General features: G+C 36.6%; 4 protein-coding genes, 2 long non-coding RNA genes and 1 pseudogene across 27 annotated transcripts in view; 2 read left to right on the top strand and 5 right to left on the bottom strand.

Moving 5' to 3' along the window:
* Positions 1-4,078: 4,078 nt before the first annotated feature.
* LOC143673270 (olfactory receptor 5D18-like) lies at positions 4,079-76,502 on the bottom strand. 7 transcript variants are annotated; one of them, XM_077147568.1, is made up of 7 exons: positions 76,404-76,502; positions 43,981-44,050; positions 37,509-37,637; positions 33,057-33,151; positions 30,285-30,548; positions 28,554-28,686; positions 4,079-5,200 (listed from the first exon to the last, which is right to left on the bottom strand). In XM_077147568.1, exon 7 carries the CDS (start codon positions 5,166-5,168, stop codon positions 4,227-4,229), a length of 942 nt encoding a protein of 313 aa, XP_077003683.1. In that variant the 5' UTR covers positions 5,169-5,200; positions 28,554-28,686; positions 30,285-30,548; positions 33,057-33,151; positions 37,509-37,637; positions 43,981-44,050; positions 76,404-76,502; the 3' UTR covers positions 4,079-4,226. The 7 variants fall into 7 exon arrangements, with proteins under 7 accessions (XP_077003683.1, XP_077003686.1, XP_077003690.1 ...); XM_077147571.1 differs by lacking the exon at positions 76,404-76,502 and adding an exon at positions 45,272-45,306; XM_077147575.1 differs by lacking the exon at positions 30,285-30,548.
* Positions 9,525-9,617, top strand: LOC143673290 (U6 spliceosomal RNA; annotated as a pseudogene).
* LOC143673288 (olfactory receptor 5D14-like) lies at positions 14,559-16,567 on the bottom strand. The gene is given in 3 exon segments (XM_077147608.1): positions 14,559-15,299; positions 15,529-15,650; positions 15,653-16,567. Coding segments are annotated over 3 exon segments (1,017 nt in total). The 5' UTR covers positions 16,263-16,567; the 3' UTR covers positions 14,559-15,014.
* On the top strand, positions 15,801-21,763 carry LOC143673289 (uncharacterized). Its single transcript, XR_013170309.1, has 3 exons — positions 15,801-15,986; positions 19,926-20,016; positions 21,046-21,763. It is a non-coding gene; the product is annotated as an uncharacterized LOC143673289 (long non-coding RNA).
* Positions 40,398-47,268, bottom strand: LOC143673269 (olfactory receptor 5D13-like). The gene is made up of 2 exons (XM_077147567.1): positions 45,272-47,268; positions 40,398-44,050 (listed from the first exon to the last, which is right to left on the bottom strand). Exons 1-2 carry the CDS (start codon positions 45,298-45,300, stop codon positions 43,108-43,110), a joined length of 972 nt encoding a protein of 323 aa, XP_077003682.1. The 5' UTR covers positions 45,301-47,268; the 3' UTR covers positions 40,398-43,107.
* A 2,862-nt stretch (positions 76,503-79,364) lies between the features above and the next one.
* Positions 79,365-124,100, bottom strand: part of LOC143673271 (tripartite motif-containing protein 60-like) — a 337,056-nt gene continuing 292,320 nt past the window's right edge. For 5 of the 16 annotated variants that reach the window (XM_077147577.1, XM_077147580.1, XM_077147579.1 and 2 more), the window contains 5 exons: positions 86,484-86,519; positions 83,328-83,421; positions 82,661-82,732; positions 82,234-82,302; positions 79,365-79,520 (listed from right to left, as the gene is read on the bottom strand). In XM_077147577.1, the coding sequence (XP_077003692.1) occupies positions 79,415-79,520; positions 82,234-82,302; positions 82,661-82,732; positions 83,328-83,421; positions 86,484-86,519 (377 nt within the window). In that variant the 3' untranslated portion in view covers positions 79,365-79,414. Of the gene's footprint in view, positions 79,521-80,753; positions 81,317-82,233; positions 82,303-82,660; positions 82,733-83,327; positions 83,422-86,447; positions 86,520-87,238; positions 89,419-91,434; positions 92,090-98,108; positions 98,983-99,310; positions 99,383-102,248; positions 102,290-105,745; positions 105,927-124,100 lie in introns of those variants that run through there. The other 11 variants (XM_077147586.1, XM_077147583.1, XM_077147585.1 and 8 more) reach the window with 11 other exon arrangements.
* LOC143673272 (uncharacterized) lies at positions 111,702-116,968 on the bottom strand. The gene is made up of 3 exons (XR_013170284.1): positions 116,329-116,968; positions 113,533-113,752; positions 111,702-112,801 (listed from the first exon to the last, which is right to left on the bottom strand). It is a non-coding gene; the product is annotated as an uncharacterized LOC143673272 (long non-coding RNA).

The raw sequence follows: 124,100 nt of genomic DNA, 5'->3' as shown, positions 1-124,100 counted from the left end.
GCAGTGTATTTATTATTGTGTCATTACAATACAATTTAAAAAACAGAAAAAATTTTAAAAACTTTTTTATAGTTAAATGTAACATATATATACAAAGAAAAGAAAGAAAAAGCAATGATTTTCAAAATACCTTTCAAGAAGTAGGTACAGAGCAGATTTCAGAGTTTGTTATTGGTTATGATTCCACTATTTCAGATTTTTATTCCTAGCTGCTCTAAAACACTGGAGGCCAAAAGAAATATTTTCTTTCTTTTTTTGTGAAAAATAACATATATTCAAAAAAGCAATAAATTTCAAAGCATGTCACAACAATTAGATATAGAACAGATTTAAGAGTTTGATATGGGTCACAATTCCACAAGTTTAGGTTTTTTACTCCTACTGCTTTACAGATATTGGAGACTAAAAAGAATATCAATATAATGATTCAGCAATCATGCTCATTTGTTAAACCTAACTTCTCTGTATAACTCCAGCATCACTTTTGATCTTCCTCCCACTTTTTAGGGGTATTTGGGTTATGTCCACTCTAAATTTTACATGTTGGAAGCAGCTGTTGATAAGATGGTGCTGTGGCAATATGACAACCCTAAAAGAAAGCATTTGATCATAAGAAATAAAGAGTGTGAGTCATAAAATCATTTGGAGAAGTGGAATTGAAATATGAATTGAAAGAAAAATATAAATCAGCCTATTTAAATTATGCTATTTGTTTATATTAAAATGAATTATGGTATGTGTTGGGAATCACATGCCATATAATATGCTATCTGAAGCTTACTGAAATACAGTATGTGTCAAAAATAAGTTTTGGAGTGTATGCCCTTTCAAAAATCAGTTATAGGCATATGGCCAAATATCTGAAGAAAGTGGTCTTATTTTACCAGAACTGCTATGAAAAATACCATAGAGTATTTGATAACAGGAGTACATTCACTCATATCTTTGGAGACTATCTTATATCAAGGTGTAGGCAAGGCCCTGTTTTCTCCAAAGACTGTATTTTCTGATAAGTCCAGTCCTCTGGCACATAGTGATCACTTTCTCTGGCTTCTCTTCCTTCTGGTCTCTACTTCTCTATCCAATTTCCTTTCTTTTGATTCAGTCATATTGAACTAAGGGCCACTCTCATTCAGTTTGATCATACCTTACCTAATAATTGAATCTTCAAAGGTCCTATTACAAATGGTGTCATACCCATAGGACTAGAGGTCAGAACTTGAATGTTTTTTGTGGATGACATGATTCAATCCCTGAAAAAACTACTAATATAAATCACATTGTACATAGAAGCCAAGGATGTATCATAAAGAATCTGGAAAATCACAATTTGAAAATAAAAGAATAAGAGATTGATGTTAGCACATAGTGTAAAATGTGCTTGCTGATGTATTTGGAGTCTGACATGAATACCATCATTCTGTTACCAATTGCTTTTACACCATTAAAAAGTAACATAAATTGTATGGGCTTCAATTTCCTAAGAGTGAAAGCAAAGTGGGAGTTAATGTTAATTCTATCACACATTGGGATCTTCATTTACCAAAGCAGGAGAGAAGCAAGAGAAATTACTCTGTAGTTTTCACTACATAAATCACATACATAGATGTAAATGATAGGATTACTGTCATTAGTTCAACTCAGGGTTAGTACCAGTTTTCTATTTTCAAACCTAAAAACTGTATTAGTATCAGATGTGTAATAAAATATAAATTATTTATAAAAACCTGGTGAAACAAGTTAATTCAATAGAAAAGACATTTTTTATTAGACAATATCTAAAGCAATATTTACTTTTTCAATTTAAATTTTGTTGGTGCTAATGACTGCTTGTTTTTTTAATTTAATTTTCAGTAAATATTTGAAGGATATTAATCTTTAAAACCTTGGAAACTCCAATCACTTTTTTAAATATTGGATAAGAGTTCTATGGAGAAGGATTTAGAGATTATAACAAGTTTAGGAAAAAACATCATAATGATTAATAATTTGTAATGGCTTGAGGGGTGGATGGCAGAAGGATAACACAAACAAAAATTGGGCACTTACTATATTTGCTGTTTTAATTCCTTAGCCATTAAACATGATACCATGCAATGCATTGCCTGGAACAAAAGTAATTTAGTGGCTCATGGTTTGAGGTTAAGAGATGTCCAAAATCAGGAAGACTGTAGTGGCCTCTCTTGGCTTTAACCTCTTCAGGTTTCATTGATCTTCAGTTTCTGACTGAACTCTGTGAATTTTTTTTCTGTTTGTTTTTCAATCTGGCCATAAAAGTTTCCATAATCTGGATTAAAGCCCCACCTGATTCATTTGAGCTATACTTTATGTAAAGTAATACCTTGAATATGTCTTATTTAAAATGGTCCACACTATGAACCATGGATTAAGTTTAAGAACATGTTTTTCTGGGGTACATAAACCCAAGCCACCACAGTTTGACCTCTGGACTCTAAAAGGCATATTCTTTCCACATGCAAAATACATTCTCCCCATCATAATATCCCAAAAGCCTTGAGTCATCTCAATAACAACGCTAAGTGCAAAGTGCCATCAATATTGCCTATGAGTGTCATCTCTTCTGGGACACAATTCTCCACTGACTGTGAACTTGAAAATCAAGTAAATGAGCCATCTGCTTCCAATATACAACAAAGGGGAAGGTAGAGGATAAAATGAGGGATAAAATGAGGGAATCACAGGTCCCAAACAATTTGGGGCAAACTCCATTAGATTTCAAGGTCTGAGAATCATCAAAGAATTGATGTCTGTCCTCAGAGCCTGATGGAGAGGCATCTCTATCCTTTGTAAATGCTTACACAGTGGCCAGGTTCTCCCTGAACAATAACATGAAGTCCCCAATATTTCTAATGCTTGAGATTGCAACACAGGCTCCATCTTCTCTAAGCATTGATGTGGCAGCACTCTCCATGAAAAGTAGGGAACAAGGCTTGCCCCCCCAAAATGAGGACATATGGCCTGATCTTCCAAACACAGGGGTGAACCTAAACTTCCCACACACATAGGTGAGTGCACATTCTTGACCTGATGAGATCTCATCTGTTCAGGTCTTAGCTTCCACGGTTCCACCTTTGAGGTCATTGTTCATTCAATTTGTTCCATGTTCAGTCAAACACTCACACCTGCTTTATGCATGCAAGAATTATTTTTATTTCAGGGTGCATGGCCTGGGAAATGAACCCAGATTCCCCAAATGAAAGGTGAGCATTCAACCACTGAACCACCCATGCACCCACATACAAGATTTTTTGAGGTCCAATCTACCATTTCTATGCTTCTGGTGTTGAATATTACAGTTTATTTTACTGGTACACTGGAATTCTTTTGTAAAACACATTCAGGATATAGTCAATATCTTTTGTAATGCAAAAATTACATTTATGCTTAACTAACCTGTACTCCTAACTCTTTCACACACACATACACATGTGTGCATAATTACATATTATTCACTCAATAAAAATTTTTGTATCATTTATTCACTATTATCTTCTCACTTCCTTAATTTTGTTCATGCTATTCTCTTTTAAAAAACTCCTTCCTCACTGAAATCTATCTCGCAAAATCTTGCCCATTCTCTTAGGCTAAGTCAATAAGCATATCTTAGGAAGATATAATTCTAATGTCCTTAAATGTATTAAAATTTTCCTTCTCCTAAACCTTCTCATGATACTGTTATTTCTACTTTAAACAATAACCACTTTCGCATATGACCTACAATTGCCACTGGTATTGTATTCTTTGAAGGCAAGGACTATGCATTACTTTTACAGCAATTTATACTTTTATAAGAGAAATTTGTGGGTTTATGGAGAAACAACTATATTGACAGCACCTTCAAAGAAGAGGAATAAATGAATTTCTATTTAGATTATTCAAGGTGCCCCACAAGACATTTTAATTTTCTTTTAATTTTCACAATCAGACTATTCACAATGTCATGTTATTCTAATTTTGTAGGTGAAAAAGTAAAAAATGATAGAAATTAAGTTTACTGATTTTCTCCAGCAAGTAAGAGAGTCAAGTAACGTCTAGGTAAACTAAAATTAATGTTAATTGTAAAACATTAACTCTTTATTGATTTCTACAGATATTCTTTTATATTCTTATTTTGAAAGTTCCACTGTCTACAGATATTCTTAAAAGCAACTTTTTTGAACACAATATATTTACGAGACAGAAACAAATATTACAATATAATATGCTTAATGAGAAAATACTTTAGTGCCCATTATCTTAAAGACCGTTTCCTTGACATCCTTATTTCTGAAACTGTAGATCAGGGGATTTAACATGGGAATCACCACTGTGTAAAACACAGAAGCCACTTTGACTGTGTGCTTAGAGTTTTTGGAGTGAGGCACACAGTAGAGGAAGAGGATGGTACCATGGAAGATGGTGATGGCAGTCAGGTGTGCTGCACATATAGAGAAGGCTTTGTGGCGCCCACTGGGTGAATGCATCTTCAGGATGGTAACAACAATGAAGACATAGGTGGCAAGAATGATGATTAGTGTGCTCACCTCATTGAATGTGGCAAATATGAAAAGGAGCAACTGGTTGAGATAAGTATCAGAACAGGAGAGAGAAAGCAGGGAGGAGAACTCACAGAAAAAGTGATTTATTGTGTTGAGACCATGAAAACATAAGTTGAAAGCAGAGCATGTAAGTATCAAGGAACATGCTACACCCCATGTATATGATCCAACCACCAGCAGGACGCAGAGTTTCTGGGACATGGCAACAGTGTACAGCAGAGGGTTGCAGATAGCCACAAAGCGGTCATAGGCCATGACAGCTAATAAAAAGGATTCAGTCACCACAAAGGTGCAAAAGAAAAAGAATTGTAGTACACACCCTAAAAGTGAAATGGATCTGTCTTCTACAACTAGGTTCACCAGCATCTTAGGAGCAGTGACGGAGGAATAGCAGAAATCCACAAATGAGAGATGACTGAGGAAAAAGTACATGGGTGTGTGCAGTTTGGGGTTAATTCTGATGATCATGATCATTCCAAGATTTCCTACAAAGGTAATACTGTAGATAGCCAGAAATACCAAGAAGAGAGGAACCTGCAGTTCTGGATAGTCTGAGAAGCCCAAGAGGGTGAATTTGGCCCCACTTTTATTTCCCTCTGATGATAGCATGTTTTCTATTTGTTGAAATTGAAATGTTCGTCCTGAAAATAAAAGAAAAAAACACATTAAAGAGGGCCAGCACATAGGAAACTTGGTTAACTATCCCTTGCTGATACCAGAAGATGACAAATCATTTTCATCTTTCAGAATCTCTGTTTTTATTATCCAAAACATGCTGAATGTCTACAATTTTAAAACAGTCATTTTTTATTTTCCTTAAAGTAATACAAATACTAGTTCTGAACTATTTAAATTTTTACCTATTTTTAATATGTAAAAGTATAGGAAAATGAGTTGTAACTTATTTGATGATAATTTTTATTGAACACATCATATAACACTTTCAGATCTTGAGCATTGTCAGTTCATAAGAGATAAGTTTAGCATAAGTCAATGACCAATTATACCATCTCTGCAGTGAGTAACAAAGAATGGTGATTTTTAAACTCATTTATCACAGATACACATGAAGCATAGAAAATGAATATGCTTATAACATTTTTCTTTTCTGTCTTTATTGTTAAGTTCCTCTAACCCCTTATTGTTTTTCTATCTAATGCAGCATATTTGATATCAAATATGTTTTATTAATTTTCCCAGAGAAATTTCTCTTCAAATCAGGGATTCCTAAGTTCCTATTCTTCCTCAATGTTTAAGAAATAATAAAATTAAAACATGAAAATCGAGACTAATTTCTTCATTATGCAGGTAGCAAAACAGAAGCTAGAAGTCTTGACTTGTCCAATGACTTATAGATAAAACTAATCCCTGAATAAGTGACTAGGCTCTTGATCACCAAACTCCCAGACATGTGTCTCCTTCCCTATAATAGACTCAAATTAATATTGAATTGTTTTATGTGACCAGATTTCCTTTGTTGATAAGCAGACTTTTTAATTTTGAGCAAACTAGAGGCTCAAAAGCTGTGTTAAATATTCCAGTGAAACTGTGACATGCACAGAGACCAGCATCAAGTTGAAACACATAAGAATGGAATTGAGCAAAATTTCATACCAGAAATACTGTCATAAAGACATTTTGACTTGGCAGCTTTTATTTTCCAGGTCTCTCTCTCTTCTTCCCATTCAAGATACCTAGAATACTCATTCTGTCCCTGTATTACATATTAAGGAGGGGAAAAATGTTAAGTTAATGCTGCACCATGGAGACATTTCATGGGAAACCAGTAATAAAAAATGAAATATGTTCCTAGCACCTGTCAGAACCCACCACACCAGGAAACTCTTTCTTTGTCAGTTCTGGTGAGGTTATTTTTGTTGCTAATTTTCTGATGTCTCAGCAATAAGATATCAGGTCACATGCAAGACTGAGACACTCAATAATTCCTTATGTTCATATACTCACAAAGCTTAAAATCAAAGATAGCCTCAAAAGACAATCCATCACACAGCTGGATATTGAAATTGCTGTGTTTTTTTTCTTAACATCATGTTTCATTTATCTAAGACATGTAAGGATTAATTTTTGACCAATGTATATGTTTCATATACTGGCTTATTTTTGTCTCAACTGCTGGTATTAAATTGACAGTAATATTCACTATATCTCTGCACCCAGGAAATACGTTAGTTAAAACCTTCTTCCCTATAATTTCTTCATATTTTAATGTTCACTTTGCTACCAGAAGGCAGCATTTGTTCCCGGCTTTATAATCTTAATTAAAGCTAGTTTCTTTTTAATTTTTTCATTTGAGAGTTCATTTGATCTCTGATTATTCAATTCTCCTCAAATACATTTCTGCCTTGATACTCCTTTAAAAGCTACTGAAGCAAAGCTCTCAGGCCTCTTCTATTCCTCCAACCCATATACCTGTTGGCAATAGCACAGTTTATTAGGAGCACAGCTGAGCCAGCACTTCTATGCAAAACTCTGTTTAGAGTCCACTTTCTGTTCCTTGCATGTTCAGATATGAAACTCTTGTAATGACTTAATATCTCCCAAAAATTGTCTTATTCTAGTGAATGAATTCTTCCTCACCCAAGTTTTGTCCTAGAGACCCTATATTGAAATTAATAAGAGTGCATATTTAGAATCTTAAAGCAAACCTGCTGATGGCAAAGGCAGGATCTCTCTTGGTCTGGAAATCTTGGTTGGGATTGAGGCATGCAATGCTAGATCTGTAGCTACAAATGTTAGGACATGAACCCTAGAGACATTCTATTGCCCTATTCCCCAGAGACCACAAAGTAGACAATTAAAATTAATCATCTTTCTCTGATGTAATTTGTATGTACTAGAAAAGTTTGAGGAAAATGTTAGCAGTGTAAGGGACATTGAATGTGAGACAATTTATATTTTAATGTCATTTCCCTTAACCAAAGATCACTCCTAAACGTCCCACAATTATAAAAATGCATGTAATCATAGGAGTCATCATTATCAAACACTATGTGCCAGGCATAGTACTCTTTCTCCATACCACCCATATTGGAGAAGTATAAAGAGCCAGCTTTCAGGCACTCATGAATTATTAAGAGTTAAAGCAGATAAGTGAAACCACTGCCCTCCCCACCTACATGGGACATGACTTCCAGGGATGAAAGTCTCCCTGGAGGTGTGGGAGATGAGCCCCAGGTATAAACTTGGTCCTCATACCATAGGATAGACAATGTCATACTGAGGGGAAGGGGGGGAGTGCAACAAATAAGGTATCGGTGTCTGAGAGATTTCAAATAGAGTCAAAAGTCTACACTGGAGTTCACTTTTATGCAAGCTTCAGTTACACATTGCTACCTATCATAACCTGCTAAAACCCAACCAAAATGATTCCAGCCAATCCTAAAGAATATGTAGGGCATTACATAAGATTCTACAAAGGTTTCATGCACCAAGGTTAACTCTCCAAAACTACAACCTCCAGATGGATCTCTGGACCAGATAAGTCCTGAAATGCAGAGGGGCCAGCCCTTTTGAAACATCAGGTCTATCCCCCATCCCATATTATTGAAACCCCCTTCCAATGTGAAAATGTTAGAATGGCCATAGCCCAAATACCCTTAAAGAATGGGAGAAAGATAAAAGTTGATGATAGAGTTATACACAAAAGGTCAGGTATAACAAATGAGTATGAGTGCTGAATCATTATACTGATATTTCCTTTGGCCTTCAGTACCTTAGAATAGCTAGAAATAAAAACCTAAAATTGTCAAATTGTAACCCTGAAATCTGTTCTACAACTAATTGTTGAGATGTACTTTGAAATTTATTGCCTATACATGTGTGTGTGTGTGTTGTTTAAAGAGAAGGACGAATATAATGGAGAAGATAGGATTTAACAAGTGAGCATGACTGCTGATTCATTATGTGGATATTTCTCTTGGTCTCCTGTGTCTTGGAGCAGCTGGAAGAAAAAATAGTTGTTAAATGTACTTGGAAATTTATTGCCTTTTTGTATATATATTATATTTCACACAAAAAATGTTTTAAAAATAAAGAGAAAAAAGAGTTAAAGCTGAGGTTTTTATGATAATAAATACTCAGTTGGATAAATGGTCTAGTCTCTGTTAATTCTCTATTGTATTTTATTGCTGTTTCCCTTTCTGTCTTTTCTGACCTCTTTGAAATTCCTTGAAAAAGAAGTACCTTTCTCCTTATCATCCTTTCTACTAGTGTTTTTTTTCTGACTGGAATGCTCTTCTTCTAAGTTTTTGCTCAAATATACACTTTAAATAACTCACAGTTCCATGAACCTACTTCTGTGTTGCAGAGGCTATCCTACTACCCAACATTAATGTTTAAAATACATGATAATCTTCAAACTTATTTTATTGCATTTATCATACATTGTGTTTCCTCCTGCTAGAATAAAAGTCCCATGAAACGGTGGGCCACGGTGGCTCAGTAGGCAAGAATACTTGCCTGCCATGCCAGAGGACCCGGGTTTGATTCCTGGTGCCTGCCCATGTAAAAAAAGAAAAAAAAAAGTCCCACGAAAGCAAGGAATTTATTTTGATTTGTTTACTGATCTATTTCAAGTCCCTAGACAGTAATTAGCATCAAGTCAATTTATCAATAATATTTCCTGCAAGAGAAATAAGATCTTCCATGGACCTGGGAAACTACCAAAAGCCTGGGGATTTAAGTTGCAGAGAGGAGGTAATTCAAAGAACAAGGAAAAATCAAGTTGGTTTTGGATGTGATTATTGAAACTGTCAGTCAAAACAAAGCAAAACCAAATGTTCATTCTGCTTGATTTTTCTCTCTCTAGTCAGGTTAATTAAAATACAAATATTAAATTTCCGAAATCAAATTACATACAAATTAAGACAAATGGAGACCAATATCTCAAACCTTCTCCTTTATCAAAAGTTTGGCAAGAAATAATCTTACCAAAGTTTCAATATGGTGCTTGTTTTTGGCGGCATACATATTAAAATTGGATTAGCATGGCTGCAGCACAAAGATGACACAAAAATTCATGAAACATCCCATATTTTTATTTTGGTTTGTTATATACCACCAGAATAAAACTGTTTTAAAAATCCATTCGTGCAAAAAAGGTTTTATCAAGTACATTTATTCAACAAGTATTTTGCATACCCATTATATGCAAAGATAGGCTATTTATATCAGACAAATACAGAAATGAATTGCATTCAAAATTTTCTCAAAGGATATATAATCCCTTTGTGGTAATGGTCATCCCTATTGAACATAGACTAAAGAATATGCAAGCATTAATCAGTATTAAAACAGTCTCTACTTCATGCACTTTGTTTCTGGTATGGGAACCAAGGAAAAGAGGCTGAGTCCATAATGAGGACTCATTCAGCATTAATCAAATATTTGTGATAGGTTTACAATAAGTCAGGCACTATCTTAGGTATTCGGGAGAAAGAGAGGGAATGTTCCTTCCATCATCAAATTGAACGAAAAATACCTAAAATGAATATGTAATTATTTTCCAGTAATGAGGAATGCTGAAGAGATTAAATAGAGGTGTCAATTTAAGTAGGGAGATCAGGCAAACCCACAGTGATTTGCAATTTAAGCACACACACTATGAAGTGAGGAAGCATGTTTTGCAAATATATTGGGTTCCCTTGACTCCCAGCTTCTTAATTCTCCACAGCTTCTCTCTCTCTGTGGCCTTCTTTGTAAGGCCTCCAGAAAGTGGATTAAAGCCCATCCTGATTGAGTTGGGCTATCCCTTAAGTGAAATAACCTCACCAAAAGATACTACTTACAATGGGTTCACAACCAATGGAATGGGTCCTGATTAAGGACATGTTTTTCTGGGGCACATGACTCTAAGCCACTACGAACATACTTCCTTTAATATTACACCTGTAACTCTTCTCTTATGTGGACAAAATTGCTTTCAATTTCATTTATATCATTATTTATCTACTTTATACTAAAATAATCATTATTTAAGAGTGAGGCACAGTCATACTGTATTAAATGTCTTTTAAAGAAATGCTTTACACTATGTAGGCATTATACAACATACACATCTTTTATTTGTATTTGTTTTCAGTTGATAGAGATTGTTTTCCTTTACTTTTTTTTTTTTTTTTTTTTAAAGGAAGGAAAGACAGAGAAGGAAGGAAGGATGGAAGAAAGGGAAACATTTTTAAACATTTTCTTGTTTTATTATATTTTGTTTGTTTGTTTGTTTTTTACATGGGCTGGGGCCGGGAATCGAACCGGAGTCCTCCGGCACGGCAGGCAAGCACTCTTGCCCGCTGAGCCACCGCGGCCCGCCCTTTCCTTTACTTTTTAATATAAATCTATTTTTCCATGAAGTAAATGTTACCTTTTTCTAAATTCAAAACTATTTTGCAAGTTGTCATCCTTACTTTCCTATTTTATTATTTTTTTACTTGTTTTGTGAAATTTGCTTTTTTTTTTTTTTTTTTATTTTTAGAAAGACAGAGAAGGAAGGAAGGATGGAAGGGAGGAAGAAAGGGAAACATCTTTATTTCTATTATATTTTGTTTATTTGTTTGTTTCTTACATGGGCTGGGGCCGGGAATCGAACCGGGGTCCTCCGGCATGGCAGGCAAGCACTCTTGCCCGCTGAGCCACCGCGGCCCGCCCAATTTGCTATATCTTAAACAGTTTTCTGCCTCCTGACTTCTTTCTCTTAAGAGTAGATCATGGAACATTATATGAAATCATCCTCTTTCTTTTATTGCAGTTATATAGCGCTTTACTGTGACCCATAGACTATTCAACAATTTTCATATTGAATTTATCTATCTTGTTTTTATAAATAGTGCTTGTTAATATGTTATTCCATATTTTTGTGACTCTTTCTTTAGAACAGATTCTTAGATCTGTGATTGCTTAAAAAAACGGATAAATGTGTTTCTATATTTCTAAGTGTTAAAAGTCATTTTATGTAGGGACTGTATTTTGTTACAATCTTGCTCCTAATGAATAAAAATATCTTTTCCCTCACAGCTTTGTTTTCAGGATATATCATTAAATTTCTGTATTTATGCCAATTTGTTACAAGGAGAAATAATACCTCAGGGAAGTTTTCATTTGCTTTTTTTTACTATAAATGAGTTTAAAAACTTTTCATATATTTAAGGGCTAATTTGTATCCTTTTTATGGGACTACTTAATCAAATGTCTGTTTTTCTATAGGAATGTTAGTTGTTTACTTTTTCTTTGGGGGGTGCACAGTCCAGGAATCAAACCTGGGTCTCCTGCATGAAAGGGGGGAATTCTAACTACTGAACCACCCATGCACCCAATTGTTTACTTTTCACTATGTGTGATACATAATGATTTCTTCACAGCTATTCATTTGTCATTTTAATTTCTTTTCTGTTGTTTCTCCATGAAGTTTTGGTATATTGGCAATCTAAATTTTAACCTCTATTTTCTAGAATTCTTATTTGGTATGTAGAATAAAGAACAGATGCAATTTTATCTTATTTCATATGATTACTTATTTTTCCCAATATGACACTGTTTTAATGTTAAGAACCTTATCATTTATTTTGCATTTTATAAGATTTAGCCTTTCTGCTCTAATTTGCTTTAACTTCTAGGGTTTTTCCCCTAGATTTTGTGTTTGCTTATTCTTTCATGCAAAATTTTGTTTAGACAGTTTGAAAAATGATTCCTCAATATCCCCACCTAATGATTTATTGCATTCACCTTGGAACTAATAGCTATGAATTAGAGAACAGAAAACTTGAGGAGATTTTCATGCCCAGTAACACTGGGAGTACATATTTTGGAGTCAGTACTATCCAGTCATATTCTAGGTATTGAAATGTGCCCATTAGTCATTTTTTCTGGAGTGCAATATTACTTTTTTTGAATTCTCAAACTGTCAGCCTCAGAAATAGTACAGTGAAAAGGCACTTAATTTAGACCCAAAGGGTTAAGTTACTACCTTAACTTAATCATTTGCAGTTAAATGAACTTGTGGAAATTACAGTTTCCTTAAACCTGTATGCCATCATCTGCAGAACAAGTGTAACCATGATTGTCCTGTGTACTCCTGAACAAATGAAATTACTGTCTCAAGTGCTAGGAAACCTTTTCATAGAATTCACAGAACCTCAGGATGGTAAGTAATGAAGGTGTCAAAAAACTATTCCTCTTTTTATCACTCAGCACATCCATCTATATCTCCCAACAAAGACTCACTGCCTCTTACAGTGTTTGAAAATCACCAATGACAAGTGAATCAAATAACTTTAATGGGGAGTCTGTCGTTACCATATGCATTAATAAATCAGAAAGCCCTTTCCTATAGTGAGCCAACAGCATCCTCTAAGTAACTCTGTTCCACATACTCAATTAAGTGAGAAACCAACACCCTCAGTCATAGGATTTATTGACTCTGTGATGACAGTTTAAATAGATTCATTTAAAAGAATCCTCAAATGAAACAGAATTGTGTGAAGACACTGAGAACAAGAAGAAGACAAGGCATTGCATTACCTACAACAGTTTTGACATCTTCATACAGGGTTATTAGAAGACTCATGCCTAGCTGTTGGGATATAATCCATTTCATTATCAAAATAACTTTTGGCTCACAACAAACTTCTCCTAACTTCTTATTTAACCAGTTAAGAATACTAAAATGTAACTTTAATTAATCAATTAATCAATTATACTCATGCAAAAATAAATACAACTGTCTTCTACTGATTAATGACTTTACTCAAGAGCAGATATTTCAACACCAGAAAATGAAAAGCATTATGTCAAAGTGTGTGCCATTCCTTAATATTTAATATCATGAAAAGCAGCAGCATCATTTATAAAATTCCACTACAGATAGTGAATGCTCTGTGTGGTCCTATATCAGTTTATAGGCTAATGTTTGGATACATCAAAAAAGAGTACACATCTGTTGATCAGAAATTCTGAAAAATATCACTGAGACCTTCTCATTCTGTCATAGATTCAGTCACTTTACAGCTAAAATCCTGAATGGAGATTAATTAATACATATACCTCTCAACACATGATTAAAACAGCTCTTCAGGGAAATGGTGACATCACTGATTTAATTCTGCAAATATTAGCTGGGTACCTGTTATGTATTGGCAAAGTGTTACCTACTTCAGGAAGTAAACTATACCAGTTAAGCATTGTCATGAGAATTTTTATGTTGACTATTATATTCCATTTTTACAAAAAGCACATGAATCATTACTTTCCCTATCCAGAAGTTAGGAAATCTAAATTCATTGTAACAGCCAAGTCCACAGATCCTAGTAATTAGGTGTGCCCACCTTCATGTCATATGGACCAGGGTTTGAATTTAGATTTAGATTGTCTTAATAACAAAGCTTGGGGCAACATTTTAAACTTCAGGATTTCCATTTACAAATACAAATTCATTTTTGTGGGGGTCAAATAATAAAAAATGCTTATAAACCATATAGTATGGTGCCTGACACATAAAAGTTCTTACTACTACTAGTATTGGTAAAATCAGAGAAGAATAAAAGTAAGTACCAGAGCCTCATGAGCAATGGATAGGAAAGAAGGGTCCTGTCATTATCACAATATGAATTAGGTTCACTTGTCTACCACACATGGTGCACTTCCCTATTTCCAGCCACGTTAACTAAATAGACTTTTCATGGAATCACCATGATATTTTATTGTATGGTAATTTTCACTTTCTATCCTGAATTCAAGATCCTTTCCACAGTCAACTGAACTTGATTTTTGCTTAGCTTCTAGTCCTGGAACATGCACTTCTCTTTCTGGAAGGTGGGTCTCAAAACATTCTTTCTGAATTCAATCATCATTCTTTCAAAATCTCCTCATGCACAAACAATCATTCATTATATCATGTAGAATCAAAGGTGTTTATTTATACCCCAGACTTGTGGTTAAATTGCATTAAGAAATAAAATCTTGGAATGAATCCTTCTCTGAGACCTTGTTCTGTAACTTACTATCTGTAAAACAGTGGGCAATGTATTTAATTTCCTAGGTTCTGATTCCTCCTATGTAAAACAAGATATTAATATTACCTGACTTCATATACCACTTTGGGCCTTAAATGTGATAACACTTGTTAGAAGTTATCTCAGTGCCTGTCATGAAGAAAGCATTGAGGAAATATAAGTTATTATTATTTATTTATAAGAATATCTACTTTTATCAGCTGTTTTCTTTTATGGTATTTGTATTCGTTTGCTTTTAAAGAATTTGAAGAAATAGATGCTTTATGGATCAAAGTCCTATGGGCTGTATCACAGAATTAAACTTCTGGCATCATCACATAATTTGAAATTATCAGTTCACAACCTATTAAAATCACAGTCTTCTGTTTAATACATCTCACAAAGTAATGTAGTCTCTGGCTCATTGGGACGAAGAACAACTTCTGAGGCTGGTTCAGTGAAATATTTCTTTTGATTCCACTAACTTTTGGAAGGCATCCTTCACATCTTTGTTCCTCAGGCTCCAGATCAGGGGGTTCAGCATGGGATTAACCACTGTGTAAAATACAGAGGCCACTTTGACAGTTTGCCTGCAGTTCTTGGAGTTGGCCACACAGTAGAGGGAAAGAATGGTCCCATGGAAGATGGTGATGGCGGTCAGGTGGGAGGAACAAGTGGAGAAGGCTTTGTGACACCTGCTGGCAGAATGGAATTTCAGTACAGTCACAAGAATAAAAATGTATGAAGTGGGGCGGGCCGTGGTGGCTCAGCGGGCAAGAGTGCTTGCCTGCCGTGCCGGAGGACCCCGGTTCGATTCCCGGCCCCAGCCCATGTAAAAAACAAACAAACAAACAAAATATAATAAAACAAGAAAATGTTTAAAGATGTTTCCCTTCCTTCCTTCCATCCTTCCTTCCTTCTCTGTCTTTCCTTCCCTTCCTCCCTCTCTCTAAAAAAAAAAAAAAAATGTATGAAGTGAGGATGATCAGTAGAGTGCTCACCTCATTGAAGGTGGCAAAGCCAAAGAGCAGCAAATGTGGAACATGTGTATCAGACCTCGAGACAGCAATGAGAGCAGTATATTCACAAAAAAGTGGTTGACAACATTGTGACCATAATAGTTTAGATGGAGAGCATAGCAAAGGAGCACCAAGGGGCCAAACATATCCCAGAGATAGGACCCAGCTACCAGCAGGGCACACAGCCTCTGTGACATGGCCACTGCATAAAACAGAGGGTTACAGATGGCCACAAAGTGGTCATATGCCATCACAGTCAGCAGGAAGGACTCCATCACCACAGCAGTACAGGACAGGAAAAACTGCAGCATGAAACTGGAGTAGAAGATGGTTTTATCTGCCAGGACCAAGTTCTCAAGTAGCTTGGGAGTGACAATGGAAGAGTAACAAAAATCAACAAAAGAAAGGTGACTGAGGAAAAAGTACATAGGGGTATGAAATTTGGGGTTAATCTTTATGATTACTATCATCCCAAGATTCCCTAAGACAATGATAATATACATAGACAGAAATACCAGGAAGAGAGGAATCTGAAGCTCTGGGAAATCTGTGAACCCTAAGAGGGAAAAGGTGGCCTCCACACTCTGATTTCTTTCAGCCATCACCACAATTGCTTTAATGGAAGAGGATGGGACAGAGTTGTTCCTGCCAAAGAGATTTATGGGGGTGAAAAGTAAATACATAATGACTTTCTATAAAGAAAAAGAAAAAGAGGAACTATTGGAGTGAGTTTCCTTCCTGAAGACCAGGCCTCATTCCAGACAATTTTTTGTACATATTCGAAACCAAACTGAATCTCTAAAACAAATTTGAATTTCCATTGCACTTTGTGTTTTCATGAAAAAATAAAAACTTAGTTGTGGTGTATAGGGGAAACATTTTTAAATATTGTATCTTTCACCTTATATCTGTTAGCTAGCAGCATAACATTTGCATATATTACACTGAGCAAATGTTTGTACTTAAATACATAAACTAGTAAAGGATTATTTGAAGAAATATGAAACAATTGCTCAAGGAAAAAAATATATACTGCAACTGTGTTTCCCCTATGTACTTGGATAAAATAAAATCCTTAAGCGAATATGCTTTTTTTAAAAGAATAAGATAAGATGATATAACATAGGAAGAAAATTTAGCAAGCCCATTAACACCTTTTCATTTCCATAAAGGTTACTTCTCTCTTTAAATATATTAGTTGCTGAGGAGTTGATATTAACTAAGGAAGGTAGTGGATTCTCAAAATATATATATATATATTGGATGCCAAGCTTACTAGACAAAATTCTAGCAATACTAGCCACAAGCTTATCTTTTATATGTATTGTAGCACACAGAGCCAATTCTTATGAAAGTTTATACACACCCACTAAAGATGTTATGAATAAGATATGATAAATATCCTTTTCTAGGTGAAAAGTTTATTCTATTCTTTCTGAAATGATTGTTAGCAGATAATAAAAACAATTATTTCTAGGGTATCAACTTCTTATTTAATGTGATTAGGTCCAGTTTCAGCTCATTACAACACAGAAAGAAAAATTAAAGACCCCAGTTATTGTATCAGAAAAATCATATATTCACTGTTTCAAAGAAAATCTGAAGCAACTTACCTATACAGAGAAACAGGCTACCACCTCCTGTTTCTCTGTAAGGTGAATATAACTGAGGCATCAGGGATCTTATACTTAAATCTACAGCCTTTGGGACTCAGACCTTGGAGAATCACTAGCAACTCATTCTTCACAAGCCTCAAACCAAGTAATTAAGGAAAATACAGGGTATATTTTACCCTCTTTAATGACTAGAACTTCCTTGTAGTTACACATAAAATTTGAAAAGTGAAATTGACTACCAGGCTTTAATTGTACATCATTAAAATGCCCTCTGGAATTAATAAAGCCAAGCTAAAACAGAATTATTCAGAGGGGAATCCCTACATCATCTATACCAGAATTGACTGGATTTGGGGTTATGAAGATTCCCAGGTCCAAATAAGATTTCCTAGATCACTAGTGCTAGAATAGGACCCAATAACATGTAGATTAAAGAAGGAATTTTGATGTCAATTACGATCACTAAAATGTTAGAATCTCTGTTAATCGATTGCTTTAAGAAGTAAAGTTCAGAATAATCACTTAGTTTTACCTAGATGGTGATATGCAGTAATTAAGATCTGTATATTTAGGTGGGTTCTAGAAAATGTGAAGAATAGAACAATAAATTTTGTTAATTCATCCATAAATTTAAGACATTTTTGAAAAGGTATTATGCCTAGTATTGTTCATTATTTTACATTTGCCTTTCCATATATCTACTTTCTCTCTTGTCCCTCTTACTATGCACTTCAGATGGCTGTTATGAATGGGCTGTGTGATCCAAGCTCCTTTTTTGTTGCACTTCAGATAAGGTTCTGTCAGTTGAGTCAGTCAAGCTATTGGTGTAAGGCAGCAGAACTGAAGCCACAAGTCTTTTTGTGGGTACTACATCCCCTGAAGCATTTTCTTAATGTCTTGCTTTAGTTCTCGTCCTCAGAGATTCTTATAATCTATCTTTTGTATCTTCTTTGCCTTCCTAAAATAATTGTTGCTCATTCTTGAATTTTTTTCTTATTTTTGCACTGTTCCTTCTTAAAGAGAAATGTCAGCAAAAATTGCATTAGAGAAATGCAAATCAAAACCACAATGAGATATCATCTCACACCCACAGAATGGCCATAATCAACAAAACAGAAAATGACAAGTGCTGGAGAGGATGTGGAGAAAGAGGCACACTTATCCACTGTTGGTGGGAATGTCAAATGGTGCAACCACTGTGGAAGGCAGTTTGGCGGTTCCTCAAAAAGCTGAATATAGAATTGCCATACGACCCAGCAATACCATTGCTGGGAATCTACTCAAAGGACTTAAGGGCAAAGACACAAACGGACATTTGCACACCAATGTTTATAGCAGCGTTATTTACAATTGCAAAGAGATGGAAACAGCCAAAATGTCCATCAACAGATGAGTGGCTAAACAAACTGTGGTATATACATATGATGGAATATTATGCAGCTTTAAGACAGGATAAACTTATGAAGCATGTAATAACATGGATGGACCTAGAGAACATTATGCTGAGTGAGTCTAGCCAAAAACTAAAAGACAAATACTGTATGGTCCCACTGATGTGTACAGACATTCGAGAATAAACTTGGAATATGTCATTGGTAACAGAGTCCAGCAGGAGTTAGAAACAGGGTAAGATAATGGGTAATTGGAGCTGAAGGGATACAGACTGTGCAGCAGGACTAGATACAAAAACTCTAAAATGGACAACGCAATAATACCTAATTGTAAAGTAATCATGTTAAAACACTGAATGAAGCTGCATCGGAGCTATAGGTTTTTTTTTTTTGTTGTTGTTGTTGTTTTGTTTTTTGTTTGTTTTTGTCTGTCTGGTTGTTTTTACTATTATTATTACTTTTATTCTTTCTCTATATTAACATTCTATATCTTTTTCTGTTGTGTTGCTAGTTCTTCTAAACTGATGCAAATGTACTAAGAAATGATGATCATGCATCTATGTGATGATGTTAAGAATTACTGATTGCATATGTAGAATGGCATGATTTCTAAATGTTGGATTAATTTCTTTTATTTTTTTTTCTGTTAATTAATAAAAAAATAATAAAATAAAATAAAATAAAAAAGTTTATCAGGCAGGCCACGGTGGTCTCAGGGCAGGCCACAGTGGCTCAGCAGGCAGAATTCTCACCTGCCATGCCGGAGACCTGAGTTTGATTCACAGTGCCTGCCCATACCAAAAAAAAAAAAAAAAGTTTATCAACTTACATATATTCTTTTGCAGCTTTGCTTTCACTTCATAGTATATTAGAGACATCCCTTCCATATCAGTATGCATAACTCTCCCCCATCACTTTAATGACTGTGTAATATACCATTGTATGAATGTAGTGTAATTTATTTAACCATTCTTCTCATTAAGTTGTTTCTGATCTTATAGTCTTGTAAATGATGGAAATACTTGTACACATACTTTTGTGAGAATATATGGGTATTACTAGAAGATATATTTCTAGAAGTGAAGTACAGACTTGTGTATTCAAAATTTTGATGAATTGTTTTCAAAACGGCTGCACCAATTTTTATTCTCATCAACAGTGCTTGAAGAATGCCCACTTTCCCATTCCTTTCCCATTAAAAGGATCGACAATGACACTAGATATTGTCGATCCTTTTAATTTTCTGGCACAAACTTCTAAATGCAATTTCTCCTGGCAAGGTCAGTTTATTTTAATCAAGAAAGAAGACCAAGGGATCACTCTGCTTTTCTTCTTCTAGGGCAAGGTTTGCAGGCTGCACTCCATGGAGCCCTAGGAATTCTGAGGAATGGGCATGAGGAAAAGGCCACCTTATCACCCTTGTAACCAGGGTAACTCAGTTTTTTATCTGTTTACATTTTGCACTTTGGGATAAGATTTTGTTTGAAGATAACATTCTATTGCTAAAAATAAGTTGGAACCATTGTTCTTGGACTTTGCCTCTTTTTGAACCATTTGCAACTTCAAGAGAAATTAAAGATATATTCCTTCAAGGCAAAGAAGAATGGAATCTTAAAGCAGTGATCCTCCAATTGTAGCCATAATATTCTCCTTTATACACTGTGCAGTGTAATTTGTCTATGGTAATAGCCTCCTTCATGCTAGGACTTTTCCTAAAATCTTGACCTGCTATCTTGCAACCAATCCTAAAACACCATTTCCTTCAAGATTGGAATTAAAATTTCCCTTCTCTAACTACATCCCAACACGCAAACACACACCCAGATGCACACACAGACAAAACACGAAAATAAGACACTGTGGTTGAACATATCCTTCCCTATTAGGACCCCGGCCCCTCCTAAACAGTCCATAATAAACCTGCCTTAGCCAAGGACAAAGGTCAAGAAAGTAAACAATCTCCCCACAAGGGGAGGAATGTAACCATGGATGTAAAAACAGCGTCGATTGGATCTTAGTCTTAAATACCAATTTCAGTAAAAATCACAATTTAGGCCCCTTTAATGGTTATGCTAGAAACCCAAGGTTCTCATACTATATGGAATGTATTTGTTCTAAAATCACATTCCCCACCCCCCACACTCCTATTCCTTGTGGAGCACTAAACTCGAGATCGACCTCCATGGGAGAACTTCTCCTGTTTGTAAGTCCCAATAAATCTATACCTACTTCTAAAAAAAAATTGCAATCAGGGAACATAGAAAGTCCATCCCTCCCACAAAAGCAGAAGTAAACTGGCAAAACCTGTTAAAGTCAACTTTCTTTAGAACTCTGAAAGCAAATGAAAAACTTGAAGCAAGGAGGAGAATGCTTTGTTAAGAACAAATAGTTGAATCTTAGTAAGAATTGAGAGCTTTGTGCTACTTTAGCTTGCCCTGTTCTTATTTCCCACTCTATAGCTCAACAGTGGCCTTGAAGAGAAAAGCCAATGTTTTTGTATGGACAATGGTACAAAAGATAGCAGAATAGACCTCATTCTCAAAGAACGGTGGTTGTTTGTTCTGACCTGTCTGGTGGCTCCCTGGAAGCTGGTTCAAAGAGCTTACTCAGATGTCACATATTCCAGGACTTCTGCAGTGCTGTTGGCAATCCATTGAATGAAAATATCTAAAGGCAAGTGTATTAGTTACTGCTGCTTGTGGAAATGGACCTCAGTTGGGAGATACAATAGACCTCCAAAATCACCACCACCAACAACAAAAAATGTGAGAAAAAGGTGGGCCATGAAATGCTTTGAAAAGCTCAGATGTATTTCTAAAAATATAGAACGCCATGTGCTTGCATAAGTCTAGATGCATGTCAGGAAAGACCTGAGAAGGCTCTGACCCCTCATACTTAAGCTGCTGTTCAAGTCCAGCACAAGCCAGGCTGAATGTTCACAGTATGGATCAACACATGTGAAAGTCATCTGGAAAGACTAGGACAATTTTTTTTCTTTTTCCAGACATTTTAAGAAATATCTCTCCAGTCACCAGCTGAGCACTAATGAGACAGAGTGGCCTTTGAAATCAGAAATCAGTATTCAAAATCATGTGGTGCTGAGATATGGATAGATAGATAGATAAAAGGAATAAATCTGAGAGTCCAGAAATAGCTGCAACATTCTCATTGCTTAAGTGGGATGGAAGAATATGTAAAATATCAATGTCAATATGAGAGAAATTAGGATTTTCTGGTCCAAAATTTAATTCCTGTATTAGTTTCCTAGGGTAGTCATAACAAATTATCACACACTTGGTGACTTAAAACAACAGAATGTTATTCTTTCACACTTCTGTTTCCAAAGTCTGAAATAAAGTTACCAGCAGGGCTGCACTCTCTCAATGTGCTCTAGAGTGAGGAAGCCTTCTTTGCCTCTTCCACCTCCTATTTGCTCTTGGTGTTTATTGGCTTGTAACAGCCTAACTCTCATCTCTGCCTGCATCTCCACAAGGCCCTCTTCCCTTGTGTCTCTGTATATCCTTTTCCATCTAACACAATGATTCCCCATGATTTCATCTGGATCCTTACCTTAATTACATCTGCAAAGGTCCAACTTCATAAAACGTTCACAATCTGACATTGCAACGGACAAGGTATTTTCTGGAGATGTTGTTCAATCCACTACACTTGAGCTATTTCATACATGATTCAATGCTCTTTCATTAAACATTGAAGTTAGTAGAAATTAAATGATCAGATACATGGTCTGTTACAAAACACTTAAAATTTGGCCAGATAAAACCAATAAAACAAATTGAATCATCATCTCTATTGGAAATATTGTATAATCACTAGATTCCTTTAGAAATGAACAAATTTTCAACAAATATTCATTGGCTGTCTCATTAACTTTCTGACATTCTCCTTTACATGTTTGTTACTGAGGCTGCAGATCAAAGGGTTCAGCATGGGATCACCACTGCATAAAACACAGAACTTACTTTGACAATGAGCCCTGAGCATTTGGAACTGGGGACACAGTAGAAGAGCAGGACAGTCCCTTGGGAAATGGTCATGGCTGTAAGGTGGGAGGCACAGTTGGAGAAAGATTTTATCACCCACCAACAAAAGGCATTCTTTTGACAGTGACAAAAATGAAAATATAAGAAGTGGGGATGATGCCAAAACTATTCATTTCAGTGAATATGGAAGTAACAATGCATTTGGCTGATGTGTCATTCAGAACAGAAGACAGTGACAAAGGCAAAACTGTTTATGATGTTAGACCCATAGAAAGACAATTCTAGGAGAAAATAGGCCAGTGTTAGGTAAGAGACTATGTCCCATGCGTACAGTCCCATGGAAAATGGTGATGGCTGTGAGGTGGGAGGCACAGGTGGGGAAAGATTTTTGTCTTTTATTTTTTGTGTAGAGTCTAGACACTAAGGATACACAGAGCTTTGGGTACATGATGACTGTGTAGAACAGAAGGTTACAAATAGCCAAAAATCTGCCATAGGCCAACACGAATGTTTCTGTCACTGCAAATATACAAAACAACAAGAACAGCATGATACATCCAGTGAAGCAGATGGTTCTGTCTTCCACAATCAAGTTCTCCAAGAGTTGGGTGCAACCATAATGGAATAACAGAAATCCACAAAGGACAACTGACTGTGGAAAAATATGTGGCAATGTTAAGTTTTGGATGGATCTTGTTAATCATGATTATGCCCAAATTCCCCACCACACTGACTATACACAGATGGTTAGACAGAAAGAAGGGCCACCCAGAAGGCAGGATACTCTGAGAAGCCCAAGAGGATGAATATGACTTCAGCACACTGATTTCCTCGAACTAACATCATGATTGTTTTTGGAGAGTATCTAATATAATGGCAATAAAAAATAAAAGTATTAATTATACTCATATACTTATATAAAACATTTACCATGTGTCAGACATTATGCTCCAAAGTTTAAATATATTAATTAAATTAGATCTCGAAAACATCATTAAGTATAAAACAAGTAGCTCATATTTCACAAAGGGAAACAAGCATTTATAAGTTAAGAAACTTGTCTGAGGTTGCATAGTTAGTGAGTGGTGTGCTGGATGTAGAACTAAGAAGATTATCCTAGCTAAAGTGTAGAAAACATGGTTTTCACAGTTTCATCATTCTGAAGGTTGTTGCTTTTAACAGCATTAATATAAAAATGAATGTAAATTGCTTCTGCTGATTTAAAGTTTTATGCCTCCAGAAAAGCCATGTTTGAATCCATGTTTCCAGTCTTGCAAGGGCAGCCATTTCTTTTAATTTTGATTCAATACCATAGCTTGTAAAGTTTTGATCAGATTATCTCCATAGAGATGTGACACACCCAAATGTGAGTGTGACCTTTTGATTCAATGAAGATGTGACACCACCCATTCCAGGTGGGTCTTGATTAGTTTACTAGACACTTCAAAAGGGGAAACATTTTGGAGAAATCTCAGGAACAACAGAGATGACAGAAACTTCAGAACAGAGTTTACACAGGTGCTGACCTTTGGAGAACAGAGACATACATGTTTGGAGATGCTTAGAACCCAGCTGACATTGCTATGAGATGTTAAGCAAGCCAGATATGGAGAGAGCCAAGGCCAGCTGGGAGATGAAATCCAGTCCCAGAGAAGCAAAGTGAGGAACAGAGATGGAAAGCCATGGATCCCACAAGTGAAGGGCTCACAGATGTAAGCTAAGTGATTTCCCACCTGACAGAGGTGTTACTTACCTATCAACCTTCCTTGAGTTAAAGTATCTTTTTACCTAGATGCCTTAGTTTGGACATTTTTATAGGCTTAGAAGTGTAAACTTGTAACTTAGATTAGATTAGAAAACAATGTTAAAATACTTGGTTCCAAGTCTGGCATTATGGAGCATAAAAAATGTTTACTCACCTTTTTAATTTTTAATTCTATGACTACTCAACATGAGTTGGAAATCCTTATATGAATATGAAGCCTCTAAGACTCTGAACAAAGACAGATCTGGCCATCAAAAGGCAAGTTGGAGCAGTGTGAGACAAATGGGAGGCTCACTTTTCTTTCCATAGTCTCCTTTTGACTGCCTTTATTTTAATTCACTAACTATGGCTCTTCAATACATTCTTCAGATTCTCCCCCTTTCCTTTCTCATCACTATCTGGCTCACTACAGTTCCCCTTTCCTCCTCTCAGGTTGGTAGGCATGGTAGAGATATTAAACTGCTACCAGTACACAGATCACCTCCCCGATATGTTCCTACCTTATACTGAGGCCACTGATTTCTTCATGCCTTAAACAGTATAGTTATTATGACAATATAATGCTCCAAAGACTTCAATTTTTCCCTATTACCTAATCTGTCAAATCTAATTGTCTCTGCTTGATTTTACCTGAAGCTTTAACTTTGTTATTTCCCACATTCAGCCTTCTTTAATTATGACAAAATTCTTAGTCTACCATGAACAACAGATGCTTGTTTATGCTTGGCTTATTTCATTTTTCATTTTGTTTACCTGGAGTATCCTGTCTTAGGGGTCTACTAATTAGAAGACTTCATATATTTAGAGCATTTGATCAAAACCAATATAAAAATTTTTACTTTTTACTCAAGCAAGAGTTACCCCATTTTTGGCAGACCTAGAGACATTATAACATTTTATGTCATGTTAGCTATTACTTTATCCATATTATTCTCCTCTTCTCTCTACAAGATGCTGAGATACTGAGGCTATTTTTGTGTCTTATTACTTCAGTTTTAGAATTTTTAGAATGTCTGTACTATGCTATGTGCATGGTGGATATTCTCAGAGCAGAAATCAGAATGATACCCGTGAAGGAGGAAGGAGCCCAGCTTAAGAAGAAGAATCCTTGGTAAATGGACATATGATCACAAAAGATATTATGGTGTTTGAACTACACAATGAGATTAATGTGTCAGAGTTTTCAGGACCTCAGTCTCTCCCATGCAAGAGAAAATTACCACAAGTCATCTCACCTGAAAATCCTGCAACTGTTATTAAAAGTCTCCAGGAAAGTTCCTGCTCAGAATTCAAGCACTTTTTATAATATCAAGATGTTTATATATATACAAGGAGTCCATGTTGCATATTTTTCTTTCCTCATACCAAGAACATCTCAGAAAAGGAGGCCAGAGGAACGGGGGGGAGAAAGAGAGAGAGAGACTGAGAGAGACAGATAGAGACAGAGAGAGAGAGACAGAGAGAGAGAGAGAGGAAGGAGGATATAGAAGCTACCTCCTAAGAAAAAAATCTAGGATTTATGCACACCTCTATGATCTCAGGGATTTAGATCTTAGAGAATCATCACTGAGCCATTTCTTTTAAATCACAAACCCAGAAATTAGATGAAATGTTCTTCCATGTGTTATTTTGGAAGAATGTAATTTCTTCTAAATCACTGGAGACAATGCCTCATCAAGTGTACTATTTTTAAAAAAATCTTTTAATTTTAGGAAATATACAAATGGACTTACAAACCATGATAACTACAGTCAAACACACATGAAAAAAGTTAGCTAATATACAACTATTCAGGGATAAGTTAGGCTAACATTTATTATATTCCTTTTTTCTTTTCTACATATATATTTGCACACACTTGTGCATGGTTTAACTATACAGACTACAAAAATACAGAATATGCATTTATTTCATTTGACCTAAAATAATCATCACTGTCCTCCGAAAATGCTGATTTCTTTTGCTGAAATTAACCTGTGTTTTCTTGTTATATGGGCACATTGATGTTCCAAGTTTATATTAATATAACTGAATAATCCTTCCATATCTTCTTGAAGATGTTTGACTCTGTAAAACTCTTATGTGTTGGCCACCCCATTTGTTCCTCTGCACAAAAATATCACCCAGTTAGATCCACTTATGTTTTCCCTGTGCTCCTGACCAGACTCCTTGCCAGACTCCTTAGCTTTAACACAGCAGGGGAAAGTTATCAAAGGTCATGTGATTCTCTATCATACCCGGCATGGCCTTTTTCCAGAATCCAAGGAAAATGAGATTTCTCTCTTAACTCCAGAATGAGAATTTTTCCTGATTGTCCTCACTATTTAATCAATGAGTTTCCCTTCAACTTTTGAACAAATAACATGCTTTTATTAGGCCATCCTCCTGCAGTTTGGGGATTGCTACTACCACTGTGGTATGTTGACACTCATAACAATAACAAAAAGATTTATATTTTTCAAAAGCAAAAAAATACACAGGAAAATACTTGGTTATTTAACTTGAACAACTTAAAATGAATTTGTTGAAACCCATGGTTTAGGATTAGACTTGAATGCAAACTGACACTAGACCTCAGAGTTTTAAACTCAACAAACATCCTTATATATTTTCTGCATCTTTCCTCTACTGTTCCTTAATACTGCCACTGCTGCCAGTTTTTATACTACAAAATTGAATCCCCACAAAATTTCATGTTATACTAGTGAAGACTAAAATGTATCCAAACCTAAAAAGTGACATTTCATTTCCTGATTAATCTGCATGAGCTGGAACTCCAAGTTTTCTACTTGAATTAAAAAAAGAAATGAATTGACCTGAAGCCAAATGTTCTTGTTTAATTTAATTAGAGTTTCTCTTTATTATTGATGAATTCCAGTCATTTTTCTTCTCAGACATCAATGATCTTATAAGATAATAGTTTTGATGTTTATAATAGAAATAGTATATTTCAACAAGTGAACCAGCAAAATGACATTTTCTAGGATATGAGAAATTTCAGGAAGTGCTAAGAAACAATGGAAAGCTGAATTAACAGTCTAAATTCTGCCAATCTCTGTCACTAATATCTGCCTCCATGAGCTTGGAGATAAAGATGGTGCAGAATTATAACTGGAGTACTACTCAATGGGATGCAACCTAGGAATTGGTTGTTGACATATTCTCTGGTGTCATTGCAGTGGATGCATTTTCTTCTAATTCCTTAGGGATCAGTACATCACCAAATTCATAAGCTTCTTTTCAAAATTGAATTATAGGAATAATGCATATTCATTTAAGTATATATAAACTATAGAGTTTGAAAAGAAGGAACAATCCAGACATTTTTATTGTCAATTACATTCCAAATTCCACAAATTTATAAAGGAGAAACTTGGTAAGCACTAGCATAACCAAGCAGTGATTGTGACATCACCATGATGTCATGTGAACATCATGTGTTCCTTACATGCTGGTGTGATGTGAGGGGAATGGCACTTTACCCCTGTGATATTCTACCCCAAAACTCATAACATCAGTTTAATATCAGAAAATCATCAATAAATTCAGATTTAGGAATATTCTACAAGATGTCTAGCTAGTGCTTCTTACAATTATCAAGATCATGTAAAACAAGAAAAGAGTGAGAAACTGTCACAGACCAGAGGAGACTGGGGAGACATGGTAAGTAAATATAATGTTGTACACTGGATTGCATCCTGGAACAGAAGTAGAATTAATGGAAAAATTTGTGGAATTGGTGGAATCTAATAAAGTCTGATGTTTGATAATAGTAATGTATCACTGTTTCTTTGCTATTTTGATGTGTGATGATGATGAAAGATGTATGTGGCTCACTGGAGGAAGGGTGTATTGGAAATCACTGCATGATATTGGAAACTAATTTGTGTATCTGAAATTGTTCCAAATTAAAATATTTATTTTAAAACTGTTAACATTCACCCTGAATAGGCTCCTTTAATCTGCTCACCTCCAACACCAAAACCACCATCATCTTATGCCATGACACCATCATCTCTGACCTGAATGGTGTAAATATATAAGCAATTTCTCAATGTCTTCTTTTGCCCTCAGTAGACCACACATTCACCAGATTGCTTTTCAGTGCATATGGCTATGTGTGTACGGGGTAGTTAACATTTCTAAGTTCTTAATTGGTAATTATATAGTAGCTCATTTACTATGCATGAAAACTCACATGGTATTTCCAGATAATTCATCCATTTCACAAATGAAGTAAACAAGGCATACAGAGTATATTTTCTCAGGTCACAAAGTCATGATGTGGAGTTGCTGTGATTCAGATGCCCTTCTCCCCATGCATAGAGATGCTGCAGAAATAGAGCAACATAAGGACATACTTCAATCATAGTAATAATTTTAAGATTTGATTTATTACTTTCTTTAGGTATCTCCTTACTGCAGTTTTTACTCCCCCCTTTAACATATTGCATTTCTGCATTGTAAGTATCTAACTCAGTGCCCAGGTATATATTTAAAAAATGTGAAATGAATGCATGAAAATCAGCATCTGACATAATTTCCAAATCCAAAGTGTAATTTAGGAAACAATTTTGTATGCATTAACTCACTTGTTTTTTGAAATAGAAATGACACTAGCATGAGAGTTTAATATCTGCTTAGACATTGAATGCAATTTCCAAAAGAAAATACATTTCTAGATATTAGCATTATGTGAGCTATTGTGAGTATTCCAAGCCTGCATTGCTAATTTGAAGCAGAAAATGAATCATCCCCCATACATTTAACTCTCTGTGGTATTTATAATTGTCTATAACTTTCTATGCAATAAAGCACAATGAAAACTTTCTGCAAGTATAAGCTAATTACCAGTGGAAATACATAAATAAAGGTAGAATAATCCCTACTCAATGCTGTGTGTTTGAAACTGCAATCAAATCATCTCCCTGGAGATGTGATTTAATCAAGAGTGGTTGTTAAGTTGAATTAGGTGATGACATGTCTCCACCCATTTGGGTGGGTCTTGATGAGTTTCTGGAGTCCTATAAAACAGTAAACATTTTGGATAAAGGAAATTTGGAAAGAGCAGAGAATGTTGCAGCACCATGAAGCAGAGTCCATGAGCCAGTGACCTTTGGATATAAAGAAGGAAAATGCCTCTGGGGAGCTTCACAAAACTGGAAGCCAGGAGAGAAAGCTAGCAGATGATGTCATGTTTGCCATGTGCCCTTTCAGTTGAGCGAGAAGTCCTGACTGTACCTGCCATGTACCTTCTCACTTGAGAGAGAAACCCTGAACTTCATCAGCCTTCTTGAACCAAGGTATCATGACCATGGATGCATTTGATTGGACATTTCTATAGACTTGTCTTAATTGGGACATTTTCTTGGCCTTAGAACTGTAAACTAGCAACTTATTAAATCCCCTCTTTTAAAAAGGCCATTCTGTTTCTGGTATATTGCATTCCAGTAGCTAGCAAAAGAGAAGAGATTTGGGAGGTTTCTCCTCATTTACAGATTTCCATTTCATATTTAACACCTATTCCACTTTTAATTCTGGTAACCAGCAAAACTGTTGCCATTGAGAAACTACCCAGACCACTCAGGGAGCAAATGGCACAAAAGGAATGCATGTGTTTTTCTCACTAGCTGATATCACTCATCTAAAGTCTTCTTTTCCTGTACCTCAAGAAGACCCACAGAATTTTTCAGAAGTATTCAGCAGCATTGTTTTTCAGTTTACAGATCCACATGCGGTTGTGTACTGGCTGTTGTGGGGAACCCAACGTTCATCAGACTTTGCTCATTTGATGGAGAAAACGTGTCAGGGACCAGAGGATGACCCAAACAGAAATAAGCTGACTTTCCACCACTCTAAATAATGAAGGTGCTAAGTCATGATAGAGGCCCATTAATAGGGCTTGTTGACCATAATACTTGAAGCTTACCCACAAAAGGTGAGCTAACAGAAGTTGTAGCAGGAAACCTAGAAGATGGGTCAGTCCTCATTCATATCCATCAGCGGTTTGGTGAAGCTTTCTCAAAACTCACTAGCATCGATCAGGGAAGGTCAAAATCATACTCTAGATTCTGCAAACTTGGTCTTGCCTTTTTTGCCAACTATTCAAACTGAAGTTAGGGAAATGGTGGAAGGAGGGCAAGGACAGACTATTACTCAGATCTTAGCAGCAGCTCTTCAGTTTTGGGATGATCTAGAGAAGAACAAAAAGGAAAAGAAGAAATGTAAACTCATTCTACTAAAACTCTTTACTAAAAGGAATAACCTCTACCCTGACCAATTTATGAAGAGAGAAAAGGAAGAAGGGAAAACTATTTGTTATCACAAGAAGACAGAAGAAAGAACAATTAAAGAGCACTTGTAGAAAGACTCAAGGAGACTCAGGGAAAAAGGAAAATCCAGAAAACTAATGAATAAAATTTATGTTTTTAAGGAAACTCAGAGTTGGGAACTGCTGATACTGGTGTTATGTATGATTTTAAGTGATACTTTCATTGCAATTTACTTAGGAATTTCTCAGTTTGTTTCTTCTGATATATCAAAACAAGATGTTCATATTTTGGGTCAGTATTGTTTCTATGTACATGTTTCTTTTCCTTCACAATTCCCATATGGATGGGTCTTCTGACTGTGGGACAGGTATTTTTTTTTAATTTTTCTAATTTTCCTATAAAAACTTTGGAGTGTGACTTGTCACACAACATAAAGGCTACCATATTCTGTTCTCCACAAGGTGTTTGAGGAGCTCCTGGGAAGAAAAAGGCATATGATGTGGTTACTACAGGCCTTCTGAAAAAAAAACAGGGAACACAGTAGAGAGTGGCAGTATCACACCAAGCTGGAAAAGCCCTCAAAGTACAATGAAACTGGTCCATCTTTTGGGGCTCTAGAGAATGATACTGGATTAATTTGAGGTAATAGAACAACAACAACAACAAAACATTTTACCAAAAGGGTAGCATGGGCATGTGTAAAACAGTTTCATTTGTCATGAGCTCATGAGAAGAAATAAAACCAGTTATAAAAGGACTAGAAAAAAAAGTAAAACAAGGATGCTCACTCCATAATACTTCCAGTAAAAAAAATGAAGGTAAACTTGATTTAAGATAAAAAAGAATGGTCAATCACTATTTTAATTTGTATAAGATCATACGGAGGTAAATAAATTTATTGTTGCATCAACCCCTGTAGTTCCTAATACTGCAACCATTCTTCTGCTGACTTTAGTACTGTCATCAGCAGCTTTGCTCTGCATGTAGGTGATCTATATTCTGCTTCTAAATATTTTTTTCTTTCATTCTGTCTGTGGTAGTTAGATTCAGTTGTCAACTTGGCCAGGTGAAGGCACCTACTTCTGTTGCTGTGGACATGAGCCAATGGTACGTGAACCTCATCTGTTGCTGATTACATCTGTAGTTGGCTAGGAGGTGTGCCTGCTGCAATGAATGACATTTGACCTAATTGGCTGGTGCTTAAATGAGAGAGTGCAACATAACACAGCCCAAGCAGCTCAGCATACTCGTCTCAGCACTCGCAGTTCAGCCCAGGCCTTTGGAGATGCAGTGAGGAATCACCCTGGGGAAAGTTGTTGGAACCCAGAGGCCTGGAGAGAAGGCCAGCAGAAATTACCCTGAGCCTTTCCATGTAAGAAAGAACCTCAGATGAAAGTTAGCTGCCTTTTCTCTGAAGAGCTAACAAAATAAATCTCCTTTTATTAAAAGCCAATCCATCTCTGGTGTGTTGCATTCTGGCAGCTAGCAAACTAGAACACTGTCCCTGTAGTGGACAAATCTAAACTCTGTTTGGGTTTAGTTCTTTAAAAAGTCCTGTATTTTCAGCAAAGTATTCCTCAAGGGTTTTGGAACACCTCTATTTTATCTACTCTTTCACAGAAAAACTTGGAGGAATGTGCTCAGATATTAATGGTTTGTTGATATTCTAAGAAACTAAAGATAAATTCAAAAACTAATACTTTAGCTTTAGTACCTTTCTTGCTTCACAGGGGCATAAGGCCTCACTAAGGAAATTATATTGCCACACTGGGGAACAATATTTAGGACATTTATTGTCAGTTGAAGGCCACAAAATATTATCTAGGAGTCACCAATTTTTCAAATAAATAAAAAATATCTGTTCATCATACATATTTGATAATGTGTACTGATGGTTATATGGTTAAAATGAAGTGGCATGCCTAGGGTTCCATGCTGTGGTAACTAAATAAATTTTGTAAGTTTTTATTTTTCTGGAATTCAGTCTGCATAAACCAAAGCTAATTGCAGTTACTAGAGCTGCAGTTATGTTTCTGTACTCAAATAGATATAGATATATATGATATAAATATATAGATACAGATACAGAAACAGTTATCAAAATAGATGTAGACAATATATATACATATATAAAGTATATATAGAGTATTGATACATATATATATCTGTATATGTATATCTATCTCTATATATATACATATATATATATCTTTAGCAGATAGACAAAAATATGCTGGAATGCAAAAGCAGAGGTCCATGTAGAAGAAACCTCTGAATAGTGTCTTCCTACATCTTTAGATAAGCAGTTCATGATTATAATTAGCAATCAATGAATGTAACACCTCCAACAACTAGTAGATTAAAAAAGTAAAGACATGATCATATAAATATTTTTAGGATCAATTTCTGGTAAAATTCAACACCAGTACCTGATTAAAAAGTGGTTAGAAGGGGCAGTGCAGTGGTGGCTCAGTTGCATAATTCTTGCCTGCCATACAGGAGACCCAGATTTGATTCCTGGAGACTGCCCATACCAAAAAAGAAAAAAAGTGGTTAGAAAATTAAAATTAGAAGTGAATTTCTTAATTTGATTAAGTTGATTCACATGATATATAAAAACTTCATACTTAATAGTGAAACAAATTATTTCTTTTTGAAAACATAAGATGATATTGTCAACTTTCTTTTTTTGACAATCATACTGAAAATTTTAAACAGCATGATTGGGTAAACTTATTGGTACCTATAAGCATAGATAGACAGGAAGAGAATATTTATAGCAAAACAAAAACAAACATTAAATCATTTTTTCATAGTATATGACATTTTACAGAAACAATTTAAAATAATACTCAGATAAGAGATTTCCAAGGTTGCTAGATAAATAAAAAATATATAAGAATTAATGGTATGTTTATATATGAGCATCATAAAAATTAAAATTTAAAAAAATAAAATACTTATAATAGTATTAAATATAAGAGATACCTAAGAACAAATCATAATAAATTGTTTAATTTCTCTAAATTTATAATTACAAAAATATGTTAAGGGAATTTAAATTGTACCTAAATAGAGTTCTACTATATTTGCAGGTTAAAGAGAATCAATGTTATAAGTGTGACCATTCTTCCCAGATACATTTTATTCAATCCATTCAATTCCAATAAAAAATCAAATTGTTTTTATTATCATTATTAGTATTTCCCTTTGATTTGATAAAATATTCAGGGGAAAATGAAATCATAAGGCTTTGTTTGATAAAAAAAAAAAATCAAGACTAGTTTAAATCTATGGTGTTCTAGGTTACTAGCTGCCAGAACACAATATACCAGAAACAGAAAGCTTTTAAAAATGGGAATTTAATAAGTTGCAAGTTCACAGTTTATAGGCAATAGAAATGCCCCAATAAGCAAGTCTTAGAAATGTCCAATCTAAGGCATCCAGGGAAAAATAGCTTAGTTCAAGGAGGTTGATGAAATTCAGGATTTCTCTCTCAAGTGGAAAGACACATGACAAACACAGTCAGAGTTTCTTTCTCATTTGGAAGGACACATGGTGAATATGGCATCCTCTGCTAGCTTCTTCTCCTGGCTTCCTGTTTCATGAAGCGCCTCTGGAGATGTTTTCCTTCTTCATTTCCAAAGTTTGCTGGCTGGTGGATTCTTTGCTTCTCATGGCTATGATGTCCTGCTCTCTCAGAATCTCTTGCTTTCTCCAAAATATTTCCTCTTTTATAAGATTCCATAAACTAATCAAGATCCACCCAAATGTTTAACAATCAAGAGTTGATTGAGTCACATCTTCAGGGTGATGATCTAATTATAGTCTCAAACATACAGTACTGGATAGTGATTAAAAGAAGCAGCTACCTTTACAAAATGGGATTAGGATTTAAACATGGCTTTTTAGGGTATATACATCCTTTCAAACCAGCACATTCCACCCTCTGGACCTTAAAAAAGATATGTTTTTCCCAAATACATAATACATCCATTCCATCACAATATCAGAAAACTTAAGCTATTCCTGTAACATTACAAATATAATAAAAGGTTAAAACCAGTACAAAATCTCAAAGTTAGTTGCAGACCTGGTGTGTTCAAAATCAAAGTTCTCCTCTGATTCTGGAACTGTAAAAACTCAAAACAAGTTATTTGCTGCCAACATACAAAGGAGGAACAGTCACAGGATACATATGCACATTTCCATAGGGAGGAAGAAACACAGGGGTCACTGGACCCGTACAGTTTCAAAAACCTGTAGGGCAAAGACCATTAGATTTCAAGCTTTCAGAGTCATTTATCTTTGGGGATTTAGAAAGCAGCAGTCTCACCCTTTCCAAAGGCCTGTACAGAGACCTGCCTCTTTCCAAATGCAAACTTGAGGGATATTAGGGAGACCAACTTTTTCTTGGCTCCACCTCTCCAAGGATCATGGCTGTACCCAGGCTCTGTGCCATCTCTAGGGCACACACTCAACCCTTCCATGTGGTGGCAGCCAGGCTCTCCCCAGGCCCCAAGGAATGTGCTTTGCCTTCTCCAAGGCCTGAAGTGACATGACTCTTCCACTGTGAGAAGCTGGAAGGCCCATCCTCTGCATCTGGGGCAAACTTGAACTCATGGGCTTGGGTGGGTCTGCTCTCCTGGCCCAAATCTTCTTGACCTCAGACCTCAGTCTCAATGGTTTTGCCTCTGAAGTTATTTTTCCTCCAATGTATCCCTTCTCGGAACCCCCCAGTCCAGACTGACAGCAACTCTGTTTATACAGGTCCCACAACACTCTCATTGGCTTTCTATGCAGTAGCCTTGGATCATGCCCATCAGATATAGGAGTTTCCACAAATCCTTCCTGGATACTCCATGTCCAATCCTGGCTTTCTCTGAAATGGCTGGCTGGTTTCACATTTGGCCAAGACCTTATGTGGGGCACTATTCTCTGGTGTCTCCCTTCCTGGAGGCTCAAAATTTTTCAGAATACCAATTTCTAGTTTCTTTGCACCCAAGAGTTCAGTTCTCAGCTTATCTCCTTCCTATTGCATTTCACTATAAGCTGTGAGGAGAAACAAGGCTGCACTTTCCACATTTAATTTGGAAATCTCTTCTGCTAAATATCCAAGTTCATGGCTTTTAAAATTGGTCTTCCAGTCAAAGCCACTAGTCAATTTTGCCAGAATATCTGTTATTTTAAAACAAGGATTGCCTTCCTTCCAGTCTGCAATAGCACACACCTATTTCTGTCTAGAGCCTGGTCACAGGTATCTTCAGAGTTCACATTTCTACCAACAGCCTCTTCAAAGCATTCTAGGCCTTCTCTATCAGGCCTCTCCATAACTCCTCCAGATTCTTCCCCTTATCCTTTTAAAATGTTCCAACATGTTTGATATCTGCAAATTGCAGCAGCACCCCACTCTCCAGTACCAAAATCTGTTATAGTTTACTAGCTGCCAGAATGCAATATACCAGAAACAGAAGGGTTTTAAAAATGGGAATTTGATAAGTTGCAAGTTCAGTCTATAGGCCATGGAAATGTTTCAATTAAGCAAGTCTATAGATATGTCCAATCTAAGGCATACAGGGAAAAATAACTTGGTTTAAGGAAGCCGTTGAAGTTCAGGGTTTCTCTCTCAAATGGAAAGGCACATGGCAAGCACAGTCAGAGTTTCTCTCTCATCTGGAAAGGTACATGGTGAACATGGTCAGGGTTTCTCTCTCATCTGGAAGGGCACATGGCGAATATGGCATCATCTGCCAGCTTCTTCTCCTGGCTTCCTGTTTCATGAAGCTCCCCAGGAAGCATTTTCCTTCTTCATTTCCAAAGGTCCCTGGTTGGTGGACTCTTTGGTTCTCATGACTATGTCATTCTTCTCTCTCAGAATCTCTCACTTTCTCCAAAATGTATTCTCTTTTATAGTATTCCCATAAACAAATCAAGACCCACCTGAATGGGTGGAGATGTTCCACCTAATCCAGTTTAATAATCACTCTTGATTGAGTCACATCTCCAGGGAGATGATCTAATTATAGCCTCATACAGTATTAAATAGGGATCAGAAGAAATGGGTGCCTTTTCAAAATAGGATTGGGATTAAAACATGGCTTTTTAGGGTACATGCATCCTTTCAAACCAACACATATGTTAAATAATTCAATGTGATATTGTTGTAAGGAACAATTAAGAGTGCAGTGGAACATGAGTCCAGAAATAGGCTTTGCTAAATTGAATGCTTTGTATTGGAGATTACACTAGAGATCTGTGGGGAATGCTTCTCAGCTAATGCAGGTGGGATCATTGAATATCCTTATTGTGCCATACATCAAAATGATACAGCAACTAGAATAGTAATAAAATGACAAAGGGAAATACATACTCAAGCTTAAACATAACTTTTATAAGCTAATGTGCCTCAGAATACGCTTCAGTATGGGAAAGGATTTTTTAAACAAGATATACATCTATGCACACAAACATGCATACATAAAATACTCCCCATAAAGAAAAGATTAATACATTTGTTTTCACTAAAATAATGAACTTCTACTTATAAAAATATATTGTAAGGCATTGGTTTATACATTCCAGATTCCTTCTCTTCCATGTTTCCTCACCAGCTGCTGACTGACCCACAGTAAAGGCCACAGATCTGTTTTATGTTTATTTTGTTTGTTTTATAGCAGTTTTTCACTTCAGTTACCAATTTCTATGTCATTAAGCTTCTGCTGCATAGTAGAATATCTTAAAATCTTAATGAAAAAATTAAATATAGGTTTCTTGATCATAAAACTTTAGGGGTAAGTTGATATTACTGTGTTACACTTTAGGTAAAGTGTCAGTGAGGATGGCCATGGTCCACTCTATTTCTTCTGAGAGTAGTAGCATACCTGAGGTATAGTCTCTTATAATGATGGCAGAAGCAGAGGAGGGCAAGCAGAAATAAACCAGCACATTGCAAGTCTCTACTCATTTTATGTACACTAACATTCCCAGTTGAAAATGGAATTTCAATTCCCCTGTGGAGTAAGTAGAGGGAAAGATATACATATTCAGAACAATAATCTAATCTAAATTGATATATTCATATTCATTAAAAAAATTCTATGCAACCATAAACTTGAAGGAAATGCAGTTACATGATCAAATTGATGAATATTGTGGAAAAGAAGCAAGTTCCAGCTGCAATGACATTTTTCTCCATAGCAAAACTTAAGAGTCATTGCTGTATCTTATCTTATAGGAACAAAAACAAACCAAAAGGAGCAACCCCCCTCTTTTTGCCCTTGTTTTACATTCACATGTTGGTACCCTACATTAGTGACATCTAAAACTTTGAATTTTGAATAAGAACATTATTCAACACAGCCTAGACCAAGTGTATACCTCTTTTGATCTGGTACTGTGTTAATTTTATTATCACCTGAGCAAATTATAGACATGGATTCAAGTTTGGTTCATTTATGTGTGAGGTGAAACCAAAAATTATTTCAACATATTTAAAGTGTTGAAGGAAAAAAAATCTGTCAATCAAGAATTCTATACCCAATAAAACTCTCCTTCTAAAAATGAGGAAAAAATTAAAGCATTCCTGAGTATATGAAAGCTGAAGGAGCTTTTCACCCCTATCTCTGTTCTAGAAAAAAACACTAAAATGAGTTCTTCAGATTAAAAGGAAAGGAAAAAAATGGGAAATTGAAGCTATATGAAGAAATAGAGATCTCCAATAAAGGGAGATGCATGAGTTAATATAAATGTCAATATTATTGTATTTTTAGTTAGTAAGTCTTTCATTTTACTTTTTATATTACTATAATACAAGTACATAAAATATTATAAATCTTTGTTTTTGGACATACAGTCTAAAAAGAAATTTCATGATTAAAACAACATAAAAAAGCCCAGACAGGTATGAAAGCATGACTTATATATGCTATTGAAGTAAGAATGATATTGCTTCCAACAAGATATAAGTTTAGTATATTAAATATGAGCCCCATTGCCATGACCAGTGCAGCTCAGTGCCAGGACTGAAGGGAGGTGTGAGGCAAGGGGAAATTGAGAAAGGAACACAGGAGACAAAGATGTAGTTAAAGATGGAACCAGGTGGTACTCAGCTCGGATGGAGACTCAAAGACTCTGAGAGGTTCAGCACTGTTTATTTTATAGGGCTGCAAGATAAAGAAAGTAAAAAATGTAACTAAAGAATGGGGAAGGAGGAAGCTTGGGCTGAACCATCTGCTTCCTTGTGACTGGATGAGTCAAAAAGTTTCACAGACTCAAGCAGCTTTGAAACATTTTAGCCATTTCAGGACATCAGATGCCTTTTCCCACAGAGACAGCTTTGCTGTATCTCTGCAGTGAGCATGTGACCTCTGTCTCATCCACAGTCAACAGCCTATGATACCTTCAAATAAATTATCTAAAATATACCCAAAGGAATGAGAAATTATGCAAGATAGTTGACTACAAAAGGTCAAGTAGGTATAAATAGAGTCAGTAATATTGGAAATGAGGGACAATGAAGACATAAGACATAGAAAAAGTGAACAGCAAAACATTAGAAGTAAGCCATGACATCAATAATTTTTTAAAATGAAAATTTATTAAAATTTCCATTTACAAAAGAACAGTTTTTCAGAATAGATTTAGAAAAAGAAATCATGATCTAACTCTATGTTATCTACAGGAGAGTCACTTTAGTTCCAAAGACACAAATAAGGTGAACATGAAAAGTTGGAAAAAGATATTCCATGAAAATAACCAAAAGACAGTTGAGGTAGATATATTCACATCAGACAAAATACACTTTAAGTCACAGTTGCTACAAGACATTTTAAATTATATAGATACAATATATAATCACAAATTATATATTGAATAGAGGGTTGATTCATCAAAACATATAACATTATAAAAATATATTTCCTAACAAGAGAGTTCCAGAAGGTAGCAACTGAACATTGACATAACTTAAGGGAGAAATAAACAATTCTAGAGTAATAGCAGGAGACTTCAATGTGTCAATTTCAATAGTGATTAAGCTATCTAGACAGATGATCAATAAGAAAATAGAGGACTTGAACATCAGTATAAATCAACTAGACCTAACAAGTATATATAAAACTCTCCACACATGAACATCAGAAAACTCATTATTCTCAAGTGTACAGAAATCATTCTCCAGGATATATCATATACTAAATCTCAAAACAAATCTCAATCAATGTTTGGAATAATACCATGAATTTTCTAAGACTAATATGAAATGAAGCTGGAAATCAACAAGAGAAGCTAAACTGGAAAATACTAAATGTGTGAAAATTAAACAGCACACTATTAAACATCAAATAGATCAAAGAAGAAATCGCAATTGAAAGTTGAATATGAATATGGATGAATGAAAATGAAAACACAACATACCAAAGTGTATGGGATCTAACACAGGCAGCAATCAGAGTGAAATTTAGGCTTTAATATCATCACTTGAAAAAAAAACACATAGAAGACACAATTGATTAAAATTAGAAATGAAAGTAAATCATTGTTAGTGATCTAACAGAAATAAAAAGGATGATAAGAGAGTATTATGAAAGTAATTTTCATTATCTATGAACTAATTCAGCTAATTATTATCTAATAATAGATAATAATTTCATTATCTATGAATAATAAAGAATTCTTTGAAACACACAAATCATCTAAACTGACACAAAAAGAAAATTTCAACAAACCAATAGCAAATAAACATAATGAATCAGTAAACATAAACCTCCCAACTAAGAAAAAACTGTGACAGAGTGATTATTACACTGATAAACTCTAACAAGCATTCAAATCAGAGTTAATGCCAATCCTCAAATTTTCTAAAAAATTTAGAGGAGGGAACACTTTCTAATTCATACTTTAATGTCAGCAATAGTCTGATCAGAGTCAGATAAAGATACTTTAGGAAAAGAAAAATGTCTACCAATACTGCTCATGAATATGATTTAAAAATAATAAAAATCCTTGAAAACTGAACCCAAGAACATATTCAATGTATTATGCACATATTACCAAGTGAGATTTATCCCAAGAATACAACGGTGAGTCAACACAGTAAAATCAATCATTATAACATATCACATTAATAAAAATGAAGGGAGGAAAACTAAAAAAAACATGATCATTCCAACTATTGCAAAAATGCGTTTGACAAAATTCAACATCCTCTCATGATAAAGAAACTCAAGAAAACTACCTCAATGTGATGATGGCCATTTATAAAAACCTCATTGTTAACATCATATCCTATGGTGAAAAACTGAAAGTTTCCCTCTAAGACCTAAAACAAGACAAGGATGCCTTACTTTTACCACTGCTATTCAGTGTCATGCTAGACTTCCTAGACAGAGGGTTCTAGTTTACTAGCTGCCAGAATGCAATATACAGGAAACAGAATGGCTTTTAAAAAGGGGAATTTAATAAGTTGGTATTTACAGTTCTAAGGCCAAGAAAGTGTCCCAATTAAATCAAATCTATAGAAATGTCTAATCTGAGGCATCCAGGGAAAGATACCTTGGTTCAAGTAGGCCAATCAAGTTCAGGGTTTCACTCTCAAGTGAGAAAGCCCACGGTGAACACAGTCAGGGCTTCTTTCTCAGCTGGAAGGGCAGATGGCAAACACGGTGTCATCTGCTAGCTTTCTCTCCTGGCTTCCAGTTTCATGAAGCTCCCCAAGAGGCATTTTCTTTTTTCATTTCCAGAGATTGCTGGCTCATGGACTCTCTGTTTTGTGGTGCTGCAGCATTCTCTGCTCTCTCTGAATCTCTTTCATTCTCCAAAATGTTTCTCCTTTTATAGGACTCCAGAAACTTCTCAAGACCCACCCAAATGGGTGGAGACATGTCATTATCTAATCCAGTTTAACAACCACTCTTGATTAAATCACATCTCCAGTGAGATGATCTGATTACAGTTTCAAGTATACAGTATAGAATAGGGATCATTCTGCTTTTATGAAATGGAATTTTGATTAAAACATGGCTTATCTAGGGTACATACATCCTTTCAAACCAGTACACAGAGTAATTAGGCAAATATGGTTTGATTAGGTTTTATTTGTTTACATAAAGTTTATTTGCTCCCTGTATATTATGACAACAAAAAATAAAAATTAGAAACCCGACACTTCAGAAATAATTACAATTTGAATTTCTTATTATGACAAATTCAAAAGAAGAAGTAAAACTATCTATGTTGACAGATATCATGATTTTATATATGGAGAGAGACAATCCCAAAGATTCTGAAAGAAAGGTACTGGGGCTAAGAAATGCATTCATCAAATTTGCAGTGCACAAAAAGATCAATATGGAAAAATTGGTTGCATTTGTATATAATAACAATGAACCATATGAAAATGAAACAAGAAAATAACTCCATTTACATTACCTTCTAAAAAGAATAAAATATCTAGCAGTAAATTTAACCAAGAAAGTGAAAGACCTGTACACTGGAAACAAAACATTGCTGAAAAAAATGAAAGACCTAATGAATGGAAAGGCATATTATGCTCACAGACTATATGTCATAATATTCTTAAATTGTCAGTACTATCCAAAGTGATCTAGAGATTCAGGACAATTCCTATCAAAACTCAAGCAGCTATTTTTCAAAGTGGAAAAAAATTCTCAAATTCATGTGGAATTGCTGCCCAATCAACAAGTAGATCTATAGACTAGAGGTGAGTTTACCAGTGGAGACAAGACTAGATAAATTGAACCAGATGTGTCAGCTGATATTAACAGAGCTACCCAGTTAACCTAGATTAATCTATACCAAATTACTCTGCTACAAAATGTAAAGTTTGTTCAAGATGTACTTATTCATTTTTATTATTCTTAAGAATAATAAAAGTATTGAAATTTTACTTATTTTAGTTATGCACCAATAGCAAATTATCAATAGCAAAATTATACAAAACTTAAGGTTGTCATGAATAACAAATTCTAGTTATAGATAGTGATTTCTAAAGTACTCAGTTTTTAAATTTTATTTTTGTTGTTTTAATATATAGAGAGCAAATACAGTTTGTAATAACTTGGGTCTTAGTTTATTATATTTTACTATGATGTATCTTCATTCATAATAAGATATACATTTTCAGATTATCACTATAAACCCATTCTCTGAATGATTTCAAAAGAACAGGAGGTTTCCCCGGACAACCTTATGCTTATGTACACTAACTCAAAAGTCTTTACATGAAAAACTCTGAGTCTAGAGACAATTTACATGTCCTGGGCTTTAATTGTTACTTATGATTTTACAGTAAATTTATACAACTTTAAACAGATGTTGAGTGATCAGTCAACTGGGAGTTACATTAGATACAGTTACTGCTTTGCTATTTGAAATTGGACTTTGAATAATTAAAATGACTGGAAGTCTTGGATGATTGCCCATGTTGCTCTTGAAAATGAATAAGTACATCTTGAACAAACTTTACATTTTGTAGCAGAGTAATTTGGCATGGATTAATTTCTGGATGATTGTCTTCACATCTTTGTTTCTGAGGCTGTAGATCAGAGGGTTCAGCATGGGGATGGCCACTGTGTAAAAGACAAAGGCCATCTTGACCATGAGCCATGAGCTTTTAGAGTTAGGAACACAGTAGAGAAAAACGATAGTTCCATGGAAGATGGTAATGGCAGTTAGGTGTGAGACACATGTGGAAAAGGCTTTATGGTGCCCCCCAGTTGAAGTCATCTTCATGACAGTGATAAAAATAAAAGCATAGGAAATAAGAATGATCATCAAGCTTCTGATTTCATTGAATGTGGCAGTCACTAAAATGATAATCTGGCTAATGTAGGGGTTAGAGCAGGACACAGCCACAATTGCAGCATGTTCACAGACAAAGTTATTTATGATATTATTCCCTATGAAGGATAATTCCAATAAAAAGTAGGTAAGTATTAGGAAACATACTATACCCCAGGAGTATGAGGAAGCAACCAAGAAACAACACAGCTTCTGGGACATTGCAACAGTGTAGAGCAGAGGGTTACAAACTGCCACAAAATGGTCATACGCCATCACTGCCAGCATGAATGTTTCTGTCACTACACAAATGCATGCAAAGAAGAACTGCATGACGCGCCATGTGAAGGAGATATTTCTGTCTTCCACAACCAAGTTTTCTAAGAGTTTGGGTGTAACCACTGTGGAGTAATAGAAGTCAACACAGGACAAATGGCTCAGGAAAAAGTACATGGGGGTCTGAAGTTTAGGATTGATCCTGATGATGACAATCATGCCCAGATTTCCCACCACACTGATTGTGTAGATGGTCAGGAATAAAAAGAAGAGGGGCACCTGTAGGTCTGGGTATTCTGAGAACCCCAAGAGGATGAATGTGGCTCCAGCACTCTGATTTCCTTGGTTCCTGTGGACAAAATAGGAAAGTTGATCCAGAGAAACAAAAATTGAATTAAGCCAATAAAATGAGGACCTTTGAAAGGTATAGTATGTCTCCATAAATAATGTTGTTGTGAACATTTGGTGGCACTGCTGCATTATTTCAAAAGTTAGAATATATTAAGGATGCAAGTCTACAGGGAATAAGATTTGTACTAATGGATTAATGAAGATGACATTGTGAGTAGATTCTACTATATTTTAAATAATCAGACTCAATATCACCAGAAACAGATGGCTTCCTGAGAACTGACAATCTGGCATTGCAAGAATCTGAGTTTATTGAAAAGTACTTGTATTGGTGGAAATACAAACTATGAGTACCTAGGGTTTCTTTCCTACCTCACCTCTTAAGCTAATGGACTACTTTAATGGGTTGTTCCGTTTTCCTTTTCAGTTCTTTCCTTGTGACTATTAACCCTCTCAACATATTCTAGAGTGAGGCTTATAGAAGAATACTGAACATTTTCACTCATGTTAAACTAATTTTGAAACCTTTAATATGCTATTCTTCATTCCATAATATGTCATTTATCAGCAGGTGTTCATTAACATGTCCACTTGAATGAGATCATTCTGTGCATCTGATGTTGTTCATAATCTTATACATTTCTCTGCAAGGGGGTGTCAAATGCGTACACGTGTGGGGTTGATTCTTGCCAGGAGTTCGAGGGGCTCCTGGAGGCCAAGATAGAGCAGCAGTTGAATTCCTGAATTCTCAGAGAAAACCTCCCCTTAGATTTCATGAAAATAACAGACATTGAAATCCCTGGACTCTTTCTGAACCCAGCAACCCATCAAACCCATTCTCTACTCTGTTCTTCAGCCTTGCCCCAACAACTTTGGGATCACAAGAGTCAATCTGATCATACCCTTTATATCTATCATGTTAGTCACTCACTGAAGAGATAGCTGGTTATCCTTCATCACCCATTTACTTATGGTAATCTGAATCCATCCTCACCATTTCTGACACATCCCCTCTGCCTTTCCATCCACTACCACTGTTTACCAGGATGGATGTCATTTGAAAGAAAGGAAGAATTAATATATAATGCATCTCTGTCTTTGACAAACTAGGCAGGCATTATGGCAACTTAGCCACACATGTGTTTGTCTCCTGGAAAGATTATCAGAACTCAGTATTTTCATTCTAAAGTGAAAAGGAAAATTAAATGAATCAACTCACCTAAATACAAAAGCACCTATGTAATTCATTTGCTGAAGATTTCTTTGCTAAGATTAAGGACTCCAGAAATGCTCCTGCTTAATATTCCACTAATAGAAATAGAACTGGAAATAATAGCAGGAGTGAGAGGTATACTTCATTGCACATTTCATATAAATGACTTTTTCCAATATGTTAAGAAAACCCAGATATAGCCAAGAAAGTCAGACTTAAGTGCCAAATCCTGACAGCAAACCATTACAAAAATATACTATTAAGGCCTTGGGGAGGTGTACAATAGGGTATTATTGAAGGGAATCATGCAACTAAATGAAATTATGTCCCATATGATATCTTGGATGTATGCCATTTTTTCTAATGCACTGGAGAATAAAAACCCATCAACTGTACTCCATTCCTATTTAAGAAAATTTGAAACACACTGAATACAGAACTGTGAAAGAAAAAAATTGGCTATAGGTAAAAAATCTGGAGATAGTACTATCATTCCTTCTATTTATTTTTCTTTTTTCCTTATAGAGTTATATTTATTATCTAGCTATAGTTTAAAAAACATTATATTGCATATTTTCCTTTTTAAATTAGCAATATATTGTAAATTTCATTTCCCATTAACATCTGGTTTTCTTAAATAAAAATTTCCATTGATCTTCAAATATGTGCAATGTGCTCTCAGTTTGTGTATATTGATTATTAAATCTGAAAAAGAAATAGAATATATCTCTCAAAAAATTAAGGTATATGGAGGCAATAATATATCTATTAAAGATGGTAACTGTATTCATCATGCCTTAACAAATTCATGTAAAGATACTTACACCTAGACACAAGTTTGTTTCTTACTCATACAATGCCCAAAATGCATTTCTGATCATTGGGCAGTTAGGTGCAATACAATGGGTTTTATAGGGACTCAGCTTCCTTTCAACTTGTGTTTCCACCATTTCATCTAAGGCATCTGAGGTGAAGTTCTCTTCTTCACAAGAAAATACAATTTAAGAGCAATTACATAAATATATCTTCACTGAAGGTAAACTCCATTGAGGAAGACCTCATTTAAAACATAAGGAAATTCATGGGCAGGAGATATACTTAGCAAATTCAGGAGCACTGCAGTCAAGGAACCACAGATGAGAAGATATATGGAAATTACTTAACATGAAGATTTTAAAATGTAAAATAGTATCCATAGATATAGTTAACTAAGGCAAGACAATATGTACAAGCCCATCACTATTTGAAAAATATGGAGATGAGTAATAGCATCACATAAAGAAAGAAAAATCGATGAAAAGGCAGTACAAATTAATTAAGATGGAAAAATACATCTTATTTTCACTTAATTATCACTGAAATTAAGTTTGTCCCTCAATTATGAAGGTAAGCAATAAACCACAGTACTATTATCACTACTTTTGATCATAGGCTCACATATATTATATCATTTAGAGATGAAAAACTACCCCAAAATACTTTTATACTCATCCCCATCTCTGAATGTCAGTAGTCTACAGACAGGGATATAGATATTGTTCTCTAATACATGATTGGTGAATCGTGGTTATTACTCTAATGAAAATTTGCATTTTTAATATTTTGCTAATTGTACATTGTACATCGGTATAATTATTTTTGCAATTCTAAGTATTTTAATTATTTATTTTAAAGTATGCTTCTAGGAATTCATTCATAGTCTCCACCAGACTGCCAAAACAGTCCATGAAGGGTAAAACAGTTACTATAAAACTCAGTAAATTTCATGATAACTGTGTGGTACTGATCCAGAATGCAGCAAAGAGAGATAATGAGATGAAGGAGGATTTAAAATAAGAATCAGAAAGAAAAAATCCTACATATGTCTAATAAATTTCCAGAAACAGATATATGAAAGAATGAGGAAACTTGAGGAGAAAGCATTATTTGAAATTTGTCTGATTTTAACTTTAGCAATCGCAGTGATAATATCATCCACCCATTATTCTTCTACTCGCATTAGGCTCCCTCCTTCCCCCTTCTTCTTTCCCTCCTTTTTTCCATGTCCTTTGCTCTCATTTTCTTTTTCTTTCTCTGTCTCTTTACTTCTTTTTTTCATCCCTAAAATTAAAAAAAAAGTAAATTAAAATCTCTTTGTTTATATTAGTTTATTCACAAATTTTTTAGGCTATACAGTTACATTTGTTTAGTCTTAACAAGCCATAAATTTCACTCATTTTCCCTTGCATTTTATTTTTTTAAGTTTTTTAATTGTGAAATATAACCTATGTATATATATATAAAATAAAAAATTTCCAGGTACATTTTAGCAAGTAGTTATAGAAAAGATTTTAAAGTTTGGTATGGGTTACAGTCCCATGATTTTTCATTTTTTCTTCTACCTCCTCCAAGACACTAGAGACCAACAGAAATATCAGTATAATGGTTCAGCAGTCCTACTCATTTGTTAAATTCTATCTTCTATATTATATTCCTCCTTCTCCTTCTCTTAAAATAACATATATACACAAAAGCAATAAGTTTCATGGTATCACAGCAAATAGCTGTAAAATAGATTTCAGAATTTGGTATAGCTTACAATTCCGCAATTTTAGGTTTTTATTTCTAGCTGCTCAAATGTACAGGAAACTAAAAGAAATATCAGTATAATCATTCAGCATTCATATTTATTTGTTAATCTCGATTTTCTCTGTATAACTTCACCATCAACTTTGATCTTTCTCCCACTCTTTAGGGTATTTGGGTTATGCCCAGTCTTACTTTTTCATGTTGGAAAGTGCTGTTGACAATATGAGATAGGGGGATGGAAATAGTTGATGTTCTGAAAGTGCTGGCCTCTCTGTATTTCAGGATTTGTCTGGTCCAGGGACCCTCCTGTAAGTTGTAGGTTTTGGAAATCTAACCTGGTGTCTGAGACCTTTGTAGAATCTTGTAAAATGCCTTAGGTATCTTTTAGGATTGGCAGGGATGCTTTTGTTGGGGCTTGGTAAATTATTATAGGTAGCAATGTCTAACTGAAGTATGCATAAGAGTGGCCTCCAATGTAGTATCTTGACTCTATTTGTACTCTCTCAGACACTGATACTTTATTTGTTACACTTCTTTCCCCCCCTTTTGGTCAGGATGGCATTGCTGACCCCACAGTGCCAGGGCCAGGCTCATCCCTGGGAGTCATATCCCATGACCAAGGAGGTTTTCATCCCTGGATGTCATGTCCCATGTAGGGAGAAGAGCAACGGTTTCACTTGCAGAGATAGAGAGAAAGGCCACAACTGAGCAACAAAAGAGGTCCTCTGGAGATGAATTTTAGTCATACTTATAAGTAGCTTCTCAGCTACATACATAAGGTTCATAAGAGCAAACCTCAAGATCAATGACTTGGCCTATTGATTTGGGTGCCCCGAATGTTTGGCACAGTATCCAGGGTCTCTCTGGTGGTAAAGTTTAATAGTTCCATAATTTTTATCTCTTCTGTCAAGGGACTTGCCAATACTTTTTAATTATCTGCTTAGTATACTCTGGGATATATCCAGCCATTACATTAAGCTTTACATGATTAAAGGCTCTCATTCTTATTCTGGGCTCCCTGTGTTTGGGTTGTTTAAATGATCTATCCAGACAGGTTGAGTTAGATTTTGTGCAACACAAAATGTACGTTCTGGACATAACAAAATGTTCCTTCTTTGTTCTCAAAGATTAGGTGAAGTTCTAAAATACAGGTAATGTCTTCCTTACACATGTATTCTGAATTACCTTAATCAAAATCTGATTGGATTCATTCTTATCTCTAAATACCAGATTATACATATGTAAAACTGCCCCTCAAACAGAAATAAGAATGACCACTCTGAACTAAATGTGATGGCTATAAAAGCTAACAATTTAGGCCCCGATTTTCTTATAAGTATTTTTTAATTAGATCATAAAATATTTGCTCTCTTGTTTCTGCCTTATTTTGCCTCAGTAAATGTCTCATGGGTTCGTTTACACTGTTGCATGCTTCACAACTTTATAACAGCACCATGTTCGATCATATGTTTACACCATCATTTACCAATGTACTTCTCAGTAACTGCACATTTCAGCACCTTTATTACTAAGCTTCATGTATAATGTCTAAAGTCAACAGTCCATCAACACTCTCAATTTTAAGATAATTTCATTGCTCCTAAGAGATGGGTAACCAATAAACACATCTTCACCAAATAGAAAATCCAAACCTCCCCCTTACTCTTGTCACTCCCCCCATTATGTACCTCTGGTATGCTGCAGTACTGTTGGTGTTTTCCTTTTAAGCATAGCCCATGGCATGCAATAGTATTTTCCCCCAATACACTGAAATTATACACTCTTTGTACAAGATTCATACCTTGGCAGTAATTTATGCAATAACTTATTTATATTTGTAGTGTTAATTGACACATGAGTTTATGCAACCCCTTTCAATCATGTTCACCTTCATATGGTAATATTACTTATAGACCCACTAGCGAACTGCCTTCACTTCTATCTATTCCCTCCCAATTAAGTTCAAACTCATTAGCAAACTGTTCACCCATCTCAAGCTTCTGTGCCTCTCTGGGCCCTCTTTATTGTGTATTATAAGTCTCTGGCTTTACACTTACCCTGTTCATAAAAGTGGAATCATACAGTATCTATCCTTTTGTGTCTGGCTTATTTCACTCAGCATTATGTCCTCAAGATTCACTCAGCTTGTCATGTGGTTGAGGACATCATTTTGTCTTATTGGTCAATAATATTCCATCATATGTATATGCCATATTTTATTAATCCATTCATCTGTTGATGAGCACTTAGATTGTTTCCAACTTTTAGCAATTATGAATAGTGCTGCTATGAACATTGGTTTCCAAATCTCTGTTTTCAGCTCTTCTGGACAAATACCGAGTAGTGGTATTGCTGGGTTATAGGGCAACTCAATATTTAGTTTTCTGAGGAATCACTAGACTGTCTTCCATAGCAGGTGAAATATAATACAATCCCACCAGCAGTGCATACGTGTACCAGTTTCTCCACATTCTCTACAACATTTGAAGTTTCCTGTTAGTTTAATAGCAGCCATTCTTGTAAGTGTGAGGTGGTTTCTCATTGTAGTCTTGATCTGCATTTCCCTTGCTCTTCAGAAAAATGTCTACTCATCTCTTAAGTCCACTTTATAATTACATTGCTCGTTCTTTTGTTGTTGGTTTGCATATTTTCTTTATGTATACAGTATATCAAACCTTTATCCTGTGTGTGATTTCCAAATATTTTCTCTCATCGAGTTGTCTGCCTCTTCACTTTTTTGACTAAGTCTTTTGAGGCACAAAAGCATTTTATTATGAGGACTTCCCATTTACCTATTTTTCTTTGGTTGCTTCTGTTTTAGGTGTAAAGTTTAGGAAGCAACCTCCTATTACTAGGTCTTGAGATGTTTCCCTACATTTCATTCTAGGAATTTTATGGTACTGGTTCTTATATTTAGAAGTTTTTGATCCAATCTGAGTTAATTTTTGTATATGGTGTAAGGTAAGGGTCCTCTTACCCTCTTCTGGGCTGTTGATATCCAATCCCCCCATGTTCATTTATTTAAAAGACTATTTTATCCCAATTCAGTGTTTTGGGGGGTCTTGTTGAAGATCAGTTGATCATATATTTGGTGATCTATTTCTGCACTCTCCATTCAATTCCATTTGTTGATCTACCTATCTTTATGCCACTACCGTGTTGTTTTGACCACTGTGGCTGTATAATAGGTTTTACAATTGGAGACTGTTAATTCTCCCACTTCTTTCTCCTATTCATGGATGCTTTAAGCTATTTGGGGTCTCTTTCCCTTCCAGATGAATTTGGTAAATAGCTTTTCCAAGTCTTCAAAGTAGGCTGTTGCAATTTTGATTGGTACTGTGTTTAATCTGTAGATCAATTTGTGCAGAATTGACATCTTAACTACATTTAACCTTCCTATCAATGAGCAGGGAATGTCTTTCCCCCTATTTATTTATTTATTTATTTATTTATTTATTATATATTTATTGTGTGAGCAGGCACTGGGAATCAAACCCAGGTCTCTAGTGTGGCAGGCAAGAACTCTGCCTCCTGAGCCACCATGGCCTGCCTTCTTTGAGTTATTTTTACAATGTTATGTAGTTCTATGTGTACAAGTCTTTTGTATCCCTAGTTAAGTTTGTTCCTAGATAAAATATCAAGTATCTAGGAATTCAGTTAATATTTTGAATGAATTTCTTTTCCTTAATTGACTCCTCCATTAGGTCATTGCTTGTGTATAGAAACATTACTGATTTTTGTACATTAATTTTATAACATCCCACCTTGTTAAATGTAATTTTGTTGTAGATTCCTCAAGATTTTCCAAGTATAGTATCATGTCATCTGCAAATAACGAAAAGTTTTCATCTTCTTTTCTAATTTGAATGCCTTTTATTTCTTTTATCTGCCTGGTTGCTTTCACTTGAACTTCAAGTAAAATGTTGAATAATATTGGTGACAGAGGGCACCTTGTCTCATTCCCGATCCTAAAGGGAAATCTTTCAACCTCTCACTATTGAGTATGATGCTGGCTATGGGTTTTTCATATATGCCTTTTATCATGTTGAGGAGTTACCTTTGTATACTACCTTTTGAAACATTTCTATCAGAAAAAGGTATTGAATTTTGTCAAATCTTTTCCAACATCAATTGAGGAAATCATTATTTTTTCCCTTTCGATTCATTAATGTACTGTATTACATTAATTGATTTTCTTACTTTGAACCATCCCTGCATTTCTGGTATAAAACCCACTTGGTCGTGGAGTATAATGCCTTTAATGTGCTGTTGGATTAGATTTGCTAATATTCTGTTGAGAACTTTTGCATGTATGTTCAATAGGAACATTGGTCTGTAGGTTTCCTTTCTTGTATCATCTTTACCCAGTTTTGTTATTAAAGTGATGCCAGCTTCCTAAAATGAGTTAGGTAGTGTTCCTTTTTCCTCAATTTTATGGAAAGCTTTTAGTAGGATTGGTGTTAGTTCTTTTTGGAATGTTTGATAAAATTCCCTTTTGAAGCCATCTGGCCCTGGGCTTTTCCTTGTAGGAACATTTTTGACGACTGATTGAATATCTTTACTTGTGATTGGTTTGATGAGATCTTGTATTTCTTCCTGAGTCAGTGTAGCTTGTTTGTGTGTTTACAGGAAGTTGTCCATTTCATCTAAGTTGTCTAATGTGTTGGCATATAGTTGTTCATAGTATCCTCTTATCAATTTTTATTTTCAAGATCCATGGTAATGACCCTCCTCTCATTTATGATTTTGTTTATTTTCATCCTCTCTCCTTTCTCCTTTCTTCTTTGTCAGCTTTCCTAGTGGCCCATTGATTTTGATTTTCTCAAATAACCAACATTTGTTTTTATTGATTCTTCCCATTGTTCTTTTGTTCTCCAATTCATTTAACTCTGCATTAATCTTTGTTATTTATCTCCTTCTATTTGCTTTGGGGTTAGTTTGCTGTTCTTTCACATGTTCCTCCAGATGAGTAATTAAGTCTTCAATTTTTGCTCATTTTTCTTTTTAAATATAGGCGTTAAGAGCAATAAATTTCCCACTCAGGACAGCCTTTGTCACATCCCATAAGTTCTGATGTGTTGTATTCTCATTTACATTCCTCTCCAGAGGCTATTAATTTCTCTGACAATTTTTTCTTTGATCCACTCATTTTTTTAAAGAATGTGTTATTTAATCTTCATACATTTGTAAAAGTTCTTTTTCTTTGGTGCTTGTTGATTTCCATCTTCACTCCATTGTGATCAGAGAAAGTGCTTTGAATAATTTCAATGTTTTAAAATTATAAAGACCTCTTTGTGCCTCAGTATATGACCTACCCTGGAGAATGCTCCATAAGCACTAGAGAAGAATGCATATTCTGTTGTTTTGGGGTGTAATGACATATATTTAAATGCATTGACATTTGGTTACAGCTTGCATGGAAAATCTTTTTCCACCCTTTCCTTGTCAATCTATTTGTATTCTTCTGTCTATGAAGAATCTCTTGTGAGCAGCACATAGCTGGATTATACTATCAATCCAATCCACCATAACATAACATAGCATATGCCTGTTAACCCTAATTCACTCATCAAGTTGATTAAGTTCCCTATTTCCTTGTTAATCATTCTCCCTGGTTGTTCTGTGTATAGAGGAGAGTGGTATATTGATGTCTTTTTACTATTATTGTTGAAACACATATCACTCCCTTCAGTTTTGTCAATGTCTGTCTCACGTACTTTGGAGCTCCTAAACATAGACATTTATGATTGTTATTTCTTCTTGGTTAATCATCCCTGTTACTTATATGTAGTATCCTTTTTTGTCTCTTAAATGTCAATACATTTAAAGACTATTTTGTCTGATACTGGTATAGCTACTCCTGCTTTATTTTGGTTACAGCTTGCATGGAAAATCTTTTTCCACTCTTTCCCTGTCAATCTATTTGTATTCTTCCTGTCTGTGAAGAATCTCTTGTGAGCAGCATATAGCTGGATTATACTATCAATCCAATCCACCGGTCTGTATCTTTTAATTGGTAAATTTAGTCTGTTAACATTCAAAGCTTTTACTGTAAAGGTATTTCTTGAATCCACCATCTTATAATTTCGATATTATTTCTCAGATCTATATGTTCTTTTCCCTCTTTTACTTTTTATCATCTAAGTTACCCTTATTGGTACTCTTCAATTTTGAGCCATCCTCCAAATTTCCCTCTCCTGTCTTTTATTCAGCTGGTTGAACTCCCTTTTGCATTTCATGTAGAGCTGGTCTCTTATTGACATAGTTTCCCAGACTTTTTTGTCTGTGAAAACCTTCACCTCTCCCTCAGTTTTGATGGACAATTTGTCTGGGCACTGAATTCTTGACTAGAAGTCTTTCTCTTTCATGGTCTTAAATATATGATACCACTGCCTTCTGACCTCCATAGTGCCAGTTGAGTAATCTTAACTCAGTCTTATATGGTTTCCCTTGTATTTATTAGATTGTTTTTCTCTTGCCACTTTCAGGATTTTTGGCTTCTCTTCAACATTTGACAGACATATTAGTATATACCTTAGGAGAGACTATTTGGATTTATTCTACTTGGAGTTTGTTGGACTTTGATTTGCACATTTATATCTTTTATAAAGTTTGGGGTTACCCCATTATATCCTCCACTAATCTTCCTAGCCTTTTACTCTTCTCTTTTCCTTTTGTGTCACTGATTATTCTCGTATTTTTTGTACTTTGTTTGTCTATCATTTCCCTGAGATTCAATTCAAAATTTTCCATTTTTTTCCTATTATTTATTTTTATTCCATATGTTCTACTCATCTGTTGACAAGGTAGATAAAAGGGGCATCAGACACAAGGTTTTCACAATCACACAGTCACATTGTGAAACCTATATCATTATACAATCATCATCAAGAAACATGGCTACTGGAACACAACTCTACATTTTCAGGCAGTTACCTCCAGCCTCTCCATTACACCTTGGATACCAAGGTTATATCTACTTAATGCATAAGAATAATCTCCAGGATAAGCTCTCAACTGTGTTTGGAATCTCTCAGCCATTGACACTTTGTCTCATTTCACTCTTCCCCCTTTTGGTTGAGAAGGTTTTCTCAATCCCTTGATGCTGGATCTCAGCTCATTCTGGGATTTCTGTCCCACATTGCCAGGAAGATCCACACCCCTGGGAGTCATGTTCCACATAGATGGGGGTGGTGGTGGTGAGTATGATTGCTGTGTTGGCTGGAGAGAGAGGCCACATCTGAGCAACAAAAGAGGTTCTCTTGGGGGTGACAATTAGGCCTAAATTTAAGTAGGCTTGACCTATCCCCTGTGGGGTTAAGTTTCATATGAACAAACCCCAAGACTGGAGGCTCAGCCTATAGCCTTGGTTGTCCACACTGCTTGTGAGAATATTAAGAATTCAACTTGAGGAAGTTGAGTTTTACCCTGTTCTCACCATTCCCTGAAGGGGACTTTGCAAATAATTTTCCACTCACTGATCAAATCACTCTGGGATTCATCAGGGCATCACCTGGACAAAATAACAAAATCTCATGTCCTATACAAAGTTCCATGTACTTAAGGTGTTCAACAAACTATCTACATAAGTTATATTAGGAGATGCACTAGTCAAAGTATAAATTTGTACCAAATAAACATTTTTTGCTTTAGTCTCACATGTAAGTTGAAATTTTAAAATATTAATTACCATCTATTTTCAGCATACTGCACTAATGACATTCTTTTGTTCTTCCTCATGTAAAAATTTTTTTAAATTTGTACATTTAGTCACTATCATTATACACTCTAAGCATTCCTAGGTTATACCATCTCAATCTTTATTGTCTACCTTTCTTTGCAATTTCATTTATTCCCCAGCCTTCCTCCCTCTATCATTCTCATATACAACTTCATTCAGTGTTTTAACATAATTGTATTACAGTTAGGTAATATGTGCTGTCCATTTCTGAGTTTTTATATTCAGTTCTGTTGCACAATCTGTATCCCTTCAGCTCCAATTACCCAATATCATACCCTATTTCTATCTCCTGATGGTCTCTGTTACCAAGGAAATATTCCAAGTTTATTTACTAATGTCAGTTCATATCAGTGAGACCATACAGCATTTGTCCTTTTGTTTCTGGCTAATCACACTCAGCATAATGTCCTTAAGGTCCATTCATGTTGTTACATACTTCATAACTTTATTCTGTCTTACAGCTGCATAATATTCCATCTTATGTAAATGTTACAGTTTGTTTTGCCAACTGTCTGTTGATGGACATTTTGGCTGTTCCATCTCTTGGTAATTGTTAATAATGCTGCTATAAACATTGGTGTGTAAATGTCCATTTGTGTCCTTGGCCTCGTGTCCTTTGAATAGAGACAGCATATAGATGGGTCCTGTTTTTTAATCTATTCTGCCAGACTATGTCTTTTGATTGGAGAGTTTAATCATTAACATTCAGTGTTATTACTGCATGGGTAGTACTTTCTTCTACTATTTTGCCTTCTGGATTTTATATGTCATATCTAATTTTCCTTCTTTTTACCTTTACTCATAGTCTTCCTTTCTACACTCTTCTCCACACCTCTCTCTTTTGTCTTCGTATCTGTCTCTAGTGTTCCCTTTAGTATTTCTTGCAGAGCTGGTCTCTTGGTCACAAATTCTCTCAGTGATTTTTTGTCTGAAAATGTTTTAATTTCTCCCACATTTTTGAAGGACAATTTTTCTGGATATAGAATTCTTGGTTGGCAGTTTTTCTTTTTTAATAATTTAAATATATCATCCCACTGTCTTCTTGCCTCCATGGTTTCTGCTGAGCTATCTGAGCATAGTCTTATTGGGCTTCCCTTGTATGTGATGGATTGCTTTTCTCTTGCTGCTTTCAAGGTTCTCTTTTTCTCTTTGACCTCTGACATTCTGATTAGTAAATGTCTTGGAGTATGTCTATTTGGATCTATTCTCTTTGGGGTATGCTGCACTTCTTGGATCTGTAATTTTAAGTCTTTCATAAGAGTTGGGAAATTTTCAGTGATAATTTCCTCCATTAGTTTTTCCTCCTCCTTTTCCCTTCTCTTCTCCTTCTGAGATACCCACAACACGTATATTCATGCACTTCATATTGTCTTTCAGTTCTGAGTCCCTGATCATATTTTCCCATTATTTTCCCTACATTTTCTTTTTCTTGCTGGATTTCAGATATTCCATCCTCCAGTTCAGTAATCCATATGTTCTGTCTCTCTAAATCTACCATTGTAGGTTTCCATTGTTTCTTCATCTCTTCTACCAGGCCTTTCATTCCCATAAGTTCTGTGATTTGTTTCTTCAGACTTTCAGTTTCTTCTTTTTGGTCATTCCTTGCCTTCTTTATATCCTCCCTCAATTCACTGATTTGGTTTTTGATGAGGTTTTCCATGTCTGTTCATACATTCTGAATTGTTTCAGCTCCTGTATGTCATTTGACCTCCATAGTGCCAGTTGAGTAGTCTTAACTCAGTCTTATATGGTTTCCCTTGTATTTATTAGATTGTTTTTCTCTTGCCACTTTCAGGATTTTTGGCTTCTCTTCAACATTTGACAGACATATTAGTATATACCTTATATATACTAAGGTTTGCTCCTTTGACTGGGTCGTATCTTCAATTTTCCTAGTGTGATTTCTTATTTTTTGCTGGCATCTAGGCATTTAATTACCTTAATTAGTTATTCTGGAGTTGCTTTCACTTCTTTTACCTAGGGTTTTCTTGCTGGATGAATTTGTTGTCTATCTCTTCTTTGACATTCAGTTCAGCTTTATCTGGACCTCTAGCTTAAGTTTTGTTTAACAGGAGAATTTTTCAGTTCTTGTTTTCTTGTTTCTTGCCCTGCTTGTATGGTGCCTCCCCCCCATCCTTAGGAGGGTCTACTTAGATATTATAGATTTTCCCAGACCAAATTGTCCTCCTATCAGGAGGAAAGAGTCACCTGCATCGGTTTTCCTGAGGGTGAGACCCAGCAGGTTGAAAGACATTTCTGTGAAGTCTCTGGCCTCTGTTTTTCTTATCCTGCCCAGTATGTGGTGCTTGTCTGCCTGCAGGTTCCACCAGTGTAAGATGATGTGGTACCTTTAACTTTGGTTTTCTCTCCCTGCTGGTGGGCGTGGTGGAGACAGAGAGAGTTGTGGCTGATTTTAAAGGCTTTTAATGGCTTCAAATTACCAAGCCCTGGTATCTGAACTCCTTGAGGGAGGGATTCCACCTGAGTTGAGCTTCACCTCTTCCCTGGGGAAGGCACAGGCTCCAGACAAACCCCCAAAAGAGCTCACTTCTGCCTATGCCTGGGGAAGTTGCAGCCTGAGAAGTCCTGACACTATATCCAAAGGCAGTCAAGCCTTTGTAGAAATGCAGCCACAAATACTTCTGTTTCCTTCTCCTCCCCCCCACCTTTTTCTGTCAGCCCTGCCCCCTTGGCACCAGGGCAAAAATGAGCAACCTCCATTTTGACCAGGTTCACCTAAGCTGGGTGCCTATATTTAGTAGTCAGAATTTGTTAATTAATTCCACAATTGGTGTTTGATTGTGCTCAGCCCTGCTGCTGGTAAAGTTCCTTTCTTCCCCTCTGGGAAGCAGCCTCTGGGGGAGGGCACCAGCTGCTGTAGCTTGGGGAACTCACGGTTCTGTCGGGGCTTGCAGCCAGTCCAGCTGGTCCAGACTGGGTATGCTGTGTGTCTGGCCACTGATGTGGCCCCAGAGCTGTTCTGTACTGTTTCTGGTTATTTAGTAGTTGTTCTGGAGGTCGAACTAAAATGTGCACATTGTTAACTGCCATCTTGACCTGGAAGTCCCTTTCCATCTTTTTCGTCATTTGCTTTTTTGAGTTTTCCAAATCAATTGTCTTGTCCTCAGTTTAATAATTCTTTCTTCTGCTTCTTCAAATCTGCTGTTTTGTGTCTCCAGTGTATTTTTTATTTTGTCTCTAGCATCTTTAATCTCTGTGATATCTGCTATTTTTATTTATTCTTTCAAATTCCTCTTTATGCTCTTCTAATATCTTCATGATCTCTTTTATGCCCCTAGCCATACAACTGATTTTATTTAGTAAATTTATATAAACATGTTTTATTAGTTCCAATTTCTGTGTTTCCTGTGGTTTAATTTTGTCATTAGAATGGGCTGTATATGTCTCTTCTTCATATGGTTACTGATCTTCTGTTGTCTTTGCAGCATGTAAATATTTTGTGTTATTTTGGATGTTGATTTCCCTCAATATTCTAAAGTTCTTTGTCACCATCTCCCTGTCTGTGCACTCTGATGCTCCAGGCCTCCATTTGGAAATAGATGTACTCAGCTGTTTGCACTAGCTGTCCAGTCTCCAGTTCCGTACATCTCAATTGTCCTGCTTTTTCAACCATTGCCTCCCTTTGTGATGTAGAAGACACTCCCAGGTCACTTACACCCTGGAATCACTCTCTGGTTTCTTTTCTCTAGCTGTTCTTTGGAGCTGGTATGAACTCGATTTATCCTCTTCTGTATTTTCCAGGAAGCTAATTTAAATATATATATATATATATCTGAGGAAATATTAATCACTTTTGTAAAAATGTAACAGTCCTCTAAAAAGAAAAACACTGGATTTAAGAGGCAGTAAAATGGGGAATCAAGTATGATACTACAATGCGAACCACGGCCACCAGGAAGATAGTGATGCTGGTACTCAACCAGAGGCACCAGAGAGACAGTTGGGTTTGACTAAAAGTGACTACGTTGCCAAAGGATTTGTGAGCTGGTGACAAAATAAGGTAAATCCTTGCTGGTCCTGTGTGTCTGGGATTTGGGAAAGAAGGCAGGGACAGCTGTAATAGTCAGGTTTCTCTAAAGAATCAGAACCAACAGTGGATATATGTAAATATGGGATTTATAATGGTGTCTCATGCAACTGTGGGAATAGGTGAGTCCAAAATCTGCAGGGCAGTCCATGAAGCTGGCCACTCTAATGAAGAGTCTGGACAAACTCCACAGGACAGGCTCATTGTCTAAAGAAGCAGTGAAAAAGTCTCTCTTCTCCCTTAAATGCCTTCAACCGATTGGATTATCTAAGTGATGGGAGGCACACCTTAGTTGATTGCAGATGTAATCAGTTCTAGATGCAGTCAACTGAATGATGATTTTATACACCAAACTTCAGGCTTATCAACCAGATACAAAATACCCTTTCAGTAACAGTCAGGCCAATTCTTTCCTCACCAGACAACTGGGCATCACCATTTGGCCAAGCTAACAATAGAACATGACCATCACAGTCCACCCCTTGTCAACTTGGCAGCTATACAGATCATATTGAAAGAGGCTTCACTTCCAAATAGAACACAATAACAGACATATATTTCATCTAACAAAACTCAACTGTCCTGCATATAACCATAAATATACAACATCACTCCAGAATGGTGTGCAAATCCTTAAGTAATGTTCACTCTTTAACCTCATATCCTATGACTTAAATAATATGATATGAACAATACAACTTACTGTCATATGACAAGAGGAAAACAAGGTATTTGCTTATATAGAAATGCAAACTTACCCATAACAAAATAGGAAAAATGGTCATACAGTCACAGTACCCTGTAGCTAGTCACACGATTGTAGCTCATATTTGTCACTGCCTTATTCTATTACCCACCCCATTTTCCTTTTACCCTCAGCAAGCACTACAGCTAGACATAGTTATTTGCCATGTATGTTGACCCAAACTTCATTTCTGAAGTTTCTGAGCCATTAGTAGTCCTTTCTGGATGGAGTTTATGCAATTTTCCATTGACTTTAATCACAGGGCATGGTAGTATTAAGTGATGCCCTAGGAGATCTCCCATATTCCAGGGAAACTCTTCTTTACCTCCATTGTATAGCTGCAGTTCTTTTGCACTTTGATAATCAGGATCAATCACCTTAGACAGAACAGCAATCCCCTTTTGTGCCTGTTGTTTCAATGGCATCAGAAGCCCAAGTGGGCAGGTGATAGTCTTAACTTCCATTCAGTGGAATCACCATTGTATCTCCTGATAGGAGTACTCATCCTTTTGAACTAAGATATATAGAAAAAGGTCTGTAGACAAAGCTTAAAGTTTCAAGGACAAGAAGCAAAAATTTTCCTAGTGAGAACTAGGGGATAGTGAGTTGTTCCATTCCCATTTCCATCTTTTGATTCCTGGACCCATGAATCCTGGCTATAGGAGAAACAGCACCATAGAGTGGATGTTGATTCAGAGCATACTTGGCCCCTTGAAGAACACTGCCACAGCCCTTCAAGGTATGACCACCTAGTTGGCACAATAACTTGGTCCTCTAAAGGCCATTCCACAGGTCTGTCAACACAGCTGTATCTGGATAATGAAGACTATGGTAAGAACAGGGAATTCCATGAGCATGCATGAATTCCCATATTTCACTTGCTGTGAAGTGGGTTTTAGTGCCACAGCTGGCTGCTTACAAGTGGTCCTTGCATATCATGCAGAGCCATCTGTAAACCAGGGCTGGGTTTTCTCTTCCTCAGTCAACTGGCTTTAAGGAATTCCCCAAGAAGACATAGCTCTGGTCTGCAAAAGAGGAGGTACTGTTGCAGGAGTGGGGGCCATGCACATTTGGACCACTTTCTCATGTAACTTACTTGTGCCTTGAGGACTTTTTCAAGCCCTGATTCTTATATACCACTTGCACTTTATGATGAAGTACTATTGTGCATGCCCAATATTATGGCTTGCTATCTCAGATCTCACCCAGCCCATGATAGGCACTCAGATCTCATGGTTACTTGGTGGCTCATGCTTAAGCATTCAGTCTCTACTAAGGCCCAGTAGCAGATTAAAACCTGTTTCTCAAAAGGAGTGTAGTTATCTGCAGCAGATTGTAAGGTTTGCTCCAAAATCCTAAGGGTCATTCCTAAGGAAGAATTGTGACTCTCTTACAGGAGCCTGCCAAAGGCTCCAAACAGCATCCCTATTTTCCACTGACACTTCCAGCACCATTGAACCTGCTGGATCAAGTGGCCCAAGTGGCAGAGCTGCCTGTACAGCAGATGGGACATATTACAAGGCCTCCTTGTGTTCTGGTCCCCACTCAAAACTAGTAGCTTTCCTGGTCACTCAGTAAATAAACTGGAGTAACACATGTAAATGTGGAATATGTTGTTTCAAAAATCCAAAGAGTCCAACTAGGCATTATGCCTGTTTTTAAGTTGTAGAAAGTTCCAGATGCTTATCTTTCACTTTAGAAGTGATATCTTGATATGGCCCGCAACGCTGGACACCTAGAAGTTTCACTGAGTTGGAAAGCCTTGTATTTTGTTAGATTTATCTCTTATTCCCTGGCATGCAAATGTCTTACCAATAAGTCTTGTGTAGTTGATTATTCTTGCTCACTAGGTCCAATCATCATGATATCATTAATATAATGGACCAGTATAATTTCTTTTGAGAGGAAGAAACAATCGAATTCCCTGCTGACAAGATTGTATACCCTTATCAGCAGAGTTGGGTATACCACTGAGGCAGGATACTGAAAGTATACTGCTGCTCTTGCCAGATGAATCCAAACTGTTTTGGCTGGTCCTTATTGACAGCTATTGAGATAAAAACACTTTCCAGATCAATAGCTGCACACCAGGTACCAGGTAATGTGTTGGCTTACTTGAGCAATGATACTACATCTGGAACAACGATTGCAATTGGAGTCACAATCTGGTTAAGTCTACAATAATCCACTGTCATCTAAGACCCATCTACTTTTTGCACAGAACAAAGGATAGTTGAATAAGGATGTTATGGGAATAACCTCCCTTTCATCTTTCAAGTCCTTAAAAGTGGCACTTATCTCTGCTATCCTTCCAGGAAAACAATATTGCATCTGATTCACTATGTTACTATGTAAAGGCCATTCTAGTGGCTTCCACTTGGCCTTCCTACCATAATAGCCCTACTTCATGAGTCAGAGAACCGGTGTGGGGATTCTGCCAGTTGCTGAGTATGTTGATTCCAAATATTCATTCTGAAACTGGGAAAATGATGACAGAATGAGTCCAGGGACCCAACAGACCCACTGTGAGATGTACTTGAGCTGAAACTCCATCAATCACCTGACCTCTATGAACCCCCTACTCTGATAGGTGGACTACAGTGACATTTTGGGTCTCCTGGAATTAGTGTCACATCTGGGCCAGGGTCTAATAATGCCCATTTCCTTTTCCCCAATGCACACTCACTCTGGTAAAAGGCCAATGACTTCTTGGAGAATGCTGAGAGGAAGATTAACAGTGTAAATTTTGGGCAGTGTAAAAGTGTCATTCCCCAAGTGTACCCTACCATCCCCTCACTCAAGGGCCTCTGAGTCTGTAAACTGTCTCAAGTCTGGAAATTGATTAAGGGTCCATGTAATTCAAGTTAGAATTCTGTTCATATGACCTAGAATTCTTCTTATACAGCTCAAATGAGAATTGACTAGACTGTCCACCTATCTTACTTCTAAGTAGCTCCATGATCTACTAGCCAATGCCACAAGTCTCTACAAGTCAGATTATTTTGACTGCTTCTTTGAGTCCTCTGTTCATTATGGTGGTCATAACTACCTTGTCTTTAGTGATTAACTGTCAACATATGGCTTCTTCCAACTCAGGATCCAATCATCTGCATTCTGTTTAATGATTCCAGCTCAGTGACAACAGTTCATACAGTAATTTCTGAACTAAAGAGAAGGATGACTACAGAGCTCCTCAGGGATGATGGAGCTGGTCTCATGAAATTATTTCTCATGATTCTGGTGGAAGATGTGTCCTCTGGACATTCATGGATTGTAAGAGCAGGTCTTTCATGATAAATTCACTCTAACATTCCAATCTCTCTAAGCCTCTAGATCTACATTATACCAGGCAATTAGGGCAGCTTCCATCTCAAGAAATCAGCCAATCATCCAAACAAACTGTTAATGCTCTTTCTAAGCTGTTTCAGGATCTTTTGGGACTTTTGTCCAGTTATAGCTTTTGAAGAAACGAGAGGTGGTGGGAGTGCATCATGAAAAGTAATAGGTGTGTCTTTCAAGCCAGTTACATCATGGCATTCCATTGCAGTTTCATGTGGCAAAACAGAACTAGTCAATCCAGACAGAGAAGTAAGGGCTCTCTCCCCAGGGGTGGTGATTACATGGTTAGCAGGCACTGAAGAATTAATCTCATTTGGTAAAGGTTGGATGGCAGACTTGTCCTGGCAGACTGGAGGCCAGCAAGCTGTTTTATCAAAGCATGCTTGAGTTTGAGAATTCAAGCCCTTTTTCCTAAGGGCAGTTTCCAAGGTTGCCCTTTTTCCTAAGGGCAGTCTATTACAGGTCTATCTAGCAAAGGCTCAGCAAGTTCTATGAATTCCTTTCCCCTCACAATCATTATCAAGCCATATATATGCATCCCATATTTCATGAACTCCTTATTTTCCTATCAAAGCTTTGTTTTAACATCGGAAACCTTGCAAAGATGACATTTTCATTTATGTTTTAAATCTGCTACTCACACAATGAGGTTCAGTGTCTGGTTTTCGGAGATCTTAGGGCTGTAACTATAGGAAATAAGATTTTCTTCCAGGGCATACATGGAAACCTTAACATCATTCATATGATGCTTAGGATTCAAATTTGAAGCCTTCAATTCATCCTTTTCCTTCATCACTATATCCAGAATGTTTAACAGCAACCAGGTAACATCATTATAACACTTAATTCCACAAAACTCCATCAAGGTGTCAAACATGCTCACCCAGAGTCTTACCTCATGTAAGTGTCGAGTTAGCAAAATCTAATGGTGATATTTTACATATCTTTTTTGCCAACTAACCTCATGGAGTGTCAGTGACATCTTGATTATTGGAAAGTGGGTCATTAGTGCCTCTGAGTCTAATCAGAGTAGAAAACCAATTGTAAGGACTCACTTTTAAGATTCTATTTCTCAAGCATCAGTCTTTGTACCAATATGTATTAGTCATAGTTCTCTAAGAAACAGAACCAGCAGTAAATATCTGCAAATATGAGATTTATAAAGGTGTCTCATGCAATCATTGGAATTGAAGAGTTCAAAATCCATAGGGCAAGCTGTGAAGCTGGCAGTTTCCTTGAAGAGCCTGGAGAAACTCCACAGGACAGGCTTAGTGGCTGAAGAAGCAGTGAAAATATCTCTCTTCTTCCTTAAAAGTCATTAATTGATTGAATTGTCTTGTTGGTGGGAAACAGGTCTTAGGTAATCTCAGATGTAATCCACCACAAGTGCAATCAACTGACTGATGCTTTAATACATCAACCTTCAGGTTTATCAGTCAGCCACAAAATATCTTTGTAACAATGGCCTGACCAAACTACTGGGCATTAACATTTGGCAAAGTTGACACCAGAATCTAACAATCACACCAGCTATGTATTTGGAGTTGAATGTAGCTTCCTAGGTTCTCAGCAATGCCATGAGAAAAAATTCAAGGGCACAGCACAGCATAGAGTAAACAAGTATAAAATTCACTGTGAATACATGTAACAGCGCACGTGGGCACTCTCACAAAGACAGAGGTGAGATAAGTAAGTGGCACCAGCAAAGGACATTTTCCTCTTTATTTCGTTTTCTTTTTTTCTTTTTTTTTCACATGAACAGGCACCGAGAATCAAACCTGGGTTTCTGTGATGGCAAGCAAGAATGCCAGTGAGCCATTGTTACCCACCCAACATCTGCTTTTATAGGTTAGCACTATTTACTTCCACTCCCAATTCCTTGTTTAGAGTCCATTTATCCAAAATCCCTTCATTCCAGGGCGTTGCCTTGTGGTAGATAGTGCATTTGAGTGGGTTGTTTGCTCCAGCCTTCTCCCTAGATGATTCACTTAGGTAGGATTCATATGGCTCCACCCTTCTCTATAGAGGACTCACTCAGATGGGTGCCATTTACTGTTCAGGTGATGTTTATTTCTGTTCTTCTCAATGATATCTTTCCTCTTGAAGCCTGACTACTTCTGGGAACCTGCCTTTTGCTTATTTAGCCACCATCTTAATTCTAACCCTATCACACTACATCAGTATTGTAAATTGATATATATATTGTCCACCCCCATTTATTTTGTGAATATATACACTTTGTGATGTGACTAAGCATTAGTACATTTTAATTTGGTTGATAGAACTTTGGCTCAGTATGTATATTCTGTGTAATTGGCAGTTGTTTGTTTTGTGCATATTGCTCCCAGTCTTCAGAAACTTATTATCATCTATTGATTACCTATTCATTTCTTAATGATATCTTTTGATGACAGGTACTTTTTAATTTTTGTGAAGTCCCTTTTATTAATTGTCACCAAAACAGTCTCCTTTTCTTCCTTCCAGAAGTCAGAATTTTAAAACTGTTATGCTTCATTCTGTAGTAAATTTCAATTTACTATGAAATGAGGTAGGGATGAAGCTAATTATTCCCACTTCAAATTATCCAGTTTCTCGGGGACAGTTTCTGGGAATATGAAAGTGATTGGTCATATAACTGTACTATCTGATAATGCTGACCTCATAAAGTAAATTTGGAAAGTGTAATCTCTTACTCAATTCTCTGTGTGATTATGTAAGATTGAAATTATCTCTTATCTAATATTTCCTCCTATATTACTGATAAGGCTACAAATTTTGATGTCTATGGGAAGTTTATTAGCAGAAGGGAAATAAAATACCAAAAAATAAGTGGAGAATCCTTTATAAATATTGTTTAACTCAGATCCTCAAACTCAAGCAGATTCTTTGTACTCCCTTTGGTGTTTTTCCTTGTGCTTAAAATGCAGTTTTCCCTATCAAAAAGAAGACCCTTAATTTGATTGTCCTATGTATCTAGGGAGCAATAACCAGGAAACACCTGCTGTTGATGTAGAAGTCCCACCATCCATTTTCCTATTGCCCATCTAAATTCATTTTTTCTGTTTCAAGGCCAATCCTTTTTTAAGATGTTGAATAGTAGCCAAGGCAAGTTATCAAAAACACCATCATAAAACCTAGTGAATTCATACAATAAAATAATTTCTGTAAGTAAACTTCCTGAGTTGTGTTTACTAATGAACATGATATGACAATTAATATTTATATAATGTGATCTAGAAAAATTTTTAAATGAATTTCTCCCATAACATAATTCAAACATAGAAATGGAGAGGCCATCATTATACCCTTAGGATGACACTCATGAAATAAATTATATTGACACACACACACACACACACACACACACACATACACACACACTTCTTCAGATAAAATGGACAGGATCCAAAAAAAAGCAGGAAAAAAACCAGAAAGTAAAAATAAAAGACAGAAAGCTGTTTGGTGAGCATATCCTATTATCTTGTAGACTCTTCTGTTTGGTCACTGTTTAGGCTTATGATTTTGTCCTTCAAAAAGAGGAAAGTATTGGGATTAACCCATGGTATTTCATTCTTGAAATCAGGACATGGGAGGCTTCTATTGTTGTAAGGAATAGAAGGAACAAAAGGAACAAGGAATACATTTTTGAGATTAACCCAACAACAAGCTGTTAGGTCTCAGGAAAAGAATTATAAGAGCAAAAGGAACTCTTGATGCAGAGACCCTTCAGCCCCCCCCCCCCCACACACACAGCATCCTTAGCAGGTCCAAGGATCCAGATATGAACCAACTGCCGTACTGGCTGGTGTTGCATCCTCCAGATGAACGAAGGCATCCCAGATAACTAGAAATATGGTCAATAAGCCCCCATCCAATCAAGGGAAAAAACACCACCTAGTGGGCACCCTCCCCTCCCAGCATCACTCTCTCTTTAAAACACAACTCCCAGAAAAAACAGCAGGAACCATTTTCTTTCCTTTCACTGGTAATCTGTTAAATTTGACTTGCTGCACTTTGTGGATTCCTTAATAACTCCTTGCCTAACTTGATGGTGCTGAAACCCAAGAATGGAATTTTGACTGAAACTTGGGCTTCTGGCCCCTTGGGGCCACATGACAGCCTTTCAGTCACTCTGTTCCCTGAACTGCATGGTCACTATGGTTTCTATGTGATTGATAGTCTGAGTCTACAGGTGATGCCAGCTCAGTCCATGACACTCAAACATCTACAACTAATTGGACTGTTTTTAAGTGATGTCTTTCTGCCTAGATCCTCCCCTTGAGAGTTTTGTTTGGTGTCCCAGGGATACCCCAACCTGCCTCAGCGCAGCATTTAGGGTGGTATTAGAGCAGCTCCAGTCTCAGCACTTACACAATCTTAGCACTCAGTCAAAACTCTCCAGCTCCAAGTGCATTTTTCCCCATGCAACAGTCAAAAGTAGTTTGGGGGATGCCTTGAGAGACTGCATGGACTTTCTTGGTCCCCAACAACAAACTGGGGATGGCTGCTTTGTTGTTGTGACTGAATCATGGATCTGGGTGGCTAATGTCACTTGAACTATGTCTTGTGTAGCCCCATAAGACTCGAAAGGATCTGGTAATCATAAGCTTCCAAGGGAGCAATGATTCATCAGCCTCCCACAAGAAAAATTCCATGAGCCTCCCAAAAGCAAAGGCCCAATGCATGTCAGCCTCAATCTCTAGGAACAGTGCAAGCTTCCAAAAGAGGCAGTAATCAGAAGCCTCTGAGGGAGTTGTTAAACATAAAGTTACCACAAGCAACCCCCCATAAACCTCTTATGAGCAAAGTTCCCTAGTATTACAAACCCCTCACTTTTTAATTAAAATTTAACAAATCTCTTTCTTTCCTTGCATAATCATGGGTAACACCCAGTCCCATCACAGTGACACTAAAAACCTACTTTCCTCAGATATTTACACCATAATATCAGTAAACCGAACTTAAAAAGGTAAAATAAAACCACAAAAACACTTCTTTTTGCCATTCAATTTAGCTACAATATCCTTTAGAGCAACAAAAACATTGGCCATAAGATGGTCCTCTCAATTAACAAATCTTCACGAAAGTTAGCAATTTTATTCAGTGCAATGATACATAGTTGGAAGCCCCTGCTCCCAAGCCTAACATATTTATTCAGGACTCAGCCTTCCTCTGCTACACTATCATTTTACCTTCTTCATAGAAAACCTTCAAAGCCTTCTGCCCCTCTAATCACTTCTTAAGTGGTGTAATAAGTGTTTCATGCTTGTTCAATTGTTAATTAATATATTTGGTGTGTTAGGCATTTAATGCCTCTTGATTAGCTGATATGTTCAGTCTAGTTATTAATTGATGTGTCCCTGCATTTGTATTAATCAAATGTTCATAACTGGTTATTAATTATGGAAGTTTTTTTGAAAAAATAACCTTTAGGCTATATTGAAAGTTTTAAAATTTTAGTTATAAGTCTAAAAAAGGTTTTATTTCTATAACTTAATCTGGCTTCACTACAATAAAAAAAATGCTACTATTACAATTTAAAATTGTTCTGCCTAAAGTAAAAATGGGATAAAATAATTGAAAACAAAAATTCTGAATGGCAAAATTAAAACACTTTAGTCTTATAATTACTATAAACAAAGGAGTCATTAAAAATTGCTCTGGAGTTTCTCTACTGCCCCTGAAATTTCCCTAAGGCAGCAGGAAACTAGCAAAGAGCTGTCTCTGGAAACAGCAACAACTTTTTCCAATAACCCTGACCCCAATATCTAATAAAATGAATTTAATAATTAGAAATTGTTAAAATTTTCTTTGTTTTTGTTGCTCTAAAGGATATTGTAGCTAAATTGAATGGCAAAAAGAAAATTCTATAGCCCTTATTTAAACTTTTAAACCCAAAAAGCCTGAGATCTCTCTGTCTGTGCAACCAATTAAAGAATCTTCCAAAATGTAGACTTGGTACAAATTAAATGAGTTCACTATATTTCCCAAACTTAATTATCAATGCATTTTTAAAGTTCTTCATAATTTTAGTATATTATAAGAACAATAGGAAATATTAAATAATAAAATTTTAAATTGAACACATGAAATTTTATTCTGCTTAACTATGTTCTCCTTAAATTTAAATAAGCTTACTTACAAATAAACTAGTATTAAAAATACATTTTCAAAATTCCTATTAAAGTAGCAGGTTGCATAAACTGAGCAGTATACCTAGTAATAACACTTATATAAAGTATAATAAAATTAAAAATAAGGTAATGCTTCAAATATTCTATTTAAGAAATCAATTAAGGTAATAAAAATAAAAATTGATGTTTTATGATTTTGATTATCTAAATTACAAAGAATCTGGCTTTTGATTACTTGGCCATTTCTTACCTCAGTATATGAAAAAAATCTAAATTTGCGGTGGAGCTATTAATATCAATAAAAAATCAAATATTTAATAATAAATGCTGTCATAAATAACGAAAACAATTCTTAGCTTAAAATTTTTTATATTTTAGTTATAATATACTATATAATATATATAACATAAAGATATAATATAAAACATTCACAATAAAAATACTGAAAGAATTTAGAAAGCAGAAAAATAAAAATAACCTAAGAAATCCTTATAGAGAAGACATGTACAAGAACTTTAAATAAGAAAATAGCATTTAAACAAATAGAATTCTAAGCTAGTTTGTAAAACCCATAACTTAATTCTGTGAATTAACACATTTCTGGCATTGTTTAGCAATTGGTACATTATTTAAAATTTTTATTTTTTTTCTAGATATAAGTCCCTTAAGTATCAAAAAGCTAATTATATTTCAAACTTGGGACTTTCCTGACCTCTGAAGGTAAAGCTAAATTAAATTGAAAATTTTAAATATACTATAAAGTAATCATTTATATGTTCTAAATACAGAATATATAATTATCTAGCTATGTTCTAAACACAAGCATAAATTTCTTCCCTTCCTCCATTATTTTTTAATATCTCTGTCTTTTTTTCATTTCATAAGGATTATTATTGGAACAAAATATGAGATTAAAAAGCTTTACAAATTTACTTCTGATTATGTACAGTCTAAATAAATAAAAACTATAAATAAAGTGAATACAGAAGGTAATAAAGAGTTTAAAGACTTTTTTTGTTATAGTCATTATAAACCACAAGCTGTAAATGGATTTTTAAAAATACAGAATTATAAAGAAAGGGTTTATGAAAATAAATTGTCTGTCATAACCAGTACTAACCCAAATTTAATATGTCTGTTTATCATATATTTCCAAAAAAATGAAAGCTTTTATGTTAAACTGAATAGCCATACAAAGTTAAAATTAAGCTCTCTCTGTATTCTATTAACACGGATTGTTAATATGCTCTTAAAGTAAGGTATTTTAAAAAACAATTTTTCTTAATCATCTAAGTACTGTGTCTTGTATATTTTTACATCAGAATAATATCATTATTAGCACTTATGTTGGCATTATCTTTTATTTCATATCTGGATCCTTGGACTTTTATTTCAGAAGACAAGCCTTCTCACTGTTTGAAAAACTGCTAAAAATAATTTATTCTTTCAACTTGTATAAGCAAGGTACTAAAATAACTTAACATATTCCATAAAAGTGTTTGGGAAATATTACAATGGTTAAAAGGAATTTTAAGTCTTGCTACTAATTAAATTTAAATAAATAACATATTAATATATTTGGACATTATATAAATTCCTAGACATTTAACAACTGTCAATGTTATATCCTACTAATCTGTATGATATTAAGCAATAGTATGGTATTGTTAATCATGGTTTTAGTTATTTTAGAAAAGGCTACAGATCATTAAAAAGCCAAATTGTCAATTGCACTGCTTTGCTCTAATACTTCTCTAAAAGTATATGTGCTCAACTTTAAGAGAAATGTTGGAAAAATATGTATGTTTTATTCTATCTGTTAAATAACATAACTTTGGAAAATGTGTAAAAGTATAATAAAACAAAATCTCTACTACAATTTCTTAATATAAAGTGACTGTCCAACATTTTTATTTCTGAAAAAGTTTCATTTAAAAACACTTATAAAAATTAAAACTCAGATTATAAGCATTAACTATTATCATTAAGTTCTGAAGTGATTTTACTTTGCATAGCCCAATAATTCCCTGGAAACTTTAAAGTCTGTGTGGCATCTAAAACTCAAATTTTGTTCTCCAGCTCTGAAAATTAGCATGGGTTCACACAGCAATGGTTAAAAACTTAAAAAAATCAAACTCCAATTATAAACGAAATAAAAATCTGGTTAAAATCAAGGCAAACCAATATACGAGATAAAAAATAATACTGTCTGTATTTTACAGCTTTAACTTTAGCATAAGATAAAGGAAAATGTTAATTTTCCAAAATTTGCACTAATTTAATCTATCTAGTAAGTTAAGCAACCTAGTTCCACTTTATTTAATATGGACCTTGGAATAGGGAACAGAATCTTAATATTTATACACATTAATGTTTTATACTCTGCATTTCAGAATATTTGAGGTAGAAAATGAAAAGTTCCTAAGGGACTTGGAAATATAAAATTATTAGGAATACTTCAGGTGGTAGAGCATAACATTTTCTTAAGCAAAAAAAAAAAGCTCCCAATTTAATAAGCCAAGGCCTCAGTTTTGAGGGTTGCCCTTATGAAATTTATTTTTATAATAATATACTGAACCTACTTAAAATTAGTTCTAAAGAGCCATATCCAGAATATCTCTACTGTTGCTCTAATGTGAACTCTCTCTAAGCCAAACTCTGAGCTTCCCGCATCATGGGACATAATTACCAGGAGCATAAGCCTACCACTGGTGGTGCAAAACATAACAAGCCCTGGCACCACAGAACATAACTGGTCTTGGCACCACAGGACATAACTAACCCTGGCACAGTGAAACATAAGCTCCAAACATGAACCTGGCCCTAACATGGATGATGAAAAGGAGGAAAAGAAATAGAGTTTCAATGGCTAAGAAATGTCAAATTGAGTCAAGCAGTTATTCTGGAGGTTACTCTTATGTGAGCTTCAGCCAGATATTGCAAACTGCCACAATACGGCAAACCCCAACCAACAGCATTTCTAGAAACCCTAAAACATCCAATGCTCCATAAAATTTTGCTTATTAAGCTTGTTTTTCAGAAACTTAAAACCTCCAAATTGTTTCAATGCCAAAGAAAGTCTGAAACCTGTAAATGCTGAACTCTCTAAAGGTAACTAGTTTCATCATTCATTGCTTTGCCTTTCTGTCAAATTTTCTTTCACTCTTCTCCACCCCTTTATGAGCTATTCTGCTCCACCTCATTGGGCCCTTAATTATCCTCCTATTAATTTTCCTGTCCCTGTCTCTTACAAAATCTGTCTAGATTTATTCACTGGTCAATAGCAGCCATGACCAACCAGCAGAATTCTGAAAGCATACTTCTGCTACTTCTCCTGTCACAGAAAAGACATTGCTATCAACCTGTTCCAACAGAAAATGCCCAAAAACCCAATTAATAATGCCCCTGCTCAACTCAGAGCAATTTCTCCCCCCTTAAGCTCACTTTAACTAAGCTGAAAGCAGCTAAAGAATGAACACAATGTCCCTGCTCCCTCCAAAAATTTCTTCAAGCTGGGCTAAAGCATCCCCCCAAATATAACCCCAAATTCATTCAATTTTATTAAAAGGAAAAGGCAAGAATGTTAGGCCTCAGGAAAAGAATTCTAAGAGCAAAAGGAACTTTTGATTCAAAGCCCCCTCCGCCCCCTCCACAGCATCCTTGGCAAGTCCAAGGATCCAGATATGAACCAATTACCATACTGGCTAGTGTTGTATCCTCTAGATGAATGAAGATATCCCAGATAACCAGAAATATGGTCATAATATGTTTCCATTGAAACACCTTCCCTTACCAGTGTCTCACCTTGCCTAATATTTGCAGCTGCATATCAGAGGAGCTGATTGCAAACAATCAGCATCTCTCACTGGACAGATGCCACATGACACAGATGTTACCAATTCCTCGTCCCAGCCAAGAGAGCCATCCAATGACAAGGCCCGTCTCCTGAAATCTTTGTGCTCTGGTTCCTCTGACCATTGCTGCCCACCCCCCACCAGCTCCCACAGCAAACCCATGTGAATTGCCTTTCATTCCCTTTGTTCAAAAAACACAGGAAGAGGAGACAATCTGGAGTCGAGCTGAGACCATGATTTATGGTACACATACCAGCAGAAAAAAACAAAGCCAATCTACTGAGATTTACAGCCCAATATAAAAGGAAGCTCAGTTTTACCAGATCATCAAGTCAGATAAAGCAATTTTAAAAATAAAGCTTCACTTCCTGTAGTTCATGCAATTAATCACCTTCAATGCTAAAAATGGCTCTACTTCATTTTCCTAAGAACCCAACAAAACCAGGAACTTGTGTTTGATTATATGTAGGGAAGGAACAAACGTGTCATTTTGTGAATACATTTCCCCAAGGGCAGCATTAACAGTAACCTCAAAGAGGGCTTCCAAATGTTCAATAGGAGAATGTCTTATCCTCCACCTGGTTTCCTCACACTCTCCCTGCCCCCCATGGCTTCTGGTCACCCATCCACCAAAACCATTTTATTTTTCCCATTCTTAAAAGGTTAATGCATCCTCATTCACAGTTTTCTGGATGGAAATAATGATGATCTCAATCTTGGTAATCTCCTGGCTATACAACCCTGCTCCTTTCCACAAGCACAGTGAACGAGCAGGAGGGGTTGCCCAGCAGGGGCAGGGGGGGTCGTGGAAGGAGCCCCAATACAAGAAGTCATGCCTCAGAGCTTTGGTTCTGGCTCTGCCATATTTGGCTCTGGGATCACAACTTTTTTGTACCAATTTTGTCATTTTTTCATCGTAGTCGGGAACCAGCTGAGCCAAATTTATGCTTCTCTACCTTTTAAGTTCAGACTTCATAATAATCCAGAATTCCTTCCAGGTTATGTTCCAGATTAGAAATCTCTTCTACTTCAGAGTTATGTGAGATAAAATCTTTGCAGACTGAGATGTTATCTTGCATTTGTTTCCCCTAGACAAAAAATTGGGTCCAATGTCCATGTTATTTTATAGTTCCAATGGCAATAAAAAACTCTAGACCAAAAGAAAAAATTTCCTATGTCTTTTTCATTCTGTATCTAACAACTCTCAAATGCCAAGCTCACTATTCTCATCTAAACTTTTTTATAGATATTATTTTGCTCACATGACCAAGCCATATTTGCCTTTCAGAATCTCCCCTCATCTATTAAGTATTGATGACTCAGTGAGTGTCTGAAACATCTGGCAGTGAAAACAACTGGAATCTGTATCTTCTGAAATGTCTCCCTTGCTCTGTCATGACTAAACACAGCCAGTTAAAGTGAAAATGCTAAAATCAAGATTACAGTGGTGATCTGGTTCAGAGAAATGTATGTACTGACCTCCTCATACAAATAAATTTGAGAGGGAATGGTAAGGTGGTTTTATGCTTAAGATTTCCTTTTTAGGATTGACTTCATAATTTAAGCTCGCAGCTGTCCCATCTCAACATATAAAACTGTTAGTGATCTGCCCTTAGATCCTTCTCCAGACCAGCTGGCATTCCCCAATATATGCCACTTTTTGGTCCACCCATACACATGACTTCCACTTACAGAATGGGAACTGTCCCCTGCCCCATTTCTTTAGACCTTCTCAAATTACTTTCCTCATCTCTTTTATCTCTACTCTTCTTTTAAGCTTTGCTGACAAACCTCCAGCTCCTTAAAACAACTGGGGTGGGGGTGAGTTTGGGTCACCTCCTACACTTCTATCACAGCATGTAATACATTGTAACAATCAGCTTAGGAAGTCCCTCTGTGGTCTGTGAGTCTGGGAGCTGAAGGGAAGGGGGAAGGAGCAGCTTCTGCCTGAACTCCCAGCACAAAGCACAGTATCAAATTCTTAATAGGCCCCTGCTTATTGTTTGTGAAATGAAACAGGGAGGGGGAAACTGTGTTTCAGGAGGCAAATTAGATACAAATAAGAACTCAATGAATACTTGTTCAATTAAGGGCATAAGGCCGCAGCTATGCAGGCTCACTCCTGTCTCCCCGAAAATGCTGTCCTTAACAGAGATTCACAATAACACCCTCATCTGGTCAGGTCTAATCATGAAGCTCTGGATTCAATGACAGTTAACATCAGGGATGAAAACCCTGCAGCTTCTGGCCAGAGTGAATCAGCTGAAGCCAGAAGGGAAGTGGAGGATAGAAAAGGAACAATACTGTTCCCTTTCAGTTCCTAAACCCAGGCTGCTTCTTTAATTGAAACCACTGTGTCCTGGCAAGGAGAAAGTGCTCTGCCCTTTATATACAAAGACCTACATCCTCTCATCTGCACTGCTGTGCCTAAGCCAAACCATTTGAGAGAGGTCCTGAAGGCGAGCAGAAACTCTGTACCTAGCACAGTTGCTACTGAAAAGTAGAAAAGATGCAGAAAAGAATCAATATTTTTTCCCTTGATGTTTTCTGCACGTGGGAGAGGAAGAAAGAAGCGAAGTGGGAGCTGGGAAGTTGATGGGGGTAGAGGTGAAATGCACAGTTCAGCAAGTTGAGTACCTGCATATTATTTTGAGAAACACTATGTGCCAAATGTGGTCCAATGACATTTTTGCTCAACATCCAACTTACTTGTTTCAAAGCCATATGATTTCAGGTTTGGGGTTGCTTTCTGCTCTACAAGTGAAGTATATAGTGTTCCCAGAGGTCACATCTGCATCTTGTGGCTCTGACATAATCCTTGGCCTTTCTGTGCCAAACAAAGAAATGGAAACCTTATTAGTTTTAAAGTGTCAAGTAAAATTAAAGAAGATTAAAAAAAGCAAATTCCTCATGTTCAAAAGAACACAAATGTCCAAAAGTGTATCTCAAACACAAATATTTAAGTGCCCTCACAAAAATGACAGATTGGCTTCTCTATAGGGAACATCATTTTATGGTACGAGTTTTTACAGAGCATTTTTGTAATGCCTCAGGGATACCACTCTCTAAGAATCTTATTTGATGTGTTCAGACAAACATCAAATAATCGCCTTCCATGGTCTATCTACTCTTTAAGACAGTATAACCCCTTTATATAGGGGCACTCAGTTAATAACTATTTTTATTGAATAACATTGAAAAATAATGATTTTTATCTAGAAGTTAACCTGAGAGTAAAAATCTATAGAATGTCTAGTGCAGCATAGATGACAAAGCTGCACTATATGTCCTTCCTATGTGTCCCTCCTCTAATGCCTCTGACCCCAACAGATATGGGCTTCTCTATAGAAGCTTCTACCTCCTGAATGCTAGCTGTTTCCCACACTCTGATGTTCTATGAGGAGATTCTCAACTGCTTATATAGTTCCCAATCATTTACCTATAGTGCAGGGATCTCTCCTGAACTCCAAGCCTACATATGCAACCACCTCCAGGATAGCTCCCCTTGGTGGCCAATAAGAAATCCAGCATGATCATTAGCAGACCTCCATTCAATTCTTGCCTTAGTCACTTACAAACTTCAAAGATTTTTGAAAAGATACTCAACCTCTCCAAGCCTTAAGGTACTCCTTCACCTACCATATAGTATTTGTGGTGACACATACGTATATGTGTGTACGCAATACACTGCACATCTGACATCTTAATAGCGCAAAATACGGTCAGCAATGTCAAACTCGACATGTCTAAAATTTAACTTGTACTACTCTTGAACAATTCCCTTCCATTTTCTAAAGCAGAGAACTGTCTGTTCCCATGCATTTTGTAGCTCACATCAGAAACCTGGGATGCATTTCTGACTCAGGCCTAAGGTGACTCAGGCCTCGCTTCCTATAGTAAGACACTGGGCTTTCTCAGATCCTCCTGCTCTAAGGCCTTTGGAGCCTCTGGGATCACTGTGCCAGCCTCCAAATGGTCTCGCTGCTTCCACTCATAACACCCTTTGATTCACTCTCTGCACAGCTGCCAAAGGGCTTTCTAGAATATAAACCTCATCCTGTCTTTCTTTTATCATATCTTTCTATGGCTCCCCATCACTATCAGAAAAGAACATTTTCAATATTTTTTTCATTACTAATTCATTAATCAGACTCTACAACTCTGTGAATATACTAAAAATTACTCATTGTACCTTATAAAAGGTGTATTTTAATGGTGTGTGAATTATATCTCAATAGAGCTGTCATAAAAAATAATTATAGTTACTCAACTAAACAACCTCAAAATAATGCAATGTCAACAATCTTATATTATGCAACTGTTTTGAAGTTGTTTCATCTGGGAGGGATTTAAGATTGCAGGATTTTTATTGGGGAGTTTCTTAAGGGGCAATACCTGTGGGAGAATTAGGGCCGCAGGACTGGGTGAAGGGAGAAGTTGGGCTCAGATGCAGTTGCAATACTGGCCTCAATTGATCCCAAAAGGAGCCCTGGAACTGGGGTATCCTGCAGAGTTTTGCCACACTGAAGTGAGGGACGGGAGGTTTTGTAGCCCCTTCACCAACCAACATTTGGATACAGATATGGATAAAAAGTAAAACTTGGTGGGGGGGAGGCACCTCCCTGCAGCTGAGGGCAATTATTGGGAAAAATACATACACAAAGGATAAAATTTATAAATGAAAAAAAATTATGACAAATTCATTTACATTATTAGTAAGATCATGTATATTTACTGATTTTTAGATTCCTTTATGTTATTGTTTTTGGTTTTGGTTTTGGTGCATGGTCTGGGAATCAAACCTGGGTCTCCCGCATGGAAGGCAAACATTCTACCACTGAAATGTTTTTAATATAGGAAAAAGGAGAATACTTTGGATAAACAATTGAAAACCTCATTATAGCAACAAAAAAAAGTAAATTGTAAGAAAAGAAAATGCTGAAAAATTCCTTGGGTGTTTACAAAGAAGATTCTGCCCTGTAATCTGATTTTTGTTTCTTTTCTTATGGTAATTTATTTTTATTATGGCATTACATATGTACAGTAAAGTGCACAAACCTAGAGCATACTGATCGATGAACTTTCACATACATATATTCCCGTGTAACCACCACCAAGATCACCAAGACACCAAACATTTCCAGCTCCCACTCAGGCTCCCTCATGCCCATTCCCAGCTGATATCCACCACTGGGCACCACCCTACAAGTAACTACCATCCTCACTTCTATCACCATCAATTAGTTTTGTGAGTAGGGCAGCTCAGTTTTCAAAGACAGATACTTGGAGGGGACATGAGGGAGCAGTAGTGGCAGTTTGTTCCATTTTGCCTTGCTATGTAGCAAGGGACCCTTAAAGTAGGACCTAGCTGTATTACCAAATAGTTTCTTATAGATCCTATAGAGCAGTGCTTCTCAAAGGAGGCTGCTTATCCGATCCCAGCCATGAAGTGATTTTTAGAAGGACACTGCAAATGAAGAGCTGGTGATACATCATAAAATCATTACTGGAATGCCAACACAACAAAACAGACAGTGGAGATTAAACTGAGATGCCCGATAGAGCTGAGCTCCACTAGCATAAGTACCAAGTGCTTAACTCACTACAGTTAAGCTCTTCTGGGGTGATGATTGCCATGGATTGTCCCTGGATTCTTCTAGGATATTCGCTCTTCTGGGGTGATGATTGCCATGGATTGTCCCTGGATTCTTCTAGGATATTCACATCACTGCCACTTGGGTGTTACCAGAGTTGGCGTAGGTCTTCAGCAAATCTGCCAGCCACAGGATTTCACAGTCACAGTGAAGTGCGTTAGAGTCCAGCCGCCTTTGCAAAGGAAGATGCAGCCAGTGAGAAATGGAAATAAGTAAATGTTAATCCATCTTAGACAGACAAGGGCCTCTTGATCCCAAAATCACAAATGAACTTGAATCAACAAACCCATAGTGGTGCTTAATGGCTATAAAGCTTTGGGATAAGACTATGTTTTTTACAACAAATTCTGAGACAGTCCAGCCCTCAGAGCCTTGGGCTAGTTGGGGAAGTGAAGTCTATATACATAATTCAATAAAATAAAAACCCAAGAGTAAAAAAAAAATGACCTAGAATAACATTAGATAAAGATGGAACAAGGCAGTGAATGATTAAAATGAGTGCTCAAATATATTTTAAGCTCAAGACAAAGGACAAATATAGGCTGCATCAATCAAGAAAAGTCCTAAGAATGAGATAGGACAGGAAGCATGCAGAAAAACCAATGATAACAATTACAACAACAAAACTATCACCACCATTGAACTCAACATATCAGGAACTGTATTATTATACATTATCTCACTTAATCCTTAAGCATCCTAAAAGGTAGACTATTACAATAGAGTTGCATCCTATGCCTAGGGTTTATTTCTAAAACCATAAGGCAAAAAATTATATATAAATAAATTTTTCTGGGAAATTTCTGATGAAGTGTCATTCTGAAGCCTGACATATCTCTCAAAAAGTATAATATAGGCAGGTAGTTGTTTTGGTTTTGTTTTGATGTTTTTGCCTCCACCATTGGAAAAGATTGTTGTTTGTTCAGTTAAACCCCATACAAAAGCATAGTAGTAATAGAGAAAGGAGTGCTAGAAATAGCTAGACAACACTTAAAGACATACACTGTCATCTGAGTTTTCTATGAATTGACTCATTATTAAAAATCTTATGAGGTAGGTACTAGATCTCTAATGTGGAAATAAAGAAAGGAGATCCAGAGAAGTTCAAGTGAATTACTCAGGGTCAGAAAGCTACAATGTGGCAAAGCCTGGATTTTAAGTTAAGCTTAAAACAAAGTTCCTATTCACATAGCCAAAAGCTCTCACAGTGAGAGAGGAGACTGAGGACTGAGTGAAGTTACTTCTCCCAACCATTGTTTCTCCAGGATTAGCTCACAGAGTCAACTGACAGAAATTGATCCTACTAATGAAATTGTCACTGTTTTGACAAACAGGTATAACAATAATCTATTAAATAAAATGCAGAAATAATGCCATTCCAGTATGGTATGATTTCTATGCTGTGACTTGGAGAGGCTGACTAATTTACATAAGCACACTCAACAAGCTGTGGTGGACCCCATATCTGAACCAGCTTCATGTGACTCTAAAACCTACTGCTAAAAAGTATAACCTGTACATTTCAGTACAGAACTACAGGCTTAAACTCTGATGAGTAAATTAGATGGCTTGTATATGAGCAGTCCTTACTGGAGAGTGCCAGAGGAAGAAACACACCAGCCCTGTATGTTTCAGAAGTGAGAAAATTGACACATTCAATGAGGCCACTGCTATCAGGAACCCAGAGGGAACAGAGGAGATGGGATGGGTGGGGAGGGCAGCTGTGGATTCACAAGGACGGTTGCAATGCTGGAAGGGGAGGTTAGAGAGTTCTTTGGCACAGATACAGGAACAGGGATGCCATGAGCACTCTCTACCTAGTACTGGTAAAATGTTACCATTGGATCTAAACCTAAGATTTTATAGAGTGAGTCACATAGCTGAGCAAACTGAAGAGAGAAAGGGAAGTATCTAGATAAAAAAGATGGCATTCATCTACAAGGAGTTTGCCAAACATCTGGAAGGAACCTGAAAATAGAGAAAAAAATGACTGTCAGTATATTCCAGATTCTAATTAAACTTCATCCACCTTAAACTCTTCTTGGTTCTATCCTGCAGTAATTTATCGGCAATTTCTTTGCTACGCTCTCTCATCTATCAATTATAAAGGAATTTTATCCTATTGTCCAAACCAGAATGTAGTTCTTAGTTTGGCTGGTGATTTCTTACCTATCCTAAAGAAAAAAATAGTCTTAAGGTATATGTCTTATTTTATTTTATTTCACTGAAGAGAATCAAACAAACAAAACACCCCTTTTGGATCAGAGTTTGTTTCTCCAAGTTTTCTATATTTCTCTTGGGTCTAGTTCATTGAATTCTACAGAACAGGCACTCAGCAGTATCTAACTGAAAATGACTTTCAAGATGATGAAGGAAAACAAAAAGATGTCAAATAACTTTCTTTTGATTGTAAGACATTACTTAGTATAAAGAGAACTTATGTGTAGAGGTCTTTAAAAAATGGATAGTCTTCAGTGTACTTAATAAATTTTAGTTATATGCACCCTAAAATAAAAGGGATGGAATAGAGTATAGAGACTCTGTCTAGACTGAGTCTAGAGTAAAATACGCACCACAGCATTAAAAATTTATTTCAAGAATTTAAAGATGGTTTTAAAAAAAAGTCTTCCTCTTCTAATTTTGGTGACTGATCTCATGGTCCCTATTAAAAGACTAATTTATTGTCATATTCTCTGAGTCATCCATGTATTCATTTTACATTTTAATTGATTTAATCTGTTCTCCATATGTCTTTACTCTTTCATAACGCATATTCTGATTATTATAAGCACTCCATAATCCCCGATTAAAAAGAACCAGGTAAATGAATAACACAGAGAAATTAGATTTTGCTGAAAAGGAAACACAAAAGGTATTATACTTACAATCTTTTCATAGATTCCAAGTGATTAAATGTTCCTGGAACTAAATGTGAAATTTGGTTATGTAAAAATCTGTTGAAAGAGAGAATATAACAAATCAACTTTTTGTAGAAAGAGTACAAGCAGTATATTAGCTTTTATTCATAGTTCAGTGATTATATTTACTTAGTAGAAATGAATTTAAAAGCAATGTTAATTCAGAAAAGAACTTGGTTTTTTTTACCATCTCATGACCATTCAGAAATAAGGAAAATTATAAACCCAAATTCTGACTTGTTAATTAGCCCAGCAAGATAGATTGTGCACCAAAACAGTTTTCAGATATTTTCATGGGCACTGACCTAAACTCTACAAAGAAAATGAGCAGAAGCCAGAGACACTAATCACCTTCAAGTAAAAATGTAAGGTTAAAGAGCAAAATACAACTTACAGCCTCTCAAGCTTTGGTAAATGTTGAAATGATTCTGGATCCAAAGTTTCTATCTGATTAAAATGCAGGTATCTAGAGGAGTTTTATAAATAGAAAAAAAAACAATTTAAACTTAATTATTTTTTCAGATCCAGATTTTCTGATCAAATTGAAATGTCAGTAACTTTCTAGATTTCTTATACTACATGGGAAGCAAATGAAATCATCACATAGGAAGATTAAATAAAACTGAAGAAATGGGCATGGCCTTTCATAAAACTGCTCGGCAATATTTAATATAAAATAAGATCTACACATACTGAGTCTCTGTAGCATTTAAGCTGAAAACTCAGTCCTGTTGCATTCACTTTCAAAATATATGGATACTTAAGTGGCCCAATATTGTGAATGTAATTCACACCCTTGAACTGCATAATAGAAAGAGGATAAAACAAGAAATTTGTGGTTATACTTATGAAAAATGGATATTTCATAAAAATCCATCAACATAATCTAAATTATAGTACATATAAAACTACGTGACTAATGTCATTTAAATATACCATTCAAGATGTCTCCTTACTTTCTGTAATTTACACATTTTTGGTATAACTCATTTCCCCCAATTTTTCTGAATACTGTTTTCTCGAACACTGCTTTTTTCCTTATGTAAAACATAAGCACTCACCCTTCTAACTGGGTGCATAAATGGCTTAGTGCTTCGGTTATGTGAACCTCCTTTCCACATACCGCCAGAAGAGAGGAAGCCATTCCCACATTCACTGCCAATAAGCACAGTTTTTAAATGTTTACTACTTCAAGAGACTCTGGGGACCCAAATGAGTAACTGAATTAAAATACTGACAGTTACAGTTCTTTATCATAAATCAAAACAAAAGAAAGCTTTCTCAAAACTTACTCTCAACACTATTAGAGATTTAACTTTTTGAAATAACTGTAATTTTATGGTCACCAGCTGTGGTAGTTAGATTCAGTTGTCAACTTGGCCAGGTGAAGGCACCTAGTTTTGTTGCTGTGGACACGTGAACCTCATCTGTTGCTGATTACATCTACAGTCTGCTAGGAGGTGTGCCTGCTGCAATGAATGACGTTTGACTTAATTGGCTGGTGTGCTTAAATGAGAAAGAGCAATGTAGCACAGACCAAGGAGCTCAGCATACCTCATCTCAGCACTCACAGCTCAGTCCAGGCCTTTGCAGATACAGAAAGGAATTACCCTGGGGAAAGTTGTTGGAACCCAGAGGCCTGGAGAGAAGACCAGCAGAGACCATCTTGTGCCTTCCACGTAAGAAAGAACCTCAGTGGAAAGTTAGCTGCCTTTCCTCTGAAGAACCAACAAAATAAATCCCCTTTTATTAAAAGCCAATCCGTCTCTGGTGTGTCACATTCCAGCAGCTAGCAAACTAGAACAATACCTGACTCCGGATCCTCGCTGATCCGCTTACCTCCCCCTACACAGTGCATTCCTTGATGATGATGATGATGACAGGGTCCTCATTGTCTCTTTATCTTTTCACATACTCAACAATCTTTATTGAATGAAATGAAAGTCTCAACTGCTGAGGCTCTGTGGTGGTTAGATTCAGCTGTCAACTTGGCCAGGTGAAGGCACCTAGTTCTGTTGCTGTGGACATTAGCCAATGGTAGGTGAACCTCATCTGTTGTTGATTTACATCTGCAGTCGGTTAGGAGGTGTGCCTGCTGCTATGAATGATGTTTGAGTTAATTGGCTGGTGCTTAAATGAGAGAGTGCAACGTAGCACAGCCCAAGCAGCTCAGCATTCCTCATCTCAGCACTCACAGCTCATCCCAGGCCTTTGGAGATGCAGCAAGAAGTCAACCTGGGGAAAGCTGTTGGAACCCAGGGGCCTGGAGAGAAGGCCAGCAGAGATCGTCTTGTGCCTTCCCACATAAGAAAGAACCTCAGTTGAAAGTTAGCTGCCTTTCCTCTGAAGAATTAATGAAATAAATCCCCTTTTATTAAAAGCCAGTTGATCTCTGGTGTGTTGCATTCCGACAGCTAGCAAACTAGAACAGGCTCCTAGCAACCTGATACTGATTTTAAAGGCAGCCTGACTCAAAGTACTCTCCTGGGATCATCAAATTGTTCAGTCAAAAAATTCAGTATCTAAGGTTTCCAGTCAGCTGGGTGATGGCATTTCCCTTTGTTCAGTTTACAGCTCCTCCTACCCACAGACCCACTCCCAAAAGGCTTTAACTGCTTTTTAACCAAATGATTTTAAAACAGTGAATTAGCTATAATTTAGGACTTTGAAAATAAAAGTCATCCAACTTACGATATTATGGTACTGATATGAAGCAAAATGTAAGACAGATGTAGATCTGCAAATAGCCACAGTCGCAAATTCTAATTATAACTGATCCTTACAAAGCATCAATTTTACACAAATGCTTATCCAGAAGCACACCATAAACCACAAAATTAAAAGAGAATTTCCTCTTCCAGGTACATGTGGAATTGTCTAGCTATGATTATGGAACTACTTCATATATGTTTTTGATATTTCCTCCTGTTTTCTTCCCAGACTTTGCCCCTTTCTTCTTTAAAAATTAATGTTCACCTAATATTAGTCTTTTCAGTACATGTAAATTATAGCCATGATTTTATAATTGTCTGTTATGAATATCTTGTTGCCCCATTTTATGTTGAAAACTTGTTGAATACAGTGCCTTCATGAATCTGTCCCTAAATCTAGATGTTTTCTAGATACTCCCATCGGTTTTTGCTAAGATCTAAACTCTTTGTTTCAGACTCTCTGAAGAAGAAATTATTCAACCCATTATACATAACTTCATCTCCTCAAAATATATTTTATGCCATGTACAATAAGCACAGGAAAGCCATTCCTACTTGAATAAATAAATACTTATCTAGATATATGAGCACTCTGTGCACTTCTAAATCACATGGTTTCAGGGAGAGTTCTCCAAAGCTCTTAAGTGTTTTGAAAATATGTCTGTGCTCATTCAACCAATGAAATTTGAAAACAAATAAATATTTGCAGCAGGAGAATGTCATACTGCATTACAACACACTTCAGCTGTTTTCCATCCACTTTGGTAAAACTGTACATTAACTTGAACTTTTCAGAAATTGGTTTAGCTAATTTAGTGAAACATGAGTGGCCAAGCAAACAAACCAGGAAAAAAAATCCTTTGAACAATATATTCTATTGAGAAATTAACATGCTGACTTCATAGCAAAGTCTGATTTCATTGACAAAAAACCAAAGATGGGGTTTAATTACATCCATGTATACTAACTATAAATACATGAACTTTGAAAAGTTTGCTTTCTCCAAAGTAATGACATCATAAATGAAGAAAATAAAAGGCATATGTGCAGTCACAAAAAGAAAAAAGAAATAGTGTGCAATAAAACCAACCCCCTCTTCTCCCATTGCACTGGATCCTTCTACCACAAAAGAGCTTTACTTGCTCCTGTTAAATTGTGAGGACCACCAAGACAGGGAATTTGTCTTCTTCTTTGTATCACAAATGCATAGCACAAGATCTGGTGTACAGTAGAAACCAAATAAATGCAAAATGGATGTACAGATGGTTGGAGAGAAGGGCACTTTGACAGAAGGATGAATAAACAGTCAATCACTGCTTTTTCATTTTCATGCACATATTACTAGGTTTAGCTATCTCCACCCCATTTGGTATAGGCATGCATCATGCAAAAATAGTCAATGTTCCTATGAGAGGCAAAAAGGCAGATGATATCAAAGAAATTAAACCTCAGAAGAGAAAGGGCACTTACAGTTGCTCTAGAGAGGCAAGTCCCTTAAATACTTGCCTGTCAATTGACTGGATTTCATTCTTGTACAATTAGCTGAAACAAGAAACATTGGGGAGGATTAGCACACAAACAAGAGGTAATAACTTAAGATGGAAAAGAAGAATTAAGTTGACATATGGAGACATTTAAAATTAAGGATTGTATTAGAGTACGAGCAAAACATTTACATGGTAAGTATGGTTCCTCTCACAGAGGCTCACCTTCCCTTTCTAAAAAGAAAATATCAAATTGATCAAAAATAAATGTCTAAACTGGAGATGGTCAAATCATTCCTATTTGTCATTACATAATTTATAGATCCTTAAACTATGACTTATAAATTGTTGATGACACATTTGCTTAAAAGCCTGAACATAATAAAACCACTTCACCAAAAACATGTGCAAAATTTTCATTATAGAAAAAAAATGCATTGAATATGATATTCTATAGCTGATATTGACAGAATGTGAAAATATCCAGAAATGACTTGGGGAGTAAACAACATGAAGACTGAATGGTGTCTTGACTCACTCTTGCACCCAAAGTTTTATTCTCATAAAACAGAAGCAGCAAGGATTTTCTAGAAGGATCACATAAATTGGCCTGCCACCTATTTTTGTATGGCCTGAAAGCTAAAAATAGCTTTCACATTTTTAAATAGTTTAAAAAGATCAGAAGAAGAATATTTTGCAGCATTGAAAATTATATGAAATTCAGATATCTGTGTCCATAAATAGAGTTGTACTTGAACACAGCTGTACACAACCATATCTATACACTCTATGACTACCGTTGGGCTACAGTGGCAGAGTATTTGTAACAAACACCATATGACCCACAAAGCCTAAGATATAGATTATCTGGCTCTTTACAAACATCTGACCTCTAACCTAGCAAAGATGAAGATTTTCATAGCAAAGTGTATCACAATTTCAAAAAGAACTACAAAACTCCATATATTGAAGATACTCATCTATTTTGGCATGACTTTTGGTTTTGGAGCTGTCTCCCTCATAATACAATTCCGTAAGAGCAAAGATCCAATGAACTTCAAAAACTGTGCTTTAAATAATAGAACATTTCTGTACTCAGATACACGGTGACATATAGTGCTATTGGCATCTTCTATAATCAATGTGGCTTCATTGTTGATGCAGATAGGTGTACAAATCAAAATCCAAGCTTTTTCTACATTTTGACTGGAGGCAGAAATTTCTTTACAAATTTGATTCCCGATGAATGAGTTTTTATGTACTTATCCTGCCAAGCCACATTTTTTGCCTTAATACTTATTATACTGCATGCTTCATAACAGAAGACAAAGTGTTGCAATATATTTTAATTAATGTTTGGCACTGAGCCAAGTTTAAAGGGACCTGCTCTGCTTTCTTTAATTGTTGCAATCCACTAAGTGGGTCTCACTTCTCCCTCTTTGTACATTTGCTAAGGTTGCCTCATAAAGCCTTGCGAGCCCTTGCACTTGGCAGCCCAGTGCCAGCACTAGAGGCACAATATGGCACTTACTTATCAGGCTGCACGGATTTGAGTCCTTGGGCTGCCACTTACTAGCTGAGTGATGTTGAATAAGACAGTTAGCCTTTCTGAGCCTCAGTTTCTTCTGTAAATGGAGATAATAGCAGTGCCAATAGGATGCTTGAAAAAAATTAATTAATTAATTAATATGTTTAAAGCTCTTAGAATACTTCCAGTAAGAAAGTAACTACTATTTTGATCTCCATTATTATCAGCATACTTAAGGAAGGTGTATTAGTTAGGGTTCTCTAGAGAAACAGAATCAACAGGGAACACTTGCAAATATAAAATTTATGAAAGTGTCTCATGTGACCGTAGAAACGCAGAGTCCAAAATCCACAGGGCAGGCTCCGAAGCCGATGACTCCAATGGATGGCCTGGATGAACTCCACAGGAGAGGCTCACCAGCCAAAGCAGGAATGCAAACTGTCTCCTCTGAGTCCTCCTTAAAAGGCTTCCCATGATTGGATTTAGCATCACTAATTGCAGAAGACACTCCCCTTTGGCTGATTACAAATGGAATCAGCTGTGGATGTAGCTGACGTGATCATGACCAAATCCTATGAAATGTCCTCATTGCAACAGACAGGCCAGCGCTTGCCCAATCAGATAAACAGGTACCACAACTTGGCCAAGTTGACACCTGTCCCTAACCATGACAGAAGGTAAGTCTGAATGTGGGTTTTTGTGCCCAACTTTTTGAGTGAAACAAAAAACAAATATCAATACTAACATCACATCGCAACTATGATTTAAAACTTCATAGTAAAGGTATTCTTTTAAAGAGCATGTAAAGCAAATGAATCAAACCAATATGAGTGGCTATGTGTTTAAAGACACTGGGCAGCATTTGTTTTCATAAGAATAATTGGGTATGGGTCATCTATTAATAAATTATAATTAATTTTTTACTTCATCATAGATTAATCCTTTGAGTGTGTGTACTAACTAGCTCAAGAGTTCATTTCATCATTGGGAAATCTGAAAAACGAGAGAGATTTTTGGATTTAGAAGTAAGTAGGGTTCCTGGAAATACATGAAAATTTAACTTTTAAAAATATACTTTGGTACTACTCACTACATATACAAGGCTGAAATGGTCAATAAAATTCAGAAGAGTTCTTAACACTGTTACACTATCTCCTAGATCAGTGCTTATGAAAATGTGCTCTACCAATGAGACACAAGCACACAAAATGTGCCCTACCAATGAGGTCTGTCTCTCCAAGAAGAACAAGATGGGAACTCCAAATAGCTAGGTACTGTTGTCACACCAGGATTCTTTCTCTTCTTAGCTCTATCCCCTGCTCTTTGGCTCTTTTAGTCATTGATGATCCATCTTCTATTTCTGCCTACTGTGTTATCCCATCCCCAGAATCTGTCTTATCTATGGCCAGTGGGTATGATGGACATGCTTCTGTAGGACAGAAGGAAGAAAGGTTGCACATGAATGCTTTGAGAGTAAGTGGCCAATAGACAAGACTTTAAAAGTATCCTTTAAGAGAGACTGTCTTAAGTGAAAAACAGAGTATCCAAACTACTTCACATAAAAAAAGTTCACAGAGTGAATACTAAGGTGCTCTTAAGTAATTAAAAAGCAAACTAAAACAAAATAGACAAGACATTAAAAAAACACAAAACAACCACATTACAAATGTTGGTATCAGCTAATGCAATCTGTTTTATGAGAAATCTAAAGCTCCCCTCTGGAACTTGTACAGCATTTAAAATGAAAAATAAAATAATAATTATAAAAAAGCAAGCAAGCAAAGAAAAGCTCAAAATATAAACAGAAGGTCTGTTCCTCATTTTATAAATGAGTAACAATAGCTTTAGCAATGGCCAAATAATATTAACAATTAGTATAGTATGTCCAAAATGATGGAGAAAATGTTTATACATAATACTTTCAAACATCTTTTTTGAGGAAAACATTCGAATAAACATTTAAAGTTAGCTCTGTGGCTAATAGCTACTGACATCTAAAATCTTAACAGATTTCAAAATGTGCATTAACACTAACAATATGATATTGTTTTTTTTTTTTAAAAAAAACCAACATAAAGATGTTTAGGTTCACTTATGACATAAATTTTCAATAAAAATAATTGCTATAAATCCTTCATTAAAAATGAGTGCATTGAGTGGGCAATGGTGGCTCAGTGGCAGCGTTCTCATCTGCCATGCTGGAGAGACCCAGGTTCGATTCCCAGAGCCTGCCCATGCCAAAAACAAAAACAAAAACATGAGTGTATTTGACCTGAAACTGTTGATCTGTATTCCAGTGGCCTTGATTCTTGAAGATAATTGTATAACCATATAGCTTTTACAGTGTGAATGTATGATTGTGAAAACCTTTTAACTGACACTCCCTATAGCCAGTGTATGGACAGGTGAATAAAAAAGTACATAAAATATATAAACAATAGGGGATATAAGGGGGATGGGATGTTTTGGGTGTTCTTTTCATTTTCATTTTTATTCTTATATGTATTTTTGAAGTAATGAAAATGTTTAAAAATTTATTGTGATGATGAATGCACAAATAAATGGTGATACTGTTGAACCACTGATTGTACACTTTGGATGATTATATGGTATGTGAATATATCTCAATTAAATTGCATTAAGAATGAGTGTATTTGAAAAGCTAGCTAAATTCTAAAACTAAGAAAAATTTACTAAAAACATATGGCACATGTTTCTCAACTATCTGGAACCAAGAATTATATCTGAGTGTTTGATTAATACTTTCTCATTTTAAAATAAGTGCTTCTTAAGGGAATTAAACCAGTACTTCCTGGAGATGTCATTTCTAAACTACAAAGCTGATTTTATCCAACAGAAGGTTTTTTAAATGATAATGAATCAAGTTAGTTTAAAAAGTAAAATTAAATTTAATTACAAAAACATAAGAAACAGTGAAAGCCACTCAGAGAAATACTAGGAAAATTAGTGGGAATTGGCAACATTCCAAAAGAATTCATAATTTATATCTTTACATCTCCCCTACTGCTGGAAAACCCCTAAGTGATTCTGCAATTCAAAACTTCTATGAAAGCTTAAATTTTGCAAAAGGTATGCCAGTTCATATTAGCAAGCAAATGTAAGTTATCACCTTCCTTATCTCAGGAATTCTGATTTCTACTTCTAAAATGATTTTCAGTGTCTATGCACTTAAAATTGTACTCAACCTATTTTATTTAAGGCTTAAAAGCTAAATACTAAAAATCACATAAGGTAGCACTTTATACTGACAGCAACTCATTTTAACAATCCCAGCCTAAACTGCACTCACCTGAAAATAAAACCTCTTTCAAAAAGGAATATATTTACAATAATGCACAAATAGTTGAAAATTTAGCCCAATGATTAAATAGTCCGAATATAGATAACATATGCTTTGGAGTTAAAGAACTGTCCATGCACTTACAGATATTTTAAATTTTTCAAGTCCTCAAATGATTCACTAGTTATCTTCTTGATCTGATTATTGTTGAGAAGCCTATGAAAGAGAGTTTCAATAAGATATTTTTTTAATCTACATTCTTATAGCCTTGGGAAAAGGTCACAACATACTTCCAGAGAAGATGGCAGCTTAGTAAGGTGTGTGGGTCTTAGTTCCTCCTCCAGAACAACTACTAAAGAACTATAAACAGTAGAGAACAGCTCCCAGAGCCACGACAGAGACCAGACACACAGCGCACCCCATTCAGGAATGGCTGGACTGGCTAAGAGACTCCGCTGTGGTGAGGTCCCCGAGAGGTGTGCCCTTCCCCGGGCCGAGGTGGCTGGCAGCCAGAGCCCCTCCCTCCCTCCTTCCCGGGCCGGCTGGGAGCTTTGGATCGGGTTCCCCAAGCCGCGGCAACCGGAGCCCCTTCCACACACGCGGCTTCCTGGGCCGGCTGGAAACCTTGGATCGACGGTTCGCCAAGCCGCGGCGGCCGGCGACCCTCCCCCACATGTGGCTTCCCAGGCCGGCTGGTAGCCTCGGAACAGCAGTCCCCCAAGCCGCAGTTTTCGATGACCGCAGCCCTTTCCACACACGTGGCTTCCCAGGCCGACTGGGAGCATCGGAACAGCAGTTCCCCAAGCCGCGGCGGCTGGCAACCCTCCCCCACATGCGGCTTCCCAGGCAGGCTGGTAGCCTTGGAACAGCAGTGCCCCAAGCCACGGTTTCCAGTGACCACAGCCCCTTCCACACATGTGGCTTCCTGGGCCAGCTGGGAGCATTGGAACAGCGGTTCTCCAAGCTGCGGCGGCCGGCGACCCTCCCCCACACACGGCTTCCTGGGCTGGCTGGAAACCTCAGAACAGCAGTCCCCCAAGCCGTGGTGGCCGGCGACCGCAGCCCCTTCCACACACGTGGCTTCCCGGGCTGGCTGGGAGCATCAGAACAGCGGTTCCCCAAGCCGTGGTGGCTGGTGACCCTCCCCCACAGATGACTTCCCGGAGGGAAAGGAAGGAGTCTCCAACAGTAGTAGACACTGAGCCCAACCTAACATCAATAGTGGTAATAAGGAACAACTTCTGACTACTAAAAATAGGCCCTCAGTTCAGGCGAAACTGATCAAGGCGGAAGTTGCCAATTGGGCTAAATGAAAAAGAGGAAAGGGGGCAAAACAGAGCCTTCTGCGGCTGTTTCTATGGAGGTTTTGTTGCCTCTTGGCTCAGCGCTGGGATTAAATAGGTTACAACTGCCCCAACGGCAGAAACAGGCTGCTTTTAGGGCTCTCTACCACCTGAACCTTCCCCGCGGGAGGGGTAAAATGCAACTCAGGTGCAATCCCTCTCTCAAGGAATTCACATCCCAGGACTTCACAATTTGAAGCCATTAAAATCAACCTACAACCTTTCCTCTGTCTCCACCACACACCCAGCAGCGAGAGTCTTCCAAAGTTAAAGGAGCCACAACATCTTTTGCTGGTGGGCCCTGCAGACAGACAAGTACCACGTACTGGGCAGGATAAGAAAAACAGAGCTCAGAGACTTCACAGGAAAGTCTTTCAACCTGCTGGGTCCCACACTCAGGAAAATCTGATTAAATGCCCAGACGCCAATAAAAAATAACAAATCACACCAGGAAAATCAAAGATATGGCTCAGTCAAAGGAACAACAAATAGCTTAAATGAGCTACAGGAGCTGAGACAACTAATTCTGAATATATGAACAGAAATGGAAAACCTCTTCAAAAACCAAATCGATAAATTGAGGGAGGACGTGAAGAAGGCATGGGATCAACAAAAAGAAGAAATAGAAAGTCTGAAAAAACAAATCACAAAACTTATGGGATTGAAAAACACAGGAGAAGAGATGAAAAAAAAACAATGGAAATCTACAATGGTAGACTTAAAGAGACAGAGGATAGAATTAGTGAACTGGAGGATGGAATATCTGAAAGCCAAAAAGAAACAGAAACTATGGGGAAAAGAAAGGAAAATATTGAGCAGGGGTTCAGGGAATGAATGATAATATGAAGTGCACAAATTATGTGTTGTGGGTGTCCCAGAAGGAGAAGAGAAGGGAAAAGGAGGAGAAAAACTAATGGAAGAAATTATCACTGAAAATTTCCCAACTCTTATGAAAGACCTAAAATTACAGATCCAAGAAGGGCAGCGCACCCCAAAGAGAATAGACCCAAATAGGCATTCTCCAAGACACTTACTAGTTAGAATGTCAGAGGTCAAAGAGAAAGAGAAGATCTTGAAAGCAGCAAGAGAAAAACAACCCATCACATACAAGGGAACCCCAATAAGACTATGTGTAGACTTCTCAGCAGAAACCATGGAAGCTAGAAGACAGTGGGATGATATATTTAAATTACTAAAAGAGAAAAACTGCCAACCAAGACTTCTATATCCAGCAAAACTGTCCTTCAAAAATGAGGGAGAAATTAAAACATTCTCAGACAAAAAGTCACTGAGAGAATTTGTGACCAAGAGACCAGCTCTGCAAGAAATACTAAAGGGAGCACTAGAGTCAGATACGAAAAGACAGAAGAGAGAGGTATGGAAAAGAGTGTAGAAACGAAAATCAGATATGATATATATAATACAAAAGGCAAAATGGTAGAGGAAAGTATTACCCAAACAGTAATAACACTAAATGTTAATGGACTGAATTCCCCAATCAAAAGACATAGACTGGCAGAATGGATTAAAAAACAGGATCCTTCTATATGCTGTCTACAGGAAACACATCTTAGACCCAAAGATAAACATAGGTTGAAAGTGAAAGGTTGGGAAAAGATATTTCATGCGAATAACAACCAGAAAAGAGCAGGAGTAGCTATACTAATATCCAACAAATTAGACTTCAAATGTAAAACAGTTAAAAGAGACAAAGAAGGACACTATCTACTAATAAAAGGAACAATTAAACAAGAAGACATAACAATCATAAATATTTATGCACCGAATCAGAATGCCCCAAAATATGTGAGGAATACACTGCAATCACTGAAAATGGAAATAGACACATACACCATAATAGTTGGAGACTTCAATTCGCCACTCTCATCAATGGACAGAACATCTAGACAGAGGATCAATAAAGAAGCAGAGAACTTGAATATTACAATAAGTGAGCTAGACTTAACAGACATTTGTAGGATATTACACACCACAACAGCAGAATACACCTTTTTCACAAGTGCTCATGGATCATTCTCAAAGATAGACTATGTGCTGGGTGACAAAGCAAGTCTCAACAAATTTAAAAAGACTGAAATCATACACAACACTTTCTCGGATCATAAAGGAATGAAGTTGGAAATCAATAATAGGCAGAGTGTCAGAAAATCCACAAATACGTGGAGGCTCAACAACACACTCTTAAACGACAAGTGGGTCAAGGAAAAAATTACAAGAGAAATTAGTAAATATCACGAGGCGAATGAATATGAAAACACAACATATCAAAACCTATGGGATGCAGCAAAGGCAGTGCTAAGAGGGAAATTTATTGCCCTAAATGCCTATATCAGAAAAGAAGAAAAGGCAAAAATTCAGGAATTAACTGTCCACTTGGAAGAACTGGAGAAAGAACAGCAAACTAACCCCAAAGCAAGCAAAAGGAAAGAAATAACAAAGATTAGAGCAGAAATAAATGAAATTGAAAACATGAAAACAATAGAGAAAATCAATAAGACCAGAAGTTGGTTCTATGAGAAAATCAATAAGATTGATGGGCCCTTAGCAAGATTGACAAAAAGAAGAAGAGAGAGGACGCAAATATATAAGATCAGAAATGGAAGAGGAGACATAACCACTGACCTCACAAAAATAAAGGAGGTAATAACAGGATACTATGAACAACTTTACGCTAATAAATACAACAATGTAGATGAAATGGACAAGTTCCTAGAAAGGCATGAACAATCTACGTTGACTCAAGAAGAAATAGATGACCACAACAAACCAATCACAAGTAAAGAAATTGAATCAGTCATTCAAAACCTTCCCAAAAAGAAAAAAGTCCAGGACCAGAGGGCTTCACATGTGAATTCTACCAAACATTCCAGAAAGAATTAGCACCAACTCTGCTCAAACTCTTCAAAAAAATCAAAGTGGAGGGAAAGCAACCTAATTCATTCTATGAAGCCAACATCACCCTCATACTAAAACCAGGCAAAGATATTACAAAAAAAGAAAACTACAGACCAAAATCTCTAATGAATATAGATGCAAAAATCCTCAACAAAATTCTAGCAAATCGAATCCAGCAACACATTAAAAGAATTATACATCATGACCAAGCAGGATTCATCCCAGGTATGCAAGGATGGTTCAACATAAGAAAATCAATTAATGTAATACACCATATCAATAAATCAAAGCAGAAAAATCATATGATCATCTCAGTTGATGCAGAGAAGGCATTTGACAAGATTCAACATCCTTTCTTTTTGAAAGCACTTCAAAGGATAGGAATACAAGGGATCTTCCTTAAAATGATAGAGGGAATATATGAAAAACCCACAGCTAACATCATCCTCAATGGGGAAAAATTGAAAACTTTCCCCCTAAGATCAGGAACAAGACAAGGATGTCCACTATCACGACTATTATTCAACATCGTGTTGGAGGTTCTAGCCAGAGCAATTAGACAAGAAAAAGAAATACAAGGCATCAAAATTGGAAAGGAAGAAGTAAAACTATCACTGTTTGCAGACGATATGATACTGTACGTCGAAAACTCGGAAAGATCCACAACAAAACTACTAGAGCTAATAAATGTGTACAGCAAAGTAGCAGGTTACAAGATCAACATTCAAAAATCTGTAGCATTTCTATACACTAGCAATGAACAAGCTGAGGGGGAAATCAAGAAACGAATTCCATTTACAATTGCAAGTAAAAGAATAAAGTACTTAGGAATAAATTTAACTAAAGAGACAAAAGACCTACACAAAGAAAACTACAAAAAACTATTAAAAGAAATCACAGAAGACCTAAATAGATGGAAGGGCATACCGTGTTCATGGATTGGAACACTAAATATAGTTAAGATGTCAATCCTACCTAAATTGACTTACAGATTCAATGCAATACCAATCAAAATCCCAACAACTTATTTTTCAGAAATAGAAAAACCAATAAGCAAATATATCTGGAAGGGGAGGGTGCCCCAAATTGCTAAAAGTATCTTGAGGAAAAAAAAAAAAAAGCTGGAGGTCTCATGCTGCCTGACTTTAAGGCATATTATGAAGCCACAGTGGTCAAAACATCATGGTATTGGCATAAAGATAGATATATCGACCAATGGAATCGAATAGAGTGCTCAGATATATACCCTCTCATCTATGCACATTTGATCTTTGATAAGGCAGTCAAGCCAATTCACTTGGGACAGAACAGTCTCTTCAATAAATGGTGCCTAGAGAACTGGATATCCATATGCAAAAAATGAAAGAGGACCCGTATCTCACACCCTATACCAAAGTTAACTCAAAATGGATCAAAGATCTAAGCATTAGGTCTAAGACCATAAAACCGTTAGAGGAAAATGTAGGGAGATATCTTATGAAACTTACAATTGGAGGCGGTTTTATGGACTTGAACAGACACCTCTCAGAAGAGGAAATACAAATGGCCAAAAGGCACATGAAGAGATGCTCAATGTCCCTGGCCATTAGATAAATGCAAATCAAAACCACAATGAAATATCATCTCACACCCACCAGAATGGCCATTACCAACAAAACAGAAAATGACAAGTGCTGGAGAGGATGCGGAGAAAGAGGCACATTTATCCACTGTTGGTGGGAATGTCAAATGGTGCAACCACTGTGGAAGGCAGTTTGGCGGCTGCTCAAAAAACTGAATATAGAATTGCCATATGACCCAGCAATACCGTTGCTAGGTATCTACTCAAAGGACTTAAGGGCAAAGACACAAACGGACATTTGCACACCAATGTTTATAGCCGCATTATTTACAATTGCAAAGAGATGGAAACAGCCAAAATGTCCATCAACAGACGAGTGGCTAAACAAACTGTGGTATATACATACGATGGAATATATGCAGCTTTAAGACAGAATAAACTTATGAAGCATGTAATAACATGGATGGACCTAGAGAACATTATGCTGAGTGAGACTAGCCAAAAACTAAAGGACAAATACTGTATGGTCCCACTGATGTGAACTGACATAGAGAATAAACTTGGAATATGTCATTGGTAACAGAGACCATCAGGAGTTAGCAACAGGGTAAGATAATGGGTAATTGGAGCTGAAGGGATACAGACTGTGCAACAGGACTAGATACAAAAACTCAAAAATGGACAGCACAATACTACCTAACTGTAATGTATTTATGTTAAAACACTGAATGAAGCTGCCTCTGAGCTATAGTTTTTTTGTTTGTTTGTTTTTATATATATTTTTTGTATTCTTTATTTTTATTTTTTCTCTATATTATCATTTTACTTCTTTTTCTGTTGTCTTGCTATTTCTTTTTCTAAATCGATGCAAATGTACTAAGAAATGATGATCATACATCTATGTGATGATATTAAGAATTCCTGATTGCATATGTAGAATGGAATGATTTCTAAATGTTGTGTTAATTTTTTTTTAATTAATAAAAAAAATGGTCACAACATTATTAAGCTACAGGCCTTAATATCAACATACACTAAATGCTACATTATCACAAAAAATGTCATTTTTGGTATATAACTCTTGTGATTACAAATTTTCCCGAGTAATGATTGCCCATATCACCCCACATTATTTCATCTTTGTATGTAATACAAAAATAAGTCTCTCCTATACACAGGAATATATACCTTTATTCTACTACATCTTAGATTTTCTACTTTAGCCATGATCATGGTCAATTTAAAGACAATCATAGAAATATAGGGTGGTCTGGCCAGGTGTGTTATTAAAAGTACGTCAGCACATTCAATGAGTGATCCATTTTCACAGATAAGGACACTGATATGCAGTGCAGCTAAGCAATTTGCCCAATGAGGGCACACAGTCAATTGGTGACATGGTTCCTGCTTCTATTTCCCTGCACATTCCCCTTTGCCAATCACTCACCATCCTGGTGCAGAAAAGCAGATTCAAATAAGCTTTCCAATGTGTTAACTGTACTGTCAATCACTCAAGCAGTGGTCCTGCCTCTTCCCCTAGTTTATCCACTCTGGACATCTAAGTACTGGGACATAAATGAACTGGAGTAAAAAGTCTCGTGTGCATGTGCTGGACGTAGGAGGAACACTAATCTTCCAACCTTACCATCAAAGATGCAGAAAAGTATCTACAATCAAACCTCCTCTAACAAACAAAAAATGATGCCATAAGCGGGGTACAAGGGTACTTCAGTGGTAGAATTCTCACCTGCCACGGGGAGGACCCGGTTCAATTCCTGGTCCGTGCACTTCTCAAAAAACAAACAAACAAAAGTTTCATCAAATGGTGCTGCAATAACTGGATACTCACGTGGAAAAATAATGAAATGTGACCTGCCAAATAGTATATGAAAAAAAAAAGTGATGCTCTCAAATGAAGACAGTATGTTATGGATTTTACCCAATATATAATAGTTAGGTAGAAGGATGCCAGACAAGATAGAAGGATAAACAAATAAAAGAACTGCTGCCAAGCACAGAATTTCATAGACCTGGCATTTTAATTTGCATATTAACTTCTCCATTTCAGTCTCACTTTTCCTCATTCATATCCACTTATGGTGGGTAACAGGTTTTTGCCATACTAGCTGAGATTTATAAATGGCATAACGATGTCTATATATTTTCCCCCATTGGTAAACAATAGACTATTTCAACTTACAATACATTCAAGTTTCTCAGTCATTTGAATTTCCCAGGTTGGATCTCTCTAATTCTGTTAAAGCGAAGATCCCTATGAAGAAACAAGAAATGCATTTATACATGAGAGAAGTCTGTAATCATCACTACTCTTTGCTTTTCTTGAATATTCAGCTCCAAATTTGTGTTAAGGCATTTTAAAAACACTCAGTTCACTCCTTGGATAAATCATCTCTTTGGGGAGGTTAAGGTATGTATGAATCTATCTGAATGACAGAGTGATGATATGACATTACACAAATCGGTTTAAACAGTAATTATGGAGAAACAGAAAGTTATGTTAACTTGCTCACTATATGTCCCAACTTCTGCTAAAACACTGCAAAATATAATACATGTTTTCAGATAATAAATGCGGGTTACATAAACATATAATCTGGAAAAGGACATCATAATGAAACCAGCTGTGTGACTGTGTAAATATTTTGGCTTTTACTCCAATAATTTTATGAACTGGAATAATTTCAAGAGTTATTTATCAACTAATTACCTAGAATGATATCGTGCTAAGGACGTTGAGACTGAATGTCTGAAAATCACAAAACTAATTAAGCATATGATCCAGAGAATGCATGCATTTTTCTTTCCTTAGCCAAGATTTATTTCAATGCCTGGGAACATTCAGACTAATTAAAATGGTACTACTGTAATTTCTTAAAAACACATAAACATAAACTTTTCATAAAAACTTTTGAAAATGTTGACACTCAGTGTATGCATTTTTAATCTACTGTCTCCAAACAGATATTTTAAATATAGTTAAATGTACACTGATAAAGCAGTTACTCCCCCTAGCCCCAGGGGCAGAGGGAGGACTCGAACTGCCCAGGAAAGACCAGAGTGCATATAAATTTGACATAAGACATTGAAATGCTGAGCTGACCCTGTAGAAGTGAGAAATGCACTGACTGATGCTTCTAGATTTAATTCTCTCAGGCAGAGAGAGAGGAGGGCGACACTGCCCATGTGGAAAGCAAAGTCCAGTGACAGGATAATCAAGTTAAGGTAAAAACAGCCATGAAAATAACTTGTTAACCCAACCAAAACCATTCCTGACAATCCTAAAGAACATCCAAGGCAATATATAATATTCTATAGAGATTCATACTAGGGTAACTTTCTAGAAACCTACAACCTCCAGATGGGTCTCTGGACCAGATAAATCAAGATAAATTGGCTGGAGGGGCAGCCAATCCAGAACATCAGCTAGTTCCATCTCCCCATCCCATTATCCAAAGCCCCTTCCAACATGAAAAAGTTATAATGAGCACAGCCAAAATACCCCTCAGGAGTGGGAGAAAGATTAAAGGTGATGGTGGAGGTATACAGAGAAGGTAGGGTTTAACAAATAAATGATTGCTGAATCATTATATTGGTATTTCTTTTAGTCTCCAGTATCTTAGAGAAGCTAGAAATAAAAACCTAAACTTGTGGAATTGTAACCCATACCAGACTCTGAAATCTGTTCTACAACTAATTGTTGTGATTGCTTTGAAATTTATTGCCTTTCTGAATATGTTATTTTTCACAAAAAAGAAAAAAAAGTTGATTGTGATGTAATAAAGACAAAGAAAAAAGTAATAAACATAGAAAATCTATATATTTTTAAAGCCATGAAAATATCTGTGAAAAGTAAAGAAGAACAGAAACTTCTGCTTTAACCCTCCTTAGAAGGCCCATCTCTTGAGTTAAAAACTATAAAAGGTAACAAGGATGACAGTCACTACGAGAAACAGAAAGATCAGTTCCCATGTCAAATCAGCTTTAGAGAAAAATCAAAATTCATTACACACAGGTCCAAATCATCTATCTAGCCCAACAGGGAATATGGGGTAACACTGGGTTCAAATCACAAATAAGTGCTTCCATTACAAAATTTACTGAATTCTTTCAATGCTTATCATTTTTTAAGGAATCTGATTATTTTCAGCCAACTTACTAATTTTAAATGATTTATAGAATTCATTCTGGTTTATGGCTCAATAAAAGGCTTCTTAAAAAGTATTTGTTTGATTCATTAAAATAATCACGTTTAGCTTAAAAGTCAGCAAATGAATTTGTGGTGCATTCCAGCAGTTGTTGCACTGATTTGAGTCAAATTCCTGGGAGGAGAGGGTCATTTTCATTTCTGTCTACCCAAGTAATCAAAACACAGAAATTTGACCTGTGTTTCCAAACTGCAGATGCCTCACCCTTGTTTGTTTCCTTACGTGATTCCCTTTATCTATCAATATACACTTTCCATGACCACTCTCTATCCCACATCCCTTACTTAAAAAGTCTATTTTTAAGTAAGTGGAAATGTAATTTATATTCATATACAAAATATCACTTGGAGTTCTGAATTGCGGAGGTGGTGAAAGCAAACAAGAAAAGGTGCTGATGGAGGAAAAGATAGAGAAGGGAAAAAACAACATATCAATGGATGAAGATTGTTAATGATGAACCATTCAATATGTAAAATATGGATCAAGTATTTATAAAGAAATAATTTTCACTAGCTAAGGCTTCAGCTTAAACACAAATGATTAGAAACAGGCTCTCTTATCTCACACAAAATAAAGGTATGAGTTTCATAGCATTTGAACAGATATACCCTGTACAGACACTGAAGAACATTTTCTCCTGGAATACCATATCACCTGATAGATTTAAAAGTTGAAATCAATCTAGTTATTTCCTACTCAAGAAATCAAAACCTTAACTCCAGGGTAAAGATGGAGGGTTACACACACACACACACACACACACACACAAATATATATACATGTCTATTTCCTGTTCCCTATACAAATCCACACTCCAATGGCACAGAGGAGATAGTGGCAGCAACATTTTGGAAGCTAAAAAAGCAGACTGATGGGGTGTGAGGGTAGTTCAGTGGTAGAATTCTCACCCACCATGAGGGAGACCCAGATTCGATTCCTGGCCCATGCACTTTCTAAAAAACAAACAAACAAACAAAAAGTCAACACATGGTGCTGCAATAATGGGATACTAACATGGAAAAAGAATGAAATGTGACTGCCACCATACAGTATACAAAAAAGAAAGACTGATGAGGGATAAAAGATTTGACAATTTAAAATTAAAACTAAGCAGACTGCACAAAATGCTACAAACCAATCTTAATTACATGGCAAATTCATTTTCAAATTACAAGTTGGTGTCACCAAATCCTCTGGTAGAAAGTGCCTGACTGTTTATCCTGGATAGAGGGTAAAAGAGAGAGAGTCTTTCCAACAAAAGGAGAATCTTAGCAGATAAATTGAAACTGTAAAGAAGAACCACAGTGAAATTCTATAACTAAAAGACAGAATAGCTGAAATGAAAAAAAAAAATGTGTAGGCTTCTAACACACTGGATTATAAAGAAGAATGAGGGAGTGAAAGTGAAAGCAGAACATTAAAAAAATGAAGAACACAGAAGACAAAGTATTTATACACACACATAATTATATACTTGTTTGTATGTTTTATTTTTCTGTCTGACACACAGCACAAGAAAAGAGCTAGAATGGCTGTCACCGAATTATGTGTTTGGAATAAAGTGACTTAAAATACAGACTGTCTAATGTACAGACGTCACTTCTGGAGGTCCTAGGGGAGAGACCTCAGAAACAGCAGTCCTCCAGAAAACTGAAAGTACAGTAGAAGGAAGGAGAAAAGGAGGGAGGGAGGAAGGAAAATTTATAACCAGGTTAGAGGAAACTCCTTTTATGGCAGACAATCTTTCTTAGTTTCTGAATTCTTAAGTGGTTTGTCTAAAGTCATCCACTCTGTAAGAAGCAGAACTAGAAATGAAATTAAAATCAGCCCAGAGAAATTTCCTCAGCCCCAAATTACTCTTGTTGGAGGCCGCCAAGGAGATTTTAATCCTTGCTCTTAGAATGCACAAGATAGCTCCCTCCCCTCACTCCAGCAGCTATGCTCAAGAGTTTTTCAAAATTTTATAGTGCTGCTTCTTATGACCTACTTAAGGAAGTTAGGAAGCCAATAACAAGTCCCCTTAGGTTAAAGAAAAACCTGGAATAACTATTAAAAGTGAAATAAGAAGTTTTCAAATTAAAGTATCAAAAACAGAACTCAGGTATATTTATACTTTATGTGTTAAAAAAAACTAGCAGGGCGGGCCACGGTGGCTCAGCAGGTAAGAATGCAATACCTAAATTCATAATTCATTACAGAAACATAGAATGATTAAAGTTTAGAACTAAAAGGAAATTAGAAATCAAAGTTTTACTTGGAACCCCTTTCATAGTAACATCTAACAGACAAACCACTCAGTAATGGTTACTAGAAACATAATATTTAATATAATCATAATAAAGTTCTAGGGGCAAAAAAAGGGAAGTAAATCATTAAAGACTGTTATAAACTTCATTTTAATATAATCTTCAATAATATTCATTTTTAAGATATCATTGACTGTTTTCCTATTTACCAACGGACAAGTGCTTTAATTGAAAAAAATATTGTTGTAATATCGAACTCAAAAAGTCCTCAGTTTAACCACATTCAAGTATGCAATTCAGTAGTATTAATCACATTCTCAATACTGCGCTACCATCACTGATAATCCATCACCTCTACTTTTTCATCCCTGCAAAGAGAAACTTCACCTTTAAGCTCTAATTCTTCTCTTCCCACCCATCCCCTACCTCCCACCTTCACCCCTGGAAACCTATAAACCACTCTCTATTTCTACTGAGGTCTGCTTCTTCTAGGTGTTTCACATAAGCAGGCTCATACAATATTTGTTTTTGTGCCTGTCTTATTTCACTCAACACCAAGTTGGTGACAAGTGACTTAATTTATTTTTTAATTTAAAAATAATTTAGAATGACCTGTCAACAAATTCAAAATGAGCCACTCTATTCTGTTTGATTTAAATTTAAGCTGAAATTTAACCATGTCAGAGCATCACAACTCGACAGAAATTATGCTTATGACATGAAAGTTAGACCTGTTAAATTTTATTATTTCGCAGATTTGTTTTGTATTTTCAGGCTATCTTTCTAACTGATAAGAGCCAGCATATTACTAATTATATTGATTCACTTTTAGCATTATGATGTCTTCTGATGCATTGTCTTATGAGGCACGAGATTATGGTTTAATGTCATTCATTCACTTTTTTATTTATCAAATACAGTTGAGCAGCAATTATAAGTTGTTCACCATAAAATGGAAACCCACTGAAGAGTTCCAAGCCTGCATCACAGTGGTGGCAGAAAAAAACAGATGGAGAAAGTGGGTGGGTTTGAGATATATTTTAGAAGTAGAGTCAATATGGAATGCTGATGGACTGGACGTGTGGTGGGCAGGAAGGAAGGAATTGAGGAAGAGTCTTTCTTAGTTCAACTACTGGTGAATGTCACAGCCATTCACTGAGAATGAAGGGATTTTAAAAATATTTTTTTAATGTGAAATATATATACAAAATAGCAATAAATTTCAAAGTACATTAACGATTAGCTATAGGACAGATTTCAGAGTTTGGCATGGGTTACAGCTCCACAATTTTAAGTTTTCCCTTCTAGATGCTCCAAGACACTGGTGACTAAAAGAAAAATCAATATAATGATTCAGCAGTCATACTCATTTGTTAAATCATACCTTCTCTGTTATGACTCCTCCTTCTCCTTTGGTCCTTCTAGAATGGAAGGATTTTGAAGGTTGGGAGGGATGATGGAGAGCAGGTTGGGGGACCAGTTGGAATCAAGGACTCGTTTAGGGTATACTAAAGTTTGAGATGCCAATTAGACCTCCAAGTTGTGAGACCAAGTAGAATAGTAGGTCTGTAGCTCAGAGAAGTCCAGCATGCATTTATAAATTTAAGGGCCATTAACATAAGTCCAGGAGCTACACTTAAAGTAACAGAAGTAGGAAAGTGTGGAGGGAGGACAGGGCAGGGGAGGGGAGAGAAGAAAAGTAAAGGGAGTCCTAGGGAAGCTTTGAAGAACATTAACTTTCAGAGGTAGAGAAGAGGGGCAAAGTGAATGAAGGAGACAGAAAACAGTAGCCAGGGAGGCAGAAGGATAATAACCTATGTCCCTGAAATTGAAAGAGAAAAACGCTCTCAAGGTGTGAAAGCTCAACTCTGAGAGGTTTCTACTGAACCATGCCAAATAACACTCAACAATGTTTGTTGTAAAGTGTTTTATCAGGATCTACGGAATGCACTTACATCCATATTAAAATATGTTCAAAACTTCTCTTGTGAGGAATAATTTTACGGAATCTTTGAACAGGAATTTTTTTAAACAATTCTGAAATTTAATCCAGAACACACTAAATCTCGTTGAAATTTAAACATGTAATTCACAACTGCTCTCCTCTTGAGCCTGCTATCCCCCTCCCCGGCACTCTGCCACCACGTGCCCGCCCTGGCTCACCTTGCAGAGCTGGAAGTTCTCGCCTGCAGCGTCTCAGCAATCTCCGGCTCTTGGTTGCTGGGTGGCGCGGACAGCGGCGGCGGCGGCGCAGCCAAAGACGATCCGGCGTTCAGGCAGTCCAGCCCTTTCCTGATGTTGAATTTCCTCATGGTCTCGCGAAGCCCCTCCTGAGGATTCCAGCGGCCCCAGGGCGCCGGGACCCGCACAGGAAACACTGCGACTGCGGCCCCGTGTCCGGCTGCCCGCTCACCTGGCCGCGGGCGGGTCCCGCACCGCCCCGCCGCTCCCGCTCCATCTCCGGTCCTGTCCAGTCTCCACTCTCGGTCGGCTGGCTCCACGCAAACGCCGGGCCCCGGCCGCCACTGACTGCACCACTGCGGATCCCTGAGGGTCAGCAACCAGCGCCAATGCCCGTCAAACCACGACAAACGCCAAAAGCCATGACCCGCACACTGCACCACGGGGCGGCAGACACCCTCGTTGGCGCAGGTGGTCGGCGTGCGCAGGCGCGGCGCGACCCACCAGGCCTCCGGGCATGCGCAGGAGCATTGTGTTCGCACCCGCTGAGCTTGCAGTCAAGTGCGTGCAAGCGCACCAAGAGGACCCCGGTGGTGAACTTGGACATGCGCATACGGGTCATGGCCGTTGGCGTCTGTCGTGGCTTGGCGGGCATTGGCGCTGGTTGCTGGCGCTCAGGGAGCCGCGGTGGTCCAGTCAGCGGTGGACCGGCCTGGCCAGGACCATTGTTTCACTTTGGAATCCAGGTAACAGTTAAGTGCGCAGGCCCCACCCACACCCATGCAACAAACACTTTTCATTTTGATTTCCCTGGAGATTTTGGCTGATTCATTTTATTCTCTTTTACTTTTATCCAGATATTTTATTTCTATTTTAAGTTCTAGTTTATATTTCCATGATACTTTTCTGATCATGCCTTTCATATTGGATATTGAACTTTTGATCCCTGTTATTCTATTCTTTAGACTGATTTTTTAAAAACATTTTATCTTTTTTCCTCTGCATTTTCTCGCCTGCAGCATCTCGGCGATCTCCGGCTCTTGGCTGCCGGGTGGCGCGGACGGCGGCGGCGGCGCCTCGGATAGAATGATAGATAATCACAATATAGAGAGGTCTGATAGAAACAGGGAATGGGACTACTCAAACACATGATATTCATATGCATCAACTGCCTCTATATTTGTATAGTAGGAATCTGCCATAGGCAGAGAGAGTTCTCATCTATTGTCCAGTGCTGTTTCAGATACCCCTGACTCTTAGTGAGTCTCAAATCATTCTATCCTCATTTAGGTCAAAGGAGCACAGTTTCATTTGGTTTATCTCATAGGGTCCTTGCCCACACATTTCATCAGAACTGGTAGTTTTCATCTGAAATAATGACATTTCACATATCATAAGTGGTGACATTAATGATGCCTGGATTTTCTAGTAATATTATAATGATTCAAGAATGTTCTAATTACTTAGGAATTGTATGGTGCACAAAGGATGATTCAAATGGCTACAATGATTCCCATTTCTCTAACATTTGGATATGTTGTGCTTTAGTTCTTTAAGAAAAATTTTCAACCATTACCTTTGTCCCTACACCTCTCCAATGCCAAATGAACAGTGGCATGTCATTTGTTTTTTGCAGTTTACATCAGCCACATCAATTAAAATTTATTGAACTTTGCATGTGGGAATTTTCTTAGTGTATATTAAACTCAAGACAAATACTGCATCTTCAAAAAATCTTTATATCTTATTATATGCTGAGAGATCAATATACACTAGTCCCCAACTACTTACAAGCCAATGGAACAGGAATCATAGACCTTCCTTGATTACAGAAATAACATTGTTTAATCCATTATATGCAGAAGATCAGCTTGACTCCCCTATTGTTTAAATTTCTCTGGACAGGGTAGCTGCTACCACCCCTAGGCTCCAAGGATACTAAATTCTGGGTTACTAAAACCACTGATGTGATAAGGATTAGGGATAAGGATCTTGCTTTCTTTCCAGAAACTGTTTATTACTACCTGCTCAATAATTTAAAAAAAAAATGGGCACTGTTGTTTATATAATTCTCTTTCCAAATCTTCCACAATGATTGTTTACAAAGATTCTCTCATTAAGAGATGGTGTTTATTTTCCTAATACTTGAATGTGGGAAAGCCTTGTGGTTTTTTTGGATAACAGAATGCAGACGAAATTGTGTCAATTCAAAGCCTAGAACTCAAATTGCACATTTCTGCCTGTTATCTTGGGACCTTGCAACATCTCTGTGAATGTGCCCAAGTTATCCTACTGGATAGTGAGAGATCTTAACCAAGCTGCAACAGCCAGCTGTCTCAGCCAAGATTCCAAACAGCTGACAGTATGTACAGGGTGGCATTCACATTGGATGCATATATCTGCATGTTTTTGCCCATTCAGAAAGGTAGGTCTTTATAACATTCTCCCAGATCCCTTTGTCACCAATTTTGCAATCATGTTCTCTCCTTAATGCTGATCATAAAATAAAATGACAGGCCATAGCCAGTATAAATGAACATGTCCCCTGCTATTTCCTCTTATACACTAAATAAAGAATCAGATACATTGCTTTATGTTCTGCCCACTCAGAGAATTTCCCTTGAATACTCTTCTACAGGGATGTCTTGGAAATGAGGATGAAGTGTTTCAGTTGTCTACTTTTAGGTGGTACATGTATACCAAGCACCCAAATCTGAATGACAGGCCTGAGATTTCTCTTCTTCAGTCACTTGATGGTAGGAAAATCCCCATGAGGACATAGCTGAGGGCTGGGAAAGAGAAGATATTGTGGCGAAGTGGGATCCATACACATTTGAGAAACTTCCACAATATCTTACTTGTGCTTTAAGGATGTGCTTGAACCTGTCCTTGTATATACAACTTCCATTTGATGTTATAGTACAACTGTGTGTGCCTAAATTTATGCCTTGGTCAGACAATGCCCTTACATGGCAGACAACTCAAGTCTCATGATAACTTGGTGACACATAATTATGTACTTGGTCTCTACTATGGTCCAGGAGGTTAAAAGCTTTTTATCAAAAAATCATAATTATCTGCAGAGGATGACATGGTTTCACTCTAACATCCTAAGTATCTGTGTTGTGATTTTCCTAAAGGAGCCAGTCAAAGGTTCTGGACATCTTCTCTTTTTGCCACTGAAACTTCCAGCACTATTGAATCTTTTGGGTCATATGTGCTCTCAAGTGGGAGAGCAGCTTACGCAATAGCCTGGACTTGTTGCAAGGATTCCATTTGTTCCAATCAAATCTAGCAATATTTTTGGCCCCTTGTTGAGTGAATCAGAATAACACATCAATTATGGGATATGTTGCCTATGAAAACCAAAGAGACCAAGCAGGAATTGTGCCACTTTTGTGGTAGAGACCAGATCAACAGTTTATCATTCACCTTTGAAGTGACATGTTTCACCCTCCTGAATGCCTAGAAATTTCACTAATGTGGCATTTGATTTGTTGGATTTGCTGGATTTTTCTTCTACTGTTAGAAACACAAATGTCTTATGAAAATTCCCCAGTAGTTGCTACATCTTGCACACTAGGACCATTCAGCATGATATCATCTATATAATACACCATTGTGATGTATTGTGGAAGGGAAAGGCAAATGAAGTTCATGCAATTTACATTTTTTGTTTGTTTTTAAAACTTTATTAATATAACAATTAACATACAATATAAATTGTATTTTTTTCATGACATAGTTATATATTCATCATCATAATCATTTCTTAGAACATTTACATCAATTCAGAAAAATAAATAAAAAGAAAAAAAGAAAAAAATTCATACATACCACACCCGTACCCCTCTCTTTCACTGATCATTAGCATTTCAATCTACTAAATTTATTTTAACATTTGTTCCCCTTAAAGTTTATTTACTTTTAATGCATATGTTTTACTCCTCTGTCCATAAGGCAGATAAAAGAAGCATCAGATACAAGGTTTTCACAATCACACAGTCACATTGCAAAAGCTATATCATATAATCATCTTCAAGAAACATGGCTACTGGAAAATAGCTCTACATTTTCTGGCAGTTCCCTCCAGCCTCTCTGTTATACCTTAACTAAAAAGGTGATATCTACTTAATGGAAGTAAGTATAAAAGGATAATGGAAATCTCCAGGATAACTTCTTGACTCTGGAATCTCTCAGCCATCGACACTTTATTTTGTCTCATTTCTCTCTTCCCTTTCAATGGAGGTTTTCTCAGTCCCTTGGTGTTGAGTCCCAGCTCATTCTAGGATTTCTGTCCCATGTTGCCAGGAAGGTCCACATTCCTGGGAGTCATGTCTCACATAGAGGGGGGAGGGCAGTGAGTTTACATGTTGTGTTGGCTGAGAGAGAGAGGCCACATTTGAGCAACAAAAGAGGTTCACTTGGGGTGACTCTTAAGCCTTATTTTAAGTAGGATTAGCCTATGTTTTGCAGTTTTAAGTTTCATATGAACAAATCCCAAGATTGAGAGTTCAGCCTATTGCTTTGTTTGTCCTCACTGCTTGTGAGAATATCAAGAATTCTGCACTTGGGAAATTTGAATTTTCCCCCTTTCTCATCAGTCCCCCAAGGTGACTTTTCATGCAATCTACGTTTTAATATATGGCTGTCTTGAATAGTGAGATAATTTCACTGGTTTTTCTAGCTGAAATGAAAGTGTTGGATTTGTCTTTACTCACAGATTCAAGAAAAAAAAGTATTGTGGTAGTTAGATTCAGTTGTCAACTTGGCCAGGTGAAGGCCCCTAGTTCTGTTGCTGTGTACATGAGCCAATGGTACATGAACCTCATCTGCTGCTGATTACATTTGCAGTCAGCTAGAAGGCATACCTGCTGCAATGAATGACATTTGACTTAATTGGCTGGTGTTTAAATGAGGAAGCAAACATAGCACAGCTAAAGAAGCTCAGCATACCTCATCTCAGCACTTGCAGCTCATTTCAGGACTGTGAGATGAAGACAGAAATCACCCTAGGGAAAGTTTTTGGAACCCAGAGTCCTGGAGAGAAAGCCAACAGAGACTATCCTGTGCCTTCCCATGTAAGAAAGAACCTCAGTTGAAAGTTAGCTGCCTTTCCTCTGAAGAACTATCAAAATAAATTCCCTTTTATTAAAAGCCAATCCATCTCTGGTGTGTTGCATTCTGGCAGCTAGCAAACTACAACAAGTATTTTCTATATCAAGCTGTACACCGAGAACCATAAATATGTTGACTTGCTCAAATAGTCATACCATTTCTGGAACAGCAGATGCAATTGGAGTAACTTTCTGTTAAGGTTATGACACTCCACTGTTATCAAAGATTCAAATATTTTCTTCACAGGTCAAATAAGAGAGTTGAATAGGGATGTGTTGGAAATCACCACCCCTGCATTCTTCAGGCCCTTGATAATGGCACTAATCTCTGAAATTCATACAGGAATGTGATACTGCTTTCGATCTTCTATTTTGTTAGGTGGATGTAGTTCTAATGGCTTCCATTTGGCCTTCCCTAATAAAATAGCATCCAGTCTGCAAGTTAAGAAACCAATGTAGGATTCTGCTAAACATTGTTTATTTCTACTCTACATATGTATTCAAGAACTGAGGGAAATACTACAGAATGTGTTTGGGCAGCCTCAGCACCCACTATGACATGGATCTGACCCTAAATTCCATTGATCAAATTGACTTCTTTAGCCCCTACTATGACAGGTAGGAACACAGTGATATTTTGTGTCTCCTGGAATTACCATCAGTTCTGAGCCACTGAACTATTTTATCATTTACTTTAACCAGTGTATCATCATCCTGGTAAAAGTCCATTGTTCCCTTTTGGGAGAGCTAGGAGGACAATTAACAGTACACAGTTTTGGCAGTGTAGCAGAGCCCTTCCAAAGGTCTTCATCCCTTTCATTCCAGGATTTCTGGATCTACAAACTCTCCAATGTGGGAATTGATTGAGGGACTGTGATTTCCTGTTTTTATTATTCAACTTAGACTTTTATTCACTTGATCTTTACTTCTTCTTATATAGATCAAGAAAAGCCTTGATAGACTTCCCAGTTTTTTTCTTCTAGATACCTTATGAGTGATAAGTCAATGTCATAGATTTCTGTGAGTCAGATTATTCTGATTATCATTTTCACTCTGCTTTCCAATTTGGTAGCCATGATATCTTGTCTTTAGCAACTAATTTCTACTACTTGGTTAAAGCTAAGTACATCCAAGTCCATTCTCAGTAAATCTCACAGTAATATAAAACTTATAGGGAAGAGTAACCACAGATCTCTTTAGGGATGATGGCAATTTACTCACCGATTTGTTCTTCACAGACCTGATGAAAAGTATGTCCTCTGGATATTCCAGAAGTGAGTTTAACAAATCTTTCATTTAAATCCACTATAGCATTCCGATATTTGTAAGCCTTTAGATACCCTCATCTGCAGGGCAGTACTGAAATTTCAACTTCAGACAATGTAGGTCACCTTTTGTTCCATGCTATAGTCAATCACTCAAACAAACTATTAGAGTCCTTTCTAAACCCTCAGGCTAAAATATTCAACCCAGAATCTCTGCTTAGTGGGTCCATATCAATATATTCAGCCTGATCCATCTTTATGTTACTTCCACCATTATACGACACCATCAATATACATTCCCACAAATATTTCCCTGGTTTCTCTCTATACAAATTGTAAAACTCATTTAGATTAGTTGGGGGAGTGTAGCACAGCCCATCATGGGATTTGCCATGAACCTCACCTTTTTGGACATGTTGGGGATCCAGTCTCATTATGATTCTCAAAATAAAGATAGGAAGAAGTACTAGTTCATGAGAGGAATTAACAGTACCTTACAAGCCAACTACCTCAGGAAATTTATTTACAGTTTCATCTCATAATACAGGTTCATTTCATTCAGAGATGTAAGGGGTGTTTCTGCAGTGAAGGCAGTTATATCTCTTCTTATGGAGGTTAGATGTCTCATTCTTCAGAGCATGCCATCACACGTTTATCTGGAAAGGGGGAATCAGCAGAATTTTTTTCAGTGTCCTTAACTTCATCATTATCACTTCATTGACTCCATTCCAATCTTCTGAATCACATTCCCTATCCAATCAACACACAAACTTTAACAGCATATGCCCTGTGATGTTTTCAGAAATTATTCAATTTATGTTGCAATTCAACCACTCACAGAATGAATTTATGGATCAGGTTTTCAGAAATTCCAACTCCACATTACAAAAAATAAGATTTCTTTCAGGGCATGCATAGAAATTTTAATGTCCTTCACCCCATGAAGGTGGCAATTTGAAGGCTTTGAGCTCATCCTTTTCTTTCATAATAATATTCAGCATATTTAGGGCCTACCAACCAATATTATTAAACTTTTTAACTCCAGAAAATGATCAAGGTATTAAGTTCATGGTCACCCAGAGCCTCACCTCTTACAAGCATGTGACTTGCAATACTCAGTGATGATATTTTATTTACCTTATAGCTGTTTCACACCACAAACTATGTGTGTCATCTTGAAAATTGACAATAGAGTAACGTGGGCCTTTTAATCTGATCAGATTAGAGATCCAGTTACAGAGCACCAGACCTAACTGAGTAGCCTTATCTGTATTTCTCAAGACCACTCTTGGTACCAAATTGATATTAGTAAGAGCTTTCCATGGAAATAGAACCAATTGTTTCATTAAATAACAGTGTAAATATTATAGAATTTTATAGGCATTACTTGATACAACTGGAGATTGGCAAATCCAAATTCTATAGGGCAGACCTCGAGCTGGAATACCAATTTAGGATTTCATGAATTCCCCAGGAGAAACTAGCTTGCTGAATTAGAAATCCTTCTTTCTGATTTCTCTCTTTATGTCTTTGAATTGTTTGGATGAGCAGACTTCTCTCACTGATGAAGGTTGATTGTAGGTGTAGTAAGGCATAGATGCAGCCAACTGGTTAATGAATTAAATCAACAAAATATAAAGACAGCAGCAATCACAACAGTGCTTGCTTGACCCAAAACTGAACACCATAATCTAAGCAAGTTGATGCATGAATTTAACCATCATCTCTGGCTTTTTTCCAATCTTTGACTATGCAAAAATATTCAGTGAATGTGCTTATAGATATCATTTTATGGTATTCTTCATAGAATTTAGAGATAAATACTGCCCATATTGGGAATCAAAAGCCAGGGCAAAAGAAACACCCATTGTCACACAAAAGTTCCAGAATGTCTAGGAAATTCTCTGACATCTGAGATTTGTGCCATTGCTATGACCTCACAACTGGACATGGGGTAGAAGAAGCCAGAATTGTTGGCCCTTCTTACCCATCTGCTCTTGTTTCCCAGACATCTCTGTATAACATAGATATTACCACTTAAGCTCCTTTGGGGTGAAGAAAGGAGCCTGGTCTTCCTATTTCATCTTTAGCCTTTGTGGTTTATGAGATGGCTCCATAGGCTCTCCCCATTTCTCAGTACCTCATTTCTAATTAAGCATTAGAAGGAGAAGCCAAATGAGGACCCAAAATTCTGACTCCATTCCCCAATCAAACTGTTCACTTGTTTTGTGACCATTGGAAGATCCATTCATCTCTAAGAATCATTTTAGCCATCTATCAATGGAAATATTACCTTCACTGTTTGATTTTTTGTGGTCTGACATTCTGTGGGGTAGAAACTACACTTATGAGAATCAGGTCTGTGATGGTAAGATAATGACAGGATGTCCTTCTTTTTGTTGTCTCCAGTCACTAGTGTTACCCCTTAGAATCCTGGAGTCATACCTCTTTGCAATCTCTACCCACAACCTGCACATGCCTTCCAATCTTTATCCAGCTACAAAGAACCCATGATTGTCAAGATGTGCAGGGTTCCTTTGCATGGACTTCACATACACTATAGCTTCCTCAGGATAGTCTTCTAAAGTCCACCTCCATCTCACCAGCTTTTTAATGAAATTGAATACTGGTAATATACTCAGAGAACAGTTTTGTGTATGGTGTGTTTGTATGTGTACATTTTCAAGGGTAATTCTTATTATTCAGTACCTACAGTATTCATGGTATGGTAATGTCTGTTTATGCAGCACATCATAAGCAATGGCAATTCCAAAACATGTCTGATTAGACTGAGATGGCCTAGGAGACCCATCCATACTGGCTGCCTCAGTTGTGCTCTCCACCTATATATAGCATATCTATGAGCACCCATGATGGGGGGGACATAAAGTAGTAACTCCAGACAAGTCAGATGCTGGGCCACCATGGAAACAATCTGTGTTTCCTATACTCACAGGAAAGGGGCAAGACCTATGGGACAGAGTCAGAGCCAATTTAACTATTGTCAAAGCTTTATATAGATGCCCCATAGTCTCTTCCCATTTCTCAGAACCTCATTTCTAATTAAGCATTAGAAGGAGAAGCCAAATGAGGACCTAAAATTCTGGTTCCATTCCCAGTGATCATTAAACTATACTACACCAATCCAGTAGTCCTGAGCTGGGCCTGGTCATGCCTTGATCATCAAATGGTGCTGAGTGATGGAGACTCTAAGCTTTCCCAATCATTTAGAACTGCAGTGGGAGTTTTTTATTTTTTCAAATTGTGCTCCTTGGCTCAAGGAGATCCCATCAGAAAATTCTCTGATGTGGGCATCAGTGAAGGACAGTTGACATTCAAATGGTTTAGAAAGGGGGGACTTCATTTGACTGTAAAAGTCTAGGATAAAACTAGATTTGATAAAGCTGCTTTGAGACAAGTATGACAGGGTCACAGTAAATGTGTTTTATTGTAGATCATTGGAGATAAAGCTGGAGATGAAGGGGAGACTAGACAATGAATCTGAATGTTAAGCTGTGGAATCATAGGTTTAAAAGCATCGTAGACTTAGAATGGAGTCAAGGGGCATTGGAGAATACTTGAGCTTGGGAGGGGTGTAAGCAGAGCTTGGCCTTAGAAAGTAACTTTCAGGGGAAGGTTTGTTAATCAGCATGAACTAAGCCCAATATTTGGAATAAAGAAAATCCACAGATGATAAGACTCAGAAGTCATTCATTGCAGGATCCAAGGTTAGTCAAAGCTGAAGCAAATACTTGAGATTAAAATTTATTGAAAACACCAAGGATAAGGCCCACTTTCTACCATGATGCTAAATTAACAACAATTTTTCTTGATTAAAATGTAATGTGTCCATGAAAAAAATCTGGAGGAAAAACTGATGTAAAGATATCTGCAATTATGCTCATTAAGCTTCAGTAATGAGGAGCTCTGGGAGGGAGGCAGGCTAATTTGGCCTAGGATGTGTAGGTATGTGTGCATGCTCATTTAAATTTGTGTGTGTTTGCATGTCTGTGTTTGAATATGTGCTGTGTGCGCAGGCATTTGTGTATCAGGTGCATTCATGTGTGTATTTGTGTGTAGTGGAAGATGGTGGCTTCTCCTGAAGCCATGAGGAGGGAGGTTAAAATCTTAGGCCTTCCTCAGCCACTCCCTTTTGAATATCATTGCTCTACTCATGACTTACCTTCAGCAATAAGTGGCAAAGGCTGAGGCCTCTGATGTGGGCATCCATAAAACTAAGTCAGAGCAACACTAAAGCACTGGTATTTGAGGAATTAGGGAAAAGAGGTTGGGACTGATGTGTCCAAGCCATGATTCACCTTCCCTTCACCAAGCATCTGGGATCAGTGCGATTCTGATTTAATCCAAATTCCACGTACTTTGGGGTATAGCAATAAAATGCAGAAATGAATGGTTCCTTGGTTCATCAGCCCCTATATATGAGTGAACACAGTGTTTAGGCATGGCGCCACCTCATGCAGACTTGACATGCTGCAGAACCCAAACACTATTCCTTTCCATGTTCAAGAACTCATGATTCATTAATAGAAGGCAGGGTCTGGTCTCATCCTTTCCCAGAACATTTAGACAGTAAGTGCTATGTCTGGGGGTTGGATAATGAGCTCAGGGACCTGTATATGAGAAAAATGAACAGCACAACTACTTTACAGATGAACAGTGATGGGACAGCATTTGACATGGAGAGCAGAAATCTGCATCAAAATTGAAAAAGAATACAATAATTGTGTATTGTCAATATATCAAAGGAAAAAGAGTTAATATTAACCATGTGAAAATGAAAACAAACATAAGTGAAAAGAAACAAATGGAAATATAAAAAATATTTTATTACTCTTTATGATTATTGACTTATTTCTTATAGTGCATTGAGGTGGAGGAAAAAATTAAAAATAGGGGTTCTTTTCATTTTCTTTTATGTGTGCATTTGCTTGCAGGGGATAAGGGTAAGTATGCCATAGTAATGCAGATTCAAACCAATATAACTAGTCAAGCAGCATTCTCTGTATGATATCATGTTCTATAGTTTTCTTCCTTTATGCATTTTAATTTTTACCAAATTATCCATCCTTAGAGTACAAATTAATTTCTGTATTTTTATAAGAAGCAGAACCCTGTACCTATCATGGTCCAAGCCCCATTCTCCTTCCCTAATAATTATGAAGTTCTAACTTCACTGGCTCTTTCTTTCGGTACTTATCTCATAATAATATGCATGTTGCTCTTTCATCTATCCATATGCCATCAATCATCTGCAAACTTCTAATTGAGGTCATCTTTCACACATGGGTATTATGTTTACATATTTCTAAGGACAAATATTGCCATATTGTGATATCCATCTGTTCTCTTAACATCCACAGAAGCTCTATCCATATAGGTGGTGATCTTTAGTTTTCTTCAGAAATTGATGAATAGGAACATGCAGCTGATGATAAGTTTTGAAAGTGTGAATTCTCTAAGGTGTGAGCTTTATTCTGGTAAATTCAATCTGGCCCATATCCTTGACATCTACTGATATTAGTATAATTAATTTTGAATCTAAAGAGACAACTCTAGGATGCTGTTTAAAGTATGTTTTTCCTCTAATCCACACAATCACTCACCTCAAGATTAAGGTTTAATTCATTTCCTCTGGGATATTCTTGTTTTTTATGTCTTCATAAATATCTAATATGCTAGCAGAAGAGTGATAAATCAAGAGATTATGTTTTATAATAAATAGTAATCTAATTAAATGAAATGAATAACACAAAGAATTTCATACCCCAAAAAAGGTACTGAAAGGGGTCAGCGAAATGGTGGGTAATGTGTCCTCACTCAGAAAACAAGTAGAAAATGGCAGAACTGACTTTATCAGAAATCTGGAAATATTTAAAATTTTATAGGAACCAAGCAAGTGATGAAACAAGAAAAAAAAAACTTAGTGAAAAAATGGTTTGCTATCTCTGGTGTCTTTGCTAGGCCTTGTTCCATATAATTCCTTGCTTGATGGCAGTTGTAAAACTGAGAAGGCCATGATTCCACTGTTGTATCCCGATGTCTAGTTCTGGAGGAAGCAGTAGCAGTCCTTACCTGCAATATACTGCACATCTCTGTTCTGGTCCAACCAATGGCTTCTTAAAAGATTGATCCAAGGTGTTTGTCTTTGTTTGAAAGCTGCCAGAATGCAGTATACCAGAAATGGAATGGTTTTTATAAAGGGGAATTTGTTAAGTTGTAAGTTTACAGTCCTAAGGTCATGAAAATGTCCAAATTTAGGCAAGTCTATGAAAATACCAAATTAAGACATCAAGAGAAAGTTATCTTGAACCAAGAAAGCCAATGATGTTTGGGATTTCTCTTTCAGCTGGAAAGTCACACAGCAACATCAGCTAACATTTTTCTCCTCAATTCCTATGTTTTCCTTCTGGGCATTTTCCTTCTGCTCCAAAGGTTTCTAGCTGTGTGCATTCTGTTGATTCTGGTGGCTCTCAAGCTTTTTACAAAATGGATCCCTAATAAAAAGCTCCAGTAAGCAACCCGACATTGAATGGGTAGAGACACATCTCCATGAAACTATCAATCAGAAGTTACCACCCACGGTTGTGGATCACATTTCCATGGAAACCAAAAGAACCTGCCCACCAATATTGATTGAGGATTGAAGGACACAGTTTTTCTGGAGTGTATAATAGCTTCAAATCAGCACCATATTCTTCATTTCTGTTTCAAATATACTGAAATACATGAAGGTAGGTGAAGACAAAGGCATTCCTCAAAAATCATGTAAGGGAGGAATTACACTGCAACTAATTTGGCTAGCATCACCATAATACCAATGCCATATAGAATTATCAAAACAAAAGGAAGCATGTGCCAGTAACCCTTATTGAGGCAATATTTTTCACCAAATACTAACTAACAAAATCCAATTATGTGTTTGGAAACATTATACCTCAGAACCAAATGGATGTTATAGAAATGTAAAGGTGGTGCAACATAAGAAAATCACTGTAATATACCACACTATTAGAATGAAAGATTAAAGAGACGATGTAATCCTTTCAATTGATATAGATATGGGATTTCACAACCCTCAGTATGCTTTCTTTATAAATACACTCAGACAAATAGGAATAAAAGAGAACTCCTTTCATAAAAGGTGAAAACTTTCTCTGTAATAAGGAACAAGACAATGAAATGCTAGCTAGAATAATTAGGCAAGGAAAATAAATAAAATGCATCAAAATTGGAAAGCAAGAAGTAAAGTTATCCTTGTTTTCAGATAACATGTTTCTATACAGATAAGTCCCCAAGAATCTACAAGAAAGCTCTTAGAGCAAATAAATGAAATCAGCAAGGTTACAGGCTATAAGATCAATACACAAAAAGAAGTGGTGTTTGTCTACACCAGAGATAAACAATATGAAAAGAAAATCAAGTCAATAATTCCACTTACAAAAGCAGCTAAAAGAATCAAATATCTAGGAACAATTTAACCAAGAATGTAAAATACTTCTATTCAGAAACCTCAATCTATGTTTGAAAGAAATTAAAAAAGACACCTGGGAAAAACATCCCATCCCAATGGTTTGGAATAGTTTCATTAAGATGTCAATACTACCCTCAGTGATTTACAGATTTAACACAGTTCACTCTATATTCTAAAAACATTCTGTGAGGAAATAGAAAAGCTGATCATCACATTCATATGGAAGGGCATGGGACCCTGAAGAGCCAGAACAATCTTGCAAAATTAGTACAAATTTGAAGGACAAATATTTCCTGATTTCAATTCTTTACACACCCACAGTAATAAAAAAATGTGGTACTGGCACAAAGAAAAGGTATATATATCAATGGAATAGAATTGAGAGCAAAGAAATAGACCTATAGATCAATGGTCAATTGATTTTTTAACAAGTTGACCACATCTTCTTAATAGGGAAAGGAAAGTATCCTGAACAAATTGTCCTGGGAAAACTAGACATCAACATTCAAAAGAATGAAAGCAGCATCCTTTATTACACAATACCCGCACCCCCTCAAATTAACACAAAATGAATCATGAATCTAAATGTAAGAGTATAAACCTCTTATGGGGGGGTGAAATTGTGACTTTACATTTGGAAACAGATTTTTAGACATGTAACCAGAACACAAAGTACAAGATAAAAATCAGCTGAGATTCATTAAATTAAAACTTTTTTCATGAAAGAACAACATCAGGAGAATGAAAGAACAACATACTGAATAGGATATATATTGAAAATCATGTACTTAATTCACCTAGGCTGCAGCCTCAGGATTTGGAGGTGGAAAGGTTGCATGGGTGGACCTAGTGGGAGGGTAGGCAAGGCCAGCAGAGGACTCCCTACAGGAGACACATTCCTGAGTGTTGGGCAGAAAACAAGGCTTCTTCCTCTCTCTGGTCAGATGAGCTCAGTGGAGTCCCTGGAGTGGCTGGATGGCTCCAGGGCTTCGGAAGAAAGGCTGGCAGAGTGGTTGGTAGGGATGGGACATTGGCATTTCTGGTTGGGTGGTTGGGGAAAGCTGAGTAGGGGGTGTGTGTGCAGGAGCCATATGGTCCTGGAATGGCAGTGTGCATGGTGATTCTGTGTGAGTGTGGGCCTCCCAGGGACTGAGCACAGCTGAGCCTGGTGGGGCACAGCCTCCTAAGGACGCCCAACCTGCTGGAGTGTCCCAAGCCAAGTGCAGGCAAATCTCTTTGGAACTTGTATGATGGACTGCCCAGATCTTGGGGGACACTAGGCCTCTGCTCTGCTGAACCCATAGCAGTGCACTGCCAGGACTGGCTCACCACCCTCCTTTCTGCCACTGCCCTTGTCCTCAGATGTCCACACAAGGCAGGTTTCAGGTATGCAGTCAAAGGCTGGTGTCTGTGAACAGTGGCTGGCAGCCTGGATTCTGGCAACAGGGACCTGCAGACCCTGCCATTCTGTGAGGCCTGCAAACCAGCCTCCTGAGGTGCCTGGCCTCAGCAGCATGTGTCTAAGCCATACCACCCTGAAGGCATCTGATCTCCCCTGATCTCAGAAGGTAAGCAGGGTTGGGACTGGTTAGTGCTTGAATGAGAGACCACCTGAGAATACCCAGTGTTGTTGCCTTTTGCCAGTTGTGTGTGTCTCAGATGGCTCCATTTGTTTTTCTTGTGTTGAACCAGGCTTGCACAGCTAGAATAAAACCCAGTTGGTCATAGTGTATAATTCTTTCAGTATGCTGCCAGATTTGATTCATAAACACTTTGGTTGAAAGTTTTTGCATCCATATTCATTAGAGGGAATGTTCTGTAGTTTTCTTGCAGTATCTATAGTGGACTTTGATATTAACATGATGTACCTTCATTAACGAGTTTGTGTGCCCTCAATTTTTTGGAACAGTTTGAACAGAATATGAATTCTTATCAGAATAGGTTGGCAAAATTTGGCCATGCAGCCATTTAGAAATGGGTTTTTCTTTATGGGGATATTCTTTTTTTTTAATTAAAAAAAATTAACTAACACAACATTCAGTAATCATTCCATTCTACATATGCAATCAGTAATTCTTAATATCATCAAATAGATGTATGATCATCATTTCTTAGTACATTTGCATCGATTTAGGAAAAGAACTAGCAAAACAACAGAAAAAGATATAGAATGATAATATAGAGAAAAAAATAAAAATAATAATAAAAATAAAAAATAGAAAAAATATATAAAAAAGAAAAAAAAGGAAAAAGAAAAAAAAACAAAAAAGCCAAACAAACAAAAAAACAAACAAAAAAACTATAGCTCAGATGCAGCTTCATTCAGTGTTTTAACATAATTACAGTACAATTAGGTAGTATTGTGCTGTCCATTTTTAAATTTTTGTATCTAGTCCTGTTGCACAGTCTGTATCCCTTCAGCTCCAATTACCCATTATCTTACCCTGTTTCTAACTTCTGATGGTCTCTGTTACCAATGACATATTCCAAGTTTATTCTCGAATGTCGGTTCACATCAGTGGGACCATACAGTATTTGTCCTTTAGTTTTGGCTAGACTCACTCAGCATAATGTTCTCTAGGTCCATCCATGTTATTACATGCTTCATAAGTTTATCCTGTCTTAAAGCTGCATAATATTCCATCGTATGTATATACCACAGCTTGTTTAGCCACTCATCTGTTGATGGACATTTTGGCTGTTTCCATCTCTTTGCAATTGTAAATAATGCTGCTATAAACATTGGTGTGCAAATGTCCGTTTGTGTCTTTGCCCTTAAGGTCTTTGAGTAGATACCTAGCAATGGTATTGCTGGGTCGTATGGCAATTCTATATTCAGTTTTTTGAGGAACCACCAAACTGCCTTCCACAGTGGTTGCACCATTTGACATTCCCACCAACAGTGGATAAATGTGCCTCTTTCACCGCATCCTCTCCAGCACTTGTCATTTTCTGTTTTGTTGATAATGGCCATTCTGGTGGGTGTGAGATGATATCTCATTGTGGTTTTGATTTGCATTTCTCTAACGGCCAGGGACATTGAGCATCTCTTCATGTGCCTTTTGGCCATTTGTATTTCCTCTTCTGAGAGGTGTCTGTTCAAGTCTTTTTCCCATTTTGTAATTGGGTTGGCTGTCTTTTTGTTGTTGAGTTGAACAATCTCTTTATAAATTCTGGATACTAGACCTTTATCTGATATGTCATTTCCAAATATTGTCTCCCATTGTGTAGGCTGTCTTTCTACTTTCTTGATGAAGTTCTTTGATGCACAAAAGTGTTTAATTTTGAGCAGCTCCCATTTATTTATTTCTTTCTTCAGTGCTCTTGCTTTCGGTTTAAGGTCCATAAAACTGCCTCCAATTGTAAGTTTCATAAGATATCTCCCTACATTTTCCTCTAACTGTTTTATGGTCTTAGACCTAATGTTTAGATCTTTGATCCATTTTGAGTTAACTTTTGTATAGGGTGTGAGATACGGGTCCTCTTTCATTCTTTTGCATATGGGTATCCAGTTCTCTAGGCACCATTTATTGAAGAGACTGTTCTGTCCCAGGTGAGTTGGCTTGACTGCCTTATCAAAGATCAAATGTCCGTAGATGAGAGGGTCTATATCTGAGCACTCTATTCGATTCCATTGGTCGATATATCTATCTTTATGCCAATACCATGCTGTTTTGACCACTGTGGCTTCATAATATGCCTTAAAGTCCGGCAACGGGAGACCTCCAGCTTCGTTTTTTTCCCTCAAGATACTTTTAGCAATTCGGGGCACCCTCCCCTTCCAGATAAATTTGCTTATTGGTTTTTCTATTTCTGAAAAATAAGTTGTTGGGATTTTGATTGGTATTGCATTGAATCTGTAAATCAATTTAGGTAGGATTGACATCTTAACTATATTTAGTCTTCCAATCCATGAACACGGTATGCCCTTCCATCTATTTAGGTCTTCTGTGATTTCTTTTAACAGTTTTTTGCAGTTTTCTTTGTATAAGTTTTTTGTCTCTTTAGTTAAATTTATTCCTAGGTATTTTATTCTCTTAGTTGTAATTGTAAATGGAATTCATTTCTTGATTTCCCCCTCAGCTTGTTCATTGCTAGTATATAGAAATGCTACAGATTTTTGAATGTTGATCTTGTAACCTGACTTTGCTGTACACATTTATTAGCTCTAGTAGTTTTGTTGTGGATTTTTCCGGATTTTCGATGTATAGTATCATATCGTCTGCAAACAGTGATAGTTTTACTTCTTCCTTTCCAATTTTGATGCCTTGTATTTCTTTTTCTTGTCTAATTGCTCTGGCTAGAACCTCCAACACGATGTTGAATAATAGTGGTGATAATGGACATCCTTGTCTTGTTCCTGATCTTAGGGGGAAAGTTTTCAATTTTTCCCCATTGAGGATGATATTAGCTGTGGGTTTTTCATATATTCCCTCTATCATTTTAAGGAAGTTCCCTTGTAT

Source organism: Tamandua tetradactyla, unplaced genomic scaffold (assembly GCF_023851605.1).
Source record: "Tamandua tetradactyla isolate mTamTet1 unplaced genomic scaffold, mTamTet1.pri scaffold_73_ctg1, whole genome shotgun sequence".
NCBI classification, from domain to species: domain Eukaryota; kingdom Metazoa; phylum Chordata; class Mammalia; order Pilosa; family Myrmecophagidae; genus Tamandua; species Tamandua tetradactyla.
The sequence above is the reverse complement of the archived record's forward strand: the minus strand, read 5'-3'. Positions and strand labels throughout refer to the sequence as shown.

Bases quoted from the DNA above. Each gene is read 5' to 3' on its own strand.
- LOC143673269 (XM_077147567.1), bottom strand. From the start codon at position 45,300: ATGAATTACATAGGTGCTTTTGTATTTAG. The intron at 44,051-45,271 runs GTGAGTTGATTC...TTTTGTCCACAG, and splicing joins ATAGGTGCTTTTGTATTTAG to GAACCAAGGAAATCAGAGTG.
- LOC143673270 (XM_077147568.1), bottom strand. From the start codon at position 5,168: ATGCTATCATCAGAGGGAAATAAAAGTGGGGCCAAATTCACCCTCTTG.